At 51.9% G+C, this 138,053-nt stretch overlaps 3 protein-coding genes and 2 long non-coding RNA genes across 22 annotated transcripts; 2 read left to right on the forward strand and 3 right to left on the reverse strand.

Moving 5' to 3' along the window:
* The first annotated feature begins 9,158 nt into the window (after positions 1–9,158).
* On the forward strand, positions 9,159–34,870 carry FMNL1 (formin like 1). Of its 14 annotated transcripts, none has more exons than XM_045374634.3 (28): positions 9,159–9,223; positions 9,489–9,834; positions 18,179–18,262; positions 19,793–19,906; positions 20,627–20,700; positions 21,051–21,134; positions 21,474–21,602; positions 22,240–22,257; positions 23,642–23,750; positions 24,810–24,886; positions 25,074–25,167; positions 26,166–26,240; positions 26,557–26,667; positions 28,087–28,236; positions 28,724–28,825; positions 28,977–29,229; positions 29,441–29,734; positions 29,929–30,053; positions 30,714–30,916; positions 31,362–31,596; positions 31,747–31,815; positions 32,388–32,468; positions 32,548–32,677; positions 32,822–32,985; positions 33,201–33,302; positions 33,447–33,542; positions 33,779–34,173; positions 34,442–34,870. In XM_045374634.3, exons 2-27 carry the CDS (start codon positions 9,706–9,708, stop codon positions 34,163–34,165), a joined length of 3,489 nt encoding a protein of 1,162 aa, XP_045230569.2. In that variant the 5' UTR covers positions 9,159–9,223; positions 9,489–9,705; the 3' UTR covers positions 34,166–34,173; positions 34,442–34,870. The 14 variants fall into 14 exon arrangements, 10 of the variants coding, with proteins under 10 accessions (XP_045230569.2, XP_073876018.1, XP_073876020.1 ...); XR_012425953.1 differs by lacking the exon at positions 9,159–9,223 and having other exon boundaries at positions 9,466–9,834; positions 33,188–33,302; positions 33,779–33,899; positions 34,074–34,173; XR_012425951.1 differs by lacking the exon at positions 9,159–9,223 and having other exon boundaries at positions 9,466–9,834; positions 33,636–33,899; positions 34,074–34,173.
* Positions 22,514–29,365, reverse strand: LOC135967722 (uncharacterized). Its single transcript, XR_012425956.1, has 2 exons — positions 28,542–29,365; positions 22,514–22,970 (listed from the first exon to the last, which is right to left on the reverse strand). It is a non-coding gene; the product is annotated as an uncharacterized lncRNA (long non-coding RNA).
* Positions 34,871–41,845: 6,975 nt separating the features above from the next.
* SPATA32 (spermatogenesis associated 32) lies at positions 41,846–50,400 on the reverse strand. The gene is made up of 5 exons (XM_005584509.4): positions 50,234–50,400; positions 44,607–44,661; positions 43,816–43,855; positions 42,568–43,514; positions 41,846–41,966 (listed from the first exon to the last, which is right to left on the reverse strand). The coding sequence occupies exons 1-5, from the start codon at positions 50,244–50,246 to the stop codon at positions 41,879–41,881; spliced, it is 1,143 nt and encodes a 380-aa protein (XP_005584566.3). The 5' UTR covers positions 50,247–50,400; the 3' UTR covers positions 41,846–41,878.
* On the forward strand, positions 50,262–57,930 carry LOC102145115 (uncharacterized). The gene is made up of 3 exons (XR_285408.5): positions 50,262–50,585; positions 55,225–55,443; positions 56,114–57,930. It is a non-coding gene; the product is annotated as an uncharacterized lncRNA (long non-coding RNA).
* On the reverse strand, positions 51,289–105,349 carry MAP3K14 (mitogen-activated protein kinase kinase kinase 14). Of its 5 annotated transcripts, none has more exons than XR_012425954.1 (16): positions 105,245–105,349; positions 78,009–78,284; positions 76,744–76,813; positions 74,681–74,891; positions 73,958–74,572; positions 72,361–72,498; positions 62,577–62,706; positions 62,213–62,344; positions 61,591–61,695; positions 58,944–59,313; positions 58,505–58,655; positions 55,515–55,868; positions 55,204–55,310; positions 54,651–54,795; positions 53,288–53,388; positions 51,289–52,942 (listed from the first exon to the last, which is right to left on the reverse strand). XR_012425954.1 is itself a non-coding variant. In XM_005584512.5 (16 exons), exons 2-16 carry the CDS (start codon positions 78,262–78,264, stop codon positions 52,778–52,780), a joined length of 2,844 nt encoding a protein of 947 aa, XP_005584569.3. In that variant the 5' UTR covers positions 78,265–78,284; positions 105,245–105,349; the 3' UTR covers positions 51,289–52,777. The 5 variants fall into 5 exon arrangements, 3 of the variants coding, with proteins under 3 accessions (XP_005584569.3, XP_065387778.1, XP_065387777.1); XR_012425955.1 differs by having other exon boundaries at positions 59,150–59,313; positions 61,591–61,891; XM_005584512.5 differs by having other exon boundaries at positions 59,150–59,313.
* Positions 105,350–138,053: the final 32,704 nt, after the last annotated feature.

Below are 138,053 nucleotides of genomic sequence, written 5' to 3' on the forward strand. Positions count from 1 at the left end.
ACGGGCGGATCACGAGGTCAGGAGATCGAGACCATCCTGGCTAACACGGTGAAACCCCGTCTCTACTTAAAAAAATACAAAAAAACTAGCCGGGCAAGGTGGCGAACGCCTGTAGTCCCAGCTACTTGGGAGGCTGAGGCAGGAGAATGGCGTAAACCCAGGAGGCGGGGCTTGCAGTGAGCTGAGATCCGGCCACTGCACGCCAGCCTGGGCGACAGAGCGAGACTCCGTCTCAAAAAAACAAAAAAAAACAAACAAAAAAAACAAATGATAACGTAGTGACTATCACGAGTTGCCAAGAAGAGGGAGGGAGCAGCCCTCATGGTTAGATAGCAAGCAATTTGCTTTCATTTTAATTAATTTTTTTTTTTTTTTTTTTTGAGAGGGAGTCTCCCTCTGCCACCCAGGCTGGAGTGCAGTGGTGCAATTTCGGCTCATGCAACCTTTGCCTCCCGGGTTCAAGTGATTCCTCTGCCTCAGCCTTTCTAGTCGCTGGGACTACAGGCACACACCGCCACACCCAGATAATTTTTGTATTTTTAGTAGAGACGGGGCTTCACCATGTTGGCCAGGCTTGTCTCGAACTCATGGCCTCAAGTGACCTGCCCTCCTCAGGCTCCCAAAGTGTTGGGATTACAGGTGTGAGCCTTGTGCCCAGCCACCTTTTCATTTTTGAGACAGAGTCTCACTGTGTTGCACAGGCAGGAGTGCAGTGATGTGATCTTGGCTCTCTGCAGCCTTGACTTCCCTGGCTCAAGCGACTTTCCCATGTCAGCCTCCTAAGTAGCTGGGACTACAGGAGCGTGTCACTATATATGGCCATTTATTTATTTGTTTATTTATTTATTTATTTGAGACGGAGTCTCGCTCTGTCGCCTAGGCTGGAGTGTAGTGGCGTGATCTTGGCTCACTGTAGCCTCCACCTCCCCGGCTCAAGCGATTCTCCTGTCTCAGCCTCCGAAGTAGATGGGATTACAGGCACCCACCACCATGCCCAGTTAATTTTTGTATTTTCAGTAGAGATGGGGTTTCACCATGTTGGATAGGCTGGTCTTAGACTCCTGACCTCAGGTGATCTGCCTGCCTCAGCTTCCCAAAGTGCTGGGATTACAGGTGTGAGCCACCGCACCCGGCTTATGGCTAATTTGTAAACTTTTTATAGAAACGAGGTCACTATATTGCCCAGGCTGGCCTCTAACTCCTGGGGTAAAGCGATCCTCCTACCTCAACCTCCCAAAGTACTGGGATTACGGGCATGAGCCACTGCACCTGACTTTAACTTTTTGAATAGGTAATATATGTACATGTTTCAACAATCAAAATGAAATATAAAGAAATTCACTGGAAAGTTCTGTTCCCACCCCTGTCCTTGCCTACCTCCGCCCCCCAGCCACAGGTTTCCCCCAGCTCCCTATAGGTCACCACTGATATTACTTTCCCTATGCAAATTCAAGCAAATATAAACATCTGCTTTTATTTCCACCTCCCTTTCATTCATTGGCTATGATACTACCACTGTGCAAAGCTCTTTTCTTTTCTTTCTTTTATTTTTTTGAGACAGGGTCTCACTCTGTCACTCCTACTGTCTCACTCTGTCACCCCTGCTGGAGTGCAGTGGTGTGATCATGGCTCACTGCATCCTCGACTTCCCCAGCTCAAGAGCCCTCCAACCTTAGCCTCCTGAGTAGCTGGGACCACAGGCGTGCACTACCACATCCAACTAATTTTTATATTTTGTGTAGAGGTGTGGTTTCACCAAGTTGTTCAGGCTGGTCTCAAATTTCTGCAAGTGATCTGTCCCCCTTGGCCTCCCGAAGTAGTTTTAGTAGAGACAAGGTTTCCCATGTTGGCCAGGCTCATCTCAAACTCCTGACTTCAGTTAATCCACCCGCCTCGGCCTCCCAAAGTGCTGGTATTATAGGCATAAGCCACCACGCCCAGCCTCCTCTACCTGCCTTTCTTTCAAAAAAGATGACATACTATATATACTGTTCTGAACCACATTTTGTGCTATTTTTTTTATTTTTATTTTTTTAAGATGGAGTTTCGCTCTTGTTGCCCAGGCTGAAGTGCAATGGCGCAATCTTGGCTCACTGCAACCTCTGCCTCTTGGGTTCAAGTGATTCTTCTGCCTCAGCCTCCTGAGTAGCTGGGATTATGGGCATGCACCACCACACCCGGCTAATTTTGTATTTTTAGTAGAGACAGGGTTTTTCTATGTTGGTCAGGCTGGTCCTGAACTCCCAACCTCAGGTGATCCACCGTCCTTGGCCTCCCAAAGTGCTGGGATTAGGGTGTGAGCCACCATGCCTGGACTTTTTTTTTTTTTTTTTTTTTAAGATGGGGTCTTGCTCTGTCACACAGGCTGAGTGTGGTGGTACAATCACAGCTTACTGTAGCCTCAACTTCCCTGGCTCAAGCAATCCTCCCACCTCAGCTTCCTGAATAGCTGGGACTACGTTCATATACCACCATGCTGTCTTTTTTTTTTTTTTTACTTGCTGTAGGGACAGAAGTCTTATTATGTTGACCAGGCTGGTCTTGAACCCCTAGACTCAAGTGATCCTCCTGCCTCGGCCTCTCATCTTAGCTCCCAAAGTGCTGGGATTATTGGAGTGAGCCACTGTACTCAGCCTATACCACATTTTTGTTTCAAAATATATCCTGAAGATCTTTCCATTTTTCTTGGCATCCTTATTTTATTTTATTTTTTACAGCTGCATAGTTTTCCATTGTGGGGCTATATCAAAATTTATTGAACCCTTCACTGTCCAATATAGTAGCCACACATGGCTACTTAAATTGAAATTAATTAAAATTAAGTAAAATTTATTTATTTCCTCAGTTGAACTAGCTACAGCTTGAATACTCAGTAGCTATGAGTGGCCAGTGGCTGCCATATTGGACAGGGCAGATAGAGACCATTTTCATTATTGCAGAAAGTTCTATTGGACAGTGGTTTAACTGATCCCCTAAAGCTGGACACCTACTTTGTCTCCAGTTCTCATGCAACTTGGGGATGATGGGCCCATTCCTGGAATACAGCAGATCTGGGTGAAAGCTGCACTGGGCGTTCCGGGCCTTCAACCTCAGACCTTGCAACCTGGGAGGCTCCTGAAAGAGGAAGGCTTTTGGATTTGGGGCAGAGACTTGACCAGGGTCTGGAAGAGAGAGTGGCCCTAAAGAGCAGGCCTCCTCAGAGGTTGCAGTGACCCGAGATCACGCCACTGCACTCCAGCCTGGGTGATAGAGCGAGATTCTGTCTCAAAAAAAAAAAAAAAAGAAAAGAAAAGAAAAAAAGAGCAGGCCTCCTGCTCAAACCTCAAACCTAACCCCTCCCTCTGGGCCTGCCAAAATGCAGCTCTGTTTCTTTCACTCAATATTTAGCAGATACTCCTCGAGTAACTCCCAAGGATGTTGTCAAGTCCTTTAATGGGGATGTAGGTATGAGAAAGACATAGTCCCTGACTTGGAGAAACCCGCGGCCCAAAGAAAAAGACAGATAATCACCTGCTCTGTGACCAGGAATTTTAGAGTCATCACCTAAGATCAAAAGGCCTGATAGGCCAGGTATGGTGGCTCACGCCTGTAAGCCCAGTACTTTGGGAGGCTGAGGCGGGCGGATCATGAGGTCAGGAGATCGAGACCATCCTGGCTAACACGGTGAAACCCCGTGTCTACTAAAAATACAAAAAAATAAAAACTAAAACTTAGTCAGGCGTGGTGGCGGGTGCCTGTAGTCCCAGCTACTCAGGAGGCTGAGGCAGGAGAATGGCATGAACCCGGGAGGTGGAGCTTGCAGTGAGCTGAGATCGCACCACTGCAATCCAGCCTGGGCGACACAGCGAGACTCTGTCTCAAAAAAAAAAAAAAAAAAAAAAAAAAAAAGACCTGATAATAACCTGTTTGTGAGGATTTGGGGAAACAGGTGATCTCATTCGTTGTTGGGGGTTGTAAATTGGTACAAAATTTTTGGAGGGCAATTCTGTGAAAACCTATAAAACATTTAAGAGCACATAATCTTTGACCCAGAATTGTCATACTTATAAATTTATTTTACACATACATATGTCTACGAATATATGTACTAAGATATTTCCTGCAATTAGCATTGTTTGTAGTAATAAAAGGCGGACACACATAAATATCCACTAGGAGGGGAATGGTGAGTAAATTGTGACACACCATATGATGGAAAACTATGTTGACTATCTACAGGCAGGTATATTATTATATGAAAATAGCAGGTGCTGAACAGTGTAGAGTTTGTGCTATCATTTGTGTCACACACACACGCACACACACACACACAGCATATGCTCCAAATATCTCTGCAAAAATACATTAGAACTGTTAAGAGGCTGGGTGCAGTGACTCACACCTGTAATCCCAGCACTTTGGGAGGCTGAGGCAGGTGGATCACTTGAGGTCAGGAGTTCAATACCAGCCTGGCCAACATGAGGAAACCCCGTCTCTACTAAAAATACAAAAATTGGCTGGACATGGTGGTGCATGCACCTGTAGTCCCAGCTACTCAGGAAGCTGAGGCAGGAGAATTGCTTGAACCCAGGAGGCAGAGGTCGCAGTGAACTGAGATCATGCCACTGCACTCTAGCCTGGGCAACAGAGTGAGAATCCATTTCAAAAAAAAAAAAAAGACAAACTGTTAAGAGTGGTTGCCTCTGGGGAGGGAATGGGCAACAGGGAGGTTGACTGGCAAGAGACTTTTCTTTTCCTTTCTTTTCCTTCCTTTCTCTTCCCTTCTCTCGTCCTTTCTCTCTTTCTTTCTTACAGAGTCTTGCTCTGTTGCCCAGGCTAGAGTGCAGTGGCGCGATCTTGGCTCACGGCAACCTCTGCCTCCCAGGTTCAAGTGATTCTCCTGCCTCAAACTCCCAAGTACCTGGGATTACAGGCACCTGCCACTACACCCAGCTAATTTTTGTATTTTTATTAGAGATGGGGTTTCAGCATGTTGGCCAGGCTGGTCTCAAACTCCTGACCTCAAATGATCCACCCACCTCAACCTCCCAGAGTGTTGAGATTACAGGGGTGAGCCATCGCACTTGGCCAGGAGAGACTTTACTTTCTTTGCACATGCTTTTGCACTTTGTTTCTCTTTTGAACTGTGTAATAAGCTTTTTCCTTTTTTTTTTTTTTTTTTTGAGGCAGGGTCTCGCTCTGTTGCCCAGGCTAGAGTGGAGTGCAGTGATGCGATCTTGGCTCACTGCAGCCTTGACCTCCCAGGCTCAAACAATCCCCCCACCTTAGCCTCCTGAGTAGCTGGGACTACAGGTGCGCACAATCATGCTCAGCTGTTTTTTCTATTTTTTGTATTTTTTGTATTTTTTGTGGAGATGGGGTCTCACCAAGTTGCTCAGGCTGGTCTTGAACTCCCGGGTTTTAGCAATCTTTCCTCCTCAGCCTCCCAAAGTGCTGGGATTACAGGTGTGAGCCACCGTGCCTGGCCCTTTTTTCCTTTTTTTTTTTCCCCCTCGAGACGGAGTCTTGCTCTGTCGCCCAGGTGCGAGTGCAATGGCGCCGTCTGGGCTCACTGCAACCTCTGCCTCCTGGGTTCAAGCGATTCTCCTGCCTCAGCCTCCTGAGTAGCTAGGATTACAGGCACGCGTCACCACACCCGGCTAATTTTTTGTATTTTTAGTACAGATGGGGTTTCACCATATTGGCCACGCTGGTCTCAAACCCCTGACCTCATGATCTGCCCGCCTCGGCCTCCCAAAGTGCTAGGATTATAGGCGTGAGCCACCGCGCCCGGCCCCTTTTTCCCTTTTTTTTTTTTTTTTTTTTTTTGAGACGGAGTCTCGCTCTGTCGCCCAGGCTGGAGCGCAGTGGCGCCATCTCAGCTCACTGCAACCTCCTCCGCCTCCCGGGTTCAAGTGATTCTCCTGCCTCAGCCTCCTGAGTAGCTGGGACTACAGGCGCGTGCCACCACGCCTGGCTAATTTTTTTGGTATTTTTAGTAGAGACGAGGTTTCACCGTGTTAGACAGGATGGTCTCGATCTCCTGACCTCGTGATCTGCCCGCCTTGGCCTCCCAAAGTGCTGGGATTACAGGCATGAGCCACCTTGCCCGGCTCCTCGGCTCCTCGTTTTCCGTTTTTAAGGAGGCTCCTACGGAGTAATGGTGAAGGGGAGAGAAGAGATACCTGGGGAAACCTTCTCAATTACCTGGGTTCTGAATATCCCCAGTGACTGCACAATACCTCCACTGAAGGTGACAACAGTCCAGAAATGTCGCTTCTGCGGTGAATCCATCCATCGCCGCTGGAAGCCTTGCCCTGTCTTGGCTGTCATGCCGTCTGTGGCCAGCAGAGGGTAGCACAGATCCACTAATGTGTTAGTCCCAAGCTTCAGTCATCCCTTCTAGGATTTCCTCCTCAGTGGGCCAAGATGGGAAAGATACCTTCTGCCAAGCCAATGAAATTTACTACGTAATAATCTTCTCATTTTTTTTGTAACTTACAGTTCTGATCGGCATGAGAGAGACAGAGAGAGAATGTAGGCTTGCAGAAACAATAATTTTCCACAGAAGAGGTGTTACTTAGCCCAGCTTTATTTCCACCAGGCCTTGGGTGAAAAGTGGCTGGCAATGGCTTGAGAAGCCCCAAGGATTGAGGATACAGTCTGGTAACTACTGCATTAGTGGCTCCCCGCCTGGCTTGGGTTTCCAGCTGCAGGGCACGCTCCTACCCTTCTCTTTTCCTCTCACAGAAGTAGTTCTGGGCAAGACGAAGCATGAACAGCTGGTCCCATAGGATGACTTGAAGCAGCCACTCTCCTAGAGGGGTTAAAATCTGTCCCTCGCCAGGCGCAGTGGCTCAAGCCTGTAATCCCAGCACTTTGGGAGGCCGAGACGGGAGGATCACGAGGTCAGGAGATCGAGACCATCCTGGCTAACACGGTGAAACCCCGTCTCTACTAAAAAATAAAAAAACTAGCCGGGCGAGGTGGCGGGCACCCGTAGTCCCAGCTACTCGGGAGGCTGAGGCAGGAGAATGGCGTAAACCTGGGAAGCAGAGCTTGCAGTGAGCTGAGATCCAGCCACTGCACTCCAGCCTGGGCGACAAAGAGAGACTCTGTCTCAAAAAAAAAAAAAAATTCTGTCCCTCACTAGGCTGCAAGCAGTCCAAGGACTGAGGCATTTCTCATCTGCCACAGAATCTGCAGGACCGAGCACAGTGATGGGCACATAGCTAGTGCTAAGTAAAGGTTTATTGTTCAATGGAAAGAGACAGCTATTGAGGAATCAGGGAATCCATTCTTTAAAAAAATGTTTGTTTGTTTGTTTGTTTTTCATTAAAAAAAAGTCTTCCAGACTGGGCGGGGTGCCTCGTGCCTGTAATCCCAGCACTTTGGGAGGCTGAGGCAGGCGGATCACTTGAGGTCAGGAGTTTGAGAGCAGCTTAGTCAACATAGCAAAACCCCATCTTTACTAAAAGTACAAAAATGAGCTGGGTGTGGTAGCACGCGCCTGTGGTCCCAGCTACTGAGGAGGCTGAGGCAGGATAATTGCTTGGACCTGTGAGGTGGAGGTTGCAGTGAGCTGAGACTGAGCCACTGCACTCCAGCCTGGGAGACAGCAAGAGACTCCATCTTAAAAGAAAAAAAATCTTCCACAACAGTTATCTTATAGAGACAAGAAGAAGAAAAAGAAGAGAGAAGAAAGAAGGAGAGAAGAAGAGGAAGAGGTCCTAGCTAATCTCAAGGGCAAGGACCCAAGGGCAAGGTTCTGGTCTGTCTGGGAGGGAGAATACGGCAGTGTTCAGGGAATGGGTCATTTTCCCTGCATGCCCAAGGAGAATCCTGCTTTGACTCACCTTGGAGGTCCCTGGTCAGGCCACGAAACCAGTGATCACATCTCTCACCCATCTGGGGTGCTGGTGACCTTGGCAGAAGAAAGGCTTAAACCAGGTCAGCCTGGGGGAAGGGGCTGGCTCCTTCCAGGGTCTTCCTCCAGATTAGATGTCAACTTTCCATCTCTTGCTTAAAGTCTCAGTGGCTCTGAATGTGAGGGCAGAAGGAGGAGGATGCTGTCAGGGGAGGGGACACTAATGGCTCCTGACCTGGCCTAGAGATAATCCAGGGCTCCTTCAGCCAGCCCTCCCTCCTCAGTGCCCTGGAAGTGTAGGGAGGGGCCAGTTGGGGATCCCCACAAATTAAATGGGGAATGAGAGGAGTAACTGAAAGTCTCAAATTCAGGCTATAGATGGGACCCCAGCCCTTAGGTTGCTCCCCCATACTCTCCCATCCTACATGAGATGGGCAGTGGAGGGCCAGGACAGCAACTCCAAGCCAGTTTAGGTTTTGGAGGTAGACAGTGAGGAGGCTTGCTTCTGTCCTTTGTTAGTTGAGTGCCCTTGGACAGCTCACTTACCTACTCTCAGCCTCAGTTTCCCCATCTCTAAAATAAGGCTATCAATACCTACCTTCTCTGGCCATTGTCAGGATGAATGAAAGAGCTCTGGAAGTATTTCTGTGATTAGCTGACATCAGAGATTGTTATTCTCCAAGGTGAGAGGCCAGCCTAGATCCCTGGCGGGGACAGTGTCAAGATTCTCTTTCCCTCCTCTGCGGTGCCCGCTCCTTTTCCAGTCTCGCGGCTGGCTCTCATCCTCCTTTCCGCAACCCCCCAATCCTCCTTGGGACCACCTTGGCTGGCCCAGCTTCTCGCAACCTGCCCTATTCCATAGGTGCCCGCATTCTAAAACCTGTAGGGGTGCCCTGCACAGGCGCACGGTTGGTAGAGGTGGGACAGGTGGCGGGGGTCTCCACTGGCCTGCGTCCGCGCCCCCCACCCTGTTTAGGAGTTCCTGTGTGGAGATGGCTCCCCCTGGTCCTCAGCTCGTCTCTGGGCTAAGCAGGGGAGGAGAGAAATAAAAGGTGGGGGGCCTGGAAGGGGGTTCCCACCTTCTCAGTCGGGGACCCGAGAGGGGGACGCAGCCCTGGCGCGCCAACGCTGCACCACCATGAGTCTCCGAGCCGTGCTCGCAGTCGCTGAGATCCTCGGTGCGGAGAAGATGTGACCCTCGGATCCCCAGGCCGTGACCCCTTTCACCCAGACCCGGCCAATCCCTCGCCCCAGGCGAGCGGGAGAATGCGGTTCTAGGACCCGGAGGCGCAGCCGAGCGCGCCGCCGCCTCGGCCTCGCCTCGGTGGCCTCCCGCTCCGGCAGGTGAAGCGGCGCCGGCCGCCCCCTCTGCAGCAGGTGAAGCGGCTGGGCAGCCCCCTCCCCGCCCGCCATGGCTGCGGGGGTCCCCGGGCCGGCGCCCGGCGCTCGCCCCCTCCCTCCAGCCCGCCCCCCTGGGGCTGGGTGCGCGGCGGCGGCGGCGAACTGCGGTTTGCGCGCACGGGGAGCGACAGCAGAAGTTCGAAAATCGCCGAGGGGGGAGCCAGCGCCGCAGCTTCCTGCCCCCGGCCCAGCCCTCTGGCCCTGGCGGCCTGCAGCCTGACTTCCTCCCCCAACCCTGCAGCTCGCCGCCCGGTCCCTCGGACGGGGCCGCCCCGATGGGACGCCGGGCCCCGGCCCCTGCGCGCCGCTGAGCCGAGCGCCCCCAGCCGCCGAGACCCCCGCCGCCGCCGCCAGCCGCTGCCCCCTCGCCCCTGCCTGGGCCGGGAGCCTTGTCCCCGTCCCCCGGAAAGCTGGATTTCCGAGGCTGGAGGCGCCTGGCCGGCTGGGTGGGGACCACCATGGGCAACGCGGCCGGCAGCACCGAGCAGCCCGCCAGCCCCGCCGCGCCGCCCCCGAAGCAGCCCGCGCCTCCTAAGCAGCCGATGCCCGCGGCCGGAGAGCTGGAGGAGAGGTTCAACCGCGCCCTGGTGAGTGCGACCCGGAGGCGCGTCGGGCGCGGCCGGGGGGCGGCAGGGGCGCGGCAGGGGCTGGGCGCGCGTCCCCGCCCCCGGGGACTCAGGTGCCGCTTGGAGATCCCCGGTCCGGCAGCTGCCCCCTCCAGGGGGTGGGAGCGACAGTGGCCTTTTTTTCAGAGTGACTTAGCACTGTCCCCCCAAAACTTTCTTCAGTAATCGCCCGATCTCCCTCCTTAAGACACCTCCACCCCAGCTGGGTTTAAAGGTCTAAACAAGTATGTCCTGTGAGGAAGTTGGGAGCGGGGCACGCACAGGGGTCCCGGGTCGCCCCCTTCCCCACTGCACGCAGGCCCAGCTCCCGGGCGCCGGTCTGGGGCATCTGCTTTTCTGTGTCTGGGGTCAAAGATGAAAGGGTTACAACCTCCCGGGATCGGGAGACCTGCTGGAGGTGTTGGGTCCTGATTTGTTGGACGCCTGGGCTGCGGGGAGTCGGGTTATCGGCTCATTGCCCGGAGCTATCTGTGTTTCTCCCCCGCCATATGTCAGAGCCAGGGTGCCTGTGGCTCTTATCTTGGGGCATCCCTTCCAAGCCACTGAAGGGAGTAAGATGAGTGAGGGTAGGGTCAGGACGGGTGGGTCGCCCGGGCGAGGGGTGGAGCAAAATCTGGAACCACTCCCCACCGTCGCCTACCTGGGGAATTGGAGGGGGGGCGCTGGTGAATAGGCCTCTGGGGAGGGAACCGTCAGCTCAGGCCGAGCCTGGAAACAGTCAACATGTTCAGTGGGGTGGGGGCTCCAGAGCAGACTCAGGGGTCCCCAAGACCCTGCATGAGGCAGAAGTAGGGAGGGGAAGAGCTGCTCACTCTCCCTCCCCCCACCCCTCACCCCCATGCCCTGGCCCTGGCTCCCTCCTCTAACTCATTGCCTGGTGGCCTGCCTGCTGTCAGCCTTCCCTTGCTGGACGCTGGGTGACAGGCAAATGAGGCTGTGCCTTCTCCCAGATGCATTTCCCAGTCTGTGCAGACAGCCCTGCAGGTCTGAGGGTGGGGGTTCAACGGAGGCACAGGCCGCAGAGGGTGCTGGCTCAGTTGGTAGCCCTCCATCTCCTTGACATCATTTCCCCTCTCCTGGCCAGTCATTAGGCTGTCTAGATCCTCCGCTTGGCCCCAAAGGGTCGCCTCCTAACAGTTCCTGAAAATGTTGGCTTCTCTCTCCTCCCGAGAGAAGGCTGGGGGGAGTTTGGAGGAGCTATGGGGTGGCGAGGGATCCATCCTTGTGAAGACACCTTGCTTAATTAGAGGAGGGCAGGGACACTGAGGGACGCTTCACACCAGGCGGGTGTCTGACTTCTCCATCTCTCCACCTGCCCTGCTCCCCGCTCCCCAAGCACAGGACTTCACAAAGCTGAGCTGAGCAGATGGGGGAGGGGGGAGAATGAGGAGACACAGTCTCTGGGGGCCATCTGGGGAGCCTGTGTTGGTGGTGGGTCCTTGGACCCCTGCCAACCTGGTTGGAGGGACATGGGTCTGTCTTTCCCCCAAGTGTGTGTCTATGGACCTCTTGGGGTGAGGTCCTGACCCCAATCTTCTGTTTAGCACGCTGATGGGGAGGAGCCCTGTGAATAATTCAGACCAGGGGAAAATCCACAAGTCAAATGGTGAGGTTCTGATGTGTATGTAAGACTTGTTTGCCCTGCTTGGATTTGTGGCTGTAACTGATTGGCAGAGTCTGACACTAAATGCCACTGGGAGTCCCTGAGTACCAGGATGTGGAGGGGGGACACCCACAGGTGGGCCAGAGAGGGTGTGCTGGTGGAGAAAGTGGAGGTGACTAGCAGAAATTTAGGGTAGCAGCACCCACCAGGGCTTACCCCCTACTGGGTGCCCAGGAACCCCAGTGTGTTTATACCTTCTTCCTGAGGTGGCTCAGCCTGTCTTTTATCCTGTGTGGGCAGGTTAAACCCAATCTAAGGACACTTGGCTAAGACCCTGGTTCCTCTCATTCCCCACCAGCAGGGGCATGAGGCTTGCCCCAGGGTAACAGCCTTGACCTCTGCCTGAGGCTGCCCAGGGCTAAAGAGCTGGTTCAACCCTCAGGTCTGGCAGTGGGTATCTCAGAGTGGGTCACTATCTGAACCCCCACCCTAACCACCATGGCCAGAGCTGAGTCCTGTCCTTGGTCAGTGTCTAAGAGGAGAAGAACCTTAGATTGCTGAGGGGTGGGCCCACTGCCATCAGTGGTCCCCACTCTCCATGGGAAAAGCACAGTCCTGCCCTCAGGGATTTGGTCCAGCAGCCCCAGGGAACCTCTTCCTTCCCATTTTGTCCCTAGTGGGGCGTAAGATCCTGAGACCCTAAACTCTCCTTCCTCTCCTGGCTGTGGGACCTCTCTTGTGGGTGAGGGATGTCCCCACTTACAGCCAGACAGGAGGTGCAGGGAGCCCTTCTCCCATGCAAGGGTGGGTGGTGGGGGGCTACCTTTCCAAGAAAGCTGTGAAAGAAAGGGGTGCCCCCTGCTTAAAATGGGGGTGGAGAGAAAGAGCAGGTTGAGCCAGGGTTTCCGGCTGCTGCCTTAGCAACAGCAGAGGAGCGATGGCTGCCCAGCCCCACCGGCCTGCTGCGATGGTGGGAACACCAGCCGGCGGGGCGCCAAGCTCTCGCCTCTCCCACGCCCATGCCCAAGGCTGGGTGTCTTCCAGCCCTTTCATGCCTTCCCCTGGGAGGCATGCAGGGTCAGGGACGGGGATGACAAGGCGACCTTTCCAGGCGTGCCAGAAGAGCCACACTTACACCTGGGCCTGGGACATCCCTGATCTGCCGGGCAGGGAGAATCCCATAACCTTGGGGCAGAGGGATCAAGGGAAGTGTCAGGGGTGTTGTGCATGAGGCCAAGAGCCATGCTGGCACAGTAGCAGTGGAGAGGCATTTGCCTGATGGGTGTTTAGCTTGTGCCCAGGGGCCGGGGTGCCTGGCCAGGCTGTGTGGGCAGGTCAGGATGGCCCCATGTTGGGTTTGGGCCTGGAGTCCTGCTTGCAGCTGGGGCTCTTCCCTTCTGGGGCTGGCAGTAAAGGGCAGGAGGGACTGCAACTGAGGCACTGGCCCCCTGGCCACTCCCACCTCTGGGACGCGGCAGATGAAGTGTGGGGACACAGAGCCATGGGGTCGCTCAGGCCTTATGCCTCCCATTTGCAGGTCAGAGGATATCAGGGGGGCTGCGGCCATGTGGTCTGATGTTGGGCTAGGCAGAGGAGAGGGGTGACAATCCCAGCAGGCAGGGCTGGCGCACATTAACCCTGGAAAGCCACGGATGTGGTGGGCATGACTCACAGTGACATCTGGGGCTGACAGGCAGAGAGCTGGGTGAGATGGGCAGGAGCAGGTGTTCTCGGGGCCATCTCTGCCTTTTTCCTGGGAACATGGAGCCCTGGAAGGTGGCTTGGGTGGCCTTTGAGGGGGCGAGGGTTACTTATGGGAAAGGCAGGGGCGTTTCCTGAGCTTTGGGGTCATGATGTTTGGGGGCTGAGATTCATTTTTTTCATTACCTGCATGACTATGGACAAGTTACTTAACCTCTCTGAGCTGTAGTTTTCCTCATCTGTAAAAAGAGAATAACAATGGCATCTGCTGGCCTCCTAGGATTGTCGAGAGGGTGAAATAGAGGACTTCGCACAGTGTCTGGCACAGAGCAGATTCTCAGTAGCCGCCCTCCACTGTGAGGAAGGGGATAAAGCTGGAGCTGATCTGGTCTTCTTCATCTCAGGGCCCATTCAGCGGAGGGAGCCCAGACCCTGCCTCTCCCCTCCCTCCACCTCCACTACCAAGAGCACCCAAGGTTGCTGTGCACTCCCCAGGAGCCCCAGATCCTTAGCTAGTGAGGGCCAGGCAACCTCCCCACCGTTATGCAGGTCACCAGCAGTGGGGCCCAGACAGAAAACTGCCTGGTGGCCGGAAACCGCCAGAGGGAGGGCCCACCTCTCCTGGAGGGTGGGGCAGCGGTGGTGCTAACGGTAGCAGTGTGTACATGGGAGGGGGAGGGGAGGCCTCCACTTCCCCCTGAGAGAGGGTGTGCTGGGGGGGGGTTCCCCAGTGAGTAAGAGCTCGGTGTGGGCAACAACAGGAAGCGTGGGGCGCTGGGTGGCAGGAAGTGGGGCTGGCTGTTCCTGGTTCCTCAGATGGGGGACGTGGGCCAGGCTGTCTGCAGAAGACCCCTGGGGGCCAGGACCCACATTTCCCATTCCCCGGGTGCTCCTTCTTTGGAGGAAGCTGGGTCTTCCTTGCTAGCTTGCCACCAAGGCCACCCTGGGCAAGCACCTTAACCTCCTCGAGCCTCAGTTTCCCATTTGTGAGATAGGGATTATAACAGTATCTATTTTGTAGGCTTGTTGAGGTTTAAATGAGTTTTGATGTAAAGCGCTTAGAATGGCACTTAGCACGGAATGTTTGGGGATTGAGAGATTAATTCTGAGTTGAAGAAAAGTGTCTGGGGAACATTTGTTACTGTTACTATTGTCGGTGTTGTTTTTCTCCTACCAGCCCGGATGACATAGGTAGTGGCTTCCACCCTGCTTGCCCTTTTCCCAGCTGTGGGGACCCTTGAACTCTGATGGGAGAAACTGTTAGCTCTTTGGGTCCTCAGCACCTGATCCTAGGGCTGGGTCTCCTCATAGCTCTCCTGTAAGCCTGGAATTGCTTATAAGAGCTCCAGAAAATCTATATGCCAAAGTTCAAACAAGTGGGTAAAATCAATTGTGTTTGGAGATGCGCTGAGAGCACTACAACTAAGGCTGAGACCATATAGAGGTGGGCAGGTGGCAGGGAGATGGACGGGGGAGTGGGGGCTGGGGGACAGGCTCAGCTTCTGGGCCCATCGGGCTGAGGAACGCCTGTGGGGCTGGCCTGAGATGGGATTGATGTCCAAGTTCAGGGGTACCCTAGGGCTTGAAGGGCTAGGCCATAGGGAGAGATGGGCAGGTGGATTGGGACATAGGCTCCACTCAAACTGAAAGTGAAACCCTAGGGTGTGGCTGCATCCAGATGTGGACGCAGCCCCTTCAGCCTCCTGGGACACTGTCTCAGAAGTCAGCACTGGTGTGGGGGAGGTGGGGGAAGGGCTCTTAGCAGGGTCTTTTGGGGGCTGGCCTTAGGTGAGCAGATGCTGGGGGTCCCCTCTCACACCCAGGGCAGGGAGGGAGGAGAATGGTCCCCACACATTCTAATAGAAAGATATGGGGAATCAGTTCCTTTTCTCGGCCAACCCTAAAAGATGAATCCTGTCTCTTTCCTCATCTGACCCAAAGCACTAAAGGCAGCAGGGAAAGTAGGCTGAAGGCTAGTTAAGGTTTGGCCAAAGCCTTGGAGACAAGCCCGTGTTTCTGGATGTTTTCACAAACTTCTGCTCACTCTACCATCCCCCACCCTGGAGTCTTCCATGGACCCCTGCCCCTCCACCACTCCTGCCTCTGTGAAGTGCTTCTTCATATTGTTAGACCACTGAAGAGCTTTGTTAAATCCAAACTCAGCTTCTCACTGAGTGTTCCAGGAGCTCCGTGAGTGTGAGGCTCTGGGGAGGGAGTGCGCCCATTTGATGGAGGAGGAAGCTGAGGTCCAAAGGGGCAAAGAAGCTGTAGGGCTAGCTGGGCCCAGAGCCTGGGTCTTTGGAAGCCAGCTCCGGGTCCTCCATGTGGCAGCTCATCGCTGTTCCTCCCCCCCCGCCCAGGAGGCAGGTATCCTGCCCACCTGGACTGCCAGCCCCTCCCCTCCTACTTGAGCACTGTTAGCCAACTCTCCGTGTGTCCCCCAGCCCCCATCCCAGCTGCTTGCTGCCGGCCCTGGTCTGGGGGTCTGTTCCTGTTTTCAGGATGGCCTCACCCCACCCCGAGTGAGTGGCATCTGATGGCCCCTCTCCTACTCCCTGGAGTGCCCAGCTCCTTGGTGGGCACAGCCACAGCTGAGGAGCAGCTGCTAATTAGTGTTCGGCGCTGTCAGAGCTATTTTTGATTTCTGAGGCTAAATTTAGCCCGTCTGGCAGGCTGGCATGTGGGCCTGGGGGCCTGAGAAGGCCCAGGTGGGGAAGGGGCATGGGCGCCCTGCCCTCCACCACTGTTCAGACAGGTGCTCCAGGCCCCAGCAGAGGCTTCCCCTCCACAGTAACAACCAGGGGGCTCTCCTGGGGGAGTGGACCCGGGTGGTGGCTCAGAGTCAGCTCCAGGCTCAAAGCCAGCCCAGCTCTACTCTTACTGGCTTCATAACCTTGGGCAGGTCACTAAACTAATCTGTGCCTGCACCTGTGAGATGGGAATGTTAACGGTGCCAGTGATGGCAGTGAGGGTGGAGGGCGGTCGTCGGCACGCAGGGCTCGGAGCAGTGCCCTGCACAGTAGGCATTCTGGCGGAGCTGGCTACCTGGCTGTTGGGGATGTCATTGTGACTAGTTACTGCCTCTAGAAGTGCTGCTGGGGCCATTCCAGAACCAAAAGAGTCCCTGGGTGGGTGAGGGCCTGGGAGGATTCATGTGGGGAAGCGGCTGTCCCCTCTGTGACTCCGTGCTGGGCTCCGTCCCCTCACTCCCTGGCCGCCATCTCCGTCTTTTGTGCCCGCCACGGCTCCAGTTTCCCTGGCACTGCTGGCCCTGTCTCCCCTCTTTGTCCCTTCCACCTTGCTCCCACCTTGTCCCTGTGGGGTGGGGGTGACAGAGAGAGATCATCAGCAAGACGGATCAGAGAGAGAGACAGACAGATGGACAGAGACAGACAGAGAATGACCCCGCCTCCTTGGTACTCCTGGGCGATCTCCCCCTGCCCGCCCCCCCACCACCCTGCCCCTGTGGTAGCTGGAGCTGTCCTGGCCCTTGGAGGGCGGGGGGGAGGGCGGCCGATGAGACAGCGGTGGTTTCCTCAATCCAGGCTCACTTTCGCAATGGGGGAGAGGATGACGTACTCCCACCCCCCCAGCCGCTGGGGGCGGGGGGCCTGGTGGAGGGGCAGTTTCACCTCTCCAGTGGGGCCTGGCCGGAAAGCTTAAGCAATGGAGGCTGAGCGCACCCAGCTTCCTGTTGTCTGGGCCTGACCCGAGACAGTGATTTTGGGGGTAAGGTCTGGCTGGATCCCCAGAACGAGGCCTGGCACCCTGGAGAGGAAGCTGGCTGGGGAGCCTCAGGTGGGTGTGGCTCCCTGAGTGCTCCAGCTCTGGCCTCTCCTCAGAGCCACATGACTGAGGGTGTGGAGCGTGAACCACCATGGCTGGCAACAGGAGCCCTCGGGGGCTCCCACATCCCCGATGGAGACCCTTATTCAACTCAGAGCTCCTTGAGGGCAGGAATTGTCTGTTTGGGCTAGACATACAGAAGGCTCTCAATAACCTGGGGTTTACTAAATTGAAGGGAACTGGCCTTATCTTTTGGGTCTGTCAGGGAGACAAGCGAAATCCGGGGGTCCAGAAGGCTCCTGGTGCTATTGACACCTGGTTGATTCTGCAGCCCGGGGCTGGCTGTAACCTGCTCTGTGGTGGCAGAGGCACCACACCCTTGTCGTCTGTGGCCAGGGGAGGAGAAGGACCCACGCGGAGCTCTGTTGACCTTTCTCAGCTCCTGGGGGAGTCCCAGCTGGGCGGCCCACACCACAGACCCAGGGCATTGACTCTTCTCCCCAGTGCTGTGGTGGAGTGACCTTCCCCCCAAATCTCCCCACCCCTGAAGCTGTGATCTGGAACTCCCTGCCTGCTGACATGGCTGCCGTCAGCTCCCCCAGCCCTCTCCCTCCTTTCTCAGCTTTCTCCCCGAGATGGGAGGGGCTGGAGAGGGATGAGGAGAAGGCTGCTGTCCACCCTCCTTGCAGGAGGGTTTCTGGCATTCGTGAGGCACTGGTGCCCTAGGCCTGGTCTGTACACACGTGGGATCTGGTGGCACGTGGAGGTGGGACACTGGCAATAGGCCACACTTCGGCCTGACTGGTGATGGCTCCCCTGTTAGTTTCCCACCAGAATAGGGGAAGAGCTGATGCCCCAACAGGGAAACTGGAGCCCAGAAGTGTCTCAGGTCCCCAGAGAGGTAGGCTGACAACCCACGCACCTGTCTCCACACCAGGCAGGCCAGGGAGGCGGTGTGGGGGGTGACACAGCGCAGGCAGACTCAAATTCAAATCCTGCTGTCCCTTCTAGCTGGTGTGCCCCGGGAAAGGTGCTCTGTCTCTCTTGGCTTTGGCTTTCTCTTTGGATAACACTACTTATCTCCTAGGGTCAGAGGATTCGGGGGGTGATGTACCTCCTGGGAAGCCAAGTGGGTTCCCCCAAATGCCCATTCTCCTCTCCCCACTTGTTGGGGCCCCAGGCTCAGGGGTCTTACTTTGTCCTCCCTCTCCCCAGAACTGCATGAACTTGCCCCCGGACAAAGTCCAGCTGCTGAGCCAGTATGACAACGAGAAGAAGTGGGAGCTCATCTGTGATCAGGTAGGTGCCAGCACTGCCCAGCCACCCCTTCCCTCCCACTGTCAGCACCCAGCCCTGACCAGGCTGGGGCTATGGGGAGAGGGGCACCGCCATACTGCCCATAGGACCAAGACTCTGCTCAGTGGCCAATGTAGCACCTGGGGAGGGTACTGGGGTCTGCAGGACTCCCGAATCCCCTTCTCTTGAACTCCCCAAAAGAACTTGTGAGTCATGAGCAGGGCCGGGTCAGCTTCAGAGGAGCTGGCAGGGCTGGTTCAGGGGCACCGGCTGGGGCAGCTGGGGCCTTGTCACTGTCACTGTCCTCCTTCTGAGCTTCCTGAGAAACCTCTCTGGACTGGGGAAGGGAGAGGGCAACCCTGGGGTTGGACATCTTCACCTGACCCCATGGGAGGGAGGGGGGAAGGGCGGGAATTCCTGCCCTTTTACCTTGGGTCCAGAGGAGCTGCAGTCCACCAGCAACTCCCCAAGGCCAGCCACTTTGGACCCCTGCTTTGGTGCTCCGTCCAGGCGCCTGGGCTCACGGGTCACTCAGCTGCCCCCGCCTCTCCAGCTTCAAGGGCTGTGGTCAGCCATGGGCAGACCCTCTCCCAGCGCCAGGCTGGGTGGGGCTCGGCTACTGCAGGGATTCTGTGAAGGAGGGAGCTGCAGAGGCTGGGGGTGGGGAGGGAGCTGAGAGCCTCCCCTGGGAGCCAAGGCTGGGCCTTCGCCTCCTGCTAATGAAGCAGATGGCTTGGGCTGGCTGGGCAGCAGTCCAGGGGTAAGGGCTGGGCAGTGGGAAGAGGGTGGGGAGCTGACCCTGGAGGCTCTGGGGCTGTGATAGGGGCCAGAGCAGCCTCGGAGCAGCTTGGCCTGGCATCTCAGAGGTTGGGGGCTCAAAGGGCTGGAAGAAGTGAAAGTCTGAGGGGTGGCTTGGTGAATCTGAGGGGTTTGGGTTGGAAGGGTGGGGGCCCCTCTGGGGAGGGGGTCTTTGCCGTGGTCCCTGCCTCTTTGTTTCAGTGGCCGCTGGAGCCTGCAGTGGGGTGGGGGAGTTAGGAATTGCATCGCTGAGCACAGGAGAGGAGCACACAGGGTCCTGCCAACGCAGGACTAACCCTGCATAGTCCACCCCAAAGCTGTGTCAGGGCTGTGGCCTGGGAGGCCATCTGGGAAGGGCAGACTAGGCCTAGGCTGGGGGTCTTTAAAGTGGCCCGATGCTAGCTGGGTGTGGTGGTGCACACCTGTAGTCTCAGCTACCTGGGAGGCTAAGGTAGGAGGATCGCTTGAGCTGGGGAGTAGGAGGCTGCAGTGAACTATGATGGTGCCACAGCACTCCAGCCTGGACCACAGGGCAAGAAAAGAGAAAGATAACATAAAAGCAAAGAAAGTGGCTTGGTGGATTGTTTGGGTTTATACCTTTGGTATTTCAGAGGCGTCTTAAGAAAGCCTGGGACCTCAGATCAGAGCTGAGAATGGAACATTGGGACGAGAACTGGTCATTTGCCCTGGGGTAGCTCTGGTTGGTTTTCTGTACACCCCATTCCATCTCCCCAGGAGCGGTTTCAAGTCAAGAACCCCCCTGCAGCCTACATCCAGAAGCTGAAGAGTTATGTGGATACTGGTGGGGTCAGCCGAAAGGTAGCAGCTGATTGGATGTCCAACCTGGGGGTACATGTCTCCCCTCTTTTCTCTGTCCCTTTCCCCCACCTTTTCCAAGCTCTGGACAGCTGGAGTAACTGTGTGTACAGACTTTTCTATGTGCATGTGTGAGTGCATGTATGAGTATATGTGTGTGTGTGTTCGTGTGTGTCTGTGTATTTATAGGAGACTAAGAGTGCCCTGGGCGTGCCCTTTAGACATTCCCCTGTGCATCCTGTGTGTGCTTACATGGACACATTTTGTGTACTTATACTGTGTGTATACATATGTGCAGCCCATATGTCCATATGTAGGTGTGTGTGTATACTATGTGTGTATTTTGTCCACTTATGGATGTGTGTGTGTGTGCACCCTTGAGTCCGTATACAGGAGAGAGAGAGAATGTGTGTGTCCATGTAGGGATGTGTGGACATCCTATGTTTGTATTTAGAGTGCATGTATATGGATGTTCATGTAGTGTGTGTGTGTGCACGCACACCCTGCCTCTTTGAGTGTGTGCATGTATCAGGGGTGTGTGTGCCCTGTGTGTCTGTGTATGGGGGAGCACACGCAGCCTGTGAGTTCTTATTCTGCTAGGCAGGTGTGTGGAGGTGGTGGGGGAGGCTGAGCATGAAAGGCCACTTGTGCCAGTCGGAGGAGGGTGGGCGCTGCTGCCTGCTGCCTCAGGACTTGGTGGGCCTGTGGGAGGCTGGGCTCCACCCACCAGCCTTCCCTCTTCTCGGTCCCCAGTTTAAGAGGCGAGTTCAGGAGTCCACCCAGGTGCTTCGGGAGCTGGAGACCTCCCTGAGGACAAACCACATTGGGTGAGTGAGGGCTCAGATCTTCCTCTCTGGGACTAGGAAGGCTCTGCTTCCAGGCAGCCCCTGGAGCTTCCCCTTCCTACTCCCCCTGCCCCCCACACAGGGCTGTGCTTGTGGACCACCTCCTGGGGGTGTCCAGGACAGCTTCCCCTCCCTCTCCTGCTCATGCTCTGACTGGCACCTTGAGGCATGGCTGGGCTGTGGGACCCACCTAAGTCTCCCAGAATCCCCTGGTATCATTGGGTCTTTGGGGGTTGAAAGGGCACGCCAGGGGCCCTTGCTGTCCCTGTTCTGTGCCCATCGGGGACAGGACCTCCTTCCTCGCTGGAGCTCAGGGAGCCCTGTGCCCACAGGTGGGTGCAGGAGTTCCTCAACGAAGAGAACCGCGGCCTGGATGTGCTCCTCGAGTACCTGGCCTTTGCCCAGTGCTCTGTCACGTAAGCCTCCTGCCCCTAGGCCTCATGCCACTCCTCAGAGCTTTGACCCCCGTCTCCCTGCGTCTCACCCACTCCCCTGGCCAGTTCCAAGCCGGGCAGCCCGAGTCTACCCTGGAACCCTGCATTTGGCCTTGAGCGATGCCCCTTCCAGAAGCCTTTCCCTGACAGGGAGGGGTGGCCTCTCTTCCACCACAATGTTCAGCACAGTGCCAAGAACACAGCCTCCTCCTCCTGCTCCTTAGTCTCACCTGCAGGTCTGTCTCTCCTTGCGTTTCTTCTGCCCCCTCTTAAGTGGTCCTTGCAGTGTTGGCCTCCAGCCCCATTGCATCCTGTCCCCAGGTATGACATGGAGAGCACAGACAACGGGGCTTCCAACTCAGAGAAAAACAAGCCCCTGGAGCAGTCGGTGGAAGACCTCAGCAAGGGTCCGCCCTCCTCTGTGCCCAAAAGCCGCCACCTGACCATCAAGTATGTGGGCCACAAGGTGGGGTCGTGGGAGAACAGAGAATTCAGCCCCCACACTGCTGCATCTAGCCAGCCCACCCAGGGCCCTTGGGGTTGGTGAGAGGGGTAGCCAAGCATTAGGGGTCAGAGTAAGGGACTCATACAGAGTTTGGGGCACCAGTATGTTAAGAAGCCATCAGGGGTGGGGCTGGGTGCCGTGGCTCATGCCTATAATCCCAGCACTTTGGGAGGCTGAGGTGGGCAGATCATTTGAGGACAGGAGTTTGAGACCAGCCTAGCCAACATGATGAAACCCCATCTCTACTAAAATACAAAAATTAGCCGGGTGTGGTGGCGCACGCCTGTAATCCCAGCTACTCAGGAGGCTGAGGTGGGAGAATCGCTGAAGCCCAGGGGATGAATGACGCAGTGAGCCGAGATCGCGTCACTGCACTCCAGCCTGGGTGACGGAGTGAGACCCTGTCTAAAAAAAAAAAAAAAAAAAAAAAAAAAAAGGAAAGAAAAAGAAAAAAGAAGCCATCAGGGGTGGGCACCTAGAAGTTGGAGTCTGGATGGGTCTGGGATAAGAAGGGAGCTTCTGGGTTGCTGGGACCCCTCTTGTATGCATCTAATCCCCTGTTTTCTCCCATGCGGCCTCCAGGTGTCCCCCTTCTCCCCGGTACGTAGCCACCTAGGGGCAGGTGCATGCCTGGCTGACTCCTTCCCAGGGTGGTGGCGGGGTAGGATGAGGTATTCAGCTGATGTCCCTGGGTTCAGTACTGTGGCTGGGTCCCTCCATCCTAACATGGGCATCTTGCTGGGAGGCAGGAAGCAGGCAGTAGATTGACCCTAGAGCATCTTGTGGATCCCCAGCTTCCTACTTTGGGTCTAGGGGGTTGATTGCATATTAAGCCTCAAACTTTCACAATATGTTATTTGTCCATTCATGCAATTATGCATTCAACAAACATTTATTTTTTAGCACTTAGTATGTATGAGATGTGTGGCAGGTGCCCACGAGACAGGTCACTCTGCCCTCAGGGACCCACAGTCTAAGTGGGGGACAATTTAGTGTGACAGGCTGTCATGGAATTGTGCCTGGGAGCTCTGAGAAGGGAGGTGGCCACCACTTGGGGCATCAGGAAGGCTTCCCAGAAAAGGTGACACTGGCACTATGTCTCACAGACAGATACAGGCTTTATAGGCAGCCATGGGAACAGGGAAGGGCATTCCAGGCAGAAGGAACAGCATGAACAAAAACTCTGACATATTAGCACAATGACGGGAAAGGGTGATGTGGCAGGAGCGGGTGAAGGCGGGGCCTCCCGCTGTTACTGGGAATGTGATAGAATCGTCAGGGAGACTGACATGTGGAAGTCCGGGTCGGCAGTTCTGCAACAATGAAAACATCACACATTTGTTGGCGAAGAATAAGGGAGTACAGTCATATAGCACTTACTATGTGCCAGGCACTGTTCTAAGCCCATTTCATAGTCCCAACAACTCTGACAGGAAGCTACTATTATTAGCATTCCTATTCTAGAAGCGAGGAAAGTGAGGGACAGGGAGATTAAGTGACTCGTCTAGTAAATGGTGAGCTGGGATGCTCCTGAACCCTGGCGGCGTGAATTCAGATCCGCCTCTCACATTGGAAGATGAGCCCAAGTGGCCATGAGCGCCACCTTGTGGTGATCCTTCCCATGTTTCTTCCTTCTGTAGGCTCCCGCCCTACCAAGCCCCTGGGAAGTGTCTTTGCTTCCTGTGACCCCCATCCTCCAAGCATGCCAGACCCCAGGTCTAGCTTCCGTGTCCCCCATCCTCCAAGCATGCCAGACTCCAGGTCTAGCTTCCGTGTCCCCCATCTTCCAAGCATGCCAGACCCCAGGTCTAAGGACTGAGGAAGCCTGCCTCCCCTCAGCCAGCCTCTTTGGTTGGGTGGACGGGATGTGGTGCCGTCAGGTTCCATATGTACCTCCTCTTACCCCAGAGGCCATCTGAGTGGTGGGGGAACAGGAAGCTGGGGCTCACTCTGACCCCTGCTGCCTCCTCCACACCCCGCCCAGGCTGACCCCCGCCCACAGCAGGAAGGCCCTGCGGAATTCCCGCATCGTTAGCCAGAAGGACGACGTCCACGTCTGCATTATGTGCCTGCGTGCCATCATGAACTACCAGGTCAGCCGGGGGGTGTGGGACTGGGGGACTAGAGAGCCCAGCCTGTCCTCACTGGGGGCTACACAAGCTGCCGAGGCTCTGGGATCCACCGTCCCTTTACCCTGTGCTGTGCTGGGGAACTTGTGCATCTGGGCTGTTGGCTCGGACTTTTAAGGCTGATGCGTCTTGAGGGGAAGCCCATGTTTTTGCTGCCTCTGTCAGGTTCTCTGAGTACCCCTGCCCATGGCTGGGACATGAAGGAGCCTCACATAGGGACAGGGCACACCTACCAAGAAGGGCTGGACAGAGGGCCAGGGGAGAACAGTCTCAGGTCAATTCATTTGGAGGTCTGATGGGTGAAGCCGGGCCCTCCTTTACTTAGCCAGCCTTTAAGACAGCTTCACGGTGTCCAAGGTGCGTGATGCTGGCTTTTGGAAACACAAAGGTATTTTAAAAAGAGGCCAGGTGCAGTGGCTCATGTCTGTAATCCCAGCACTTTGGGAGGCCAAAGCAGGAGGATTGCTTGAACCCAGGAATTCGAGATCAGCCTGGGCAACATACCGAAACCCCATCTTTATGAAAATAAAAAAAAATAAATAAAGAGAGGCCAGGTGTGGTGGCTCATGTCTGTAATCCCAGCACTTCGGGAGGCCGAGGCAGGCAGATCACCTGAGGTCAGGAGTTTGAGAACAGCCTGGCCAATATGGCGAAACCCCGTCTCTACTGAAAAAAATACAAAAAAAATTAGCTGGGGGTGTGGCAGGTGCCTGTAATCCCACCTACATGGGAAGCTGAGGCAGGAGAATCACTTGAACCTGGGAGGCAGAGGTTGTGGTGAGCTGAGATGGCACCACTGCACTCCAGCCTGGGTGACAGAGGGAAACTCCATTTTGAAAAAAAAAGAGAGAGAGAGAAACAAGGCCAGGTTTTGGTGGCCACAGAAGAAGTTGCAGTTGGATATGAAGAACTTCCTAAACTCGAGGGCAGTTAAAGATCAGTGTGGCGTGGCACTGACTCTGCTGGGGTGCCTGAAGTCCTGGGGTCCCTTCCTGGAGACACTGACTTCTCCTCTCTCCCCAGTCTGGCTTCAGCCTTGTCATGAACCACCCAGCCTGTGTCAATGAGATTGCTCTGAGCCTCAACAACAAGAACCCCAGGTGAGGTCCAGGCCCCAAACCTTTCCCATATCTAGAATCTTCTCCTACTTAGCCCCTTGCTTACTCTGTCCTCCAGGTCTCAGAGGCTCATTCCGCACCCGCTATGCTCCTCCTAGCCAGGACTGTGCCCACCCTTGCTGCGGGTCCTGCCTGTTCTTAAGGGACAACCTGCCCCTTCTCTCTCTAGAACCAAGGCTCTGGTGCTGGAGCTGCTGGCGGCCGTGTGCTTGGTGCGGGGAGGACATGACATCATCCTTGCAGCCTTTGACAACTTCAAGGAGGTACCGGAGTCCCTCACCCAAACATGCACTTCCCCCTATGGTGTTGCTTGGAGTCTTGTTGTTGGCAGCTGTGGCCTTTGGTGGAGGCAGCTGGGGACACTGGGTGGGCATTTGGGGAACGCCCAAAAGTTGAAGTTGAGCCACATCACTGGCTTAACAATCTGGGATGGGGAAGTTCTGAATGGAAGGTGCAGAGTCAGGTAAAGGCACCACCTGGGTGGGGGCAGGGACGACTACAGGGACCTGCTGAACCTCTGACTCAGCCTTGCCAGATTCAAACTAGCCTTGGTTCATACCTTCAGGAGTTGTGGACTCTGGCTAACAGGCTTGCAAGAAGTAGATGTGTGGGGATGCATAAGATGCAGAAGATATCTTCATTCATTCATTCGTTTAATGAATATTTATTGAGTGCCTGGTATGTGTCAGGAACAGGGCACCTGGGGCACATCAGTGAACAAAGGAAACCAGACAGGAAAGGACAGAAACGATGTAAATTACATAGTATGTTAGGAAATGATAAATGCTGTGAGAAAAAAGCCAGCAATGTTTCAGAGGGAGGGGGACAACATACTGAAACCCCATCTCTATGAAAATAAAAAAATAAAAAATAAATAAAGAGAGGCCAGGTGTGGTGGCTCATGTCTGCAATCCCAGCACCCTGGTTGCAGGGTGGTCAGGGAAGGCCTCACTGAGAAGTGAGATTTGAGCAAAGCTGTGAAGGAAGCAAGGTACTTGGTGTGGAAGTGAGGGCTCTCCAGGGAGTTGGAACAGTAAGTGCAAAGGCCCTGGGGTGGGATGCCAGTGTGGCTGGAGTGGAAAAAGTGAGGGGGAGTGGGAGATTGAGAGAGAGTGGAGGTTTTGAGCAGAAGAGTGACGTGGCTCAACTTCGAATTAACTGGAAAGGAGCCTGTTGAATTAAGTGGAACAGGTGTGGCAGCCAGAAGGTAGCTTAGGACGTGTGTCACTGGGCCTCAGTGAGAGCCATTCCCTTTACCCAGGTGTGTGGGGAGCAGCACCGCTTTGAAAAGCTGATGGAATATTTCCGGAATGAGGACAGCAACATCGACTTCATGGTGAGCTGAGGAGCCCAGCAGCCTGAGGCCTGGGCCAGGCCCTCTTGGGTGCACGGAGCAGCTAGGGTCCTGGGTGCTGGGCAATGGGCTCTGCCCCAGCAAAGCATAAAGACTGAGTGGTCAGTAGGGGAAGGGTGGATGTTGGCAGGGGGCTGGATTGAGGGAACATGGAGGTGAAATGTTGGGCAGGCCAAGGCTGGGAGTTAGTGGAGTGAGAACTGTGGAGAAGGAGGGAGGCTTGGGGTAAGTGGAGGTGGAAGGCACTGAGTAACGCCACCTAGAGGATCATAGATCTGCCCATGTCCCTGGCTCCCAGGTGGCCTGCATGCAGTTCATCAACATTGTGGTACACTCGGTGGAGAACATGAACTTCCGTGTCTTCCTGCAATATGAGTTCACCCACTTGGGCCTGGACCTGTACTTGGAGGTAAGCCCTGTACTGCCCCCCAGACTTAACTGCCTGCCCACTGCAGAGTATGGCTGAGTGGTTAGCGGCACGGGTGCTGGGGTCAGGCAGACCTGGGTTTAAATCCTGGCCCTGCCATTTCCTGCCATGTGACCTTGGATAGGTCTCTTCCTCTCTCTGAGTATCAGTTTTGCCATCTGTCAAATAGGAGAATCATAGAAGATAATCTTGACTCTAAATGCATAGACCAGTGCCTGGCACATACCAGGCCCCCAGTCTGTGGAATTATTTTTGCAGGCACCAGAATAGGTCAAGGTGGCCCAGGGTCTGGCTCTGGGAGCACCAGCCTCAGACAGGTGCTCTGACTCCAGGACGTAATGGGGAATCCAGAGATACAGGGTGGAAGCAGGAGTTGGCTCATGCTGGATGGGCCCAGGACATGGAGAAGTTCCTTGCCCTGGGGAAGGTGGGCAGAGCAGCTTGGTGCTTCCTGGCCCAGCCTGAGCAGAGAAGCTGCAGCTCCTTCTCTGCTTCTTTTAGGAGGTTTCCTGGAGGAGCGGGGCTTTCGGGGTTGGATTTTTGAAAGCCAGGATTAAGAAAAAGTAGAGAGCAGACTGGCGGGGGGTCTATCCATACAATGGAATATTATTCAGCTACAAGAAGGAATGAAGTATTGACACATGCTACAACATGGGTGAGCCTTGCAAACATGCTAGGTGAAAGAAGCCAGACACAAAAGGTCACACACTCTATGATTGCTGCTTCTTTTTTTTTTTTTTTTTGAGACGGAGTCTTGCTCTGTCGCCCAGGCTAGAGTGCAGTGACACGATCTTGGCTCACTGCAATCTCCACCTCCCAGGTTCAAGTGATTTTTCCAGTCTCCCGAGTAGCTGGGATTACAGGCACCTGCCACCATACCTGGTTAATTTTTGTATTTTTGGTAGAGACAGGGGTTTCACCATGTTGGCCAGGTTGGTCTTGAGCTCCTGACCTTAGGTGATCCACCTGCCTCAGCCTCCCACAGTGCTGGGATTACAGGTGTGAGCCACCTCGCCCGGCTTTCTATGATTGCTTCATATGAAATGTCCAGAATGGGTAAATCCATAAAGATGGAAAGTAGATTAGTGGTTGCCAGGGACTGGGGGAGGAGAGAATGGCAAGTTACTGCTGACGCCTGTGGGGTTTCTTTTTGGGCTGATGACAATGTTCTGGAATTAGATAATGGTGATGGTTGCACAACCTTGTGGCTATACTAAGAATGACTGAATTGTATACTTTAAAATGGATTTTATGATATGTGAATTATATCTTAAAAAATAAAGAAAAAGTGGGCTAGGGCTCAGGCCCCTTCCTCTGGGTGGCAGTGGTGGTGGGGGGTTTGGAAAGACTCCCTCCACACGCACACCAGGCCTCACCCTGCTCCTTCCATCTGGGGGACAGAGGCTTCGGCTTACCGAGAGTGACAAGCTGCAGGTGCAGATCCAGGCGTACCTGGACAATGTTTTTGATGTGGGGGCGCTACTGGAGGACACAGAGACCAAGAACGCTGTGCTGGAGCACATGGAGGAACTGCAGGAGCAGGTGGCACTGGTGAGAGTGGGTCCTGACCCCAGCCTGGCACATCAGAGGCCCACAGGGCACACGCAGGCATGGGCACTGGGCAGCAGACAGTGTTCTAGTTGTGCATTGGACGTGCTGCCTGCCTGGCCCCAGAGCCTGGCCTGAATCCAAAGCCTGAATCTGTTGGGTGTCTTTCTCAATGAGTGTGGGTGAGTGCCCTCACTGACAGGCCCCTCCTCTACCCAGGCTCAGTCCCCAGATGAACTGAACTGGGTGCCTGGGGCCCCTCCCAGCTCAGTCTCCTCCTCTCCCTCCACCTCCCGCATCACTGGTACCTTGGTTTCCTCTCCTTATTTGCTTGGGTTCGAGTGCCAGGCTCGGCCCACCCTTGGCACCTGGCTGAGCGGATCTGGGAGCCTCCCCCAGTCTTCTAGGCAGGCATGCCTGATGCCGCCCCCTCACCGGCGGTGCCAGTGCCGGGCTGCGGGTCGGGGCTCACCATGTGCCGGTGCTACAGCTGACAGAGCGGCTTCGGGACGCGGAGAACGAATCCATGGCCAAGATTGCAGAACTGGAAAAACAGCTAAGCCAGGCGCGCAAGGAGTTGGAGACCCTGCGGGTGAGGCTGGGGCGGGTGGTGGGCCGGGCACCCAAGAACAGGCCAGCTTCGGCTTCTAGGCTTGACATCTCCCTCCACCCCGGGAAGAGGATGGGGATTTGGTGCCAAGGAGCCTGCTGGTGGGCACTGACCCCTCCCGTGGGGTTCGCAGGAGCGCTTCAGCGAATCGACCGCCATGGGCGCCTCCAGGCGTCCCCCCGAGCCTGAGAGAGCACCTCCCGCTGCCCCGACGCGGCCCTCGGCCCTGGAGCTGAAGGTGGAGGAGCTGGAGGAGAAGGGGTTAATCCGTATCCTGCGGGGGCCGGGGGATGCTGTCTCCATCGAGATCCTCCCCGTCGCTGTGGCAACTCCAAGCGGCGGTGATGCTCCGACTCCGGGGGTGCCGACCGGCTCCCCCAGCCCAGGTGCGCAGGAGCTTCAGGCTGGCGGGGATGCGGGGCATGGTCTGGAGGGGAGCCCAGGGGCATCTGTGGCGGGCAGAGTTGGGCGAGGGAGGTTTGGATTGTAGGCTCGGCTCAGGTAGAAGCGCATGCGTAGAGCGGGGAGGCGGAGAGGAGCCCACCCAAGCCAAGGAGCTGACTCGCGCCTCCCCCCGCCCCGCCCTCGCTGGCTCAGATCTCGCACCTGCAGCGGAGCCGGCTCCGGGAGCAGCGCCGCCGCCGCCGCCCCCACTGCCCGGCCTCCCCTCCCCGCAGGAAGCCCCGCCCTCGGCGCCCCCACAGGCCCCGCCTCTCCCTGGCAGCCCGGAGCCCCCGCCGGCGCCGCCGCTGCCCGGAGACCTTCCGCCCCCACCCCCGCCACCGCCACCGCCACCACCTCCGGGCACTGACGGGCCGGTGCCTCCGCCGCCGCCGCCTCCGGGAGGTCCTCCTGATGCCTTAGGAAGACGCGACTCAGAATTGGGCCCAGGTAAGTGGAGTGGACCACCTTGGGCCCGGGGCTTGGGGGAGATGGAGGGAGGGACCTGGGCCGCAGTGTCCTCCAGAGTCTTCTGCCTAGGGGCTCCTGCTGCCTCCTGGCTGGCCCATCAGCCCTCCCTGGGCCCAGGTTCCCTCCAGTACCCCCAGTGCTCACCACTCCTCCCAAACCCCCGCCCGTCCCAGGAGTGAAGGCCAAGAAGCCCATCCAGACCAAGTTCCGAATGCCCCTCTTGAACTGGGTGGCACTGAAACCCAGCCAGATCACCGGCACCGTCTTCACAGAGCTCAATGATGAGAAGGTGCTGCAGGTGAGTGGCCCTGCCTGGCTCCGCATATGGGCACTGGAGTAAGAGGGGAGTTGCCTGGATCAGGCTGGGCACTGGGGGTAGTCGTTTTCTCCAAGTCATTTCACAGATGAGATGGGGGAGGCCCAGGGATGGGCATTAAGCCAGACTGGACCCATACCTCTAACAGGCAGAATCCTGCCTTCCCAAACGCCTTCCCCTCCATCCCTGCAGAGGGGTGCATCCCCCCCATCCCACTCCTTCTGCCTCCAGGCCTCTTTCCTCCCACTTTCCCACAGGCAGCCAAGGCTTCAGCCCTCCTGATTCCACTTCCAGTTTTCCAAAAGGATGTGTTCTCTTGCCTGTAGGCCATTGTTGCCATTGTTCCATTCTGTTCCCTCTGCTGGAATGTCCTTTCCTTTTTCCTTTTTACCACTGGCCAGTTCAGCTCTTCCTTTAGCTGTCCTGGCCCCAAGTCTGGGTGCCCCCCGTTAGGCGGCCCTCCTCCTCCAGGCTCCCTGTGCTTCCCCTGTGCCTCCCATCAGGGCCTGTGGTCAGGCTGGGTTACTGGTTCTTTGCTGGTGGCCTGGTCAGGGCCAGATGGGTGGCTCTAGCACTGTGCTCAGCCAGGAGAGTGCCAGACCCTGCCCCACCCAGCCCCACCTCCTCACCGTGTACCCTCAGGAGCTGGACATGAGTGACTTTGAGGAACAGTTCAAGACCAAGTCCCAAGGCCCCAGCCTGGACCTCAGCACTCTCAAGAGTAAGGCAGCCCAGAAGGCCCCCAGCAAGGCAACACTCATTGAGGCCAACCGGGCCAAGAACTTGGCCATCACCCTGCGGAAGGGCAACCTGGGGGCCGAGCGCATCTGCCAAGCCATTGAGGCGTGAGTGTCCCTGCCCCGGACTTGTGGGCAGTCTGGCCCCTCTGCTAGGCTGGGGTTGTCAGGCAGATCCTAGTAAAAGAGCCTCAATGGTGAACTCTTTCATCAAGCTTCATACCAACCTGGTCCAGGAACCTTGTCCCCATTTTAAGGTGGAGAAAACTGAGTCCATGCCTAAATTAGGATGTCCCACTTCCTCCCTGCCTCTTTGCCTAGCTGTGAGCACCCAGGCTATGGGATTTACAGCTGGGCGTCTTCCACTGATGTATGATGGGGACCCCGGCTCTCCGGTTCCCAGTTTCTCTGGATTCCTACCTCTTGCTCTCTGAAGCTGTTGGCAAATAGAAAATACTGAAATTCATTTATTCAATCAAGGCAGGGGTAGCCCTGCTCCCAGGGACTGGTGGGTATGGATGATGCCCACTCTCCCCTCTCCTCCCTCCCACAGGTACGACCTGCAGGCTCTGGGCCTGGACTTCCTGGAGCTGCTGATGCGCTTCCTGCCCACAGAGTATGAGCGCAGCCTCATCGCCCGCTTTGAGCGGGAGCAGCGGCCGATGGAGGAGCTGTCGGAGGAGGACCGCTTCATGCTACACTTCAGCCGCATCCCGCGCCTGCCGGAGCGCATGACCACACTCACCTTCCTGGGCAACTTCCCAGACACAGCCCAGCTGCTCATGCCGGTGTGGGCGGAGCGGGCAGGGCGGTGTGGCTTGGGTGGGGATGGGCAGAAGGCACCTCCCAGCCTGGGCTGCAGCAGGGAATCTGGGAGTACTTGAGCCTCCAGATGGAGGAGGCCCCAACTTATCTTACCTCCCCCATCCTACCCCTAGCAACTGAATGCCATCATTGCAGCCTCAATGTCCATCAAGTCCTCTGACAAACTCCGCCAGATCCTGGAGGTGAGGGGCCAGGAGGTGGGGCCCACCCTTGCCTGTTCTGGATAGTGTGAGGGGGAGACCCAGGCCCTGCCCACCTGCAATGCAACAAAGATAACGTTCCCACTTCTCATGTACATGCTGAGAAGGACAGATCTAAGGGGGGTGGTGAATGGGAAGGGGTACAGCAGCCGTGTCTGTAGCAGCTCACCTGGGACCCTGCCGGAGGGCTCAGTCCCCTTTAGCGTTGATCTGTGAGCAATGTCACCTGCTCAGTGGAGGGCCCAGGAACCAGTAGAAATGGCTGGTGGAAAGGCAGTGACCACACAGCCTAGGAGGGGATGCTGGCAACAAGTTTTGGGTTGGACTAGCAGAGGACAAAATTGGGTGTGCCCATGGTGTTAACTCTGCACATCTGTGAGACCTGTGTGTACACACGTACATGCGCTGTGAATCTGAGGGGCCTGTGCAGGAGTACAGTAGGGGCTGAGTGTGTGGGGCCTGCTCCTTGCCACCTCTTCTCCTCCTTGTGCAATATATTTAAGCAGTATCCTCAGCCCTGGCATTCTGCTGAGCCTTTCCCCTGCCTCTCCCAGATCGTCCTGGCCTTCGGCAACTACATGAACAGTAGCAAGCGTGGCGCAGCTTATGGCTTCAGGCTCCAGAGCCTGGATGCGGTGAGGAGGGGACCCTGGCTTGGGGGCTGGGGCTGGGGACTGGCTGGTGGCCTGTGGCTTACAACAGGTCCTTGTGCAGCTGTTGGAGATGAAGTCGACTGACCGCAAGCAGACGCTGCTGCACTACCTGGTGAAGGTCATTGCTGAGAAGTACCCGCAACTCACAGGCTTCCACAGCGACCTGCACTTCCTGGACAAGGCAGGCTCAGGTAGGGGGTATATAGGTCCTTGGGTGCGGGGAGGGGCCGTGGGCTGGGGTAGGTTGGGAGAAAGCTAGGTGGCCACAGGATATAATTGGTGGGAGGACTGCCTCTCCGATTCACTGACCTGATACTGCCCCATCCCTGGCCCAGTGTCCCTGGACAGTGTCCTGGCAGACGTGCGCTCCCTGCAGCGAGGCCTAGAGTTGACACAGAGGGAGTTTGTGCGGCAGGATGACTGCGTGGTGCTCAAGGAGTTCCTGAGGGCCAACTCGCCCACCATGGACAAGCTGCTAGCAGACAGCAAGACGGCTCAGGTGTGCCAGGGCTGGCCTCACCTGGAGGTGGGGGATGTAGGAGCACTAGGTAGCCCAGCCTGGAGGGGTGTGGCTGTAGCTGGGACCCCTTGGGGGGATGCAGCAGGAACGAGGGGCCATCCTGCCTGGGAGAAGCTGAGATCAGGTGGCCAGTGTCCTGGGGGGCACAGGCTGTGAGAGGTCTAAGCTGGGGGGCTGACAGGCTGTGCCCGCAGGAGGCCTTTGAGTCCGTGGTGGAATACTTCGGAGAGAACCCCAAGACCACATCCCCAGGCCTGTTCTTCTCCCTCTTTAGCCGCTTCGTTAAGGCCTACAAGGTATTCGGGACTGGGGCAGGCTGGGAACCCTGTAGGGCACGGAAGCCTTTCCACTGGGCAGCGGAGGGGTGGGACTGCTTCTGTTTAGGGGGTGGGTAGGGCAGTAGGGAGGGCCACCCTCATGGAGACTGCCTTGGCCCGCAGAAAGCTGAGCAGGAGGTGGAACAGTGGAAAAAAGAAGCCGCTGCCCAGGAGGCAGGCGTTGATACCCTGGGCAAAGGGGAGCCCCCAGCACACAAGGTAGGACGCTGCTCCTGGGCTTGGTACTGGGCTGCAGGGATGCATGGCATCTCATCACCCTCGGGTGTCACCCCCACACCCTCACTGTTACAGACGGACCCTGCCCCAGGAGCCTGGGATGTGAAAGGGTTCTTTCTGCTCAAGCCAGCTGTCCTTGCTGTGGGGGACCAGGCAGATATTCCAGGGTTTTGGTGGTGGGGAAGCCTCCTGGAGCTGGAGCTATAAATTCCCCCTAGTCACCGCCAAAGGCCCGGCGGGCACAGATGGACCTAATCTCTGAGCTGAAACGGAAGCAGCAGAAGGAGCCACTCATTTATGAGAGCGACCGTGACGGGGCCATTGAAGACATCATCACAGGTAAGGGCTTGGCCAGGCCTTGGTCTTATTCTCAGCCTATCCTTCTATGCTGTCTTCTGACCCAATCCCCTACCCTCTGGGGGACTGGCTGCCACACTGCTTCTTGCTACCTTTTCTGTTTTTCTTTCCTTTTTCCTTTCTCTACTCTCCTTCACCCGCCCCACCCCCACTCAGTGATCAAGACGGTGCCCTTCACGGCCCGTACCGGCAAGCGGACATCCCGGCTCCTCTGTGAGGCCAGCCTGGGAGAAGAGATGCCCCTCTAGCCCCTCAGGTACCCAGATGACCTGGCCTCCGATCCCACGCTGCCCACAGCCCCCGGGACCCTTGGGGGAACTGAGGCATGCTGCCTTCTCCTGGGCCAGTGGATGGCTGGGATGTGATTTGCCGTTGGGGGCGGGGGCGGGTCTGGCATACATAAATGGTACCCCTGCCATGTGCACACAATCTGAGTCCTTAGGAGGCTATGGTTGTGCCCTGGAGCCATGCTCCCAGCTCTGGGCAGACTCCTAAAGGGTAAATGTGTCTCCTTCGGCTGCCAGATCTGCGGAACCAGCCCTACATCCGCGCAGACACAGGCCGCCGCAGTGCCCGCCGGCGTCCCCCAGGCCCCCCACTGCAGGTCACGTCCGACCTCTCGCTGTAGCCGCTATTTCCGCAGGTGGATTCTGCAAGGGTGTGGGGCCGTGGACAGGCTGAGGCTCAAGGAAGGTGGTCCTCAGCTCGGCTGGCCGGGCAGCCCCTCCTCCGCTGTGGCCCGCCTCAAACGGGCTGGTGCATCCTCCTCTTGCCACAGAGGGCAAATGCTGCTTGCAGCACCCACCCCAAAGCCCCCTCCAAATAGCCATACTTAGCCTCAGCAGGAGCCTGGCCTGTAACTTATAAAGTGCACCTCGCCCCCGCAAGCCCCAGCCCCGAGGACCGTCCATGGACCTTATTTTTATACGAGATTAATAAAGATGTTTGCAAAAGATATGCGTTGGCTCAATGCTCGCCGCAGCCTGTTTGGCTCAGCAAACGCTTTACTTGTACAAGCTCTTCATAGCAGGCCTCTGCAAACCAGCGGGCGCCTGGGAGAAAGGCTGCTGCTTTACTAGAGTTGGCGGCGAGGGAGCCCGGTTTGAGGGGACGGAGGCTCTCGTGGCTGGCCCGGGATCCCTGCGGGAGGCCGGAGGGGGCCAGCGCAAGGGCGAGTGGGCAGCTGGGGTCAGACCCGCCCGGCCAGCCCTGCAGCAGTTCTCCTTCCGGCTGCCCCGCCCCATTTGCGCCAGTCCTGCCGCCTACCTGGGCATCTGGTCCCTTTTCCTTTCGCCTTACCCAGTGCGTAGTGACGCCATGAGTGACCTCGCGTTACATCTCCGCGTGTGCCGCCTCCGTCTCCCCCTGCCGGGGCCCCATTTCTTCCGGGCCTGCCCACGCTCCTCGCCTGCCTCTCCCCTCCGCCAGCCGGTATTGCCCCATCTGTCTTTCCCGCCTCCGCGCACCTGTCCCGCCCCTCACTGCGTATCCCTCCCCCGCCCGCCGGCTCTCACCTAGGCCGAGCCACGCCCCGGGTTGGGCGGGAACTTGTGGCGGCCGGGCTAGTAGGGCTGGCTCAGGCGGAAGCCGGGGCCCGCGGCTGGGCTTCGTGTCCTGCGTTCCGGGAGCGCCGACTCCTCCAGGTTAGGAATCTGAGAGTAGGGGTTGCGCGCACCTAGGGTGGGTGCCCGGGAGGAGGTAGAGGAGGAGACGGTTCTCAGAGCGGGTCCTGGGGGTAGGAGGCGAGGGCGGGGGTTGTGAGTGGCTGGGAGAGGTCCCTCCCGCGGATACCCGCGCACCCCGCCCCGTCGGGGACTCACCTACTTCGTGCAGTCTGTGCAGCGAGCGCGCCAGCTCCTAGTTGGAGAGGCCGCTGATGCGCGCCGCGTGGCAGAAGGTGAGGCCCGCGTGGAGCGCCCCCCAACCCCCGCAGCCTGGGCTGAGCCCCAGAGCCCACTGCTTCTTGAAGTAGTAGCTTGGAGAAGAGAGGCGGGGAGGCCGCCTCAGACACCCCCAGCCCCAGCCCTCTCTGTCTCACAGGTGCGGAAGCCAAAGCAGGGCCGGGAGCCACTGCTTTGTCCTGGGGCGACTTGGGGCCCAGGAAACAGACCCAGAATTCAAGGCTCCCGTCTCTAGGGCAGGAACATCAGGGGTCCCGTGGAGCTGGTATGGTTGTGCCCACCTCATCACCTCCTGTGCCAACTTGGAGGGCACAAAGCCCCGGCCCAGCAGCTTGAATAGCATTTCCAAGAACAGGGTCTGCAGTCCCTGGGGGTCACAGACCTGGCTGTTCGTCACCCGGCTTGGGACAAAAAAGGTGAAGGAGCGTGAGGAGGGGGCTCCCCCTAGGCCAGGCCCACCCCTCCTCCACCAGCCTTGCCCCTCACCCATGCACTGAGCCAAGCGGTGGTTGTCATTGAAGACACCCAGGAAGTCACTGAAGCTTACGATTCCAACACCTGGGGAGAGAGCAGAGGGGGCGCTGTGGGTGCCTGCCCCTGCAGAAGGCCTGCCTTACAGATGCCTGCTGGCAGTTCCAGGTGTTAGAGAATCTAGTCCTGCCTCTAGCCAAGGGCAGACCCTAGTTTGAATGGGGGAGAAATGACCCGTGCCTTGGGGGTTCCCAAATCAGGATTAGGATTAACACAGTAGCAACGTTTACAGGCCATGAGATAGGTGTGTTGGTCAGGGCAGGCTTCCTGTAAGAGGGAACTTTAAAATAGGACCAGGCTAGGATTTTGTGGGAAGGGGAGGTATTCTTTAGAAGGATGCCTGGAGGTGGGAGGGGACAAGAGGACAGGGATGGGGCACCCACCATCCAAGTCCACCTGCGGCAGAGCCTCGAATGTCTCCTGTGGACTCAGTTGGATACCCACATTGCCTAGGGCGCCTTTCATGCTGTGCATGTCCACGGTACCCATTGGGCTGGAGCTGAAGAGTTTGAAGATATCCTGGAAGGCTGAGGGTAGAGGGGGACAGGTGGCAAGATAAACCACCCACACAGGAACCCTGAGAGCTGCCCACTCTAACTCAGGTGGAACTGACGACTTGGCTCATTCTAACTCCCTCCTGGGTGTTTTAAATTTTTATTTATTTGTTTATTTTTGAGACAGAGTCTCACTCTTTGCCCAGGCTGGAGTGCAGTGGTGAGATCTCGGCTCACTGCAACCTCAACCTCCCAAGGCTCAAACGATCCTCTCACCTCAGCCTCCTGAGTAGGTGGCATCACAGGTACGTGCCACCACACCTGGCTAATTGTTTAATTTGTTGTAGAGATGGGGTTTCACCGTGTTGCTCAGGCTGGTCTCGAAGTCCTGGGCTCAAGTAACCCTCCCGCTTTGGCCTCCCAAACTGTTGGGATTACAGACATCAACCTCCACACCTGGCCTGTAACTTTTAATATAAAGAGTAGCAGTGGCTGTTGTGTATTGGTACATGTTATGTGCCCATCCAGTCCTTATGTCCAAAACTCGTATTTGAAAAACATTCAAAATTCATGTCCAAGGTCACATCTAGCAGTCTGGCTCTGAAGCTACAGTGCCTTGGAGCCCTGCTGGTGCCTGGCATGTCGTAGGCACTGAGCATTGTTGATGATGAATAAAGTGATTCTGCTTTGAGGGGCCCTTGCCAATATCAGGACATGTTGTTTGGGGGAGCATGGGGCTGTGGTTTCTTTTGCCTTTACCCTTATGGTCTTAGGCCCCATGAGGCAGGGGAACTCAGATTTTTCCCCTCATTTTTTCTCCTCCTTTACCTTCTCCCTTCTTTCCCATCCTGTTCATCATCTATCTATCCATCCATCTAAATACCTGCATTCACCTATATACCAATCCATTGAGTTTTCTTTTCCTCTCCTCCCTCCTTCACACACACATGCACACACGCACACACACACACACACTCTGTGAGCTCTAGGGTTGTAGAGATGAGCAAATCAGACAAGCATGGAGGGATGGTTGCAAACACTGCTTCTTGCAGTGACCCCAGCTTCAGGGCAGGCAATCCCTTGTAGTTCTTCCCTGAGCACCCCCTAATTTTCTTCCTTACTCCCAGTCCTGGGGCCCTCACCTGCCAGCTGCTGGGGTGTCTCACCTGTCAAGCTGCCCCAGGAGATAGAAAGAGGTTGGAAAGGTCTTTGCACCTGTTGCATAGAAATGCCAGGGCCAGCCAGGCCTTACCCCAAACCCAGCCCCCAAGGCCTGGCCCCTGGTCCCTGCCTTCACCTCTCAGACCCAGCATCTGGACCTGACTCTGCTGGATGGGCAGCCACAAGGCCCTGGATTTCTGTTGCCCTCCTCATGGTGTGTTCAGCCTTTGTGGCCATGGCTAGTGCTAGCTCCGTCTGGGTCAGCCGGGCAGTGTGCAGCTGCAGCCTCCCTTTCTGCATCCTGCCTGCCTGCTCCTCTGCTGGATCTCATATGAGCAGCCTTTGAGGCTGCTGTGGAGGCCTTAGAGGCAGGAAGGAGAGAGGCAGAGGGGTCCAGCCCACTCAGGTACTCAGACCTGGGACCAGGCCTGTGGGTATACGGTTCCACCTCCTCCCAGGATCCTCCACATGAAACTGTACCACAGCCCTCTATGCAGGGGATTCTGGGGAAAGGGCTAGGGCAGTGATTCCCCCCACCCCGGGTGAGGGAAAAGGACCCTCCTCCAGACCTGGTCACCTGTTTGTTCTCAGTGATGACTCGATCTCTTGGTCTTCTGCCCTCTGCAAATTACTCCTAAAACTCAACAGTGAGGCCAGGCATGGTGCTCAGGACTGTAATCCCGGCACTTTGGATGGCCGAGGAGGGAGGATTGCTTGAGCCTAGAAGTTCAAGGCTGCAGTGAGCCGTGATGGCACCATTGTACTCCAGCCTGGGTGATGGAGAGAGAACTTGTCTCAAAAACCAAAAAAAACAAAACCCCTCAACAGTAAGAAAATGAACAGCCCGATTTTTTTTTTTTTAAAAAAAGGGCAAAAGCCAAGTGTGGTGGCTTACATCTTGAATCCCAGCACTTTGGGAAGCTGAGGTGGGAGGATCACTTGAGGCCAGGAGTTTGAGATCAGCCTGGGCAACACAGCAAGATCCCATCTCTACAAAAAATAAAATGCTTAGCCAGGCATGGTGGCGCACACCTTTAATCCCAGCTTTTTGGGAACCTGAGATGGGAGGATCACTTGAGCCCAGGAGTTCAAGGCTGCAATTAGCCATGATCGAGCCACTGCACTCTGCCTGGGTGACAGAATGAGGCCTTGTCAAAAAAAAAAAAAAAAAAAAATCTAAACAGGCACCTCGCCAAAGAATACATACAAATGAAAGTAAGCACATGAAAAAATGTTCAACATCATATGTTATCAGCAAATTGCAAATTAAAACAATGAGATACTATTATGCACCTATTCAGATACCAAAATCCAAAACACTACCACCACCAAATGCTGGTGAGGATGTGAAACAATAGGAACTGATTAATTACTGGTGGGAATGCAAAATGGTGCAGCCAATCTGGAAGACAAGTTTGGCAGTTTCTTACAAAATGAAACACACCCTTATCACATGATCCAGCAATTGTGCTCCTTGGTATTTATCCAAATGTTTTGAAAACTCATATCCACACAAAAACCTGCACATGGATGTTTATGGCAGCTGTATTCATAATTGCCAAAACCTGGCAACAACCCAGATGTCCTTCAGTAGGTGAATGGATAAATAAACAGTCATACACCCAGACAATGGAATAGTATTCACCACTAAAAATAAATGAGCTATCAAGCCAGGAAAAGACATGGAGGAACCTTAAACGTGTATTACCAGGTGAAAGAAGCCAACCCAAACAAACTGCATACCGTTTGATTCCAAATCATTCTGGAAAAGGCAAAACTGTGGCAATAGTAAAAGGACCAGTTGTTGACAGGAGTTGAAGGGGCCAGGTAGAGCACAGAACTTTTAGGGCAATGAAACGACTCTGTATCACACTACAATCAAAACCCATAGAACGGGCCAGGCGCGGTGGCTCACATCTGTAATCCCAGCACTTTGGGAGGCTGAGGTGGGTGGATCACCTAGAGTCAGGAGTTCAAGACCAGCCTGGCCAACATGGTGAAACCCTGTCTCTACAAAAATACAAAAATTAGATGGGCATGGTGGCGGGTGCCTGTAGTCCCAGCTACTTGGGAGGCTGAGGCAGGAGAATCGCTTAAACCCAGGAGGTGAACAGAGGTTGCAGTGAGCTGAGATCACACCATTGCACTCCAGCCTGGGTGACAGGGCACGACTCCGTCTCAAAAACAACAAACCCCCATAGAATGTAGAACACCAATAGTGAACCCCAATGTGAACTGTGGACTTTTGGTGATGATGATGAGTCAGTGTAGGTTTATCAGTTGTAACAAATGTACCACTGCAGGATGTCCAGAACCAGGGAGGTTGTATGTGGGTGGGGACAGGGGTACATGGGAACTCTCTGTACTTTCCACTCAGTTTTGCTGCAAACCTAAAACTGCTCTAAAAAATAAAGTCTATTAATTTAAAAAAACCTATGGAAAGATTAGTCCTGAGAGCCCAGTGATTCTGGCTCAGTCCCCCACCGCCCCCAAGACACCCACCTCTGCAGCTACTCCTTGTCCCTCCTTCCAGTCTCCCACCCGCTTCTCCTCCTGGCCCTGACCCATTCTGAACTGCTCACCCCTTCCTAATCACACCCTCCAGGCCCCTTGGACCCTCCAAAAGCTGGGCAGGCTCCTGAAGATCCACAAGGCTCGGCTTTCACTTAGCAGGGAACCTGAGGCCGGGCCATGGCGTAGCCTCCCATTCTCCTTCCCCCAGGCTTCCCTGTCCATCCACGCACTCCGAATCCCCTTCCTTCCTTTGCTGCCATCTCTACTCTGCCAGAAGTCAGTCTATACTGCTTGCCCTCTCGGCCTCCAAGGCCAAATCCTGGGTGGGAGGCGTGTGCATTTGTGTGCATTTTTTTTTTTCTTCTTCTTTGAGATAGAGTCTCGCTCTGTTGCTCAGGCTGGAGTGCAGTGGTGCAATCTCAGCTCACTGCAACCTCTGCCTCCCGGACTCGAGAGATCCTCCTGCCTCAGCCTCCCCAGTAGCTGGGACTATAGGCGCATGTCACCACGCCCAGCTAATTTTTGTATTTTTAGTAGAGATGGAGTTTCACCATGTTAGCCAGACTGGTCTCGCACTCCTGACCTCAAGTGATCTGCTGGCTTCTGCCTCCCAAAGTGCTGGAATTACAGGCATGAGACACCACACCCGGCCTTGTGTGCATATTTGGTACATGTGACTGTCAGGCACATGTGTACATGGGCATGGGTGTCGTATGCTGCTTCCTCTGTGTGTGGGTGCTGTATGTGTGATGTGCTGGACAGCTGGTGATGTCTGTGTGCACACGTCTGGGTGATGTATGGCTCTCTCCTGCATTTGAAGGTACTTTCTAGCTCCGGCCTGTTACCCGTGGAGGACCAGTCCTTCGGCCTCATTTTCCTCCCCTTCAAACTCCTGGATACCATCCCTTCCCCATGCCAGGCCTTCCCCATGAAGAGTGCAGGAAGATCCCCCTCAGACCCACTTTCTCATCTGCCCAGTCCATGCCCAGGAGGCCATCTCCTCAGATGATCCCAACACTTCCCTGGCCTTAGGCCAAGAGGAAGCCTCATTTCACAGTCTAAGAAATGGAAGCCTCAGAGGACACCGAGGCCTCCCCAAGACCAGCCACAAGTCTTTCTGCTGGCCTAGAGGGCTGGCCAGGAGGGAGTGAAGGGAACTGACCCTGGGGAGTGGACAGGTGAGAGATGGGTGGCCAGGACAAGGGTGGCATTGCCCTCTGGGGGCAGGTGGAGCTGGGGCAGCTAAAAAATGGGGTGGCAGACCAGGACACAGCAGCCAGGTGAGCTCCCTGGCCCAGGGGCATTTGCACAAAAGTCTGAGCCGACGGCCAGCACTGGAGGCTTTATTGGTTCTGTCTAGTCATTTCTCTGGGGTTGTGGGGGCTGACAGCTTAAAATGGATTTTCACCAATAATGGATTCTGTTTCTCTTTTCCTGGCGGCACTGAGCTGCAACACAAAAGAGAGAGTGTCACTTGGGCCCCAGAGGGTGGTCGAAGGAGAGGGTTGAGCCCAGAGGCCCCTCTGAAGAGGTCACTGGGGGTAAGGGGTCTTCTGCTGCTGCCTGTGTCTGGGCAGCTAAGGTTACGTTCTGTGTCCATTCACCACCAGAAAGCAAGGTGTACTGGAGTGCCCTGCATCCTCATTCTCCCCTCAAGAAAAGTGTCCTGGACTCCAGGGTTGGGGCCAACCTGTTCTCAACAGGGCAGACCCCAGCCTGAGCATTTCCGACCTTGGTGAGGCCCAACCCCCAGGGTGGGAAGCCACCTAATGCCAGCGTGGTCCTTCCCAGTTTGAACCCAGGCCCCTGTGCCCACCCTCCTTGGTCCCCAGGCTTCCTCCAGCCCTTGCCTTGGCTCTGCACCTCAGTCCACTGGAACCTTGTTCCAACAGCCTTTATGAGGTCACTGAGGTGGAGGCGTCACAGCCCACCGCATCCTGCTCCCAGGTCCTCATTCCAGTGTTCCCCACCCCTAGCCGGCTGTGTGAGGACCCCCCCTATGTTCTAGCACAGCCCCTCTATGGGAGCTGTGGGGCTGGCCTCACTCACTCTTCCTTGCCTCCCTGCAGCACAGGGGACGTGGCTGGTGGCTGGAGAAGCTGCATTTGCCCTTCGATGGTGGCCCTCTTGATCCCTGGCTTGCTGAAGTCAAAGTAAGATTGAGTGAAGTTCTTGTCTTCCTGACTCCAAGATTTCAGTGGTGCCCTGGCTTCACGTGGTTTCTCTGGTAGGGCCTCTGCGTGCTTTTCTGGCTTTTGCTCCTCCGCAGTGATCAGGAGGGGCTCTGTGGAAGGCTCCAGAGCCTCCTGAGGTGGAGCTTTCATCATGTGTTCCAAACTGGGCATGTCCGTCCTGCTGGAGGAGGCCATGGCCAGGGAAGATGCAAAGGTGATTAGCTCTGCCAGGCCAATGGGTGGCGGGAGATCTGAGGACAGGAGGGGGCTTGGCTCCTGGAAGCTTGTGGCCGGAGGAGCTGAGCGGGCATCGGGGCTCTGGAGCTGCTCCTTGGAGCACAGGGTGTCAGTGGGGATGGCCTCTCGGAGCCGGGAACTGATGGGCTGGCCTGCGCTGCCATTGTTGAGCTGCATGTTGATGGCCCGCTGCAGGCTGTGCTCTGAGGCCTGGATGAGCTTGTTTGCCCAGAAGAGGTGCTTGGAGGTCTGTGCACTGATGGAGTGACGGCAGGCGGACACGTGGTTCTCCTCCGTGAAACTCCCGCAGTTTGAATTCAGACTCCATGGTCTGAAGGTCTGCGGCGTGGGTGGCGCCATGTTGGAGTGGACGGACTCTATCTGGCACACCAGCTGCAGGGGCTCTTCGAGGTCAGACTCCTCGTTCCAGTTGGCTTTTGTGTCCAGCTCAGTTTCAAGCTTGAGGGCTGGGTACAGCTCTGACTCCAGTAAAGCCGGCACCTGTCCGATCTCCAGTTCTGGGTCTGGGTCTGGAGCCAGGTCCACTTTGAGCTGGGGCTTCTGCTCTAGCATGTCTGCCTCCAGCTGAAATGTTTCAACTCAAAGCTGAGGAGGCAGGAGCGGGAGGTCCTGCCCCTGAGGCCCTCCCTGGCACCGAGTCCCTGCCCCACCCCTGCCCCGGGTCCTGCTCTCTTCCCCCCGCCTCCCAACCCCATGCCTGCCTCCTCTCAGAGACCTGCCTGGTGAGGGGGTGTGTGTGTGAGTGTACCCACACTGGCCTGGTACTAGGGTCCCAGGATTGTCAAGGGTAGGGGCTGATGGAGACTTAGGGAAGAGCCCTGCCACTTGCCTACCACCTCCCCATAAGAGGACACCCCCTTTTTACCTCCTGTTCCTCTTGTATCTGGTGTTGACTTAAGTCATCTCTAAGACAGAAGGAGACAGAGTGGGTGATGGGGATCTGTGGGGTGGGTGGTGGCTTCAGCGGGAAGGGGGTTTCTGGGGCCCTCAAAGCCGTCTGCCTTGTAACAGAGGCTGGCAAGATGCACCTCCCCCCGACCACCCCGCCACCAGCTGATCCCCTCCCCTGGCTGTCCCACTCCACTGCCACCAGGAAGCCTGGAGTTGTATTCTGAAACTTGAGTGAGTTTAGGAAACTCCTTGCCAACTCATGCCCCCCCACCCCGCAAAAGAGGAATCCAGTTGGTTGGAGGTAAGGCCCAGGAATCTCATTTTTATCAAGCATTGCAGGTGAGCTGGGACAACTCACTTCGCGAATTAGTGCCCAGAACCCTAGTCCCCAGCAGGGGAGCCCCAGAGCAATGTCCTCCCACCCACCTGCCCACTCTTTCTTCAAGTGCCTGCCCACCCCCGCCTTGAGCAGCTCTGTCCTCAGGAAGCCAGGCAGCTCTGAGGGGTCAGGTCCTATTCTGTCCCTGGGTGTGCCTCACCACCCCTCAGTCTTCCTCTGCCAGGGGCTGAGGGCATAAACAGAAGCGGGAGGGTAGATACCCCATGCCCTCCCCAGTCTTTTGGCCTGGACACTGGCGCCGGGGAGGTTTTGAAAATGGCAGAAGGGAGGGAGATCCTAGGTTGGGGGATTGGTGGTGTCAGGGGCGAGGCTGGAGGTCCCAGAGGGCTCGGGGGAGGCCTGTGATGATCGGGGATGGTTCTCACCGCATCTCTGCAACCTCCACTGACCCTTTGCTGCAGCATGGAAATCCATGGGTACCTGGCAGGGGAAAGGAGGTGAGGGCAGGGAGCTGCAGGGTAGAGGACAGTCCCGGAGAGATTCCAGAGCCAGCCACCTCCTCCTGCCCTTCTTTTTCTCTGTTCCCAGCTGCATTCCCTCACCCACCTGCCCCGCCCTCCTTGTTCCCTAGCCGGTAGCCATTCCTATCCTCCAGTCCTGCTCCCTCCACTGTCTGTGCCTTGCCTCCTCGGAGGCTCCCTGTTCCATCTCCTTCCCCCAAAACTGTGACTGCTAACAGTACCCCGACCATGACGGGGCGCTTCCATAGCCTGGGCACTTTACCTGCTTTATCTCATGGATTCAACACAAAAAATTAGGACAGGTCCATTTGCCCAAGGCCCCCCAGCTGATCATAGCTGAAGTGGTGACTTGAATGCGGTTTTGACTCAGGAAACTCTTAACTCCCTGGCCCCCGGCTACTCCCAGGAGCCTGTAACTGCATGGAGTCCCCATCACGCCCCACGCGAACCTTCCCCATCTCCCCATTCCTGCTCTTCTGCTGGCTTCCTTTACTCTCTCTGGATCATCCATCACTGACTCCAGGCCAAGTCCTCCACCCGGGGTGTGTGATCTGAGGTGGTGCTAGCACCTAGCCGACGATTTAGGAGCTCAGATCCCCCTCTGCAGGGGAGACTGACTCCTTGGGAACGTCCCCAGCCCCACACCCTTCCCTGGAAGCTTGTATCTTTTACTGCAGAATCTGTTTCTTCACCCTGTGGGGGTGGGAAGCACCAGGCTGCCCTGTTCTCTGCTACTCAGGACCATGCGTAGGGGTTGATGGTGGGGCCATCATGACGACCCTGCCATCATGCAAGGTGGGTCCCCATCAGCCTGGGGTGTGGCAGGAAGTGACAGCCCTGGCTCTGACTGGGAAGAATGGCTCCCAGGAAGTGACTGAAAGGATGAGAATGTACTGCAGTCTCTTCCTAGAGATGTAGCGGCTGGAGGGAGGGGTCCTTGCATGGCTGGTCCTGGGATTGGGACCATCTGCTTTAGCCTGGTCTTGGGGGATGTATCCCCCAACCCTCCACCTCCTTGATCACTACGCTTCCCTGGCTTCCTCATGTGTCTCTCTTCTCCCTCTCCAACTCCCCCTGCCCCAGGTCCTGCTGTTCGCCAGGCTTCTGACCTCAGGGCCTTTGCTCCCTTTACAAAATTTCACTGGGCAGTTTAATCAACACCCACAGCCTCAACCCCTCCATAAATGGCAGCTGGGTATGGACAGGAGAAGAAATTACTGTTGTGTGAGCCTCTTAATAGCACTGGGGCTGGGAGAAAAAGTCAGATGTTGACTCAGCTTGAGATCTCTGTGCCTGACTTGAGAATGTTCTATTAGGGATTCAAATAATATTCTGCAGTATATGAAATAATTGAAAAAAAAATTTTTTTTTTGAGACGGGAGTCTCGCTCTGACCCCCAGGCAGGAGTGCAGTGGCGCGATCTCGGCTCACTGCAAGCTCCGCCTCCTGGGTTCACGCCATTCTCCCGCCTCAGCCTCCAGAGTAGCTGGGGCTGCAGGCGCCCGCCACAACGCCCGGCTAATTTTTTTTTGTATTTTTAGTAGAGATGGGGTTTCACCGTGTTAGCCAGGATGGTCTTGATCTCCTGACCTTGTGATCCGCCTGCCTCAGCCTCCCAAAGTGCTGGGATTACAGGCGTGAGCCACCGCGCCCGGCCCTTTTTTTTTTTTTTTTTTTTTTTTTTTTTGAGAGGGAGTCTCGCTCTGTTCAGCCCAGGCTGGAGTACAGTGGCCGGATCTCAGCTCACTGCAAGCTCCGCCTCCTGGGTTTACGCCATTCTCCTGCCTCAGCCTCCCGAGTAGCTTGGACTACAGGCGCCCGCCACCTCACCCGGCTAGTTTTTTTGTATTTTTTAGTAGAGATGGGATTTCACTGTGTTAGCCAAGATGGTCTCGATCTCCTGACCTCGTGATCTGCCTGTCTCGGCCTCCCAAAGTGCTGGGATTACAGGCTTGAGCCACCGCGCCTGGCCCCGGCTCACTCTTTGTATTTTTAGTAGAGATGGGGTTTCACCATTTTGGCCAGGCGGTCTCAAACTCCTGGCCTCAAATGATCTGCCTGCCTCGGCCTCCTAAAGTGCTGGGATTACAGGCATGAGCCACTGTGCCTGGCCGAAAGAATTTCTATTTCCAGTGGTTTGTTGCTAGCACACAGAAATAGATCCATCTTTTGTATCCTGCAACCATACTAAAATCTCATGTGTTCTCATAGCTTTTTTTCCTTTTAGATTCTATCGGATTTTCTACATAGACAATCATGTGTGTGAGTCAGGACACTTTTACTTCTTCCTTTCCAATCTTGTTCCTCTTATTTCATTTTCTTGCCTAATTGCACTGGGGACAATCTCCATACAATGTTGAGTAGGAGTGTGTGTGTACGTCCTCGCTTCGTTCTGAGCTTAGGGAAAAGTGTTTAGCCTTTCATCATTCAGGATGATGCTAGCTGTAGGTTTCTTCATGATGCCTTTTATTAGCTTGGGCATCTTCATGAAGTTTCCTCTCCTAGTTTGCTTAGTTTTAATTAGGAATGGATGCTGGATTTTGCCTAATGCTTTTTCTGCATTTATTGAGAATTTTGCCTAATGCTTTTTCTGCATTTATTGAGATGATCATATGGTTTTTCTTTAATATTATATATGTATACATAACATACATTATAATACATTAACATATGAGTAATGTTATATTATTTGGGTGATATTTCTTTTATATTTTTATATTCTGCTTATGGTAAAATACATTTTTTTTTTTTTTTTTGAGACGGAGTCTCGCTCTGTCCCCCAGGCTGGAGTGCAGTGGCTGGATCTCAGCTCACTGCAAGCTCCGCCTCCCGGGTTTACGCCATTCTCCTGCCTCAGCCTCCCGAGTAGCTGGGATTACAGGCGCCCGCCACCTCACCCGGCTAGTTTTTGTATTTTTTTAGTAGACACGGGGTTTCACCGGGTTAGCCAGGATGGTCTCGATCTCCTGACCTCGTGATCCGCCTGTCTCGGCCTCCCAAAGTGCTGGGATTACAGGCTTGAGCCACCGCGCCGGGCCACATCGATTTTTTTTGAGACAGGGTCTCACTCTGTTACCCAGGCTGGAGTTCAGTGGCACAGTTATGGCAATCTCAACCTCCCTGTCTCAAGTGATCCTCCCACCTCACCTCTGGAGTAGCTGGGACTACAGGTGTTCACCAACATATCCAGCTAATTTTTGTATTTTTTGTAGAGATAGGTCTTGTTATATTGCCCAGGCTGGTCTTGAACTCCTGGGCTCAAGCTATCCACCTGCGTTGGCTTCCCAAAGTGCTAGATTATTGGTGTGAGCCACCGTGCCCAGCTATAAATTGATTTTTTTAAATGTTAAATCAGCCTTGCATTACTGGGATAAACCTCATTTGGTCATGACGTATTACCCTTTTAATATGTTGTTGAATCTGATTGGCTTTTTTTCAGCATTTTCACATGCATATCCATGAGGGATATTGGTGTATAATTTTCTTTTCTTTATAATGTCTTTGTTAGGTTTTTATAGGGAGGATGGCTTGAGCCCGGGAGGCAGAGGTTGCAGTGAGCCAAGATGGTGCCATTGCAGTCCAGCCTGGGCGACAAAGCAAGACTCTGTCTCAACAACAACAACAACAACAACAACAACAACAACAACAACAACAAAAAACCAAAAAAAAGAGATGAGGACTCACTATGTTGCCCAGGCTGGTCTCAAACTCTTGAGCTCAAGCAATCTTCCCACCTTGGCCTCCCAAAGTGTTGGTATTACAGGCATGAGCCACCGTGCCTGGCCTAATTTCTTACCTCAAATTCACACCCTGTATGTCCAGACTCTTAAGTGTGGCCACCACGGCTCTGCCTGTCTGACTCCTGTCTCCCTTTCTAGTCTGTCATCTCTCCATATCCCACACTCCTTGCCCCATTCATCCTTCATCCTTTCACCCAAATGAGAAACCTGGGTCATTTGTGACTCCTCCTCACTCCGAAGCTCCTGCCCTCCTACCCCTGATGCTCTCCCTATCTCCCAGTACCAGAGCCAACACAAACCCACGTCTTCCTACCCTTTGGCACTTGGTGCTAAGTGCTTTGCACATTCAATCTTCATACCTACCCTATGCCCAGTTGGCCACAGCTCTCCTCTCACAGATGAGGAAACGTGTATGAGGTCATGCAGCTATTAAGAGCAGCACACGACCCAAAGGCAGGTCTGGCTGACTCTAGACTCTGGGATGCTACTCACTGCACTGTCTTAAATCTCTTTAGTCCTCCAGTGGGACCACTGCAACCATGTCCCCCTCCAACCTGGATTTTCAATGACCCCAGAGTGAGCCTGCTACATTTCACTTGCCTCTGGTCACCCCCAAACTCCATGTGGCCTCTTGATCTGATCTCTACCTTCATTTTTCATCTCTTGGCATCCATCTTCCTGTTCCTCACCCTAAGCCAAAGCTACCCCCAGAGTACGGCAGGCTCTTCTGCACCCAATGCCTTTGCAAATGCTATTTCTCATACCTGGAAAGTCTTCTTCTGGCAAAGTCCTACTCATGCCTGAAAGCCCAATTCAAATAATCAGTGTAATCCTCTCCATGACAGACCTGGCTGTCCAATCTACGTTTTTCCTTACAGGCGTGAGCCACTGCACCCTTTTTTTTTTTTTTTGACAGGGTCTTGCTCTGTGGCCCAGGCTGGAGTGGCGCCATCATAGCTCACTGCAACTCCTGGGCTCCAGTGAGCCTCCCAAGTAGCTGGGACTACAGGCTCATGCCACCACACCTGTCTAATTTTAAACATTTCCTGTAGAGGACAAAGTCTCGCTATGTTGCCTAGGCTGGTCTTGAACTCCTGGCCTTATGTGATTCTCTCACTTCTGCCTCCCAAAGTGTTGGGATTGCAGGCGTTGAGCCATCATGCCCACCTAATTTTTGATCATTTTTAATGCTGGCCCATGCCCTTCTGGGAGAGAGGATCCCCAAACGAAAGCCACCATTTCAGTGGGGGATCTGACGCTCCTATGGGAAGGGGAGACCCGGGGCACTAGGGGCAAACATCTTTGCTCATTGGTTCAGAGAAGAGTACAAGACACCAAGGAGGCGCTCAATGAAAATCTGCTCAAGACTGCCGCTCCTCCCTGCAAAGCCTCAAGCGTCAAGCAGGGACAACTGGATGTGATTTTTTGGATCTGCAGTTCAGGATAATTCATGAGTCGTTTCCTGTGCACAAGGCCATTGCTCCTTCTGTGGTCTCAGAACCCCTTCAAGAACCACTGACGCTGCAGGCCCTACCACAAGGCGCGCATGCGTGTCCGTGCGCGCACGCGGATGTGCACCACGGAGGGGCTGAGGCTGGGGGCAATAGTCAGGGGCACCGGGTGGGCTTTGGCGGGGGATCGACCTGCCTTTCAGGTGCCGGGGGTTTGGGAGCAGGGGAACGGGCCCCGGGCCGATTCCTGACCGCTTCCTCCGCGCCCCGCCCACACTCACTGTCGCTTTCCCCGCCCGCCCACCCGAACACCCGCCCCCGGGCGCCCGCCCGCTCCCACCTGTCACCCCCATGCAGACCGAGGCTCTGTCCTGGAGGCGGGGAGCGGGCTGGTAGATGCTGCCTCTCAGCCTCCAGTGTGCTCTTTGGCTGGGAGAGTGGGGGGCGCTGGAAATATTGGAGGCGCTGGTGCCTGTGATGTCGCCGCCTCTGTGACGTCCCTGCCGCGACCCCGCAGGCAGGGAGCCGCATTTAGGGTCCGGGCGGGCGGGCGGGCGGGCGAGCAGGCGGGGGACGGCCCGAGTGAGGTGTCCTCCGAAGGCTGCGGGCCCAAAGCCAGAACCCCTCTCCAAAGACCTCGGGAGTAGGGCTCGCGCTTCCGCTGCGGGCCCAGAGCAAGAGGCAGGCGGCAGGTAAGTTTGACTCTACTGGACCGGACTTGCACCCGCTCTGCACGCCAGGGGCTCAGGGCTGCCGCCCCTTTCGTGGTCCCAGGGCCCTTCCAAGAACCGGCTAAACCAACCCAAGCTGCGCGCACACACACTTGTGCACACACGGAGTGTGGAGCCAGATTCGATAAGGCATCACGTGTGCCCCAGCTCCATGACCAAGGAACTCAGCCACAAGGGCATCCCTGGCCCCATGCAGGGCTCAGGAGGCAGCGGAAAGGGTTGAGTCCAGGCCTCAAGGACAGGAGGGGAAGGTGGAGGGCCTGTGGTGTGCATCCAGCATCCCTAGCTGGTCAGGGCCCAGAACCCATCCCTATTTCCCTTCTGGTGGTAGAGGGCTGCCTGACTTGGGCAGTGGCACAAAGCATGCAGGCTTTGTCGTCCGCCTCCTCCACCCTTCAGCCTGGCAGTGTTTGGCAAGGGACTTCCCTGATGCCACTGGGCAAGGCATCTTGCCTAACTGGTCTGAATGAATAGCCCAGAGGTGGGACTAGAAGCACCCACTGGGAGGAGTGGTGGGAAAGCAGCCCCACTCAAGGGCTGAAACAGTCCTTGTCCAAAACAAGGGGGACTTGAAAAGATCTCACCAAGAAGGCAGAGGGGCAGTTGTTAGTGTCGTGAGGTTCAGCAAGCCGGCAGGCAAGAGAGAGGACACCAATGGCCTGGAAACATTTGTCATCACCCCAAACTTTATTGCTTACAAAGAGTTCTCTACAACCCACACTGCAGTACCAACGCTGCAGTTCTTTATGTGCTGGGGGCCGGGGCTGTCTCCCCGGGAGCAGTCTGGCTCGCTGTGGACAGCTGGACAAAGGCTGTCTTGGCAAGACGTGGGGATGAGCTTCTCCCAAGGAGTCTCGGCGTCCCCCGCCCCAGGAGGTTGAGGCTAGCTGACACCCCCCTGACAATTCACAGCTGACTTAATGCTACATGAGTCCTGAGTAGCTCCCCTGGGAGAAGAGGCTAAGCTGGGGCAATGGGGAAGTGGTTGCTATTAGAGAAATCTGGAGGAGGTTTGAGGAGTCACATGCATGTAGACAGCTCAAGACTGTCCCTTCACCCCATCTCCTGGACTGCTGTGCTCCTACAGAGTCACTGACCTGCCCTGCCAGAGGGCAGCCATGAAAGTGCTTTGAGGTCATCAGAGTGCAAAGTGCTGTCAGCAGTACCCTCCGGCCCGGGGCGGGGCAGGGTGAGTGTTCGTGTGAGCTGTGCTCTGGGGGGCCCGCACGCTGGACGCTGACAGTGGGGCTGGGGTGCCGGAGCGTCTCTGTCTGCTGCTTTCCTTAGTATTGATCATGTCCATCTACAGACCGTTCCTGTCAGGCACATCCTGCATCACCCTTCACCTTTACAGATGAGGGAAGAGCGCCAGTGAGTCTGGGGCAGTGCTGGGCCTGAAGGGGCTCAGAGTCTGCTGCGCTGGGGAAGAGTGATAGCCAGCAGCAAAGGGGCACGTGTCTGGGGACTGAGAACCACTTCACTTACACACCTTCTTTGGTCGTTGGCTGAACCAGAAGTCAACTCAGGACCTGTGTTACAACAATCTGAAAAGTGTGGTGTATTCTAGCAGGGAGCCTTCTGGGATCAGGCATTCCTTTCCCCTACACCCGAAAGGGATGAGCTGGCCAGGTGAGGCCGGGCAAGGGGGTCAGAGGCCTCCCGTTAACCTACGGGTGGGCATACCTGCTGACCTGGTTCTGCACTGAACCCGAGTGTAGGCCCTTACACACTCGACACCCTCACACCAGCCTGGAGGGTGAGGGGCCGAGGGGCTCGCCCATCCCTTCTGACCCAGGCTGGAAGCTGCTCTCCCCTGTCTGCCAGCAAATGGTCACTGATCCAAGCGGGCCAGGCCAACTCGACTGGAGCAGGGCAGAGAAGATCCTGTTTGTTTCCCGAGGGAACTCCTGCCGTCCTCCTCTGTCTCCTCACGTGGCAGAGTGTTTTCTCAGCAGGGTGGGGCAGGACTCAGGTGGGAAATCCTGGGAGGCGTTCTGCTTGCCCCCACCTTGCTGCTGCCAGACCCTGGTCCCACTGCTGAGCCGGGGGCTGGCAGATCCCTGGGAGCAGCTGAGCCTGTGTTTCAGGGCAGCATTGTGCGCCGAGCAGGAAGGCTGCTTCCGGCAGCGTGGAGCCGGCAGTGGAGGGTGGGGTTAGGGCCTGTTCTCCAGCTGGCCATGCTTGACCCTCCAGCTCCAGGCGAAGCTGCCATCAGGGGCCAGCGTGCACTGCAGGTCGATGCCCGAGTCTGGCACCTCCATGTCATAGCGAACAGGCTGCCCATCTTTGGTCACCAAGCTGAAGGCTGCGGCTGGGATCTAAGGGTGGAGCAAACCAGTGGGCTGAGATCATGGCATGGGGCTCAGAAGCCACGCAGAAAGGTAAAGACATCTCCCTCCAGCCAGACTGGCAGCCCTAAGGGCACTGTCTGTCTGTCATTCCACAGGACTCAGAGAATCCCACCCAGCCCAAGTGTGGGTTTGGAGGACCTCTCCGTCCCCACTGCCAGTCTTACTTTGAGGCCCTGGGGGACGTCGAAGGCCAATTCCACGTATTCCCTAGAGTGCCATTCTACTTCTTTGAAAGCCTTCCTCCTGGAGGGTGGGGCCAGGTGCACTGGCTTCTGGGACTCTGCTGGTCAAGAGAGTACCTGTACCCCTTACCTGGCTGCTGATGCCAGTGGCGATGTCTCCCACTTTGACCCGGTGGAACTCCCGGATGTGCAGGTGTTCACCATTGAGAGACTGTATTTGGACTTTCACACCTAGAAGGCGGGCAAGGTGACAGTCAGGAGAGCGGCTGCTGGCTCTCCAAGGACCAGGGTCCTGGCAGGGGCTGAGGGAATGTTTTTGTTAAAAGTCACTCTGCCCTTAATGTAGAGGGGAGCAGGTCTGGTGTGATGAAGCAGCAGAGATAAAATTTAGGCTGGTCTAAGCACAGCTGCATTTTTGTTTGTTTTTGAGACAGAGTCTTACTGTGTCGCCCTGGCTGTAGTGCAATGGAGCAATCTCAGCTCACTGCAACCTCTATCTCCCAGGTTCAAGTGATTCTCCCGCCTCAGCCTCTCGAGTAGCTGGGATTACAGGCATGTGCCACTACACCCAGCTAATTTTTATATTTTTAGGAAAGATGGGGTTACACCATGTTGGTCAGGCTGGTCTCGAATTCCTGACCTCATGTAATCCACCTGCCTTGGCCTCCCTAAGTGCTGGGATTACAGGCGTGAGCCACCACACCCAGTCACAAAGTTGCATTTTATAAGAAAAATAAAAAATTCAGGCTGGAACAGCCCTCATGTTATATACACCTGCTAGTTCTTCCTGGCCGTCAGCACCTGGGATCTGGCCTGTGCGTTGCTAAGAGCTGGGGTTGGCTCCTATGGGGAAGTAGTATTTCAACTTGGATGCAAAGCAGAAAGGAACTGAACACAAAGATCCTTAAATTAGATTATGGGCAATTTAGATTGTTCCCCGAGTTGAAGTGGCCTCTGGCCTGCTGCCATGAGTCACACTTGCCCTGGAGAGCAGGGCACTCCGATCTGATGATGCCCTTGTTCTAGCAAAGCCACATCATAACCTATGCAATCAAGCTTGAAAACGAAGGAATTTTATGTTGTCTTTCTCATTTGACCTCAGATCTCAGAGGGGGCTCCTTTTGCTGAGTTTCTGATTAAAATGCTCATGGGTCCTGTTCCTTTCCCTTTAGAAGAGATTAATTGCTCAGTTTCCTGACTCCAGGTCAAGAGAGACTGCCCTCCTCCCCAAGCTAGGGGAACCTTCTGGGACTCCATCAGCCGCCAATGAGGGGATAATGGTCCCTCACTGCCCAATCAGGAGAGGCTCGTGGGTGATGGGGACCTTTGCTTGAAACCCAACTTACTGGCCAGGAACCTCAAGTTCTGGGACCAGGCGCCTTCCTCCCTCCCACTGTGCCAGGGGAGGGGAGACACAATCCCTCAATGGCTGTCTAGCTCCAGGCAGATCGGCTGCCATGGGGGCTGCTGAGCAGGTGGGAATTGGACTGTACCATTGAAATAGCTTGGGGTGTCGGTGGGCCGCCCCCGGGCCAGCACCATGTTCCAGCTGGAGCTTCGAGCCTCGGCCTGGCTGCTCCAGGAGTGTACGCCTGAGCTCAGGGTGTCCCGCGAACTTTGAGAGGCCTTTGATGGGTTCTGAAACAACAGGATTGGGTACGGATTCAGGGCCCTGGGCTCCAGGATCCATTTCTGGCTTGGGTCTCATTTGAGGCAAAGGGGCACTGCTCATGCCCTCAGCTGGAGGAGGGTAAGGGTTGCCTCCACGGGGGACCAAAGCCTGCCTCCCCATTATCTCTGGTGGCAAAACACATTCCCTAATCCCAGAAGGGTAGATTCCCATGGTTTCTCTCACTCTGAACCATGACCACCTCCCCCGACCTAGTGAGGACCCCTACCAGAAGGAAGGGGTGACCCCCATCACCCTCCCTTTACCCACTACTTGCAGAGTCCATTCACTAGCTGGACGCAAAGCTATTTGCTCTGTGCCAGGACCGGGAGAACCACACCCCTGGAGCCATGGCTGCGGGGCCACAACTGACTCACCTTCTCGCTGTCATCTGACAGGGAGAGGCTGTCGATGCTGAGGCACGAGAGAATTTGCTCCTGCTCCTCCAGAGAAAATGGCTGGGACAAGCTGTTCAGGAATAATTCTGCAGGGAAAAGTGGAAGAAAATGGCTGTGAAAGACTGGGAGGAGGCTGGCTGTGTTTTCAGGGGTTCTTCCTGCACAGTCTGTAGAAGCTGAGCTGCTGGGGAAGGGGCTGGAAGAAAGCCCACACCGCAGGTAAGGAGAAGCGCTGGCCTCCCTCCGCGGCCAGTGCTCGGCGCCCCAGCTGCAGCCATGGTTGCCCGTACCTATTTCCAGCTGCTGCAGTTCCTGCTCCGGGAAGGTTGCTTTCCGCTCTGGTGAGCTGGGGTTTCTGGCAGGGGCTGGCTCCAGGGAAGACAGAGGTAAGGGTTCCCACATCCCAGACTCCTCCTTGCTCAAAGTCAAGGGAGGAGACTTGTTTGGCTCTGGGGGCTCTGGTGGGAGAGGAGGCTGGAGCTTAGGGGCTCTGCCTGTTGTCTCCTCAACTGGCCGAGGCTCTGGGGCCCTTGGCGAAAGCTCCCTCGGCTGGGCATGGAGGGTCTGGTGATAATTGGCTTGATTTGGTGGTGGATGTCTTGGTTCTTTATATTCTCCCCTCCAAGGGCTCTTCAGACCTCCCACTAGAAAACAGAGAGGACAATGGTGAGGGGAAGCGTGCTGTGCACAGGCTATCCAGGCAGGAGCGGCCTCTCCTGAGTGCAGAAGGGCTAGAGGCGAACAGAGGGGAGGACCTGCCCCAGGCCACCATGGGAGGTGACTTCAGAGGGCAGCGTGGTGGTCTCCACAGGAGACTTCCTCAGTAAGATGGTCCCAATATAACAGGGATAGGACTGGATTTCTGTCTTTAGTTCCGTTTTCCTTCTAGGTGTCAGTAGCAAATTGAAAAACTACAGAATCAGTTCCAGAGGACTTTATTAATAAGAAAGAGAAGATTGAAAAAAGCCCTGGGGCTACACCAACTCAAGAGCTCCCAGGCAAAGTGGCGTCCTGGACCCACCATCTCTCCTACCCCGTCCTCAGTCAGTACTTCCCCAGGCACCGTTGGTTCTGGTGCGGGGCGAGTTCAACTCTGGGACCACCCTCATCCTTATAACTACCAGCTGTCTTTGGTGAGGTGCAAGATCTCTCTGGTTTTATTTCATTTTCATTCCTATAATCACGGCCTTTTTGTGCCCATCCCTCAGGTGACGTTCTATTGTGTTTGATGTATCATTTTTGATTGGGTTGTGTTCTTGCAAAATGTGTGTCATTTTATTTATCGATTTTTATTTTTGTATTTTTTGTTTTTTAAAGAGACGAGGTCTCACCATGTTGCCCAGGCTGGTCTCCAACTCCTGGGCTCAAGCGATCCTTCCACCTCAGCCTCCTGAGTGGCTGGGACTACAGACGTGCGCCACCATACCTGGCTATTGATCAGTTTTTAGTTTACCAAACATTACCATCTGGGTTCCATTCTGTGTCGGGTTCTCTTTTCACTCAGCACCATGGCTTTAGGATCTGTCCATGCTGCTCTGTGAACACCGAGTTGCTTTAACTGCTTGGTGCTCCATGCGGCATCCTTTTTTGTGTCTCTGTCCTCCCAATGAGGGACCCCACTGTACCCTACTCCCCTCCCACAAAGGAAGCTGTAGCGCGCATCCTCAGGCGTGTTCCCATATGGATCTGTTGGCATTCCTTTGTCAGTGCACCCAGGGGTAGCGGTCCTGGGTCTCAGTCTGCAGACATCTGCCTGAGTGCAGCCAGGCGCTCTCCAGAGTGGGCAGCCTTGTCCACATGCCCATCAGCAGCACCCGAGGGGTCCCAACAGCCCCACATCCCACCAACTTTCTGCTTTTTTCCAGTCAAATGGCTCTCGAGTGTTACCTGGCTTCATTTATTTATTTTTTGAGTCAGGGTCTCTGCTGCCCAGGCTGGAGTGCAGTGGTACAATCGTGGCTCACTGCAGCCTCGACCTCCCAGGCTCAAACAATCCTCCCACCTCCTGAGTAGCTGGGACTACAGGCACATGCCACCATGTCTGGTTAATTTTTAAATTTTTTTTGCAGAGAAAGGGTCTTGCTATGTTGCTCAGGCTGATCTTGAACTCCTGGCCTCAAGTGATCCTCCTGCCCCAGCCTCCCAAAGTGCTGGGATTACAGGTGTGTGCCACTGCTCCCGGCCTCTCTTTATTTTGTATTCTTGGATTCCTAGAGAGTTTCAGCCCCCTTTACACATCATAACCCTTGTGATATTAGTAAACATATATTTCATCTTTAACCCCATTTCTGGCACATAACTCCTAAAAGCCTTACTCTCCAAAGTGATCTCTTTCTATGTACTAATGGATTGACTGAAGGCTGGCAGCCCCTAGGTAGCTTCAGGATGGAGGCTGGTCATCCGAGAGACACAGGCAGGATTAGAGGGCTGGGACTTTCATCCTACCATCCCACATACTGGGAGGGAAGGGGGCTAAAGGTTAAGCTGTTCGCCAGTGGCCAATGGTTTCATCAGTCATGACTTTGTAATGAAGCCTCCACAAAAACCCAAGAAGACAGGGTTCGGAGAGCTTCTGGTAGCTGGGCACGTGGAGGTTCCTGGAGGGTGCCAAGCCCTAGAAGCTCCGCGCTCCCTCCCACATGCCTTGCCCTATGCATCTCATTTGTATCCTTTGTAATATCCTTTCTAATAAACTGGTAAATGTAAGGTTTCTCTGAGTTCTGTGAGCCACTCCAGCAAATTAATCGATCCCAAGGAGGGGGTCGTGGGGTCCCTGATTTATAGCCAGTTGGTCAGAAGCACAGGTAAACACATGGGCCTGAGACTGGCATGGGTAGGGGGCACAGTCTTGGGGATCAAGCCTTCCTGTTGCGGGCTCTGACGCTGCCTCCAGGTAGATAGTGTTAGTGTTAGAACAGAACTGAATTAGAGGACACCCAGCTCGTGTCTGCTGCGAACTGATTGCTGGCTTGGTGGGGTGGAAATCCCCACACATGTGGTCACAGGAGTCTTCGGGTTGATTGTAGTTGAGTGGGAGAATGGAAAAAGCACTTCGAGTTTGTATGTGAATTTTCTCTTTCCCATCTCCTGAGCGCTGCCTCTGCGTCAAGGCGTGGTACTGCCACAATCTCCCAACAACCCCGAGGCTGCTGCACCCCCTACTCCAGAGGGGGAAACTAAGGCTCTGAGGGGTACCTTGCTCTGGACCTGTGGCCACCTGTCTCCTCTGTCCACCTCTGTCCTCTGCCCCCCGGGTCAGCCAGCGCGCAGCTCCTCTTACCTTGCTGTAGTGCCTGGTTCACCTTCCCTGCCAGCTCCGCTGCAGATGCGCGGTGGACGGGCTCTTTCTTCAGCCCCTCTTGGATGGCCTGGGCTGTGAGAGGGGCACAGGAGGCTGGGATCTCCCTCACAGGCGGAGGCTCGCTGGCAATCTGGGGCACAAAAGACAACAGGTGAGGCCTGCCTTCCCTCATTTCCTGATACCCGGCTGTTACTGCTCTCTGTGCAACTCCCGCCGGCCCCTGCTGCCACTGTGCTGGGGTCTATCACAAGGAATGGAGGGGTCTGGGCTACAGTGAGGGCACTTTTCCCAGGACAGGGACACATGGAGCCCGTAAAACAGGCCAGAGCCAGGCAGCAAGATGCCCAGAGCTTCCAGGCCCGGCCCGTTAGGAGGCAGGTGGATGGGGCCCAGGGTATGGACAGAAGAGAGTTCTCACCTGCCATGAACTTGGTGAGCCTCCGCAGCTGGATCTCCCTTTGTACCCCCAGATTTGGGTGGCAAGTATTTGAATTAGGATCCCACATGGATGACCAGGCCTCCCCTTGCTCCAACTGCCACCGCAGAGCAGCCCCTCAAGCCTGCGGCCCGGGCCCCAGGGCCCTGCAGCTCCCCATGTTGGCCATGCCGGGTGCCGTCACCGACCTTGAGGCAGAGCGGCCCTCGGAAGAACTGAGTCCAGGGGTGGCAGCCGTTGAGCATGTGCAGCATCATGCAGCAGCTGCTCCAGACGTCCACCTTGGCGTCGCAGCGCCTGCCCAACACCACCTCCGGAGCCATGTGGGTCTCTGTGCCAGGGATGTAGTCCCCTGAGAAGGCGGATAAGACATAAAGTCACCTGGAATGCTGATGGGCAGGAGCCTAGGCAATGGTCACCCCAGTTAATCCTCGGGGTATCTTAAATTTGTCACTGTTAAAGTACGTTTTATTTTATTATCTTTTTCGTTCTTTGAGACAGAGTCTCGCTCTGTCAACCCAGGCTGGAGTACGGTGGTGCGATCTTGGCTCACTGCAACCTCCGCTTCCTGGGTTCAAGCGATTCTCCTGCCTCAGCCTCCTGAGTAGCTGGAATTACAGGCATGAGCCACCACGCCCAGCTAATTTTTATATTTTTAGTAGAGATGGGGTTTCACCATGCTGGCTAGGCTGGTTTCAAACTCCTGATCTCAGGTGAGCCACCCACTTCGGCCTCCCAAAGTGCTGAGATTACAGGCATGAGCCACTGTATCCGGCCATGTTAAAGTACTTTAAATACAGAAATAACATCTCCAAGTCAAACTTGTAGGGAGGAGCTAGGCGGGGACTCTGCTGGGAACTTGTACCAAGCAACAGAGCACCCATGATATGGACTCTGCCCTTTGGACCAAACCCTTAAAGTGTTTTTTGAAAATAGGGCAGGGGCTGGATATTACAAATTAGGTTGTAGAAGGTTAATTACTGGTATGATGTTCCTGAAATACCAGTAAGTGAAATTTAAAAATCATAATAGAAAACTTATTTGCATAAAAGACTGAAAGAATAGATGGCAGATGTGAACAGTGGTTTTTTTTCCTGGTGATCTGTATTTGTAATTTTTGCTTAGCTCTACTTTCTTCAAAAGATATTAGAAAAAAGGGTCAGGCAGTGGCTCATGCCTGTAATCCCAGCACTTTGGGAGACTGAGGTGGGAGGACAGCTTAAATCCAGGAATTTGAGACCAGCCCGGGCAACATACTGAGACCCCATGTATAGCTACAAAAAATTAAAAAAATGAGCCAGACATGGTGGTGCATGCCTGTGGTCCCAGCTACTCATACTCAGGAAGCTGAGGCGGCAGGATCACTCGAGCCAAGGAGCTTGAGGCTGCAGTGAGCTATGAGTGAGCTATTGCACTCCAGCCTGGGTGACAGAGCAAGACTCTGTCTCTAAAAAATAAAAGTTAAAAAAAATTAGAAAAGATACATTTTTTTTTTTTGTAACAAGAAAAAGCCCACTAAAGTTATTTTAAAAGAGCTTAAGACAACATGGGTGGAGGTCAAGTGTCCACATTCAATTTACATGTTCAGAATTGTCAACACAGTCCTTCAACAACACACAATCATATACTTCCCAAAGATTCTTTTTCTGTTGGTCAGAATGAAATCATTTTATCCTTAATGCTATAAATGAAAAAAGCAGGGCACAAAATTGTGTTATAATGGCGCTAACTAGACACAGGAAAAACAACAGCCTGGAAGGAGTTATCTAAAATATTCATGATTCGGTCAGGCGCAGAGGCTCACGCCTGTAATCCCAGCACTTTGGGAGGCTGAGTGGGGCAGATCACCTGAGGTCTGGAGTTTGAGACTGGCCTGGCCAACATGGCAAAACCCCGTCTCTACTAAAAATACAAAAATTAGCTGGGCATGGTGGCAGGTGCCTATAATCCCAGCTACTCAGGAGGCTGAGGAAGGAGAATTGCTTGAACCCAGGAGGCGGAGGTTGTAGTGAGCCGAGATTGTGCCACTGCACTCCAGCCTGGGTGACAGAGTGAAACTCCGTCTTAACGAAAACAACAAAAAAATTTGTGATTCTCTCTCTGGGTAAGAGGAATGGTGAGAATTCTGTTCTCCACCTCTTTTATATGCTTAACTCTATACTTCACAGTGGGCATGGATTATTTCAATAATCAGAGGAGTTAAAGAAAGATATTTCACTGGCTTTAGAGACCAGGCCCCTTGGTCAGCCTGCCCACTGTGCTTCCAGCCAACTGTGCTCAGAGGCGCAGGAGAGCTGGGGTCACAGGCTGGCAGTGCGCTCCCCTAAAAAGGCCAGACAAGAGGCGGGGGGAGCCATGGGGCCTCCAAGGCAGAAGGCCTGGGACCTAGCGAGAGTCAACAGCCTTTCCCTCTCTTCCCTGTGTACAGGAGCATCAGCGATGAGCACCTGACATCCATGATCGCATTTCCGCCTAACAAAGAAACCCCGATAATCATCCAGACTGGGTGCGGGGCTTAAACACACAGGAGGACCTAAGTGTTCACATCTCAATTCCCATTCTGGAAAGCATGGAAGGCATTCGGCGAATGAATGCACTGGGGGGCACAGCAGTGGGTGGGGGGCCTTACCTGTGAGCAAGGACTTCCCCAGGCCATCAGGTTGAAGACACACAGCATGGCCAAAGTCGCAGAGGGCTGCATGGCTCCCATCGCTGGACAGGAGCACGTTGTCCGCTGCCAGGCCGCCCGGGGAGGAAGAGGAACAGGTGAGTCATGCCGGGTCCCAGCCCACCCTGGCTTGGTTTGGCCTGCCCTCCAGTGATGTAATTTTCTGGCTGACCCTACGTGGCAGCTGCTGCTTCTGATTAGTTTCATCAGTTGTGGAGGAAGGGAGGAGGGTATCAGTTCAGGCTAGAGGCAGACAGGATCTCTGAGGGCAAGGGGACAGGAGCAGGGTTTACTCTGGGGGAACGCTGCCACTCTGCTCGCCTGCCCCAACCCCGTACCAGGGGTCACCACTGGATGGGAGCTTGACCTTCGGTTCTCTGTTGCCACCATCTACCAGAAACTATAGTGCTTGGCTAAGGGGTTGGAGAACATCATTCCCCTTCCTACAGGCAGAGTCCTGTCAGCCTGACTCAGGGCCTGCTACTGGAGATGACCAGGCTAGCCCAGAACTGAGAGGAGATCAGGCAGGATGGTGTGAGAGAAGAGCCTGCTGGGGACCAGGGCCGTGGGGCCTGGGCCTTACCTTTGACGTCCCCATGCAGAATCCTTCGTGAGTGGAGGTATTCCAGCCCCTCCAGGGCCTGGCCCAGGTAGTAGAGGGCCCGGTCCTCTGGGAGACAGCCCTGCTCCTTGACCAGCTGGCCCAGGGAGCCACCTAGGAGAACAAAGGCCAGGCTATACCTGGGACTTGCTCGAGCCTCCATGCCAGCCAAGGGCAAGAGCACAGGGCAGGTGGTGGAAAGCAGGGTCATAGGGTCAAGAGGTTAAAGGTGGAAAGCAGGTCACTGGTCCAATGGATGGATCAGTGACCAAGGCCAACTTGGGCAAGACTCAGGAGGGAACCCTTGGCACTGAATTTGGAGAAAGAGTGGGACCTGGCTCCTTACCTTCCAGCAGCTCCATGAAGATGTTGACCCAAGGCCCTTCCCTCACAGCTCCATACAAAGGGACAATTCTGGGTGAGGTCAATCCTGCACATGCCATCAGTTCCTCCGCCCGAAATACTTCCAGCCGCACCTGCAAGGGCCCAGAGGCAGCTGTGAGACAGGAAGAGGGGACCAGAGCTGGGTCCCTGACATCCTGTCAGGACCCCGGTGCTCCACACACAGAGGCTGCTGTTTCCAGTGGCTATGCAGGGGCCCGGGGGGCCTGCTGGACCCTCAGAGCCTAAATATCCCGTGCCCTTGGTATCAGGAGCAACTTCCTGAACTTAATTAAAGTTCTGGAGTGCTGCCCATGTGCAAAAACAGCCGCATAAAAACTACATTCTGGGCCGGGCGCGGTGGCTCACGCCTGTAATCCCAGCACTTTGGGAGGCCAAGGCGGGTGGATCATGAGGTCAGGAGATCAACACCATCCTGGCTAACACGGCGAAACCCCGTCTCTACTAAAAAATACAAAAAAAAATGAGCCAGGCGAGGTGGCGGGCGCCTGTAGTCCCAGCTATTGGGAGGCTGAGGCAGGAGAATGGTGTGAACCCGGGAGGCGGAGCTTGCAGTGAGCTGAGATCACACCACTGCACTGCAGCCTGGGCGACAGAGCGAGACTCCATCTCAAAAAAAACAAAAACAAAAACAAAAAAACTACATTCCAGCCAGGCGCGGTGGCTCATGCCTGTAATCTCAGCACTTTGGGAGGCTGAGGCGGGTGGATCAAGGAGATCAAGGTCAGGAGATCAAGATCATCCTGGCCAAAACCCTGTCTCTACTAAAAATATAAAAGTTAGCTGGGCATGGTGGCATGAGGCTGTAATCCCAGCTACTCGGGAGGCTGAGGCAGGAGAATCGCTTGAACTCGGGAGTCAGAGGTTGCAATGAGCCGAGATCGCGCCACTGCACTCCAGTCTGGCGACAGAGTGAGACTCCATTTCAAAAAAAAAAAAAACAAAAACCACCCCCGCCCCCCAAAAAAATACCGAAACCCTACATTCCTCATCCAGGCTGCTGGCACGCTGTCCGCCCTCAAATCTGCCAAACACAGAACATTTTTTCCTCCAGCTAAATGGGCGATTTCTAGGATGTGGGTCCTTTTGCTAATCACCATCCATGTCTACTGTCAGAAGCCAGGCTTCTGACTTATCTGATGGTCAGGAACCAAGATTTGGACTCCATCGGGTGCATTTTGTTTTTCTTTTCTTTTTTTTTTGAGACAGAGTCTTGCTGGGTCGCCCAGGCTGGCATACAGTGACGTGATCTTGGTTCACTGCAACCTCCGCCTCCCAGGTTCAAGCGATTCTCCTGCCTCAGCCTCCCGAGTAGCTGGGACTACAGGTGTGTGCCACCATGCCCAGATACTTTTTGTATTTTTAGTAGAGACAGGGTTTCACCATGCTGGCCAGGCTGGTCTCAAACTCCTGACCTTGTGATTCACCCGCGTCGGCCTCCCAAAGTGTTAGGATTACAGGCGTGAGCCACCGCGCCCGGCCTCAACACTTTTCTTAACTCTTGTAATTATTTGTTTCTTTCCCAGAGGACTAAAACATCCACATAGACAGAGCAGTGTGCATTCTGTTTGCAGCTGTCTCCCAGCATCTGGGAACATAAGGAGGCTTCTGCGGAGGGGTTTGGCCAACTGCCGACTGGCAGGTCTGGGATCATCCACTCCTATCTAAAGGGACCAGCAACTTGGTGGGAGGAAATAGGCCTTGGATATAAACATTGTGGGCTTAGATCCTGGCTCAGCCTTTTAAAACAAGGCAGCAGACTTCCCATCCACGTGTTTCCATATGCAAACAGCAGGGACAGTGGTATCTGCTCCTGGGTAGAGCAAGGATTTGGAAGGATGGTAACCGACACCAGGCCTGGCAACCAGTGGGCACTCAGGAAGTGCTAGCTCCCCAATTCCTCCAGCTCACATCAGAGAAGCTGATACTTAGACCTTTTTTTTTGAGACAGAGTCTCGCTGTGTCGCCCAGGCTGGAGTGCAGCGGTGCAACCTCAGCTAATTACAACCTCTGCCTCCCGGGTTCAAGCAATTCTCCTGCCTCAGCCTCCCGAGTTGCTGGGAGTACAGGCACCTACCACTATGCCCAGCTAATTTTTCATATTTTTAGTAAAGACAGGGTTTCACCATGTTGGTCAGGCTGGTCTTAAACTCCTGACTTCAGGTGATCCACCCGCCTCGGCCTCCCAAAGGGCTGGGATTACAGGCGTGAGCCACTGTGCCCGGTCTCTTAGACCTTTTTTTTTTTTTTTTTTTTGAGATGGAGTCTCGCTCTGTCACCAGGCTGGAGTGCAGTGGAGTGATATCTCGGCTCACTGCAACCTCCGCCTCCTGGGTTCAAGGGATTCTCATGCCTCAGCCTCCCGAGTAGCTGGGACTATAGGCACGTGTCACCATACCCAGCTAATTTTTGTATTTTTAGTAGAGACAGGGTTTCACCATGTGGTCTTAAACTCCTGGCCTCATGATCCACCCGCCTCGGCCTCCAAAAGTGCTGAGATTACAGGCGTGAGCCACTGCGCCCGGCCTCTTAGACTTCTTAATAGACTTGCCCTCCTTCCCGGCTGCTGATGGTTCTCAAGTAAGCCTTGAGTGGCATCGCCAGGGGGCGCTGGCAGTAACAGAACCAGCTTGGAAGCGATCTCCACAGACTTGCTGACTTGGCAAACAGCTCTGACACTGGGGTTTTTGGACTTTTGCCTATCAGTGGAAAATATCACCCTTCTGGTTCCCTAATATCTGGTTTGATTAATCACCTCCCATGAACTTTGACTCTGCCAGTGTTTCCAGCTCTAAAAAGCCTCTGAACCTGAGTTGGAACTAATTCAACAACAGGACTTGTTAGCAAATGTCTTCAGCCTAACCAACCCCAAACTGAGCTTGAGGCACCCCAGGGCACTGCAGAGAACTCAGAAGGGTGCCAAATGGATATCTGACATTTGAGGGAAACGGCCACCACAACGTCTGCTGGACACCGCATGAACGACTTGCTCGAGACAGTTCAGCTTCAAAGTTCAGTCACACGACATTCCCTTTGATAATGTATTTCTATGAAGCTAGGTTTTTGGAGGTCACTGTGATTAAAAGTACTTCAAGAAGAAAATGTGGGAAATGAAGGTGGTGGTGTCCTCTCTGATTTCAAGGGTTGAGATGTGCAACAAGGCATACATCCCATTAATAATCTGGCTGTTTGGAAATGGAAGGACCCTTTTTCTTTCAACTTATGTGTCGCTTTTCAAATGGCTACTAAGTTGTTACGATAAAGACTTATTATTTGACCTCATTGCTTCATACACAGATCTGTTGGGTATTTGTTTTGGCCTGGGTTGCCCTGAAACAATGACTGAGATATTAACAGGGCTGTGATCCAAAAGAGTTGGGGAAACTTGGCTTTAACTTTGCAGAAATCTGTAAGTCCTCCTAGAGTGTCCCGTCCATGCTAAAAATATTTCCAGTCACCCAGACCAAAGAGGGTGGGAGGAGATGCTTCAAAACACAAGGTGCTTTAGAAGTCTGTGCCAGCGGAGAAAGCAGCCCAGCCTTCCAGGCCAAGCTGGCCGCCCGTGTGGCCACCCCTCCTCTCTGAACTTCCGTGTTCCTCATCCGTAAAATGAGGGGGCTGGACTGTGATGAGGATATTCATGAGAATTACGATCTAATGCCCACTTATCATTTCCCAAGCACTGGTAAAGCCCTTTCTAAGCATTAGTTATTCAGATCTTACAATAGCCTGTAAGCTGGTGGGATCATTATCCCCATTTTATAGATGAAGAAGCTGAAACCTGGGCAAATAATCTGCCCAAGGTCACTGTGTATAAGAGATCACAGCCTGGCTTTTGCTCGGGTAAGCCTGACTCCAGAGCTGCCAGCTACTCTGCCTCCTGAAGGCCTTTCCATGCTGAACTTTTTTTTTTTTTTTTTTTTTTTTTTGAGACAAGGTCTCCTCCCTCGGTTGGCCAGGCTGGAGTGCAGTGGCACAATCACAGCTCACTGCAGCCTCGACATTCTCGGGCTCAAGTGATCCTCCCATCTCAGCCTCCCAAGCAGCTGACACTATAGGCGCCATGCCCAGCTAATTTTTGTATTTTTTGTAGAGATGGCGTTTTGCCATATTGCCCAGGCTAGTCTTGAACTCCTAGGCTCAAGTGATTCTCCCACCTTGGCCTCGAACATGTTGAGATTACAGGTGTGAGCCACTGTGCCTGGCATCCATGCTAATGTTTTAAAATACATTCAGGAGCGAGCATCCCCAGGGGGAAGCACTGTCAGCAATGAGCCCACTGCCCAATCCAGAAGCCACTTCCCTCCACTCAATTGCCTGCACGCTGGACGCTGGGAATCACTTTTTCCTCCTTGAACTTTCCTCTTGTTTTCTTTGGTAATCTTTTTTTTTTTTTTTTTTTTAAGATGGAGTTTCGCTCTTGTTGCCCAGGTTGGAGTGCAATGGCGCGATCTTGGCTCACCGCAACCTCTGCCTCCTGGGTTCAAGTGATTCTCCTGCCTCAGCCTCCTGAGTAGCTGGGATTACAGGCACCTGCCACCACGCCTGGCTAATTTTTGTATTTGCAGTAGAGATGGGGTTTCTCCATGTTGGTGGCTGGTCTCAAACTCCTGACCTCAGGTGATCCAGCTGCCTTGGCCTCTCCAAGTGCTGGGATTATAGGCGTGAGCCACCATACCTGGCCTTCTTTGGTATTCTTTTTTTTTTTTTTTTTTTTTGAGATGGAGTCTCACTCTGTCGCCCAGGCTGGAGTGCAGTAGTGCAATCTCAGCTCACTGCAACCTCTGCCTCCCAGGTTCAAGCGATTCTCCTGCCTCGGCCTCCCGAGTAGCTGGGACTATAGACGCCCGCCACCACGCTCGGCTACTTTTTTAGTATTTTTAGTCGAGACAGGGTTTCACTGTGTTGGCCAGGATGGTCTCGATCTCCTGACCTCATGATCTGCCCGCCTCGGTCTCCCAAAGTGCTGGGATTACAGACGTGAGCCACCGTGCCCAGGCTCTTCTTTGGTATTCTTATCTGTTTTATAACATCAATAAAAAAAGGCATAAGAGCAATTCTATAAATTGTTTTGCAGATTCCAGGAGCGTAAACTGTGTGAAAGGGACTACCACAGTACTGTGCACAGATGTCCAATGAATATTAGAGGGTCCCGCCTTATTTTCTCAGCACCATCAAGATATTCTCCTCTGATCCTTGTGCTATTTTCCTTCTAAACACGTGTCCAGGACTGAAGGCTGCTCACCTTTACCCTAATATAAATGTCTATCCCCCATTACAACTCGGGTTCCTTCAGGTCAGGCCTGTGGATTTCACATCTGTCCCCAGCCCCTGCACAGTGTCTGGCACAGAGCAGGTGCTTGGTGACGGCTGGGTTGACTTGGCCAGGGTCACATTATCCCAGATCAGCGGCAGAGCCAAAGCGAAGCTCCCAGAACTTCACACTTGAGCCAGATGTCCTAAAAGGAGTGATTCTTAACCCTTTTTGGGCTACAGACCCCTTTGAGGATCTGGTAAATGATATGAATTATTCTTCAAAAATGTGTGATTGCCCATACATGCAACACACAAACACTTTTTTTTTTGAGACAGAGTCTTGCTCTGTCGCCCACACTGGAGTACAGTGGCATGATCTTGGATCACTGCAACCTCTGCCTCCCAGGTTCAAGCAATTCTCCTGCCTCAGCCTCCCGAGTAGTTAGGATTACAGGCATGTACCACCACATGCAGCTAATTTTTTATATTTTTGGTAGAGATGGGGTTTCACCATGTTGGCCAGGCTGGTCTCGAACTCCTGACCTCAAGTGATCTGCCCACCTTGGCCTTCCAAAGTGCTGGGATGACAGGCGTGAGCTACTGCATCTGACCGACAAACATTCTTTTGAATGAAGTTCCTAGAGTTCATGGATCCTATCAATCCACCACTGACTAGGATAAGAACTTCTACATGGCCGTTAAAAAGCTTAAGATGGTTGTATATGTGCCAATAAGGAAATCTGTTGTGATATATTATTGCATGACAAAAACATGGTACAGAATAATCACTAGAGTAGGATCCCATTTTTTGTGGGGTTGGGGGACAGGGTCTCACTCTGTTGTCCAGGCTGGAGTGCAGTGGCATGATCTTGGCTCACTGCAGCCTCTACTTCCTGGGCTCAAGTGATCCTCTCACCTCAGTTGCCCAAGTAGGTGGGACCACAGGTGTATGCCACCATGCCTGGCTATTTTTTTTTGTAGAGACAGGGTCTCTACAAAGAAATGCCAGAATTGTAGGCATGATCCCACACTGGCTGATCTATTTTTTTTTTTTTTTTTGAGGTGGAGTCTCACTCTGTCGCCAGGCTGGAGTACAGTGGCACAATCTCGGCTCACTGCAAGCTCCGCCTCCTGGGTTCATGCCATTCTCCTGCCTCAGCCTCCGAAGTAGCTGGGACTACAGGCACCCGCCACCACGCCCGGCTAATTTTTGTATTTGTAGTAGAGACGGGGTTTCACTATGTCGGCCAGAATGGTCTCGATCTCCTGACCTCGTGATCCGCCCCCCTTGGCCTCCCAAAGTGCTGGCTGGGATTACAGGCATGAGCCATAGGCCCGGCCTAATCTTACTTTTTTTTGAGACAGAGTCTCACTCTGTCACCTAGGCTGGAGTGTTGTGGTATGATCTTGGCTCACTGCAACCTCCGCCTTCCTGGTTCAAGCAATTCTCTGCCTCAGCCTCTCGAATAGCTGGGATTACAGGTGCCTGCCACCATGCCCAGCTAGTATTTGTATTTTTAGTAGAGACGGGGTTTCACCATCTTGGCCAGAGGCTGGTCTTGAACTCCTGACCCCGTGATCCACCTGCCTCAGCCTCCCAAAGTGCTGGGATTACAGGTGTGAGCCACCGTGCTTGGCCCTGATCTTACTTTTAATTGCAAACAAATATAGGCTCATTATAAAAGAATTCAAATGATACCAAAAAAAGCAAAAGTCCCCTTTTCCCAGTCCTATTCTCAGAGGTAAATGCCCTTTGGCAGAAATCTTTTCAGACTTTTAAAATTTCTTTTTTATTTCTATTTTTAACTTTTTGGTAGACATGTGATCTTGCTATGTTGCCCAGGCTGGTCTCCAACTCCTGGCCTCAAGCAGTCCTCCCACCTCAGCCTCCCAAAGTACTGGGATTACAAGCATGAGCCACTGTACCCAGCATGGACTTTTTATGTGTGTATAAACAAGTAGTTGTTTCTTCTATTAAAATGGGATCCTGGTGGGGCAAAGTGGCTCACACCTATAATCCCAGCACTTTGGGAGGCTGCCCGGGAGTTTGAGTCCAGCCTGGGCAACACAGTGAGATCCTGTTTCTACAAAAAATAAAAAATTAGCTGGGTGTGGTGGTGCGTGCCTGAAGTCCCAGCTACTTGGGAAGCTGAGGCAGCAGGGTTGTTTGGGTCTGCAGGGCTGAGGCTGCAGTGAGCTGTGATCATGCCACTGCAAACCAGCCTGGACAACAGAGCAAGATCCTGTCTCAAAAAAAAAAAAAAAAAAAAAGATCAAACAAAAACCTTAAAAAAAAAAACTGCATCAAACTCTGGACCCATGGCCAATCAGCATCCAGATCAGGATGTTCTAGAAGGAGGACGAAGGGAGTGCTGGCACCACCACGTGACACCTCACATACTGGATTCTCCCCAAGAAGCATTGTGGGGGCACAGACTTATTCTGACCTGGTGTGCGGCCTGACCTCTGATGCTGGGCCCATCCCCTCATCAGAGAACTGTTTCTCCTGCTCTTCCAGCTGAAAACCCTAAAGGACACCACTGCCTTGACAGAAAGGAGGGGCTGTCTGCCCAACCAATGGCAGCTGTGCGGGCTGCCAAAGAGTCATCCCCACTGTATTCTCCGGGGTGGGAAGGAAGTGGTTCTGTGAGTGGCCAGCTCTGGTGGGCTTGAGCTGCAGCTCTGGTGCTGAGAAGTCCACATCTTGTGCTTGGAGCTTTTCCAACTGCCTTGCAGTGGATGGGAGGGGCGAAACATGGAGTATTTATCCTCTTCCACTATATTAGGGTTGTTTACCTTGTTGCCTGGGAAGACTCTGAGGCCCTCAGCAGGGGAACAGCTGAGAAGCCCAGTGACTAAGCTCCCAGCGCTGGGTGCGCGTCTCTTCACACTCTCACACTCTCCTCCCACCACCTCTCAGAAGGGACAGCTGAGCCTTCTCCGGTAGCCTGGAGAGGGGAACTGCAGCTGAGCAGGTCAGGCATGTGGCCTTGGCCTCCAAGTGGAAGACGATGATCCACATTGGCAAGAACTCGGCAAGAACTCAGCACGCACTCAGCACGTGCTGCCAGTCGGGGGTGGTGAGAGCAGAGTTTTCGTATTTGACACAGTGTGTCTCAAGTTTGGGGTGGTACCTGCAGATAGTTCCCTCACCCGTCTCACCATCCAGCCCAAGGACACACCAGGGAAGCTGGGTTCATTCACATCCCAGTTGTCTCCTCTCCCGTTAAGGCCACAGGCACCCCAGACGGTGGTGGCGGTGTCTGCTCTGAATGGGGCCAGTGTGTGCCGGGCTTTTGTGCTCTGGCTACAGTGAGCATTTCCTGTGTCAGGTTGGTGCTCCAAGAGTTTTGGACTTTGGAGCACTTCAGATTTTGGGTTTTCAGATTGCAGATGCTCTACCTGTATTTGTTGCTTTCCTTTTGGAGATTGGAGCGTCTCTGACATAAGCCACTTGAAACAAGGTCTCTCTCTGAGCTTACTTCACCCTGCCCAAAGGGCCAAGGGGATGGTCCACAGAAACGCGCCTTAGGTCCTGGTGCTGGCTTTGAGGCTGAGAGCTTTGACTGGCGACAAGGTGGCTTCCAATCAAGGTGATCCAAGAGTCAGGAGTGGGGGAAAGGTTGGTGACGGGGAGAAGGACTGACACCCGTGAGGCCTGTAGGTCTGCAGCCGCCACTGATGCTCCCTCTGGGCCCGGACAGTGTAATCTGACAGGAGGAGGCCTCAGCTCCAGGCCCAGCATGCCACACCGTCCTCTCTGCTCTCCACTTCTAACACCAGTGAGATGAAGGGGTGGGAGAGGTGATTCCTGTCTTCTGTCTCTACTCAAAACTCTAGGACAACAAGTCTATCTTCTTTCCTCTTCTTCCTGAAGAGTGGCTGAAAGCCGAACTCTCAGGTCAGACAGACCTGGTCTGAATCAGGGCTCTGCCACCAGGCCATTGACTTCCTGTCTTGCCAAGCTTGATTTCCCCACCAAGTCTGTCTTGTAGGACTGCGGCACACCTGGCCAACAGGGCAGAGCTCCGACTCCCACTGAGACTGGCCTCCTGCTGGAAGCGCCTGACAGGTGGAGACTACTGCTTTCCCCATCATCTGGCCCAGGTTGGGGGCGGCCCCCTATGTGGTTCAGGGGTTTTACCTCAGTGTGAATTTCATGACGCTCCAACCATCTTCCATGTTGGGACTTGCCCCTCAGGGCCCTGGCTATATTGAGACACCGAGGCCGCGTGTGTCCTCTCACACTGCCTCTCACATACACACATGCCAAAGGCAGCAGCCAGGCCAGGACACGTGACAGGCTGCTCCCTTCCAGTTCCAGCCGACCTCAGGTGGCCAGTGACAGCCAAGTTCTGTTCACAAGTCAGACCCACAGTCACCCTGCGACTGTCCTTGACAGAAAGCAGAGGGAACACACCAGGCCCCCTTCCTGGCTTCCCTCTTCACTCAGCCCCTGAGCCCTGGCATACCTTTTTGACAGCGCACTGGAAGCCAGTCTGCTTGTCCTCCATCCTGTGCACCTCTCCGAAGGAGCCTCTGCCCAGGCGGGGCTGGTGTGTGGCCCAGTGGACTTCTTCTCGGTACTCATAATCCACTGGCTTGAGTTTCTGGGGTTGGCAGGAGAGAGAGGCCAGTTTTAGTGGCCAGGGCAGCAGAGGGCTACAGGGCTACAATGAGGAAGGCCCTCCAGCTAGTGACCTTGCCAGGGCTGCTGAGCTGAGCCCTCACAACCAGGCAGCCCTGGGGCGAAGACGGGGATCTGGGCTGGGCAGCCCCAGAGAGGGGGTAGAGGAATGAGGTGAAGGCGAGGGAGGGGTTCATGGGTTGCAGCCACTGATCCTTGTGATGAAAAACATCCCAGACTTGTGATGGTGAAACAGAAACAGAACTGCCAATCACCTTGACAATGAAAAAACAAAACTCAGGAGCTAGGTGGAGGGAAGGGAGGAACAGTGAAGAGGGGCCGGGGTCAAGGATGATGTTAAAAGAGGATGGAGGGGCCGGGCATGGTGGCTCACACCTGTAATCCCAGCACTTTGGGAGGCCAAGGTGGGCGGATCACTCAAGGTCAGGAGTTTGAGACCAGCCTGGCCAACATGGTGAAACCCTGTCTCTACCAAAAAATACAAAATTAGCCCAGCATGGTGGTGCATACCTGTAGTCCCAGCTACTCGGGAGGCTGAAGTGGGAGAATCACTTGAACCCGGAAGGGGGAGGATGCAGTAAGCTGATATAGTGCCACTACACTCCAGCCTGGGCGACAGAGTAAGACTCTGTCTCAAAACAAAATAAAACAAAAAATTAAAAAATTAAAAAGTGGATGGAATAAGACGGTGCAGTGGCTCACACCTATAATCCCAGCACTTTTGGAGGCCAATGTGTGAGGACTGCTTTAGCCCAGGAGTTTGAGACCAGCCTGGGCAACACAGCAAGACCTCATCTCTACTAAAAAAAGAAAATAGCTGGGCGTGGTGGTACACGCTTGTAGTCCCAGCTACTCGGGGGGCTGAGGCAGGAGGATTGCTTGAACCCAGGAGATGGAGGCTGTAGTGAGCTATGATTGTACCACTGTACTCTAGCCTGGGTGACAGAGTGAGACTCTGTCTCAAAAAACAATTTATTAAAGAAAAAAAAAAAAAGTGGATGGATGGAATAAAACCCAGAAATCAAAGTGTGATAAAATCATTTAAAGTTATATGCTTATTTGGGAAGTGAACAAGAGGAAAAAGGGAAGGAGGTGGGTGGTGAAAACAGGTCCCATCCTCATCTTCCGTCTCTGGGGGCCATGATAACATGTCCAGTGGCTCCCGGCTGATTCCCCTTGTCCTCAGCATGTGTATTATTCATGCAGTGCCCGCATTCCGCAAGCAGGAGGTGACCAACCAGAAGAACTCAGAAGACGCTAAAAAGGCTGTGAAAAGTGAGGTTGGCAGCGTAACAGATGACACTTTTCATCCACAGTGAGCACTATCCTACTGTTTGATTTGTCACCACAGATAAGAGTGACTCTGGCATCCCCCAGGTTGCTGGTGGAGGGACGTATACAGGTGCTGGGGGATTAGTTACCTCAGTGAGCAGGACGCCCTCATTGTCCTCAGTTTTGGGGCTGGGCTCCCGGGGTCTGGAGCCCCCTGCTGCCCAGGTCTTGGCCAGGCTGGTCAGGCTGTGGGCCTGGCCTGAGCTCACGCTGCCTTGCAGAGCGTGCACCAGGTATTCCTCCACAGAAAACTTCTCATGGGCACCACGAGACGGGCAGCTGGGCTCCAGGTGTGGGCCAGGCAGGGGCTTTGGACTGTCTACACAGGCCAGTTTGCTCAGGTGTGGGTGAGGCAAGGGTTGCTGGCTGTCTACACAGGCCAGTTTGCCCAGGAAGGACTCTAGAGGGTGAGGTTTCCAGGGCTGGAGAGGGTGGAATGGGAAGGGATGAGGCAGTCTGCTATAGGGGAAGGGGTGCGTGGGCAGGGGCAGGGGGCCTCCGTCCTGGGGGTGGTGCAGTTTCCACACATGGTTCAGACATTGCAAGGGGCTGATCAGTTTGTGGAGTTCCGATCGAGGCAGAGCTGGTCGCAGGCCCTCGCCAAGCTGCTTAAAACAGAGTTGACCAAGGCCTGGTTCCTTCAGAGGCTTGGTGAACTGCGGGGTGTTTCTCACATATGGGGCGCCGAGTGGAGACTCATCCTCCTGTGGGGAGAAACACAGCTGTCAGCACAGAGGGCCAGGGCCAAGGCACAGGCTCCAATTCCAAGGCCCCATGAACCTGCGGTCTGGGCAGTGGGTGGAGGGTCTCACCTGCACTGGGATGGTGCAGCTCTCCTGCTCAGGGGTCCTGGGGAGGGGTTTGGCCAAGGCCACTCCTGCATGAGCCAGGGACTTTGAGCTCTTCTTCTTCCGTTTCTTCCGGGCTTTGCTACGACGCTTTCCCTTCCAACACACACGGGCCATTTTGCCTTCGGTAGCATGGGCCACATTGTTGGGGATCTGATCAAGACTCTCAGACTGGCTGTCAAAAAAGGGACAGATTTGCATATTGAGCACAAGGAGGCAGGAAGAGGCAATGGCCCAGACACTTGTATCTGGACTCCTGCAGATCCAAGGTCAAATCCCAGCTTGCCATTACTTGTGTGAATGCGGCCAAGTTTCTAAATCCCAAGGAACCTCAGTTTTCTCACTTATAAAATGGGTTTGGTATTTTCTGCCATGCAGGGTGGAAATGAGGTTTCAATAATTTAGTTCATTTAAAAAGCCCAGCTCAGTGTCTGGCCCCAAGGCAAGTTGCCAAGAAGCTGTGCTTGTTACTATGGTGATGGGGTACAGACTCAGCACTTCTTGGGGAGAGCTGGGGGAGGAGACACGGTTTGCTCACTGCTCTCCAAGGTCAGCTGCCCCTGGAGAGTTCCCAGGAGGGGGCCAGGCTCATGGCAGGCCTCTCAGCTCTGATTGAGCAGAGCTTGTTTCTGTTGCCTCCGGATGGAGGAACAGATAAGGCTGGTCACCTCCACTCTCACGGTTCCTGGGGGTCCCTGGCTGCTGCTGAAGGTGACACCCTGGGCTGCTGCCTGGTACCGGGGAGCCTGCCCTTCTCTGCTGGCCTCGGGGCTCATCACTGCCATGGCTCTAATTGGACTGGGGTCCCTGCCAAGTATGAAAGGACCTGGCAACAGATGGGTTGCTGCAACAGCTGTGGAGGAGATCATGGCCTCAGCCACCCTCCCTTGGCCTCATCTTCTGTCCCCACAGAGGAGGCAGACTCATGGTAGTCCTGGGGACCACTGGAAGCCTACAGGCTTCTCTTGGACAGCTGAAAGAAGTATGTCTATCAAAGGCTCCTACTCTGGGCCAAAAGGCACCCAGGACAGCAGAAGGAATCCCACCAAATTCTAAGCCTTTCTTGGTTCCAAGGCAGCTGCCCTCCCCACAATCTTATCACTAGCAGGTTCCAAACTCCAGTGATACAAAAACCTGCCTGGTGATAGGGGAGGGAGCTTGAACTCTTTTTTTTTTTGTTTTTTTTTTCCCAGACGGAATCTCACTCTGTCACCAGGCTGGAGTGCAGTGGTGTGATCTCGGCTCACTGCAACCTCCAACTCCCGGATTCAAGCGATTCTCCTCCCTCAGCCTCCCAAGTAGCTCAGATTACAGGCATGCACTATCATGCCCAGCTAATTTTTGTATTTTTAGTAGAGATGGAGTTTCACCATGTTGGTCAGGATGGTCTCGATCTCCTGACCTCGTGATCCACCCGCCTCAGCCTCCCAAAGTGCTGGGATTACAGGCGAGAGCCATCACGCCCGGCACTTGAACTCGTTTCAAAAAATCATCTGTGGGGGAATGCAGAACCTGGGAACAGACTGAGCCCCACCCTGGCTTCCTTTCTACTGGGCCACCAAGTCTATCTGTCCCCTCCTTTTCTACCGCCCGCATCCCTACTTGGTGCATCTCCCAGGAGAAAAGGCACCAGCAGGTTTCTCACATAGAGGACAGTAGAAGGCCCCCTGACCAACCCGAACTGCGCTCACAGTCACGCAAGAGTGGGAAGCAGCTTCTGTTCCCAGTACCCTCCCTGTTGATGGGAAACGAGGAGGTGCATTAAGGACTCTGAGGAGAATAAAAATAAAACGTCAAGTTGATGTGTCCCAGAGGCAGTCAGCCACAAGCTGTGAAAAGCCTTTTGAAAAGCTTATTTGGCTGAGAGAGCGGCTCAGCCAGGAAAGCCTGGGCGAGTTCCAGGAGCTGAACCACAGGTGCTGAGGGAGGGAGCCCGGGGTCAGCAGGAGCGGCCCAGGCAAGCGCTGGGGACGAGGACGCTGGGTCCAGTCCCCGCCTTCCCACTCAGGCTTGTCTCCCCTGCTTACCTGTACTGTTTGGACCCAGCGATGAAAATGCGTTCTGAAAAGGTGGGGCTGAACTCCTGGCTATTCTCACCTAAAGCAAAAGGAGTTAGATTAGCAGAGAGGAGAAAAAATAGGAATTCAGCACTTAGGGGAGAGACATTCTGCAGAGATCCCCTCTGGCGCCTCTCCTTCCCCTCCATTCCAGACAACCGCTGTCTGGCAGTCACCTCCCCACCAATGCCTCCTTCCCGCACTGTCTCCCCAGCTTCTCAGCTTATGGTCAGGAGCAGACCATGGCCTCAGCCACCTGCTCTGAAATAGCCATGCCTATAATATGGGGATCATAGGGTGCCTGCCTCACGTCCTGTGAAGCTGAAGTGAGATGATCTACAGAAAACGCTCAACACAGTGCCTGGCTCATAGGAAAAACAGCTCAGTAAATACCAGCTATTAGGTATTTATATGCGTATGTACATATAAGTGTGGATATATGTGTGTGTATTTTTTTTTAAAATTATGTCACTCACTGCATTTTAGTTTTTATTCTCTCATGTCTCCTCAAAAACCAACCAGGAGGAAGTGGGAGACAAGGGCAGGATGTGTGCGTGTGGAGAAACGCCAGCACGGCTGTCTAGCTCTGCAGGTTCCACCCCAAGAAGCCTACTGAGTTGAGGGAAGGTGTTGGAGAGAAAGGACTCCTGGCCCTACCCAGGCCTCATGGGAGTTTCTGTCTCCAAGGGAAGCCACCATTACTAGTCATCATAAGGTATCATAAGTAGAAGCAGAAAGGACCAGACCAGGCCTCACCCTGCCATGGCCTGCCGCCCCAGGACTGGCCCAGCAGGCTCAAGAGCACGGTGCTCATTCCGGGGGGTGGGGCCATCTCTAGGTGGAAGATGGTGAAGGCCCCACAGGCCCCAGTGGGGCTTTCCAGGAGACCTGGCCTTTCCTGTCTGGAGCCTCTCCAGATACTCGGGCTGCTCAAGGTCACAGCAGAAGGCTGATGGCCTGCTCGATGATTCTGCAGAGTCCCGAGCGCTGTCTGTTACCTCTCTTCCCCTGCTCCAGTCATGATGGACACAGCCTCCCCTTGCCACATTCACCATCTGTGCACTTTTACAACCCCACGTTCCATGATTCTTGGCATAGACCTCTGGTTGTGTCTTGTGAGAATCTTATCTAGCAATGGCACGGACCTCTCTCCTCCATAGGGAACCCCTGGGCCCAGCTACCCACCTGCAGGCCCACCCACCTGCCCCGTGCCCACAACAACCCCAGGCCCCTACACTCAGCCTGGGCGATGATAGAGATGGCAGCTGGCCCTGCCTCGGAGCCTTCCTTGGCTGTGCCCTTGGTAATCACGTCGTTCAGGATCTCCCACTTTCCGCAGAACACAGGGCTCTTCTCCACGGCCTCAAGCTTGTAGACGGAGCTCTGTTTCTTCCCCAGTGGCGGCGTCTTCTCCTTGGCTTTGGGGAGTTCCTTCTGCTGCCCCACTGCTGAGCCAGGGGCGCCTGGGCAGGCCATTTCCATCACTGCCATCTCCCAGGCTTGTGCTCACCCTGAGAGAGACCAAACACAGAGCAGGTCACTTAGAATCCCAGACCTGGGAGAACACAGGTCAGCCTTGGGTGGGGGAGAAAGGCAGGGGCAAAGGCTCTCTGCCTCTTTATGTATGCCTCTGCCACCCATACTCATCCTCCAAACATTCTCAGTGGTAAGACTCAACCTCTCAACATCTACACATGTTCCACATGGCACAGGCCCCCGGTCCTCCCAGCACCACAACACAAACAGCTTCTTGCACTGTGTCCAGCAAGGATGCCAGCCAACTCCCTCTAGGACAGCTGTGGCACAAATGTCTGGGTCGGCTCTTTCTTGCCTTTATGGTGGCTGAATCTTTTTCTGTTGTTTGTTTTATGGCAAACTTTGCTTCCCCAGGACAGGGTGGTGAATCCCAAACTCCAAAACCATGGCCTCACCGACCCCACATAAGCCTTTGGAGAGGGCCTGTTGACATACACCATCCACAGTGACTTTTCTCCAAGGGAGAGAAGCAAGGTTCTATTCTGTTCCCTAGTAGGAGGTAGATATGTGTGTGTGTGTGTGTGTCCTACAAAGTCTAAAACTCAGCATGCAAATGGTGCTCAGCACGTGGTTCCTTGCCCAATGCGTCTGTTTGTGGCTCTCCAGAAGGAACTAACATGCTTCCTCCTCTAACGTCCAGACTCATTGGCTGAAAACTTCTAGGTATCATTTTTCGTTCAGGCAACATCAGGAGTAGAATTTATACTAAAGGCCCTAACACCAACATATACCTCTAGAAATAAAGAATAGGCCGGGTGCGGTGGCTCAAGCCTGTAATCCCAGCACTTTGGGAGGCTGAGACGGGCGGATCACAAGGTCAGGAGATCGAGACCATCCTGGCTAACATGGTGAAACCCCGTCTCTACTAAAAACACAAAAAATTAGCCGGGCGAGGTGGCGGCGCCTGTGGTCCCAGCTGCTCGGGAGGCTGAGGCAGGAGAATGGCGGGAACCCGGGAGGCGGAGCTTGCAGTGAGCTGAGATCTGGCCACTGCACTCCAGCCTGGGCGACAGAGCGAGACTCCGTCTCAAAAAAAAAAAAAAAAAAAAAAGAAAGAAATAAAGAATAAAGCACAAGAATTCACCTCTCTCTGGGTTCTGTCTTGCCCAGCCCTAGGAAGCTGCAAAGAAGAGCAAACCAGAGTTGCCAACAATCTGTGCAAACAGCCTGCAGACTGGAATTGGCAAAAAAGAGAAGAGCACTGATTTGAGACTGTTACCATTTGGAAACCTTTTTAAAGACTGGGAGTTTTTAAAGGGCAGGGCCCCTCTCAGGCATGACTTGCCTTAGAAATAGCCTGAGAAGGTCCCAAATGCAGAGAGATTTTTAATAACTGCTCTCTGATGGTAGGTTTGTCTTAAAGCTGCTACTAACAGAAATCATCTTCCTTGCGGTAACTCTCTGAACCCTGGATCACGGCTCTGCTTCTGGGGCAGACAGGCACACCACCTGAAGCTGAACTCTAAGGCCTCTGGCCTTTTGCCCTGTGAGGCCTGAGGACTGAATGAGATGGTGGGAAACTGAGGTACTAAGTTGAAGCCTTTCTCCTTCTGAATCTGCCTCACTGGTCTTCCCACCTTGATGGCTCTGAAAGGCTCTGCCAGCTTGGCTGGGGTGTGTGGTGGGGTTTGTTGTTCGCCATTGATTAGTCCCTTGCATCTCTGTCTTCGAGGGTCTCCTAGCTCTGAACTCGGAGTAGTTCCAGCTTCCTGCAAGGATGCCTGGATTTGGTTCCAAACGCCAGATGCTGAGGAGGCCGAATGGGTGGCCTCACTGTTACCTAAGGATCTTAAGAAGTCTGAGGGGGCTGGGCACGGTGGCCCATGCCTAAAATCCCAGCACTTTGGGAGAATGAGGCAGGAGGATTACTGGAGCCCAGGAGTTCAAGATCAGCCTGGGCAACATGGTGGAACCCCGTCTCTACAAAAAATACAAAAAATCAGCTGGCGTGGTGGCATGTGCCGTAGTCCCAGCAACTCTAGAGGCTGCAGTGGGAGGAATGCTTGAACCCAGGAGGCTGAGGCTGCAGTGAGTTGAGATTGCACCATTGCATTCTCCAGCCTGAGTGACAGAACAAGACCCTGTCTCTAAAAGAAAAAAAAAAAAAAAAGTCTAAAGGGTGTTCTGAATCCAATTAGGCAAAAGCCCTTCAAGGCCGGCTATACCTCTTGTAACAGTACTTTCATCCCACCTCACATCTCCCCACCCCACTCAACCTCCAGAAAAGAAACTGACCTAAGCCCAGAGCCGATCCCACCTTTCTCAGCCTCTTTACCAGGGGAAACGAGATCTTAAGAACAGACCAAAAAGTTTCCAAACCTAACAGCAGTAGGGAGTGCTCACAGGGAGCTCGATGTGACCTTGACCTCCTCCTTTCTATCTGAAGAAGCTGAGGCCTAATTCAGTGGAGACTTGTCCAAGGTCACCCAACCCACGTGTGACAGGGCATGGCCAGGACCCAGACCCTAGCATCTTTAGGCTATGATGCCCACTCCCCAAGCTCCTGGGTTACAGGCGAATGCAGAAGGGGACACGAAGGTCCTCCCTGGTCAAGAAGCCCTGGGGCTTCTTGCTGGAGTGAAGAGGCTCCTGAGGGCAGAGGTGAGGCCCTGTACACAGTGCCTCCCCAGTGTATAGCACAGGGGCCACAGACCAGGCAACCGATGCTGGCTGAATGAGGGACTCAAAGGACAAAGATTGCTTTTCCATAACCTTTGGAGACAGGATGATCCTGAATGCTGAGGAGGAAGAGAGGGTCCTGCCTGATGAATGAGAAAAATGAGGCCAGGTGGTATAGCTGCTGCTCTGAGGGTGCGTGGCTATTAGAGATCTGGCTGTGTGGGGGCTCTGATAGCCTGTCCCTGCCTGGCATGGCCCAATGGAGGCTTCTGGATAGGTCATCCTGAGCTAGAACTCCTCCAGAGAGGGTGCAGGGCATCCCGAGTCCCAGAGCTGTCCTTTCATATTGGTGTTGGGGAGGCAGCTGTCCAGGGCCCCAGTCGCCCCTCTGTGGGCACACCAGGCTCCCCTCTTCCCAGAGAAGTGGAAGCTGAGGCTGAAGCAGCCATGCTCAGAGCCTCCTCTGCAGTTCCCTGATGACTCATCCAACAGCCTGGCAGGCAGACAGTAACAAGGAGGCTGTTGAGAAGCTGACCCAGCAGATGGCAGCTGAACTTGTGAAGGGCATGGGGAAAACAGGCTGACCCTCACCTCCCAGGGGCACAAATCACGGCCTGGGAGCTGTAAAGCTCCTCCTGTGGCTGGCTTTTCTGTGCCACATCACCATGACTCAGACCCTCACTGACAGCCTCCAAGTTCAAGAGGCTACTCTTGGGACACTCTGGCCTGACAGTGGCTCTCCCCAAACACCTCCCACACAGACACACATGCACACATACACATGCACACACAGACATATACACATACATATGCACTTGCTCCCTCCCTCCTTCCCTAATTCTATCTGGGCTCTCGTCTACAAAAATCATGGTTCTGTATTAAGCCCAGGACTACTGGCTAGGGGGCCTTCCCAGCCCTGGGCTTTGGCCTCTGGCTGTCACCCCAGCTCATGGCCCTGCTGCTATGCCCCTTCTCCCTCCTGCAGTGTGTGGGGAGGACGAAGTGGGAGCTAGTTATGTCTCTGCCGCCTTTGAAGGCAAGTCCAACTCCTGATCCATTCCTCAGCCTAGACACTCTCCCCAGCTTCACTCAGGCCCCAAATGTATTGGGTCCTCTGCTCTCTGCATAAGAGTTAAGGACAAGAGTAGTGGCAACAGTCAAACCCACATGGCTCACCCATAAGCCCATGAAATCAGAAGAGGAAAGGAAAGGAGCAGAATTCACTCCATATTCTTTGAGGCCTGATGCACAGACACTGTTGGTTCTTTCTTCTGTGATGCCTCAGTGACCTCCTGGCGAAGCCTGGGGGATAGGAATGATCTGGATGGTACCAGATCAACCCCTGGGCCTAGCTGTATGAGGAGTTCTTAATCTGGGTTCAAGGATGGATTCAGGGAGGAAAATATAATTTGCATTTTTCCAGGGAAGACGTGGTCCACAGCTTTCAACAGATTCTCCAAGGATCTGCCATTCCCCAGAAGGTTGCTCTAGTCTCCCTAGAAGATCAGGGCCAGGCTAAATGCCTGATTCTGGCTCTATTCTTCCACTCCAAGGAACAGCTCTCCAATGCAGCAGTTTCCAATCTGACCACAGATTAGAATAACCAGATAAGTTATTTAAATGCATTCCTCTTAGGCCTGCTGAACCAGAGTCACTGGGCATTAGGCCCAGAATCTGTACTTTGGACAAGTTCTCTGGATGATTCTGATGCCAAAGGACCAGGGACTGCCACCTGACCCCTGCTCTGTACTCAAGGCGACACTGTCCAAAGTGGTAGCCACTAGCACCATGTGGCTATTTACATTTAATTGAAATGAGGTAAAATTTGAAAATCAGTTCCTCTGTTACACTAGCTACCACACTCAACAGTGCAGACAGAGAACACGTCCATCATTGCAGAAAGTTCTATTGGACGGTGCTGTTCTGAAGTGATAAGAGCGGTGTTTTCTCTGACAGCAAAATTTCTGTTCCTAGGATTCTAGGGCAGGAATGGGGTTTACAGTAAACAAATTTTTGATTCACTGGAAGGTACAAAAGCAATGTTTTAAATGTTAATCTTCAAAGATGATAATCTTTTAAAGAATATATCATATTTCAGTTCCCTGTTTTAGCAAGTACAGCATAGTAAAAATGCCAGACTGGGAACCAGAAGTTATGGGTTCTAGCCTTAACGATTTTTTTTTTTTTTTTTAAGAAGAGCAGTGGGACCATTTTTGTCAAATGAAATCATACCTCAACTCCCCATAACTAAAAGAACCAGATGCACGGAACTGGCATGTAACCCACATTTGCAACTGCTGCCCTGGCTGAAGGAGCTCCACATGCTCAGTGTCCCTTCATCCACCGAGGACCTCTACAAAATCCTAGTTCTCCAAGAAAAGAGTTTGGAAACCAGCGGCCTAGGATATCTTTTGAGGTTCCTTCTAGTTCTGAGAATGTAGCCCATCTGTCAAGATTCTCTGAGGGCCAAACAACTCCAATTCAGAACACTAACTGTCGCTATTTACAAATCACCTACCGTCATCTCATTTTCAGACATGAAGATACGGCTTAGGGAAGTTTAGTAGCACACCAAAAATTACGCAGTTGCAGGTTGCAGAGGTGGGGTTGAACCCAGACTGCTGCCTCCTAAGCCGACATCTAAACCTTGAGCTAGCCACTTAACTTCTCTGAGTTTCTTCTCTTAGCTTCTTCAGAGCTGTTTTGAGGACCGAATGAAGAAGAGTACGTGAAACGCCGATCGGGTTGCCTGGCCAACAGAAGGGGCTAAATGAATGTTCATTCTCTTGTCTGTCACCAGGCTACTAAAAGCCATCACTGAGATGATGGGACTTCTCTGTTTCAGCACCATATAGCCAAGGTATCTTGAGCCTTACCTAGTTCACGCAACACTTGGAGCCTTGATTCTCCACACACGAAAGGGAAATAAAAATCTGTCTTACAGAGCCATCTTGAAAATGTCTACAAGGGGCCAAGGCAAATCCCTCTCATGACTATTTCATCTGGAAGTAAAACTTGTCCTTCTCTGAATGCCCAGAGGGGATAAATAGCAGAAGTAGAATGACTCAACTTCCTTAATAAGATATTGGTTGAAAACCAATCTTCTCCCGACTTCCTCTTTTAAGCCTCCAGCTTGCCTGGCCACCAGGCCACAATAGGCAAACCTCTGCCTATCAAAGTGAGGGGCTGGGCTGGGCGCGGTGGCTCACGCCTGTAATCTCAGTACTTTGGGAGGCCAAGGCAGGAAGATCACTTGAGGCCAGGAGTCTGACACTAGCCTGGGCAACATAGTGAGACTTCATCTCTACAGAAAATTTAAAAATTAGCCAGGCATGGTAGCACACGCCTGTAGTCCTAGCTACTTGGGAGCCTGAAGCAGGAGGACTGCTTGAGCCTGGGAGGTTGAGGCTGCAGTGAGCCATGATAGCACCACTGCACTCTAGTCTGGGCAACGGAGCAAGACCCTGTCTCAAAAGAAAAAAAAAAAAAAAAAAGAGAGAAAAGGAAAAAAAAAAACAAAAAAAGAGGGAACCAAGGGCAAGTATCAGGCAGAGCAAGCTGGCCTGGCAAAACAGCCATCTGGCGAGGCAGACCCAGAAGTCCCCATACATGCTCACCCTGACTCCCCTTTCTGCCCTTCCTGCAGCCCTTTCCCCAGTTTGTTCCAGACTGATCCCTTCACTTGCCTGAGCAGGGCAGCACTGGGCAAGGCTGATTCCCTTCTTCTGCCCACCCTGTTCCTCCCATAAGGAGTGGCTGCTTGTCTTATCAATGTCTGCCCAGATCTCACCTATCCTTTAAGGCCTATCTACTCAATGAAGCCTTTTATGGTAAGCTTCTGCATCCACTCCATAAATATTCAATGAGTGTCTCCCAAGTGCCAGGGAATGGAATAGCCACCACCGTCCATAAATGTTTTCTGTGTACGGGGCATGGTGCCAGGAACTCTATCTGCCTTGTTGATGCATTCCACACTAACCCTGCAAGGTTGGCAATATTATCTCTAATTTTACAGATGAAGAAATTAAGGCTTAGAGAGGTACATTACCTACAGGAATAAATGAGGCTCAATTTATACGGTTAGAGCATCCAACATGGAGTTAGGGCTCAAGCCAGGACACTCTTGGCCCATTCTCTTGGGACCCAAGGATCTCCAGTTCCTTCCTAGAATAAGATCTGGTTGGCAGAGGCATGTAGAACATCCAGGAACTGAGCAGTATTACTACCCATGTGGATATTACTACCCCTAGCATCTGCCCATCTACTGTTGGTAATAATTTCTTAGCCCATATAGACAGGAAGCAGAAGAAGATCCCTTACTGATGAGGGGTCTCGTCAGTCAGGGCTGAATCAGCCATCAATTTGTCACACTTTTAGTTCAGTTACACCACTAAATCCTCCTGGGGTGTTATGACTTAACTTGGTGGTTTTAACAGGTCATTCCATTTTCTTGAAACAATCAAACAAGTCCACATCTAATACACACATACACAAACAGGAGTTCTAGGTAAGGTGGCGTTGCCTTCACTGAAAGAACCACTGAAGGATGTGCTTTGCAAAGAAAAAAAGTAAACCAGAAAAAAGGAACAATGCTAGGCACAGGAACTCAAACAGTATGTTGGTCGATTTAATTAATAGTTGAATATGAAAAATTGGTTTAAATCTTTTTTTTTTTGAGACGGAGTCTGGCTCTGTCGCCCAGGCTGGAGTGCAGTGGCGGAATCTCGGCTCACTGCAAGCTCCGCCTCCTGGGTTCATGCCATTCTCCCGCCTCAGCCTCCCAAGTAGCTGGGACTACAGGCACCTGCCACCATGCCTGGCTAATTTTTTGTATTTTTAGTAGAGACGGGGTTTCCCTGCGTTAGCCAGGATGGTCTCAATCCCCTGACCTCGTGATCCACCCGCCTCAGCCTCCCAAAGTGCTGGGATTACAGGCATGAGCCACCGCACCCAGCCTTTTTTTTTTTTTTTGAGACGGAGTCTCCCTCTGTCACCCAGGCTAGAGTGCAGTGGCACAATCTTGGCTCACTGCAACCTCAGCCTTCTGATTCAAGTGATTCTCCTGCCTCAGCCTCCTGAGTAGCTGGGATTACAGGCATGTGTCACCACCCTTGGCTAATTTTTGTATTTTTAGTAGAGATGGGATTTCCCCATGTTGGCCAGGCTGCTTTCGAGCTCCTGACCTCAGGTGATCTGCCTGCCTCAGTCTCCCAAAGTGCTGGGATTATAGGCATGAGCCACCATGCCTGGCCAGTTTAAATCATTATAAAACATGAAAATCTAGACACTAATAATAAGGAAGATGTGTGAAATGGGTTGTTCGATGGGTAAAAAGTAATATCATCTTTGCCTTTTTGGGGACTTTATGTACAAAAACGTTTAAATGTTACTAGAAAAAATTACTGTTAATATGTATGTTGATTTGAGTAATGACTAAAATAATAGAAATACAATTCAGTGGTGAAACCCCGTCTCTACTAAAAAAATACAAAAAACTAGCCGGGTGAGGTGGTGGGCGCCTGTAATCCCAGCTACTCGGGAGGCTGAGGCAGGAGAATGGCATAAACCTGGGACGCGGAGCTTGCAGTGAGCCGAGATCTGGCCACTGCACTCCAGCCTGAGCGACAGAGCGAGACTCCGTCTCAAGAAAAAAAAAAAAAAAAAAAAAAGAAATACAATTCAGACCAGAAGAGTAAAGAAGGAAAAATAGAAAACGCTGTCAATTTGATACAAGGCAAGGAAAGGAGGAAAAAAGAAGCAAAAAGGACAATAAATATAAAAAAACACAAGATGGCAGAATTAAGGCAAAATATTAGCATGTCATTAAACCACGGTACATGTGAGTAGATTACAAAACAGCAAACCAGATAGGATTTTAAAAGATCCACCTAGATGCTGATGAAAAGAAACGCAACAAAATTATCCAGAAAAGTTGGAAGTAAAGACATAGAAAGATGTGCTGGGCCAATATTAACCAAAAGAAGTAATATTCGTATCAGAAAAATACTTAAGACAAAAAGATATAATCACTTATAGGCACCCAACAAAGAGCCTCCAAATCCAATGACTGGAGGCAGCCTGAGGCTTTATGTTGAGTAAGGTCTTGGCCCCAGAGTGTCCTGTCTAGCTGCAGAGCAAGGATCTTATGCGTGGCAGTTCCTAGGCATGTACCGGGTCTGCTGGGTGTGGGGCCCTGTGCCGAGTGCTGGCAGTATAGTGAGGAAGAAGACACTGTCCTTTGAGGGTCTTACAGCCTAGGGGGGAAATAGACAAGAAGTCAGAAGAGTTCAGTACAATACAGGGATGCAAGGACAGAGACAGACACACAGCAGATGTGACGGGAACACAGGGGGACACCTAGTCCAGCCCAGGAGGTGATGCCTGGGCTGAGTCTAAAGCAGTGAGCAAGACCTGCCCAAGAAAAAGGAGAGGGTATTCTGGGTAGAGGGGATGGCAAAAGGTAAGGCACAGAGGTAAGTCAATGCAGCAATCACCAGCAGCTTGAAGTTGTCGGTGAGTAAAGTGTAAGTCAGGCAGTCCCAGGAGAGGAGGCTGCAGATGAAGTTCAGGCATCAGACCATGGGCACACGCTTGATCCTCATATACCCCCAGGGTTTAAATTCTCAGATGAGTGAGGTGGGTATAATTCCACATTCCTCCCAGACTCTTGGGGGTCAAGTTCCAGATGGCAGAAGTCGCAGAGAAGGGGCAGATGGTGGATGCTGGGCATTAAATGAATGAGCCACTGGCCAGGCACAGTGGCTTATTCCTGTAATCCCAGCATTTTGGGAGGCTGAGGCAAGAGGATCACTTGAGCCTGGGAGTTTGAGATCAGCTTGTACAACATAACAAGACTGTGTCTTTATGGAAAAAAGAAAAGAAAAGAAAAGAAAATCCTGCCATTGGTACAGAACCCCCACCCTGGCCTGGGCCAACAATCTGACAAGTGACAGGCTTCTGAAAGGCTTGCTTCACTCTCTCCCTCAGGCGGAGAGGGAGAGTGGCCATGTGATCCCTGGGACATAGAAACAGATGTCTGAAGAAGGAGGAAGGGGCCTTACTGGGGCCTGCACTCAGGCACTGTGAGTGAAACGCAGCCAGAGGAACCTCAAAACTGGACTCATTGGCCAGCCTGAAGCCTTATTCCCAGGAGAGCAATTTCTGCATCAGCATTTCCCATTAAGAAGGATATGAAATGTGAAGGTACATTAATCATTAAAATCTTATAGATCAATTATTAAAAAGAAACAAATCAGACATGCCCTCAAAAACTCAGTCTCGGCCAGGCATGGTGGCTCATGCCTGTAATCCCAGCACTTTCGGAGGCCGAGGCAGGTGGATCACTTGAGGTCGGGAGTTCAAGACTAGCCTGGCCAACATAGTGAAACCCCATCTCTATTAAAAATACAAAAATTAGCCAGGTGTGGTGGCACATGCCTGTAATTCCAGCTACTCAGGAGGCTGAGATGAGAGAATTGCTTGAACCTGGAGGAAGAGGTTGCAGTGAGGCAAGATCACGTCATTGCACTGCAGCCTGGGCAACAGAGCGAGACTCTGTCTCAAAAAAACAAAAACCAAAACTCAGTCTTGCTGCCAATCCCACAGGTCAAACTGCAGGGTAAATACAATTTATGGGGTAAAGTTTCTGACTGTCCTCCAATTCCCACCACATGCCTGATGATGGCTAGCCAGCCCTAGCCGTGTAGAAACTACTGTCTATAAGGCCCCTTCAGATGTTTAGGGCAATTCCCTCACATCTATTCTATTGGCATTGGTCTTACCCACTTCCAGCTTCTCTCTGACCTCCCACCCTCGTGCTGAGCTAATCCTGAAACATCATGTACTTAAGACAACCTCAAGCTCAAAGACATCTGCTGGCTCTGCACTGCTTATGGGCTCAGTCTCAACTCTGTGGCCCATAATCTTTCTGGCCACTGTTTCCCCAAACATAGGGTTTGGCTTTGGCCAGTCTGATCTCTCCACAACCCTCGGCTACTCAACTCGCCAGGTCCCACGTGTGCCATGCTGTTGTGTGGGCCACCCCATACATCCTGCTTGTCCTTCAAAGGCAAGGCTCAGCCTCCACCCAGGAAGCCCCTCCCATCAGCTCCACTGCACAACAGCCTCCTTTTCTGCCTGCCCACAGCACCTTGTCTCCTCTCTCCTCACCCTCCTCCTGGTCCTCACACCCCCACTCCCTTTTACTCATTCAATGAAATAATGTAGATGAAGGAACTCTGGGAACAATCAAGCATCATACCAAGTGAAGATACCCACTCTTTGTGTGCACAACTCACAGAATTGCAATCTAGGTAGGGAACAAATTAAAAAAAAAAAAAAAACAGAAAAAAGCATAATCAAAGATGTTCGGGGCTGAGCGTGGTGGCTCATGCCCATAATACCAGCACTTTGGGAGGCCAAGGCAGGAGGATTGCGTGAGTCCAGGAGTTTGAGACCAGCTTGGGCAATATAGTGAGACCCCATCTTTACAAAAAAATACAAAACTTAGCTGAGCATGGTCGCATGTGCCTGTAGTCCTAGCTACTCAGGAGGCTGAGGTGGCAGGATTGCTTTAGTCTAGGAGTTCAAGGTTGCAGTGAGCCATGATCACTCCACTGCACTCCAATCTGGACAACAGAGTGAGAGCCTGTCTCAAAAAAAAAAAAAAAAAGCCAGGTGCTGTGGCTCACGCCTGTAATCCCAGCACTTTGGGAGGCTGAGGCAGATGGATCACCTGAGGTCAGGAGTTTGAGACCAGCCTGACCAACATGGAGAAACCCTGTCTCTACTAAAAATACAAAATTAGTTGGGCATGGTGGCACGTGCCTGTAATCCCAGCTACTAAGGAGACTGAGGCAGGAGAATCGCTTGAACACGGGAGGCAGAGGTTGCGGTGAGCTGAGATTGCGCCATTGCATTCCAGCCTGGGAAACAAGAGAGAAACTCCATCTCAAAAAAAAAAAAAAAAAGGTCACAGTATTTCTGTAACAGTAAAAAACTAGAACAAAAAAGTCTAATTACAGGGGAAGGATAATTATTAAATAAATCATGGAACATCCATTAAAAATATTTATAAATCATTTAACAATATGGAAAAATGGGATATTATATTAGTAAAAAGAGGATAAAGAAGTATATCTAAAATATGACCCTATATACATGTGTTTGTATATTATAATGACATTTATAAAAATGTAGATACCTAGAACATATAGCAATGGTTCTCTTTTGGTAGTGGGCTTATGGATGATTTAATATTTCTTTTTATACTTTTCTAATTTTTCCACTTTTTCAGTGAGCATGTATTAGTTTTCTCAGTTCTCTTTTTTTTTTTTTTTTTTTTTGAGATGCAGTCTCACTCTGTCACCCTGGTTGGAGTGCAGTGACAAGATCTCAGCTCAATGTAACCTCCGCCTCCCAGGCTTAAGTGATCCTCCCATTTCAGTCTCCCGCGTAGCTGGGACAGGTGCGTGCGTGCCACCACGCTTGGCTAATTTTTTGTATTTTTGGTAGAGACAGGGTTTCGCCATGGTGCCCAGGCTGGTCTTGAACTCTTGAGTTCACGAGATTCACCTGCTTCAGCCTCCCAAAGTACTGGGATTACAGGCATGAGCCACTGTGCCCGACCTTCGTTCTCATTTTTAACAGATAATGTTTCTAAACGGTAAAAAAAAAAAAACAAAAACAAATACAAAAACATAAAACAGACGGGGTGCCAATGAAAAGCATGAGTCCTTCCCTCCCTTCCTCCATTCCTCTAAGGGGATCCCCAATAACAGTTTCTTGTATCTCCCTCTACTGATTTTTTCTGTAGGTATTACTTTTCTTTATTTTTATTATTGTTATTATTTTTATGAGATGGAGTCTCACTCTGTCGCCCAGGCTGGAGTGCAATGGTGCGATCTTGGCTTACTGCAACTTCTGCCTCTTAGGTTCAAGATATTCTCCTGCCTCAGCCTCCTGAGCAGCTGGGATTACAGGCACCTGCCACCATACCCGGCTAATTTTTGTATTTGTGGTAGAGACGGGGTTTTACCATGTTGGCCAGGCTGGTCTCGAACTCCTGACCTCAAGTGATCTGCCTACCTTGGCCTCCCAAAGTACTGCGATTACAGGCATGAGCCACCATGCCTGGCCAAATAATACTTTTTATCATGAAAACAATAAAAAAGAATCTCTTGGCATGGGATGAGAATTTAGGAGGCATTAGGTCCACACTTGAGATTGGGGCTTTATAAATACGTGATGAGCAGGTTTCTGCGACCCTGTGCATGCACACGCACACACATGCAAGCACACACCCATGTGCAGGCGGGAAACTTCACCCGAACGTCTGTGGCTCTTCTGTTCTGCTCACTGAGTTTTGGCAGCTGGGCCGCTAAAACAGAAGGTTGGAGACGGCAAGCTTGTCCTTCCTGGTTTTGGTTTTCATTTCATTCCCTCCCTTGTTCTCTGATGGGGACTGAGAGTTTTTTATCAGTTGTGACTCAAGAAGTAGGAAGGTGCTCAGAAGATGGGGACGGTTTCCTGCTTTGATTTATCCAGTGGCAAATGCATGCGTGGTTACAGGCCTGTGCTAGTGCTGGATGGACCAGATGCCCCGGGCACGAGTGGCCCCATAGAGTGAAAAACAGCAGAAATGGACCAGGGAGAGAAAAATCAGCCCTTCCTCCACTGCTTGTGCAAAGGGGTGGGAATTGCAGGGTTAGTCCTAGTATGGGAAACCCAAGGGAGGCCAGTTTTCCTAGCTAGCCTCTCCTACCTTCCTTAAATATGATCTTTCACCTTGCTTAAAATTTTTTTTTTCAGGCCAGGTGCAGTGGCTCACACCTGTAATCCCATCACTTTGGGAGGCCAAGGTGGGTGGATCACTTGAAGTCAGGAGTTCAAGACCAGCCTGGCCAACACGGGGAAATCTCATCTTTACTAAAAATACAAAAATTAGCTGGGTATGGTGGTGGGCACCTGTAATCCCAGCTACTTTAGAGGCTGAGGCAGGAGAATCACTTGAGACCAGGAGGTAGAGGCTGTGGTGAGCCAAGATTGCGCCACTGCACCCCAGCTTGGGCAACCGAGTGAGACTCCATCTCAAAAATTTTTTTCAAATACCAAAATAATTGTTAATTATAAAAATGTAAACAAAACAAAATTGTATATAGAAAAAAAACCCGGCACCGTCCCCTCCTCTCTGCAACATAAAAAACACTTAAGTTTCATGTAAATCCTTCTAGTTCTAATTACTATACATACACAAACATATAGTTTGGGACTATTTTTAAAAGAAACGTGGGATTATACACATGTAGTATCATACAAATTGCATCTTTCACTTAACAAGATACTATGAATACTATTCCATCTCAGCACATGTAGATTTATTTCTTTTTTTTGTTTTGTTTTGAGACGGAAGTCTTGCTCTGTTGCCCAGGCTGGAGTGCAGCAGCCCATTCTCGGCTCACTGCAACCTTCGTCTCCTGAGTTCAAGTGATCCTCCTGCCCCAGCCTTCCGAGTAGCTGGGATTACAGGTACCAGCCACCACGTCTGGGTAATTTTTGTATTTTTAGTAGAGACGGGGTTTTACCATGTTGGTCAGGCTGGTCTTGAACTCCTGACTTCAAGCAATCCACCTACCTCGGCCTCCTAAAGTGCTGGGATTACAGGTGTGAGCCACCACAACTGACCTCTAATTCATTCCTTTTAAGGCTTCATCAGATTGCATAAGATTGCAAGGTACAGATGTACCATCATTTGCCCACCTGGAAACTGTTTCCAATTTTTCTTTCTTTTTTTTTTTTTTTTTTGAGATGGAGTCTCGCTTAGTCGCCCAGGCTGGAGTGCAGTGGCGTGATCTTGGCTCACTGCAAGCTCCGCCTCCCAGGTTCACGCCATTCTTCTGCCTCAGCCTCCAAGTAGCTGGGACTACAGGAGCGCACCACCACGCCCGGCTAATTTTTTGTATTTTTAGTAGAGATGGGGTTTCACCGTGTTAGCCAGGATGGTCTCGATCTCCTGACCTCGTGATCCGCCTGCCTCGGCCTCCCAAAGTGCTGGGATTACAGGTGTGAGCCACCGCGCCTGGCTCCAATTTTTCATTTATAAGTAATAATGGAAAAAACCCTATCCTTATTCACATTTATGTGTACTTGTAGAAGGAATTCTAGGTGGTAAGCTCCTGGGATTGGAATTTCTGGGTGACTCTTTTAATGGGTTATCATCTCTTTTCTCCTGTTTCTATGTGTCAGAGAAGTAGGCAGCATTGGATAGGTGGTTTCCAAACACACTATTTATTTGCTGTGAAGATGCTATCCTTGCTTTCAACATGCTTACAGTCTAGATGGGGAGAAAATGGGTAGATGGATAAATAAATCATAAAGGAATCAAAATGATCTTAGCATCTAAAAGACCTTCAGAGGTAATTTATTCCAATATATTACTTACTAATCCTGAGGAATGGCCATTCAGCCACACGACAGGATGGCCTTGGAGTCAGAAGATTTGAGTTTGAATCTTAGTTTCTCAATACTCTGGTGTGTGACCATGGGCAGGTCACATAATCTGAGACTGAGGAGTCTTATCGGTAATACAGGGATCCTTAAACCCACATGACAGAATTTTACAGGGTGACTCAATGCAAGGAACAAAGTGTAAATTACATAGTACAGTGCCTGGCATGTAGTGGGCACTCTGGAAACATCAGTGGAACCTCCAGTGAGATGGAAGCTGCTACAAGATGAGCAGTCAGACCTTTGCATGACCAGAACTGTAAGATTTTCTTTTCTTTTTTTTTTTTTTTTGTGAGACAATTTCGCTGTCGCCCAGGCTAGAGTGTAGTGGCATGATCTTGGCTCACTGCAACCTCCACCTCCGGGGTTCAAGCGATTCTTGTGCCTCAGCCACCCAAGCAGCTGGGATTATAGGCATGCACCACCATGCCCAGCTAATTTTATTTATTTATTTTTTTGTAGAGATGGGGTTTTGCCATCTTGGCCAGGCTGGTCTCAAACTCCTGGCCTCAAGTGATCTGTCCACCTCAGCCTCCCAAAGTCCTGGGATTACAGATGTGATGGTCCGTAAGTGTTAAGTTGCTTGAAAGTTGCTGCTATGAGGCGCTGAAGGCTACCTCCCACAGCTTCTAGCCAGCAGCCCTAGCATCAGACGGAAAGTCTGGAACAGATGTGGTCAAAGCAGGAGGAGGAGAATCCTGAGAGCAGAGGGACAGAGTTGTCGGCAAGAACCCATGAAGATGTTCTTTGAAGAGCATTCTGCACACCCCATCTGGCTTCTGTGTCCACTGGCAGTGCCTCAGCTCTGCGTGATAAACTGGGACTCACAATTCCTTGGCAGCTAAAGCTGAAATTAGTTGTTCTGTGGTCATCTCTGGGTGTTGCAACAATCTGCTATTTGTATACATATAACCACATGCTGGCTGTTGGTACTCATACAAATGAATAATAATGGCAGCTATTATTATTTGCCATGTATTAGGTAATACATGCATTTTTTTCTTGAAGCTTCACAACTCTGTGAGCAAGGCACTAATGTTATTCCTCTACAAGGAGGAAGAAACTGGGCCTCAGTAGGCCAGGTAAACTGCCCAAGGCCACGCAGAAGCAAAGTGGCAGTGGCAGGATTTGCACAACAGACTTTTATGTCAAAGCCCATACTCTTAACCATGACAATTTAAATCCAATTTAAACCCAATTTAAAAATTGGGACCGAGATGCAGAAGCTGTCACAAGTCAAAGGTTAGTGAGAAATCCAGGGACTGGCCTGGGAGGAAGCACCTTAATTATGAAGCATGAACTACAGCCAGCCTATGTTCTGGAAAAAACAACTTTAAAATGACAACAGGGAAGAAAGACTCCAAGCTGGACTTGTGGTGGGTCTGTATTCCTCAGCCCACCCAGGCCTGGCATAGCCGGGCCCATCCCAACGAGAAATTCTATGACAAATGCAAATGTGCCCTTCACTTTACAAAGCCTGGCTCCAGGCTTCTTGAGCTAATATTTACCATTCTTTTTATAACAAAGACTTGAGCAGCATTTGCTATCTTCATAAATTTCAACACTACTTTTGCCCCCAGGCCCTGATATAGGGCATTTTATAAGCTTTAAAAGAGAGGTATTACAATGGTATTTTCAATTCAACCTTCAAATCCTTTGCACAAGGAGACCCAGCAGCAAATAGAAAAGATGCCGCAGGGGGCATCACGGATCCACAGAGACCCAATATGCAGGAGAACATGTGGGGCAAAGTAGTATTGAGATAAAAACCTGCCACACGTGTACTTAATTTTATACAATAAGCCACAAGGAATGTTTAATGTATGTTGTATAAAAATTTTTTCAGGCCGGGAGCAGTGGCTCACGCCTGTAATTCTAGCACGTTGGAAGGCCCAGGCGGGCAGACTGCCTGAGATTGTGAGATCGAGACCGGCCTGGCCAACATGGCAAAACGCTGCCCCCACTAAAAATACAAAAGTCACCTGGGTGTGGTGGTGGGTACCTGTAATCCCAGCTACTCAGGAGTCTGAAGCACGAGAATCGCTTGAACCCGGGAGTTGGAGGTCGCAGTGAGCTGAGATCGCGCCACTGCACTCCAACCTGAGCAACAGAGTGAGATTCTGTCTCAAAAAATTTTAAAAAATAAGAAATAATTTAAAGATTAAAAAATTTTCAAGTGTCATTGAAATCTGCAACTCAGGGTATTTTGTGTAACTGAATATTCTGATGAAGTGGGGCTGCCCTGTATGCCACTTAACAACGACCGATTTCCAAAGATTAGAAGGCCATCACTGCCCTTGACACTAAAATGTGAAACACAGCCAGTTTCTTTGATGACTCAAAACGTACTTTGTGATTTTGCCAAGCTTTGAGATCATTGTTACAAGCAGCATTTTGGTTGTGAAAAACAGCTCTCCTTATTTAACCTTTCGGGGTGGATTCTGAGCAAGAAGTTCCCTAGGCTACGGTCAATCTCGCTGAAATACAACCACCCGCCTCTCCTTTCTGGGTTTGGAAATCTGGTTTTCAGAGGTGGGAGTGGGCTTCAAGCAGCGTCTACCTGTGTTCAGAGAAGATGAAGAAAGACAGGCTCAGGCTCCCTGCACAGGAGAATTCAAGTTCATTGCAGTCACTGGTGACTGGTTCTGAAATTGAGGAACTAGTTTGAGGAACTTCAGAATAAACAAGAAACCCAAAGAACTCGGCTTTCCACGGAAGGCTTCCAACGCATGGAAGGAGGCACAGGTCCAGCTCCGCCCTGCGGCGGGGCAACCTTCACCCTGGCCTCGTTTCAGATGCTGCCCCACACGCTCTTTGACAAGCTGGCCCAAGCAACCAGCTTGAGGACATGATTGGCAGAGGGGTCCATTTATAATGAGGGGTCATAGTCTTGTCCTCCACTGGGAAGGGAAAAAAGGGCTCGGGACATGGGGCATGATGAGGAATATTCTCAGAGGATCTCACACGATTCTTTGGTAAAACAGGGTAAATCATGAAACAGCCCGTGGTTCTCTCGTCCTCCCTGAGGCCAGCAGGGCCTAGCAGGAGTCTGGATTCAAGTCTTGTACTTTCAGTCAACAGCAAATACTTAACCAGTGGCTACTATGTTTCAGGCACCATGCTGGCCAGCGGGAATATGAGGATGATGAAGAGGCTTCTCTGCTGAAACCCTCGAAAGGCCTTCTTGGAAGGCTGAACCCAGTTACCTAGAAGCACTCCCTTGATCCACCTGCCTGCAACTCTCTAGTGGCAACAAGCCTATGGGATGTGCCAGGGTGGTCACTGCCCTCCCAATTCCCGCCTGGAAGGGTGGGAGGTGGTCAGTCTTTATTAGCTGGCTACTCACTGTCTGATTCTACTTTGAACTATATTTTCTTTTTTGAGAAAAGGTCTTGCTCTGTCACCCAGGCTGGAATGCAGTGGTGCAACCACCGCTCACTACAGCCTCAAACTCCTGAGCTCCAGCGATCCTCTCACCTCAGTCTCTGAAGTAGCTAGGACTACAGGTATGCACCACCATGCCCAGCTAATTTTTTATTTTTTTTTGACAGAGTCTTGCTCTGTCGCCCAGGCTGGAGTGCAGTGGTGCGATCACGGCTCATTGCAACCTCCGCCTCCCAGGTTCAAGTGATTCTTGTGCCTCAGCCTCTTGAGTAGCTGGGATTACAAGTGCCGGCCAATACACCTGGCTAGTTTTTGTATTTTTAGTAGAAACAGGGTTTCACCATGTTGGCCAGGCTGGTCTTGACCTCCTGGCCTCAAGTGGTCTGCCTGTCTTGGCCTCCCAAAGTGCTGGAATTACAGGTGTGAGCCACGGTGCCTGGCCATGCCCAGCTAGTTTTTAAAAAGAAAATTTTGGAGGTGGGTCTCACTATGTTGTCCAGGCTGGTCTCCGACTCTTGGCCTAAAAGGTAATCCTCCTGCCTTAGCCTCCCAAGTCACTGGGATTACAGGCATGAGCCACTGTGTCCAAACAACATTTGAGCACATTTCTCCTGAGTGTCTCTACACTTCTGAAAATGCACTTCTTTCCCCCAGAGTGTCGAAGTTTCCCAATTGTTACCAAGCTCCCACTCCAAGCTGATGACTGGTACAAGACCCCAGGATGAGAGAAATACCAAGGGGTTCCCACCCAGGCACCTGCAGAATCCAAGACGCTCTACGCCTGACAGCGCTGGCTCAAGCTGGAAAAGGAGGGCCACTGGGCTGCGCACGGTGGCCTCCTTGCCCCCTCCAGCTCCTATTGTCATGGCTCCCGACCAACACCGGGGCTGACCTGTGAGGTGTCTGCCTTCGTGCCCAGCTTCCCCCTGTCATGGTGAGGTCCTCCAGGGCAGTGCCTCAATTGTGTTTGGTTTTCTAGCACCTAGTAGATGTGGCCCATTTGACACACTTGGCAAGTGTTCCTGAGTGAAAGGACAGACACACTTCTGAGGAATAAATGAGTGCCATAGGCTCTGGGAGTCTAGCTGGACAGGGACACGTGTCCACACTGTCCAATCACCTGGCAGGCTGGAAGGGAGGGAGTCACAGCTTGGTGGCTGTATTCTAACTGCATCCCAGCAAGCAGGCGTCCTGAAAGCTGGCTGTGGAGCCACTCCTGCCATCCCCTGTGCTAAATGCTGACTTAGAGACCCAATTACTTCTACTGCTTGAGAAGATAACCCTTCCGAACTGGACAACACCCATCTGGGCTCGGATTTGCATATATTTGTGTGTATCTAATACATGCTAGAGGGAGGTGGTGCAGGACTCTGTCCTTCACATTGGTCTGTACAAAGCTATTCCTGCCTCTTCAGGCACAGCATCTGCCAGTGGAGACTGTTGGGCAGGACTCAAGGAGCCTGGTGGGTTCAATCAACTCCCTTGGTCAAAAGACTCAATTTGTAACCTTTTTTTTTTTTGAGACAGAGTTTCACTCTTGTCGCCTAGGCTGGAGTGCAATGGTGGATCTTGGCTCACTGCAACCTCCACTTCCCAGGTCCAAGTGATTCTCCTACCTCAGCCTCCTGAGTAGCTGGGATTACAGGCACGTGCCACCATATCCAGCTAATTTTTTTCTATTTTTAGTAGAGACGGGGTTTCACCATGTTGGCCAGGATGGTCTCAACCTCTTGACCTCATGATCCGCTCGCCTCAGCCTCCCAAAGCGCTGGGATGACAGGTGTGAGCCACCGCGCCCGGCCTCCATTTATCTTAATTGGCAACCACATCCACATTGGAGGCTGGCTAAGCCTCCTTTCCTCCCAACCCTCCTGGCTATCCCTAGTATCGACCAGAAATATCTACCTTTTAACTCTGGCCCAGTAAAAGGAAACATTAATGTCAGTAGAAGGTGGATTTTGGCTACAATAATTCTTTGCATTTACAGGGGCCACCATCCAGATATGACATCATGAAATCATGCTTCACCTATAAGGAAGAGCCTCTCACTGAGAGGAGCCAGACAGATCAGCTAGGATAACACGCAGAGTATGCATGCACCTCCTGCACAGAAGAAAGATGCAGAAGAGCTTCATGCACTGTGAGTTTGGACCCCTGTAATCAATCATTGATAGTTACTAAATACCCACTCTAGGTGAGATACTGCTTGGCTAGGTAGGAAAGTGCTCTAAAGGTGTGGGCAACCTTTGAGACTTCCTGGTAATTGTATTTTCTTATCAACCTTGACCTCCTTTTGATTACATGAACCTCATGGTATAAGAGAGCGTCCAACAAATAGCTTTCTGTTTACTTTTTCTTAGACCCAGGGCAGCAGCTGCTGTGGCTCCACCCTTCCCAGGCCTGGCAGAGCTTGCAGAAAGGCTGAGAGTGATAGGGTTGGGGTAGGAGAATAAAAGGAGGAGCTAGTTTAAAAAAAAAAAAAATCCTGCTTCAGGATTAGTTCTTTCATTCCCTGGCAGCAGAGCACAGTGAAGAGTCTGGGTTTTATAGTTCAGGCTCTGCCATTAACTAGCTGTGTGGCCTTGGGCAAACCACTTGGCTTTCTTGGGCCACCATTTTCTCTCCTGCATTTTCTCACTGCAAAAAATGTGAATGATCATGTCCAGGCTGTAATCCTAACAGCTCTTTCTGGACAGTGAGGTTAAGGTTATTTAGCCATGCCAGCAGGAAGTGACTGCTGGTTGGTCCAGATTGATGGAGTATGGGTACAGGGGCTGGGTTGGTGGTCTGCCAGAGATAGGGAACAATATTACTTGCAAGAGAATAACCGTTCCTCGGCTGTAGCTTCATTAAAGTCAAGCGCTCCTTGTACGTGGTCCTGGACATTGCTTATAGATGTCCCTGGCCATAAGTGGTCAAGTTCAACACCAGCTGCACTAGTCCAGAACAGTGTCTGAAGAAAATCTCTGCCTTAATGGTCACCTGATAGTGGTTTTAGCGGAAAGAGGGTCAGGAGAAGCTGTAGTAGCCAGAAACTGGGAGGGAGGGATGGCTCAGGAGTTCCCCCTGCTGCTTCTTTCTGGGTCCAAACCCTGGTCCTAGAAGTGTAGACAACTGAGGTGGTGGCAGGCTTGGGATTCCTGAAGCTTCTTGAAATCCAGGGTTTAATCTCACCTTTCCAATCACTGGAGCTCTGCAGAGCCTCCAACTCAGGTGGTTGTAAAGGAGGCAGGTGGAAAAGCGTTCCTAAAAGGTTTTTCACACCAAAATAGGGTTTGTCGCTCTGCTCTCTGCCAAGGGATTTCCCAGCTCCCTGGGGCCAAAGCTCCCCTCCTGCTTCTCTGCTGACTGTCACTGGAAGCAGGCCATTTTCCACCCTCAAGGTGGCTGGACTCAGGAGTCAGTGACACTGCTGATCTGGGCTCTGTGCCCTGTCTACGATCCCCCCTCCGCTGTCAGCCCGCAGGCCCCAGAAGCCTCCTGTTTGCCTCCTGCCCCCAGCCTCCTAGCCCGGGGCTGGGATGAGGGTGATTTGTGGCAGAGGGCTCCTCACAAAGGTCTGCTCAGGACTTTCTCTGCAACTGTGCTGGGGAATAAATCGCCTGTCACCTACACCCCTGCACGAGTGACTCACCTTCCAGAGAAAGTGCTCTGCTCACCTAAGCAAAGCTGCTTGGAAAATGACTAAGGCACCTATCAAATGCACTCTGTGGGGTCAACCAGTTATGGAGCAAGGTCCAGGCACACTCTGCCTCTCACCTCCAGCTTGAAGTCAAGTGCAGAGCTGCCACGCCAGGCCTGCTGGTTTCATTTTCATCTGAACCCAGCTCCACATGAGGCTTGACATCCGGTGATCTATTTTTTCTAAAAACTAGCTTCACTTTAGAAATGACTCTTCGGCCATCAAGTCAGCTTCCCCAAGAGAAAACAAAATGTTATTTAAAGGGAATGGCAGCCTGGTGAGAGCCTATATTTTTGTTTTGTATTAAGGGGAAAAAAGACTTTAAAATATAATATGAAACTGTTTTTTTTTTTTTCCCTTGTGAGATTAAAACAAATGTTTTTCTTTTAAGAGATGGGGTCTCGCTATGTTGCCCATAGCTACTTGACCTCCTGGGCTCAAGTGATCCTCCCGCCTCAGCCTCTCAAGTAGCTGGGACTACAGAAACACACACCACCATTCCAGGCTTCCTGTGAGATTTAAAGGGAAATCTGCAAGTCCCTGACTGCAGATCCTGGGCTCCCAGACACAGTCCTGGAGAGAAGCTGCCAAAGACATCTTTATGAGAGGGAAAGGACGGCGAGCTGGGGATGCCATGTGGTAGTGGGAACCTCACTCCTCAGAACCAAATGTTCCCTCCTAGTCCCCCAGACAAAGAGCAAGTCCTTGCTGACCTACATGCCATACAGTATTTTCCCTTTCCTCACCTCCAGGGTTAATGCAGGAACCTACTTGATCACATGTGGGACGCAGGAAGCCCCTAGACAGGCCCAGCTGTGTCTCCAGCTCAGAGTCAGGATTGTCAACTGGGCAGAGCCTGGACCTTTGTAGGCTTATTTGGAGTATGGTGAGGACAGTATATAGTGTAAGGCAGGGAGAACACGACAGCTGACGCTTTTAGACTGAAGAACTGTCCCCCTAAAAGTCCTACTGAGAAAATGACTCTGGCCTGTCAGGCAGTCTGACTCTTCTTGACATCATCTTACAGAAAACAGGTTTAGTCACAATGCATTAATTGGCAACTACTACTGCTACTATCACTGCTACTATTACTACTACTACTACTGCCACCACCACCAACAGTAACAACAACAGCAACAGTTACAGTCGCTGTATTCTGTGCCGGGCACTGGGCTCAGCACTTTATATATGTCCTCTCATTTTCTACTCAAAACACTCCCGTTAAGTATTTCTGATTCCATTCACAGATGAGGCACCTGATGATTAGAGAAGTGAAGTGATTTGCCTGTGGGCACACAGGCAGGCAGTGGCAGACCTCGACCTGACCCAGGTCTCTCTGACCTGACAGCCTCAGCCACCACATGTGACACGGAGACACCAAGGACTTGTTCTGTTGCTCTGGACAAATCACGGGCTCTCTGCCTTTGTTTCTACATCTGGAAAATGGGCACAAGCACACCTGTCCAGACAGCAGGCTATTCCTCTTTTAGCCTTTTATTAATTAACAATCAATATCAATTAACAATTGACTGGTACAATAAATAAATAAAGCTGCTAGCCTGGTTTCGTTATATTCAAAACTGACATGTTTTGGGGGAGGAAAATCCTTACCGTTTCATGAGCAAGTTAGTAGAAAAAGCAGTGACCTAGATGTCAGGAAAAGGGGGTTTAGATTCTGAGCAATCCTGTCTATTTCTCCTTATGAGGCTTCACTTTTCTGATCTTTGTCCCTGCCCTTCTTCACATGAGCATTGTGTGAAAATAGAAAGACTGGCTATAAAATTATTCTTGATGCCACATAATTTCAAGGGATTTCTATCAGGGAGCTGAGGGATTAAGAGATGTAGAAAAGCAAGAAGGGAAGAGGCTCCTTTAGAACACAAAGAGCACACCGGCCACTGAAGAAAAAAGACTTTTTCTGCATTGTCATTCAGGCAGTCATAAGCCTAGAACGAAAAATCTCATACTTCGATGTCCCGCTCAGTTCAACAGAAATGTTCCCCTACAATTTGCCCTGGGTCTCGCCTTCCCCTTCTGGGCTACTGCTTTCAGCATTTTAGCCAGCACCACAGAGTAACTGCAAAACCTTCACACATGCATCACTTTGAATGCCCACCCAGCTCTTGCAGATGTTCCGCCCCATTCTGTTCTCTTACTAGGGAATCGTAGTGTGTGGAGACTAGAGGGGCTGACATCCTTAGAGCTCCCTAAATCCACTGACATGGAATTGTCCCTGGCCCATCAATTTCACACTGGTGCCATCAACAGTGCCCATAATGCTCAGATGTTTCCAGTTTAACTGAAATACTAAAATGGGGCAAACAGGAAGCATCAGACACAACTGCGGTAGTGACTTATTAATCACGAAAGCAGAATTTTAGCTGCATTTTAACCTTTTGCCAGGAAAAAAAAAAAAAACAACCTTGAGATGATGGAAGCCATCAGTAGAAATATGCTGCCTGTATGCGTATTGGGCTGACTTAGACTTTTTACTTAGGACTGACTTTGCTTTTAAGATTTCTGAACTTTCCCCCCAGAAAGCACATCTGTCAAACCAACCAATATGAATCTGTCAGCTCTTCACAGGGGCAGGCAGGCTTGTTAGGAAAGCCCATGCGCTGTCCATTGAGACAGGAAAAAAAATAGGAAGTTAAAAGTGCCTTCACAGGCCAAAGTGATACAACACTGTTCAGAGGGTGCCAACAACGAAGAAAACAACCTTGGATAAAGCTTTCATCTCTTTCACATCTCCGCAGATCTCTCACCAGACCCTGGCCAGGGATGAGCTGTTATCAATCACCAAAACAAAACAAAACAAAAATCACAACAGTGGCCTAGGGCTGGACAACCAACCAGCACAAGTCATCTTCTCAGCAGTAAATGATATACACATATTCCAGGCAGATCACAAAGGAGTCAGTGTTCAACAGGAGAACCAAAATGAGGAACCAAACCTTCATCTGTTGAGGCGAAAAGGCCCAACCAGACATTTTTGTTTAATAGAGGGAGACTGATTTGGCAGGGTCTCTGTGGTGCCGCTCCCACAAACCCTTAACAGACAATACCAGTGACAAAAAACCCCCTTCAGAACTGCTCCTTATAATCAGAAAACACTCAGAAGATGGCCTGAAGCTTGGCAGCGTCTTGCTGTCTGATTTCACAAAGAGCTGGTACATACACCTGGGTACTTATCTCTAAAATTAGAGTCAGAGATGATTACTTTTATTTTGAGATCTTCTGAGAAGTTCTCCACACCCTTCAAAATAAATGAGGATGTCCGAAAGGTGTCTGAAAAATTCAGAGGTCTGGCATCGCTCCAAAGGAACTGATTGATATCACTTAAAAAACACCAAGAGTAAATCCAAACACAAGCGAAGTAAGGCAAGCACTTTTTACCTGTCCTCTCACACTGACAGCATAAAAACCACACCAAAAACTTCTCCCTCCTGTCTGCATCTCAGTTCTATAATGTGGTCCTGATCTAGGATTCTGGGGAAGACCCATCCTTAGTCCCAGCTATGAGGCATCAGGCAAGATACATACCACTCCCACTCCCCTCATACACACCTGCCTCAGGTGCCTCACTTATAAAACAGGACACTACAATCTGTCTTACCACACAGCCATCTGAAGGAAAACAGAGCTCACAGGTATGAAAACACTAAGTAAAAAACACATCACTAATGTTAAGATACTGTCTCCTTCTAATCTTTCAGAAAGACCATGTTTCTAGTCAAGGGGTTTTCAACATTTTTCCTGGAATAAACTCCAGACTGCTATTTTATACCATGACCTTACCCTGATCATTTAATTTCACGTGCTTTTAGGGTCCTTAGTTAAGTCATTGGTGTTCATTGTCTCCAGTGATCAAGAGTAGTTTTACCATTTACTTTGCTGATGTATGTACCTTTCACCACTTATCCTCTGCCTCATTCATACCTCCAGTCTACCCTTTAGGGCCGAGAGCAACTTTTTAACCTCGACTAGGAAGGAAACACTTTTTCTGAAATTAGCCAGCATTAAGGAGGCTCCCCGGCAGGTGGGAAACTGTACAAGTGGCCCCTGTCTGCCTGGTGCCCGGTGGTTGCAAGATGCCAGGGCCACGATGGGTTTCCAAGATGGGAATATTACATCTGAACCAACAGATAAAGTCCCGAGTTGGAGAGCCTAGAAGAATTACAGAGGAGGACTGGGTTCAGAGGGCGGAGGGGGGATGCTGCGGGCGGCCAGCACTGCCCCGCTGCATGCTGAGGACAGGCTTAGCTCGTGCTCCCCGCCTTGAGGTGTGACCTGAGAACTCCCCAGGAAAGACCAGGAGGGTTTCACGCCAGGGCAGATGCGAGGGCGCACTCCTGCAGGAGACACGTCCGCCCCACGCCAGGCGAGCTTCATCCTGGGGGCACTGGGGCGCAGAGCAGGCGGGCGGGCCTGGCGGCGGCGCGGGGCCCTGGTGAAGGGGAAGCAGGGCGCCCCTGCGCGCGCTCGGAGCCAGCGTGTGGCCAGCAGGAGTGCGCGGCCTGGAGGCCCGGGGCGAGCGCGGCGCCGGCAGCGCGTGCGAGGCCGCGCCCGCGGACCGCCGCGAGTGGGTTGGACGAGGTACGTCGGACTGCGCTGGCCCGGCCGCCAACCCCACTGTTCCGGGGCGAGGGGCCAGGCCGCAGGCCAGCCCGGGGCTGAGGGGCGATCCATCCCAGCCGCTCCCTGGGCGCCTCGTTCCGGGCCCCAGGGTCCCGCCCCGTCACCTACCGGCCAAGCGCCGATCTCCCCAACCAAGCGAGTGTTGCGCTCCGCTCGCCCGCGATCTCCCGCCGCCGGCCGCCGACCGCTGAGCTCCCGGCCCGCGGTCGCCCCGCCCCGGTCCCGGGCTCCGCCCCCTCGCCTTCTCCACCGCCCCCGGGGCCACGCCTCCCCCGGCGGCTGTAACTTTGCCTCGCTTCGCACCTCCCTTCTTTGGCCGCACGGCGACCTGTGGCCCCGCCCATTTCCCCAAGCCAGCCAATGAGACGGCCGTCCCGGCAAGCCCGTCTTCCCGCTCCCTAGCAACGATTGGTTAACGAGGCCTGGTTTCCAGAAATGGGCACTATTTCCGGGCGATGTTTGTAGAGGGGAGATCGCTGGGCGGGCGGACAGAAGGCGGAGGCGACTAGGGTGTTGGTGGAACCACACATGCGCCCTCGGCTTCTGGCAGTCTTACCAGCTGCGTTCTTCTCGAGGTTACTGGAAGGAAGGGCGAGTGTGCGCATGCGTGGGCACTCCCTGCCTCTAACTTCGGTTACCTTGGCGACAGGGAGGCGCTGTCCTTCGTGGGTCGCGCGCGTCCCGCTTCCTCTCTGCTGCCAGGCGGTGGCGGCTGAGGCGGGAGGTGGTGGGGGTAGAGACGTTTTTATTGAGCTCTTATCGTGTGTCTGGTGCTGTAGAATCCCTGGAATGAATAAAGGTTACAGTGCCTGCCCTCGAGAAGCTTCGGGAGCAAAGGGCTTACAGGGGCCCGACCTGTGGGTTGAAACCCAGGTACAAAGAGAGCATGTGGGTGCGTGGCGTGGTATGACCGCTGAGCAAAGCATCTGCTTAACGAGTTTGCAGACCACAGAGCCGGCAAGAGGATGAGAGCTTGATGTACGCAAAGAAAGGACCTGGAGTTCAGAATATGCGTTGAAGTGTCAACAGTGCTTCTTTCAGAATGGGGGTCGGGGGTGGGGAGTAGGGAAGGTATGGACATTTTTTCTAACTTTTGCTCCTCTGTATCATCTAGTGTTTCCACACTGAACTTGTATTTTATTTGTAATAAATTCCAGGCCAGGCACGGTGGCTCACTCCTGTACTCCCAGCGCTTTGGGAGGCTAAGGCAGGAGGATCACTTGAGGCCAGGAGTTGGAGAACGGCTTGGACAATATAGCGGGGACCTCGTCTCTGCAAAAAATAAAAGAATAACCGGGCTTGGTAGTTCGCACCTGCAGTCCCAGCTAGAGGGGAGGCTGAAAGTTTGAGGTTACAGTGAGCCATGATCGTGCCACTGCACTTCAGCCTGGGTGACAGAGTGAGGCAGTCTTAAAAAAAAAAAAAAAAAAAAACTTGATTTATTTGCAAAATAAAAGACGTACTCCTACCCTAGGCATCCCACTTCCACCAAGGGTCCATGATAGGTGTGGTGAGTGGCTCTAGTCTGGGGATAGGCAGGCCCCACCCAAGGCTGTCTTGAAAAGTAAGGAACACTCCATCTCTGAAAGTGTTTGAGCAAAGACCACCATCTGCTTGAGACTACTTTGCAGACAGTCCAAAGCTGAAATCTTCTTTCTGGATATATCTGTGCCAAACAGTCATCTCCGCTGGGGGATAGGGAAGACCATTTATTTAGGCAGTGGTCAAAAACTCACAACCTGAGGGCCTCATCCACTCACCCAGGCCAGAAATATGCTTTGTTTGACTGGCCCAATATTTTTTTAAATTTGAATTTGAATGCCTTAGAGCAGAGCCTATGATTCCTTACAGCTCCCGCCACTCTGTTTTTTACTCAACCATCTAACCTTGTGTCACCTGTCTGGGCCCTGGAGCATTTGAGGTTGTGGCTCCCACAGAGTCTGTGCTTTAGAGCCAAACAGTCTCTGGTGCCCACCCTGGCTCTGCCACTGACTAGCTGGGAGATGGCAGGCAAAAAAGAAGCTGAACTGGTGGCCCCCAAATCTCTTTCCACCCCCAGGGTTTTGCATTTCAGTGACTCAAGGAGAGGCAGAGCTTGGCCAGATGTACAGGTTGGTATCGGCAAACTTGGATGCCCTTATTGTCTTTCCCACCACCTGTTTGCCTCTGGGCACAGCACTTCTCAGGAAAGATGTGGGCACACCTCCAGAGTCTGAGACGCTCCCTGGCTTGCCTTTGCCTTCTCTCTCTTTCACTATTCCTTCTTTAAAACACCCAGTGCCTCTGTACTTTGCCCAGATTCTCTTGACACCTCTGGTCCTGGGTCCCCTGTACACTCCCACCTACCCTATCAAGATGATCTGTCTTTAAATTCATCCCTGAACACTAATGTGTATTAATCAGAGAGAGTGAACTGTGTTGACTCAAAACTGTTTGGCCAGGGGTGGTGGCTCACTCCTGTAATCCCAGTGCTTTGGGAGGCTGAGGCAGGCAGATCATGAGATCAGGAGATTGAGACCATCCTGGCTAACACGGTGAAACCCTGTCTCTACTGACAATACAAAAAAATTAGCCGGGCGTGGTGGCGGGCGCCTGTAGTCCCAGCTTCTTGGGAGGTTGAGGCAGGAGAACGGCGTGAAGCCGGGAGGGGGAGCTTGCAGTGAGCGGAGATTCCGCCACTGCACTCCAGCCTGGGCGACAGAGCAAGACTCCGTCTCGAAAAAACAAACAAACAAACAAACAAACAAACAACTGTAACTCTGGAGAGGAAATGTCACATCAGGTTGCAGGAGAGGAACAAGCCACTAAACACTGGTAAGGAAGATATTCGGGATAGGCAAGGCGTCTCAGTTTCAGCTACTTTTCTGAGGTCTTTCCAAGCCCCACTGTGTGTGGGAGAGGTGAGAAACAATACACCCACCCAGAGTGAGCAGTGTGGTGTCTCTGAGTCTTGAAGTGCTTGCACCCTCTGGAAGGAGAGCTTTGGGACAAGATTATTTCCTCCCAGCCTAAGTTGAGACAACCTGGGAAAGCTTCTGGTCTTGAGTCACTTGTGCACCCTCAGCTCTGCTTTAAATACAAGAAATTGACATTTACAGGATGACTCACACCTGGAGTAGTGAACTAGGTTCTCAGTACTCAACGGTTTTCACATCCCATCCATTTCAGTTCTGGAAATAGCGTAAGACTGTGCTATTCCAAAAGAATCGCAGCTTGTTTTCTGATACTTTACAAAAAGTAAGCCTGACAGACTTAGAGTACTTCATGTGCATAACCTCACTGAATGTTCCCTCTAGGCCGGGGTTTCTCAGCCTGGCACCATAGACATTTGGGGTTGGATAATTCACTGTTGGGGGAGGGGGCTTGTATTAGTCCGTTTTCACGCTGCTGATAAAGACATAGCTGAGATGGGGTAATTTATAAAGGAAAGAGGTGTAATGGAGTGACAGTTACACGTGGCTGGGGAGGCCTCACAATCACGGCAGAAGGCAAAAGGCATGTCTTACATGACAGCAGACAAGAGAGAATGATGAGAGCCAAGCGAAAGGGGAAACCCCTTACAAAACCATCAGATTTCATGAGACTTACGCACTACAATGACAATAGTATGGGAGAAACTGCCCCAGTGATTCAGGTATCTCCCACTGGGTCCCTCGCACAACATGGAATTGTGAGAGCTACAAGATGAGATTTTGTTTTTCTTTTTTGAGATGGAGTCTCCCTGTGTCACCCAGGCTGGAGTGCAGTGGTGCGACCTCAGGTCACTGCATCCTCCTCTTCCTAGGTTCAAGTGATTCTCGTGCCTCAGCCTCCTGAGTAGCTGGGACCATAGATGTGCACCACCATACCCGGCTAATTTTTATATTTTTAGTAGAGATGGGGTTTTGCCATGTCAGCCAGGCAGGTCTTGAACTCAAGTGATCCACCTGCCTCAACCTCCCAAAGTGCTGGAATTACAGGCATGAGCCACTGTGCCTGGTTTCAATATGAGATTTGGGTGGGGCCGTAGCCAAACCACATCAGGGCTGTCTTGTGCATTGGAGGATGTTTAAAAGCTTTCCTGGCCTCTGTCTACTACATACCCATAGCACTCCCGCATCTACCCAATGTGACAACAATAAATGTCTCTGGACATTGCTGGATGTCACCAAGGAAGCAAAATGGCCCCCAGTTGAGAACCCCTACAGTCTAACCTCATAGAATAGGTAGTATTACTGTCCCCATTTCACTGATGAGCAAACTGAAGCTCAGACAGAAGTAAGTTGCCCAGTGTCACTTTGCTGTGACAGGAGACCCAGGATTCAAACCATGTCTGCCTCCAGAGCCCCTGCCCTCCTGCATGCCGGACTCTGCAGAGAGACTTCAGGCTTCAGGGAGCCAGTTGCCCATCAGTTCTGTAGGAGAATGATGAAGAGTGAGTAAATCAGTGAAGGAATGCTATCCTTGGATCATTTTTCCTTTTCTGTTTGCCTTGGAAGAAAGGAAATTATATTCTGGTTTTTATTGCCTTAGTCAGCACGGTTTATGGTGTTGAGCCATGTCCAATGAGAAAGTGGCTGATGAGTCATCTGAATGTCTGTGGATTTCAGGCCCCAGATTACTGTGAGATTCTGAAGTCACACTTGAGAATTCAGATGTGAGGCTGAGATGAGAGATGACTGGGGACTGTGGGGTGGATGTTCCTGGAGGAGAACAGTTTTCATTTCTCTATCGGGACCACCTAAAGTTGCAGCCACAGTGCTGTTGCTGCCCTCCCCAGCTTGAACCTGCCCCACTGCTGCTGTCAGCTGAGATCTATGGAGGGGCCAGGGAGGCAGGAGAGGAAATGGATAAATGGATGCAGGCAGAAGTGTGATCCATTCTCTCTTCCTATTTTGTGATCAGTGATTCCATATTGGTAGCTTGAAATTGGACATGTTGGGAGTATTTACACCTTGGAAGCTGGCAAACAGTATAAATCAGAACTACCTATCCCTTGAGTTGGTTGTTGAACACCTGCCGGCACACCACGGCATGCTGGTTCTGGCCTCTGCCTGCTGCCCACCAAACCCACCCCACATGGGGAGATGACAAGGGGCACCACGAACCACAGAGCTGCTGGAGAAGAGGAGGGGCCGTGGCGATGTGGGTGAGGGGGAGAGGAGTGCCAGTTTCAGCAAAGAATGGAGGTGAGGGCTGGTGGGGGTCTCTGGAGGGTACTGGGCAAAGATGACCTTACAAGAACAGGTCCTGGGTTTACCTTCCAGAGAGCTAGCCTCCTCTCCCAACTTTGGAGACTTCTTAGGGTGCCCTGGCTTGACACAAATTCTTCTCACTTCCTGATTTGGAGATTTTCCCCTCCAAACTCACCTGCTTACCTCCAGTCTCCTCTCCACACTATCCTCAAGCATTCTGGTGGATTGAATCCTCCTAATAGATCGCATAGGTCCTGTCATTCCACTCCCAATGTGCCGGCATCGCCTGCCCTTCAATATCTCCCTCCTTTCGCTTCTTCCTTTCAACCTACAAATGAGATCAAGCCGAGGACAGCCTAAAAACAACAAACAAACAAAACCTTGCTAGTCCTGGCTTTCCCCTACACTGTTAGCCCAGCCTTCTTTCCCCCTTCACTCCCAAACTTCTTGAAAGTCTGCTTCACCTGCCGCTCGAGTGTGCCCCTTGCACCCTGGTTTCTGCTCACCAGCCGTTTTCTCCATGGACTGCCTCCTAGTAGATGACCTTGTCTCAGTTTCTTATCTGCAGCCAGCCACAAATGTGATGCACTGAGATCCTCTGTGTCAGGCTTTGGGGAGGAAGCATGGAACCTCCAGACCAGTCTGTCCCTGCCCTTAGGGAGCTTCCTTGAACAGGTAGCAACAGATGAGGACTTAAGCCACTGCAAGCATGGCAAGAGGAGGGGAGAGTATACTGTGTCAGGTAGGATCCAGCCAGGAAAACAGAACCCATTTTGAGATTTTTTTAAAAAATTAATTTTGATAGAGGTAGGGGGTCTTCCTATGTTGCCCGGGCTGATCTCAATCTCCTGGCCTCAAACGATTCTCCTGCCTTGGCCTCCCAAAGCACTGGGATTACAGTCATGAGCCTCTATGCCCAGCCCCATTTTGAGTTTTTATTTTTATTTTATTTATTTATTTATTTACTTTTGAGATGAAGTCTCACTTTGTCACCCAGGCTGGAGTGCAGTGGCACGATCTCAACTCACTGCAACCTCCGCCTCCCAGGTTCAAGCAATTCTCCTCTCTCAGCCTCCTGAGTAGCTGGGATTACAGGTGCCTGCCACCCCACTTGGCTAATTTTTTTTTGTATTTTTAGTAGCGATGGGGTTTCACCATGTTGGCCAGGCTGGTCTCGATCTCTTGACCTCAGGTGATCCACCTGCCTCGGCCTCCCAAAGTGCTAGGATTACAGGTGTGAGCCACCTCGCCTGGCCTCTGAGTTTTTAAACATAGAATAAACATAGAATTGAATGCAGGAAATTGGTTACATAGGGGATGGAAGGATGGAGAAGTTCTTCAGACAGTGGGGAAAGTAACCAGGAATCCAGCTGTGACCCCTGGGTTGGAAGGACTGGACTGGGGCAGTGTAATCAAAGGCTGGGACTGGGGTCACTTGGAAGAAGTTGAAACCATAGAGAAGACACAACCATTTCCACAGATACCACTAAGACTGAGAGGGATGGGGAGAAATCCCTGGATTCTCCTTTCCTTCTACCTTTGAGTTTCCTGCCAGAGCCTCTCACTGGCCTGGGAGCCTAGAGGTGTCAGTCACTTGCAGTGCAGAGCAGAGCATGTGAGGGCTGGATGGGGGAGCACACAGCCCAGGACCAGCGCAGGTATGGGATGGGAGAGGATAAAGGGGGACTAACTTAGTGGAAGAGGCTCAGAGAAGGCTTCCTGAAGGGACTCAGCTGCGACCTAAAAGATGAAGGCAGTTAAAAAGGAGAAAGTATTTGCAGCAATCACCAGCATTTTTTTTTTTTTTTGCCAATCCTCTTTCCGGGGCTTGTGAGATACTGTGTTTTTTTGTCTGTTTCCCTCTCCCATTCTTTTTTTTTTTTTTTTAGACAGGGTCTCACTGTGTCACATAGGCTGGAGTGCAGTGGCATGGTCTCAGCTCACTGCAACCTCTGCCTCCCAGGTCAAGCGATTCTCTTGCCTCAGCATCCCAAGTAGCTGGGACTACATGCGCCTGCCACCGTGCCCGGCTAATTTTTGTATTTTTAGTAAAGACGGGGTTTCTCCATGTTGGCCAGGCTGATCCTGAACTCCTGACCTCAAGTGATCTGCCCGCCTTGGCCTCCCAAAGTGTTGGGATTACAGGCATGAGCCACGGTGCCCAGCCTCCCTCTCCTGTTCTTAAAAATTGAGACACTCCAAGTTTCAGGCCTAAGCCCCTCATTTCTCTACACTCTTTCCCTTGGAGTCCTCATCCGCTCCTGGCTATATTGAATCATTCAACAAACAGTAGTTGAGCACCTATTCGGTGCCAGGCACTTGACTAGGCCCTGGTGCCAGAGAGAGATGAATGAGTCATAAGGCCTGGCCTCAACAGGGAAGATGAACATGGTAACGATAGATGTGCAGGGTAGAAGGAATCCCTGGGTGAGGTAAGAACTCACAGAATAGATCAAACAAGACTTCCTGGAGGAGGTGATGCTTGAATTGGTTGCTGCCAGCTACACCAGCAGTAAGCCAGGTGAATGAGGTGGGAAGAGCATTCAGGCAGAAGGAATAACATGTACCAGGGCATGGAGACAGGGGACAGTCAAGACATGTTTGAAGAACTGGGTCTGGGATGCAAGGAACTGGGAGGGAGATGCAGCTGGCCCTACAGTCTGCAGCCTGGATTGTGGAGGAGGGCCTCGTAGGCAACTCTTAGTAGACTGGGTTGGAGAAAAGACAAATAACATTGCTAGAATGGAATTTAGAAATCTTTCTCTGATTGCAATGGTGAAGAGTGTAGGCTGCAGACCCAGAAGCCAGCTGGGGGGCTTTGCAGTGAACCAGGTGAGAAATGATGGGAGCTGGACTCTCAGGGGCAGGAGGATGGGAAGCAGGAGAGATGAGCAAAATATGGACAGAATCAGTATTGAGAAAACAAGTATGATGACAGGATGTGGACATGGGTGGGGAGGGCGAGCCTGGGATGAGGCTGCAGAGGTTGGGAGCCACAGGAGGAGAGAGGATTCTGGAAGAAGAGGAGCGCCGGCTTTGGACATAGTATATCTGGACTGCCCTGGCTCTCTCAATTGTCCTCTCTTTGCTGTTGACTGCCACGTTAACACCGTCAGTTCTGACCATGATCCTGGGCTCCAAACCAGAGTTTCCAGGGGCCCGTAGGGTATTTCCACCTTCTAGCCGCCTGGCATCTCCAGCTTTGCACTGTTCCCCAAACCTGTTCCTTGGCCACCCCTCTCTGTTAATGACCTCACCGCCAACCCCGGGAGTGTCCATCACCTGCCTCTTCCTGCTGTCTCATGCCAAGCCATACTGATTCTCTCTCCATGGTACCTCTGTATCTGTGGCTTCCCTGTGTCTCCCCTGTTTGATGATGATGTCCTTGTGGTATGTCAGCCTTTCCTCTTGCTTCCTGCCATTTATATTCCAATCCCTCCGAAACTGTCTGTCACTCCCTTGCCCAAAATTTTCAATGGCTTCCCATTGCCTACTGATGAAGTACAAGCTTCTTATCTGGCTCACAAGGGCCTCACAGTCTAGCCCCAACTCACCTCTTTTAGTCTTACTTTTCACAGCTTCCCTGTGGGCACCCTCTGTACTACTCACTGTTGACCCAAACCACCTGTCTGTACATCCTGACCCAAGGCTGCCCTGTGGACTGAAATGCATCCCTCTGCCTCTGCCTGTCAAATCATACCCATCCATCAAGTTCCTGATGAAACGCCTCCTCTCCAAACACCACATAGCCCAGCTATGTATCTGCTTACCTTATCTCTCTTAACAGACAGTATGCACCTTGATGGCAGCTTGTAATCACCAAATGGTGAGTTGATATTTAGTAAGTGTATGTTGACCTGAAGTGGCTCCAAAATCATTCTTAAGATCAAGAACCTCCTGTGGGCTGGGCACAGTGGTTCACCCTTGCAATCCCAGCACTTTGGGAGGCCGAGGCAGGCAGATCACTTGAGGTCAGGAGTTAGAGACCAGTCTGGCCAACATGGTGAAACTCCATCTCTAATAAAAATACAAAAATTAGCCGGGTGTGGTGGCGGGCGCCTGTAGTCCTAGCTACCTGGGAGGCTGAGGCGGGAGAATTGCTTGAACCTGGGAGGCGGAGGTTGCAGTGAGCCAAGATCGTGCCACTGCACTCCAGCCTGGGTGACAGAGCGAGACTCTGTCTCAAAAAATAAAAGATAAAAAAAGAACCTGCTGTGGCTCCTTGTTGACCACTTCAGAAGCCTGTTCCATCTTAGTATCTAACCTTACTCCCCCACTGTTGCCTCCAAATATGTCTTATGTTCAGTTGCAACCCTACAGTAGAAGTGTGCAAGATATAAACATGAAAAAAGGCATTACTGCCCTCCAGAAGTATGCATTCTCCTAAGGTTGATAAGCCATGCATACTAACGATTAATAGAATTGGTTTAAAATCATGTCTTAACCGGGTGCAGTGGCTCATGCCTGTAATCCTGGCACTTTGGGCAGTGGAGGCAGGTGGATCACTTGAGGTCCGGAGTTGGAGACCAGCCTGGCCAACATGGTGAAACCCCATCTCTACTAAAAATACAAAAATTAGCTGGGCGTGGTGGCATGCACCTGTAATCCCAGCTGCTTGGGAGGCTGAGGCAGGAGAATTGCTTGAACCCAGGAGGCGGAGGTTGCAGTGAGCCAAGATTGTGCCATTGCACTCCAGCCTGGGTGACAGAGCAAGATTCTGTCTCAAAAAATAAAATAAAACGATAAAATAAAATTATATCTTTTGCTCAGAGGGGGATATCCAATCTCCTTTTTTGTGATCGGAACCCGGATTTCATTCATAGTGGTGACCTGCCCAGTGTGAAATGCTTCCCAGGCTCTCTTACAGCTACGGTGGTTATTTGATGTAATTCTGGCCAGTGAGATGTACATGGAAGTCTCTAGATGGAGCTTCTGGGAAAGCTGGGGGGCTGACCCAGCTGGCACAAACCCTTTTGTCTGTTGCCCTTGGCCTTATCCCCTTTCTTTAGTCTGGAATGCACACCGAGTGCTTGGAGGTGTAGCAGCCAGCATTTGAGCAGAAGAATGCAAGCCTCATTCTATGATGGCAGAGCAGAAAGCTAGGCTTTGGGTCCCCAGTAGCCTCATGGAACCGTCATACAGCCGGGGACTGCCCACCTCCTGGGGACTGCCGACCTTCAGCTTCTGGCATGTGATGAAGCCACTGCAGTTGGGTTTCTGTGACATGCAATACTGACTGGGACAGTAAAAGTTGTAAAATTTAGCCAGCTTGAGAATTCCCAACAATGAAAAGTAGTCCCAGGATAAAATTACACTGCAGCAAAAGCCTTAAGTGTAATAAGCTGGCCAGGTGCGGCAGCTCACGCCCGTAATCCCAGCATTTTGGGAGGCCGAGGAGGGCGGATCACAAGGTCAAGAGATGGAGACCATCCTGGCCAACATGTTGAAACACTGTCTCTACTAAAAATACAAAAATTAGCTGGACATGGTGGCGCATGCCTGTAATCCTGGCTACTCGGGAGGCTGAGGCAGGAGAATCGCTTGAACCCGGGTGACGGAGGTTGCAGTGAGCCGAGATCACACGCTACTGCACTCCAGCCTGGGTGACAGAGTGAGACTCCATTTCCAAAAAAAAAAAAAAATGTAATAAGCTTATGCTCATTAGGGATTGTGCAACACATGGAAACAGTAAAGATAGGTCTGTAGCCTACATGAGTAGAGAGAGCTTCTCTTGTTTTCTGAGAAAGGGAATCTCACCTGGGAAAGCTGTGGAAGATGAGTGACTTCATGGGCTAGACAGGATGCCGGAAATGTCAGTCAAGGACTGCGTGACTCCTTGTGCTAATCACAAGAAATCTTGATCAGGACCAAGATATATTTCGCCCGATTCAGACAAAGGATGCTCAATTTAGGTAGAGGGAAAACCCAGGTGTTAAGATGCAGAGATTAGAGCAGATGTCTGTCTGTAGAGACAAGAATGCTTTCACGCAATCCATGCCATCTGGACAGGGCTCTACTATAAATCACAGTTTCCCAAAGGGAGGCATGTGGTTCCCCAGGGGTGCACTAGCTGATGTGTGGTGGCCCACAGCTCTAAGAAGCATTGGATCTCATGCTGAGCTAGTTATTCTCTAATTCTTTTTTAGATTTGTCTATTTCTTGAATAATGGATACATGCGGTTTGTACAAATTCCAAAAGAGCATGCTTCTCCCACCTCTGGCCCCAGGCTCTTTTTTTCTTTTTTCTTTTGAGATGGAGTCTTGCTCTGCTGCCCAGGCTGGAGTGCAGTGGTACAATCTCGGCTTACTGCAACCTCTGCCTCCCAGGTTCAAGTGATTCTCCTGCCTCAGCCTCCCAGGTAGCTGAGATTACAGGCACCCACCACCACGCCCAGCTAATTTTTTTTATTTTTAGTAGAGACGGGGGTTTCACCATGTTGGCCAGGCTGGTCTGGAACTCCTGACTTCTGGTGATCCGCCCATCTCGGCCTCCCAGAGTGCTGGGATTACAGGTGTGAGACACTGTGCCTGGCCGCCAGGCTCTTTTGAAACAACCATTCTCCCATCCAGGTACTAACCAGGCCTGACCCTGCTTAGCTTCTGAGATCAGATGGGGAGTGTTCAGGGTGGTATAGCAGTAGACGAAGCAACCATTCTTACCAGTTCCTTGTGTATTTTTCCAGATATACTTCAGCATGTGCAAATAATACATTCCTATAGCCTCTTTCTAAAAAGTTAATGGAGGCATGCTGTCCACAACTGCCCTGTACCTTGCTTATCTCACTTAACTTATCAGTGAGTTCCACATTATACATATAGTACTGCCTCCTTCTTTTATAAAGACTCATACTATTCAACTGTATGACTGACTGGTATATAATTTACCCAGCTCACTGTTGATAGACTTGTTTCCAACCATTTCCAACCATTATAAGAATTGTTGCAATAAATATCCTTATACGTATTTCATTTTGCATATTAGTTAATCCATGCGTTCAACAAATATTTTTTGAACACCTACTATGCCCCAGGTCAGGTCCAGGCACCAGAGGCAGAGCAGTGAACACAATAGATGGAGTCCCTGCATCACAGAGCTGCCCTTCTATAGTGGAGAATAGCCATAGGATTAACTCCTAGAAGTGGGTCACACTTTCAATCCTTCTAATTAAGTCAAGTAGAAAGGCTCACTCTGGTGCCAATATGTCTTTTTTTTTTTTTTTTTTTTTTTTTTTTTTGAGACCAAGTCTCACTCTGTTGTCCAGGTTGGAGTGCAGTGGTGCAATCTCGGCTCACTACAACCTCCACCTTCCTGGGTTCAAGTGATTCTCCTGCCTCAGCCTCCCGAGTAGCTGGGATTACAGGCGCGTGTGCCACCAAGCCCGGCTAATTTTTGTATTTTTAGTAGAGATGGGGTTTCACCATTTTGGCCAGGCTGGTCTCAAACTCCTGACCTCAAGTGATCCACCCGCCCTGGGCCTCCCAAAGTGCTGGGATTACAGGCATAAGCCACCACACCTGGCTGAGTGCCAATATGTCTTTAATGTATCTCTGTCTGACACTTGTACATTTCTTTAAGACAGAAAGTGCTGGCCTTAGGTTTAGAGTATATGACAGGCCACAGAGCCTAGCTAGAGTTGAATAACAATGTTTGGTTGTTGCTGGATTTATTTTTATATAGCAAAAGTTATTGATTTTCCATCTATAGTCAAAATATGAAGGTTCCCTTTAAAATACTCAGGTTCCTTTCAAAATAATTTTTTAAACTTCTTCTTTTTTTTTTTTTTTTTTGAGACAAGCTCTCTCTCTGTCACCCCGGCTGGAGTGCAGTGGCACCATCATGGTTCACTGCAGCCTCAACTTCCTGGGCTCAAACAATCCTCCCATCTCAGCCTCCCGAGTAGCTGGGACTACAGGCATGCACCACCATGCCTGGCTAATTTTGTTTATTTTTTGTAGAGACAGGGTCTCATTATGTTGCACAGGCTGGTCTCCAACAACTGGACTCAAGCAATCCTCCCACCTCAGCCTCCCAAAGTGCTGGGATTACAGGCGTGAACCACCGTGCCCAGCCTCAAAATAATTTAAGTAAAAAAAAAAAAAATTAATAACATAGGTGGAATTCAGATATGGAAAAAACCCACAAAGGTGATAGTCAAATGAGTGAGGTTAGGAAATCATCAGATTAAACAAGCAAGGAGAAAAGGTTAGGCTCGTTATATTGTATTTGATGTTTATTTTTGTATCTTCACTCATCTTTGGTGTTGAAACGTTCTCACCTCCATAATTCTTCCTAGGCAGCTGATTTGCTTATAATTTATTATTGTTTACTACTTGTTTGGTGAGTCTTATGCTTAGATTTCCTGGAGCTCCTGGTCATGAAAATTTTGCTTTGTGGGTTTTTTTTTTTTTTTTTTTTTTTTTGAGATGGAGTATCGCTCTGTCACCAGGTTGGAGTGCAGTGGCGTGATCTCGGCTCACCACAACCTCTGCCTCCCAGGTTCAAGTGATTCTCCTGCCTCAGCCTCCCGAGTAGCTGGGATTACAGGTGCACATCACCAAGCCTTGGTGATTTTTGCATTTTTAGTAGAGATGGGGTTTCACCATGTTGACCTGGCTAGTCTCGAACTCCTGATCTTGTGATCCGCCTGCCTTGGCCTCCCAAAGTGTTGGGATTACAGATGTGAGCCACCGCGCTGGGCGCTTTGTTTTGCTTTCATGAACTGTCACCAATTTGCATTCTCTTAGAAGATCTCTTTCACTTTGAATCCCCCAAAGGCCCCGCTCTCTTTGTCTGGAGGGAGTTGGAGATGCTCCTCCTGGGGGCCTTGATGCAACACCCTTAGTCAGATTTTCATAATCAGGCTGAGGCTTGCCCAGTAATTCTCTAAAAATATAATATGATGAAACAACCAAGCCCAAGTAAGCCTTCGAAGAGATCTCAAAGCCAGAAGCTTCTGAACAGTGCCCACAACCACCAGTGGGGCTGTAATCACCCACAGCTTGTTAGCTAAAGACACAAACAATTAGCTTGGTGGTTGGAAAGGTAAACAAGGGGCATTTCACAAATGTGCTCTTTAGGTCGAGTAGGTGGTAGTAAGTCTCTAGCTGTGGTTGTTGGCTTTCTCTGCGGCACAGGTTGGACAGTGGGTGCTACCTCTGGGCCCTGGGCAGAGTACCTTTGAGGCGGGCGGTAAGAGGGACCAGAGCTGAATGGAGAGGGAGTAGATGGGAGCAAGTAGGGCTCCAAAGCAACTGAAGGAGCACCTGGGAGCCTGAGAAATAAGAGACAACAAAAAGTAAGGCCATCCATTAGAGGGCAAGTCCTTGAGTTTTGAAATCTAGTGGAGCTCTCAATTAATGACAGAGGACCTACTATGTACCAGGCCCTTACTTAAACTTTTTCTTTTTTCTTTTGAGATGGAGTCTTGCTCTGTTGCCCAGGCTGGAGTGCAGTGGCACGGTTTTGGCTCACTGCAACCTCCACCTCCTGGGTTCAAGTGATTCTCCTGCCTCAGCCTGCCGAGTAGCTGGGATTATAGGTGCCTGCCACCACGTCCAGCTAATTTTTTGTATTTTCAGTAGAGGTGGGGTTTCACCATATTGACCAGGCTGGTCTGGAACTCCCGACCTCATGATCTGCCCGCCTCGGCCTCCCAAACAGCTGGGATTACAGGCATGAGCCACCATGCCTGGCCTGACTTAAACATTTTTATAAGTACCAGCTCAGTGGTTCTCAAGCTTTTTGACTTGTTCATACATTTTTTTGAGAACTCCAAAGAGCTTTTGTTTACATAGATGATATCCGATGGTGTGATGGTACATGTTTAGCAATTGGTTCTCTGCTGAAAAGTCCTAATTTGTAGCACTTACCAATTTCTATGGTGTAAATACTTCCACCACGGCCGATTTCTTTTTCTTTCTTTCTTTTTTTTTTCTTTTTTTTTTTTTGAGACGGAATCTTGTTCTGTCGCACAGGCTAGAGTGCAGTGGTGCGATATCGGCTCACTGCAACCTCCGCCTCCCGGGTTCAAGAGATTCTCCTGCCTCAGGCTTCCAAGTAGCTGGAACTACAGGCATCTTGAACCCCTGACCTCAGGTGATCCACCTGCCTTGGCCTCCCAAAGTGCTGGGATTACAGGCCTGAGCCACTGTGCCTGGCCCACCATGGCTGATTTCAAGATACCAACCTAACATCACTGAATGTGAAATGGGAAGACATATGCACAGTCAACTTTCCCAAGCCAGTGCAAGCAGACTCCAGTGCACCGCTGGAATTTTTATTGATGTTTACAATATGGGAAATTAAAACTCAGAAATTTTTTTAAAATGCCTTCATTAAAAATACTAATAACAAACCTATTACATATGAATACAAACATTCTTTTTGAAAATAACTATTTAGCAAAATAAAAAATAATTAGTGAAGACAGTGGCATTGTTTTATGTTTTGCAAATTCCTTTAATCTAGCTTAATGTAAGACAGTGGCATTTACAGATCTCCATTCAATCAGTTGTGATGTCCTATATCATGTGGTCTTTGGAAAATTCCACAAAAGGGCACTAAAGGTAAATAATAACTTAGCATTACTATGGAAATAGTTTTGACCTCATGGACCCCCTGAAAGAGTCCTGGGGACTTCCAGGGAGTACCAGGACCACACTTTGAGAATAGCTGTACTAATGCATTTAATTTTTCCTAGGAGCCCAGTGAGGCAGGTTTCTTATATCCCTCTTTTGCAGATGAGGAAATTGAGGTACAGAGTACTTACCCAAGGGCACTAAGCTAGAAAGTGGCAAAGTCAGCCAGACATGGTGCCTCACACCTGTAATCCCAACACTTTGGGAGGCCAAGGCGGGAGGATTGCTTGAGCCCAGGAGTTCAAGACCAGCCTGGGCAATAGAGTGAGACCTCGTCTCTACAAAAGATTTAAACTAAATCAAAATAAATCAAAAAAGAAAATGGTGACTGGGCACAGTGACCATGCCTGTAATCCCAGCACTTTGGGAGGCCGAGATGGGCGGATCACTTGAGGCCTGGAGTTCAGTACCAGCCTGGGCAACATGGTGAAACCCCGTCTCTACTAATAATACAAAAATTAGCCGGGCGTGGTGGTGCATGCCTGTAATCACAGCTACTTGGGAGGCTGAGGCAGGAGAATCGCTTGAACCTGGGAGGGTGACGTTGCAGTGAACTAAGATCACACCATTGCACTCTAGCCAGGGCGACTCCGTCTCAAAAAAAAAAAAGAAAAGAAAATGGCAAAGTCAAGATTCCGACCCAGTCAGTCTACACAGATGGGCAGTTGAGTTGGTGACTATCACTTATTAGATGTGTGATCTTGGTGACAATTAACCTCTCTGAGCCTGAGGTACTGTCATTTGACCAACCCATCATCATCCCCTAGGTTAGGCAGGACTCGACTCTCTCCTTTGTACCCAGCTCTCACTGATGGGGCCTTATCTGTGCTCCCTTAGGACCTTCTCTTTTTCTCTGCTCACCTGACACTTTATACCACACTACGTGGCATTGTTTAATTGCTCCACCAGGCTGTGTGCACCCCATGAGGACAGACACCACATCTGTCTTGATTACATTTGTGCCATCAGTGTCTGCAGCAGGTCTTCAAAAGTCTTTGCTGAAGAAATAAGTGAAGAACTCGATGGATAGACATTTTGCAAGAAGGCAGGACATGGTCCATCCTACCTAGGGCTCTTCTCTGTGGCTCGAGGGAGAGGAGTGGCAGTGGGGGAGTGGAAAGGGGATAAAGTGATCCTACCCCCAAATAGCACTTATATACACTTGGCCAAGCCTGCTGCGTCATCCTAATTACAGGACAAATCACAGGCTATGGAAAGCCTCCTCCTAAATTCTCCAAAGAGATCACCCCCTTCTTGCCTGGAGTCTCCTCCACTCAATGTTCCCATTACTTGGCACTCAGACGCTTGAGTCAGCAGCCCCTCCAGGTATTCCTTCATTCTTCTAGAAACTTCTGTATCCCCTGTGCTGCTAGAGGTCCATGTAGTACATATAGAGCTGCCTCATTCCTTGCAAAGACTGCATACTACCCTCCTGTATAATTGGCATATAATTTACAGATGGCGGGCTCTGCTTTTTCCCTTCACATCCTGGGCTATGTGATGAGTTACCGGCACCCACCCCCACTACCCTTTTTTAGGGCAGTTAAAGTTAAATCTTTTTATGTCATCACCTACGGAAAGGGTCCAGGGACAAAAGAGTGGCCCACACCACTTGGGGCCCAATTAATGACTACTCTTGTGGAGACTGGGGACTCTGGCAGGTGGGAGCGGTTAAATAGAGGCTCTCCGTAGGGCTTCGCAGCTTCCTCTTTTGCTATCTATACGGTCCTTTCCAGCGGTGACCTTCTAGGAGTCTCAGAAGCCCCAGGAAGGGAGAAGTGTAATTGGGGGGGAGGGAGGGAGCAGTGCAGAGACAACCAGTCAGGGTTCTGCCTGGAAGGTCAGGGGGCTGAGCTCTGGCACCAGAGACCTTTAAGAAACAAAAGGAACTGAGAAAGCAGCCAGGAGTCTGCTCAGCCTGGAGTTCCTGGAATTCTGCTTTGTGGGTGAGCTTCCCGTGGCAGCCAAGGGCCCTTCTGATGAACAGGACATGAGAATGGGAGGTGAGGAGGGTGGGTAGAGAAGTGGCTGGGCCTGCCAGCTCTCCTGGGCACTGCCAGCTCCCCAGACTGGCTTCAGATTTCCTCCAGGAGCTGAGCTGAGATCTACAAGTCAGGTTCTCTTCCCACCCAGGATCAAGCTATCTGCCCACCTGGTCTGGAGTAGGCAACAAAACTAAGGCCACGATCTCTGGAAAGCCATCTCTAAAACATGAACTTTACCTAGGAGGGAACAACTGGCCCCACAGCCATTTTTATTAATATGATTAGGTGATTGCCACCTTGGAAGGCACTGTGAGCCTGGCCTGGGCTGCAGGACTGATGGATTTCAGTAAAAGGCAGGAGAAGAAGGGATCAGGAGCAGGAGGCGGGAGCCAGGGAACACCAGCAGGGGTGGGATTCTTACGAACTTGGGGTCGGAACCACTCCTGAGGCTGCAGACAAATCCAGGGATCCCATTTCCTCCCTCTACCCACTGTTAGTGCAGGTGAAATCTTGCTAAAATAAAAATCAAGGGTAGCCTTGGTATACTGTCGACTTCTCATACTATGTCACAATCGTTCACACGATTATGTGAACGATTCTAACCTGTGAGGTCCTGGGGGATGGAGGCCTGGATTAGACTCACCTCTGGACACCAGCGTCCCGCACTGGGCTTGGCACAGGGGAAGGGCTCAATAGGTATTACATGAACGAGTGAAGGAGCCTGACTGAGTCCTCCCCATATGCCAGGCCCACCCAGGGGGAGCCACCAGCAAGGGCAGTTGATTGGGATGGAGGTGTGGATGCACCTGTCTGGCGGCTGCTTTCTTCGTTTTCACTGCTCATAGCTTCCTCCTCCTCCTCCTCTCCCTGGAGCTGCCCTGGTCTCTAAATGCTTAGATAAGGTGGTTTATTCATCCATTCACCAAATGTTTACTGGGCACCTGCTGTGACAGGCCCTGGGTTCTGCATGATTGGGAATGAGGCCTACACATTTCCTGCCTCCTCCAGTTCCCAGTCTAGTGTCATTAAATAATTACAGCAAGTAGTGACAAACACTGTGACTTGGTAGGTCGCATAGAGCTGGGGTGATGGTATAACTTATTATCCTAACTGGGACGCCTTTTGGGAGTAAAAGTGCTGGTTGCCAGTTGAGTTCCCCAGGAAGCAGATTCTGAAATGGAGATTAGTGTGCAGAAAGTTGATTAGGAGGCCTTGGGGATCAACACCTGTGAAAAGGAAGGGACCAAAGCAAGACTGAGCAGAGGGAGATGTTGGGATGTGATGGAGTCTCAACGAAGGCCTCAGCCAACCCCACAGGGCACCTTCGGCTGAGATGGCCCTTCAGCTTCATCTCTGGTTGGCGTGAGGAGGCCTGGCCTTCATACCATCGTGTCGATGAGTCACTGGATACTGGCTACCTCTGGAAGGAGGTATGACCTTGGGTGAGGCTGTTCTCAATTGAGACAGTCTTCAAAGAAGGTTGACAGCTGCAGGCGTCTTCCCATTGCCGATAGCCAAGGATTTGGGTGGCGCTTCCCAGCATCTGCCACAGAAGCACGTTGATAATTATGTCCAGGTAATAGGCGTTTGCCAGGACTGGCTCAAGTACCTACAGCAAGAGCACCGGGCTGGGAGTTTCAGCTGGAATCCTGCACAAATGTGGGGTGGCAGAAAGCTCCCAGCAATAGGAACAAGCCCAGGGCTTGCTCAACCTGCAACCTCTTCATGGCTATCTCTCCTCCTTTCTCTCACCTGTTTCCTTTTTTTTTTTTTTTAAACAGGTTCTCGCTCTGTTGCCCAGGCTGGAGTGCAGTGGTGCCATCATGGCTCACTGCAGCCTCAAACTCCTGAGTTCAAGGGATCCTCTCAACTCAGCCTCCCGAGTAGCTGGGACTACAGGTGTGCATCACCATACCCAGCTAATTGTTTGATTTTTTTTTAGAGGCGGGATCTCACTATGTTGCCCAGGCTGGTTTCAAACTCCTGGGCTCAAGCGATCTTCCTGCCTCGGCTTCCCCAAGTTCTGGGATTATAGGTGTGCACCACCATGCCTGGCTTCTTTGCTTTATAGAACCAGTCGTGGCTATCACATGCTACATCACCTACTTCATATGCATTCTATCACCCATTTTCCATGCATTCTATTCTTTAATTTGTGGTGAGGTGGGTATAATTATTATTCTCACCCCATACGTCCAAACTATCAGGCAGTCCTTTCACTGTTACTTCCAAAACAGAGCCCAACCATTCCCTTTCTCTGTCTTCAACACCTCCGTCTTGGTGCAAACCACCACCATCTCTCTCTTAACTGCTGACATTGTTTTGAATTTGAACCCAGGTAGCCAACAGCATGGATCTGCTGAAAAGGCAGAGACAGCAGTAAAACAACAGCGGAGACAGACCACAGACGGAGACCCAGGTAGAGCACATACACTGAGAAAACTCCAGGGAAGCCAAAAGCATGGCATCTGAACAAAGAGATGAGCACATGAGCTGAAAGCTCAGGATATTCCCTCTTCAGAACAACACTGAAAGCAGGGGAGCACAGGGGTTAACAGCATGGCCTCTGGGCCAGAGCGCCTGGGTTTCTGTAACCTTGGGTCAGCTTCTTGATGTCTCTATGCCTCAGTTTCCTTGTCTGTAAAACAGGGGTGATGATAATAGAACTATCATAAGGTGTTTTAGGAGAAGTAATCAGTCGCCATGCGTAAGGCATTTAGAGCTGTGCTCTGCCAGGGTTAGCTGCAGGTATTACCCTGGAAGCTACCATCTTGGTCCACATTCAGTGTGGCCAATGTGGCTGTTAGCACTCCTTGTCTGCTCCCATCTCCAACACCTTAGCCCCATGTGGAGTCATTTATTCATTCAACAAGTATTTCTTGAGCACCTACTCATGTATCAGGCACTGAACTCTTGTTTTATTTTCCTATATCCCAAAAGTCGCTGAGCTTAAGGGCAGGCTGACCTAGGCTTGCTTTCTGTTGGACAGGGGAGGCTCCATTCCCCATCATTTCTTGTTCATGCTCAAGGTCATCCGGATGAAAAGCCAGCTTCTGTGTGACTCAGCTGCCTGTTGTTCTCCCTTTTGGATCTCTGGCTGCTGGGTCTGAGTCCTTGGGTTTAGAGTGAGCAGGAGAATGACCCCTAGGCCCTCCTCTCAGACTCCAGGGGGCTCAGCGGGAAAGGAGGTTAAGCGGTTTACTTGGGCCCTTTGCAGGACGGGGCCCTGCCCCCTCTGGTGGGTGCCTCCTCCACGTGGATCCTCCCTTGGCCATGGCCTCATGTACTCCTGGCCTGAGCCTCCTTTTCTGGGGTGGCCGCTCTCCATCTCAGGAAAGGGCCTGGAAGGGATGAGGGAGGAGTTCACAGGAGAGAGAAGAGGGCAGAGGCAAGTGGAAGAAAAGAGAGAGGCCAAGTCAGGCAAGAGGGGTTGAGAGGGAGGAGGGGGAGAGGATGCTGATGATGACATTGGACATGATTGATTAATGCACGCCTTAATTCCTAGGAGGTCAGAGCTGTTATTATCCCCACTCTACAGTGGAGGCTGAGGCAAAGTGGGTTATGAAACTTGCCCAAAGCCTTGGAGCTGGTAACTGGCAGAGCTGGAATTTGAACTTGAATAGTTTGACTCCACCTCCCCAGAAGGCTGCAGAATTCCCGAAAGGCATCCTGAGGTGTGCAATGAATCGTGTTGAATGGACGGTGGGGTGTGTTTGTGTGTGTTGGTGGGGCAGGGGGAGGCTGAAGGCTCTGAGTTGGCTCTTTTTTTTCTTAAGAGTCAGTGTCATGGCTGGGCACGGTGGCTCACGCCTGTAATCCCAGCCCTTTGGGAAGCCAAGGCGGGTGGATCACTTGAGGTCAGGAGTTCGAGACCAGCCTGGCCAACATGGTGAAACCCCGTCCCTACTAAAATAAAAATATTAGCCAGGCGTGGTAGTGCAGGCCTGTAGTCCCAGCTACTCGGGAGGCTGAGGCAGGAGAATCACTTGAACCTGGAACACAGAGGTTACAGTGAGCTGAGATTGGGCCACTGCACTCCAGCCTGGGTGACAGAGTGAGACTCCGTCTCAATAAAATAAATAAAATAAAATAAAATAAAATAAAATAAAATAAAATCAGGGTCTTGCTCTATCACCCAGGCGGGTGTGATCATAGCTCACTGCAGCCTGGAACTCCTGGCCTCAAGTGATCCTCTCACCTCAGCCTCCACAGTCGCTGGAATTACAGATATAATCCCTGGTGTCTTTTGGCCCCTTCTGGTGAAGCATCTTATCTTCCCCATGAAGTAATCTCTCATGCACTTGGGTCAGGATCCTATGATCCTCCCACCAAACCTGTATTCACCAGGTTCTGAGACAGCACTGTCCACAGCAGCAGTGTGAGGAGGGAGGTGGCTGTGGTGTGGGCCCAGGCCTGACACTGGTCATTTGCTATCCCTGTGATCACAGGTGAGGCATTCGGCCTCATTTTCCTCAGTCACAAAATAGAAATAAGAAGTCCATCCTCATAAGGCCATGATGAAGCTGAAACTGCACAGGGGAAGGGCCTGGCACAGGGCAGGGGTGCGGTAAACAGACGCAGTTGTGATTCTTGCAGCTCCCGTCACCAGCCTCACTGCTTGGTGGCTGGCAGAGCCCTTCCCACCCCACTCGCAGTCTGGCTTAGATCCCTGGAGCAGGTAGGCAGGCACTTGCGGAAGCCCGCTCACTGTTTCACAGATGAGCAAATTGAAGTTCTGGAGGTCAGAGAGAACAAGGAGGCCTTGCAGAGGTGTGTGAGGATCTGCCGGAGTCTGCGGGGGTGTCAGGAGGAGAGGGCCCTCTGGGTGGACAGTGGGGGCTCAGGGGCCCAGAGCAGCTTCCCTGCTCCTCCCTTAGCTGCTGAGTTCATCTACACGGCTGGGATCTGTTGGCCCACAAATGGCCCCCATGTCCCTTTCCAGCAGCCTGACCTCGTCCACTTGGAGAAAAACAGGAAGCTGGGCACTGCCAGGAATCAGAACACTCCCTTCCTCAGCTCTGGGCTGCAAGGATGCTGGGATGGCAGGGGGCTCTGGGAGAAGAACCTGGGACAGGGTGTGGGGTGGGGACTCTGTAGGCTAAGCCGGGGTGACTGGGCTGCCCTCGGGGCTTTGGCTCAGTCGGCTGGACTTGGTCTGGCCTGGCCTTGCTGAGCCAGACCCGGGGCTGGGAGGCAGCGGTGAGGTGGGGAGGCAGAGAAGGAGCTCCTGACTTTTCTCTCCCATGTGGAGACAGAGCCCTGGGGCACCAGAGCCACATCCGCCTTTTGCGTTCGTGGGCCCCTTAGGCCTCCACAGAAAAATATTAAAAAGTATATTATGCAACTGTGTTGGTATAAAGATGAATATAACCCAAGCTGGATTCATGATTATATGTTGATTATTATTCTGTTCAACATTTCTTCTGATTATAAAATAAAATTAAAACATTTTCAGCCAGACACCGTGGCTCACGCCTGTAATTCCAGCACTTTGGGAGGCCAAGGCAGGTGGATTGCTTGAGCCCAGGAATTCAAGACCAGCCTGGGCAACATGGCAAAACCCTATTTCTACAAGAAAATGCAAAACTTAGCCAGGTGTGGTGGCACAATCCTGTAGTCTCAGACTCGGGAGGCTGAGGTGGGAGGATCACCGGAGCTCGGGGTGTTGGAGGGTGCACTGAGCTGCAATTGCACTGCTCCACTCCAGCCTGGGCGACAAAATGAGATACTGTCTCAAAAAAAACCACCACCAACAACATTTTCACGGGGCCTCAAAAGTGTCAGTGTGCCTCCTGTGTCTAATGGAGAATTTGGCCCCGTGGGGGGAATATTTTAACGCTTTCGTATCCTGCAGGAGCCATGTACTCCCACACAGCCATGCAGCACGGCCATTAGCACCCAGGGGAATGCCAGCTCAGCCTAGAAACTGAACCTCCCCAAGCCCCAGTTTCCTCTTCTGTAGAATGGGATAACGAAAATGCTTGCCTGCTGGTGCTTTCTTTTGTTTTGTTTTGAGATGGAGTCTCCCTCTGTCTCCCAGGCTGGAGTGCAGTGGCATGATCTTGGCTCACTGCAACCTGCACCTCCCAAGTTTAAGCGATTCTCCTGCCTCAGGCTGCCAAATAGCTGGGACTACAGGTACACGCCACCATGCCTGGCTAAGTTTTGTATTTTTAGCAGAAATGGGGTTTCACCATGTTGGCCAGGCTGGTCTTGAACTCCTGACCCCAAGTGAGGCTCCTGCCTTGGCCTCCTGAAGTGCTGGGATTACAGGCGTGAGCCACCGCGCCCGGCCCTCATGCTCTTTTGAGATGATCCCATGAAAAGTATCAGGCCCAGGGCCTGACCCAGATAACCCCTGACTGTTTTCACTACGTATGCGAACCTCAGACGCTGGCAGAGACCCCAACAGCAGCAGGGTGCCTAGCTTTGGGCCTTACGGACATTTCCAGGGCTGCCACACCTTTCACTTCTTTCTCCTCTCCTACCTGTCCCTCTTGGACTCCTGCTCAGGGTCAGACCCAAGGCAGTCATGAATCTAATACATCATGTTAGTCTAGTTCACAAGCCACTTTGGCTCCACGACTCCATCAGTCCTCACAACTACCCCATGAGGGTTGTTTCGTGTGATTCTTCACCCCATTCTCCCAGAGAGTATACCAGCCATCAGAAAGGTTAGGTACCTGTCCAAGGTAACACAGCTAGAAAGGACAGAGCTGGGAAAAGCGTTTAGATCTGTCAAGCCTACCCTCAGTTGGCAATGTTACATTTGACACCCCAAAATGTTCATGCCAGTCAGTGTGTGTGTGTGCGTGTGTGTGTGTGTGTTTGTGTGATGGTTCTTGTGACAAGGTAGGTGACAAGGACTGGAGTGACTCTGGAAGTCTCAGGACCTTTCTGGGATGTGCTGACTGGTGGTTCACAGGGGTCCCTGGGCATCTGGGCTCCTGTCTTTGCCCTGCTTAGGGCTGGGGTGGGATCTGGTCCCTGCCTCCTTGGCTCTACTGCAGCTGCACCCTCCTTCCTGTGCCCCTGGTCCTCCTCACTGGCTGTCTCAGTGGCAACAGAACCAAAGGAGCAAAGTAGTTTGAGATAACCCCGCCACTTTACATCAGAGCTCTAGGGTCATCCTTACTTTTTACTTTTTTTTTTTTTTTGAGACAAAGTCTCACTCTGTCACCCAGGCTGGAGTGGAGTAGCGTGATCTTGGCTCACTGTAACCTTGGCCTCCTGCGTTCAAGCGATTCTCCTTCCTCAGTCTACCCATTAGCTGTGATTACAGGCATGCACCACCATGCCCAGGTAATTTTTTTTGTATTTTTAGTAGAGACAGGGTTTTACCATGTTGGCCAGGCTAGTCTGGAACTCCTGACCTCAAATGATCCGCCTGCCTTGGCCTCTCAAAGTGCTGGGATTGTAGGTGTGAGCCACAACTTTTTTAAGTTGTTTGTTTGTTTGTTTGTTTGTTTGTTTGAGACAGGGTCTCACTCTGTTTCCCAGGCTGGAGTGTAATGGCCCGATCATAGCTCACTGCAGCCTTGACACTTGGGCTCAAGCGATCCTCCCACCTCAGTCTCCTGAGTAGATGGGACTACAGGTGTGTGCCACCATGCCCGGAATTTTTAATTTTTAAAACTTTTAGTAGAGAAGGGGTTTTGCCATGTTGCCCAGGCTGGTCTCAAACTCCTGGCCTCAAGCCATCCTCCTACCTCAGCCTCCCAAAGTGCTAGGATTAACAGGCGTGAGCCACTGCAACGGGTGTAATTTTTTTTTTTTTTTTTTTTTTTTTTTTTTGAGACGGAGTCTCGCTCTGTCGCCCAGGCTGGAGTGCAGTGGCCAGATCTCAGCTCACTGCAAGCTCCGCCTCCCGGGTTTACGCCATTCTCCTGCCTCAGCCTCCCGAGTAGCTGGGACTACAGGGGCCCGCCACCTCACCCGGCTAGTTTTTTATATTTTTTTAGTAGAGACGGGGTTTCACCGGGTTAGCCAGGATGGTCTCGATCTCCTAACCTCGTGATCTGCCCATCTCAGCCTCCCAAAGTGCTGGGATTACAGGCTTGAGCCACCGCGCCCGGCCTAACGGGTGTAATTTTAAAGTTTGTATTGGAAAACAATTTACCATCTTCAAATATACATTATCTCATAAATAGAAATATAGTGAGAAGCTGGTATTCAAGTTAGATTCCAGTAAAGAAGATTTAGGCTTAGGGGGAAGAAGGATTCGTAGCCCATGAGTATTATTTAAGCACAGAAACTGATGACTGTGTACTGTGTAGTGCATGGAGAACCCTTTTTAAAGAACTTCCAGGACAGACTGAATTTCTCTCTGGCAGGGATGGTTTGGGTTAAGGTTTTAACTTCTGTGCTGTTTCTGATTAAAATCTTCCAGCGCCTCTGGCTGAGTTAGACCTCTCTGATCTCTTGTTACTTTGTTATTTCCTAAGAATCTGAGCTGGAGCTGGATGACAAATACAGTCCTCTGCCCCATCTGCCATGGAACTGGGGGATGACCCCTCCTTTGCCAGAGGAGGATGGGAGCTTGTGGGGTGCTAAGACTGACAGTGGATCCACCCAGCGGGAGAGTCTATTAATGACTCGACTTGGATCCTGTCAGGGCTCTGCCTGTGCTCTCGCTCTGGGGCATCCTGTGGCTCTCCCAGTAGGGGTGGAGGGGGCGCGGCTGGACGCTTGCTCAAGGCCCTCCCCATCCCAGCAGGGTCTTGCCCCCTTGACTCCTGAAGGTAAGCTGGCTCCTTCTCCAGGCCTCCCCTCCGCACTTTGTGCCACTCTGCTGAAGCAGACTCCGCGGTTCCTCCCAGCTCCAGCCTCCCGCTGGCCTCCTCCACGGCCCTCTGCATCTGAAGATGCACCGCATCCGGGTGCGAGTCTCCAAATCGAGTCCATCGGCACAGTGGGTTGTAAGCTCCCTGAAGGCTGAGACTCACCCTGCTCTGCTCACCACACTATGCCCAGCTCAGCCAGCCCACAAGAGGAACCCAAGAAATATTTGCTGAACCCATTATTGTATGGATTAATATTGTAATGTAATAAAATAATGGATTCCACAAATAATTCCTGGAAGACGGGTGTGGAAGTCACACGGACCTGGGTTAATGTTCCATCTCAGCAAGCTGCTCAGCCTGAGTCCCTCAGGCTTGTTACCTTCAAAGTGGGGGTAATCATTCCACTGGGCCCACGGGGCAGCTGTGGGGAAACTGAGGCAGTGCACATGCACCACTTAGTAGAATGCCGGGCAGGGCACAGTACACGCTGAAGGGATAGGAGCCACTATGAGGAGACTCCCTCTTGTGCTGGGATGGTGAGGGTGAGGGCCCAGGATCCATCATACAGGCAGATGCACAGTGAGCAGAACGCGTGTGAGGCAGGGGGCCCGATGTGCCTTGGGATGGCAGGAAATAATTCATCCCTGCTGTTGACACTGGCTAAAATCATATCAGATGGGTCAGAGAATATACCCTAGTGGTTAGCTATGGAGGTTGGCAAGAGAGGGGATGCGGCTAGCACAGGAAGAGGGGAGAGGAAGAGAGGGACACCAGCCAGGCAGACCAGGCAGGGTAGGTAAATCAAGCAATCCTCCCATCTTGGCCTCTCAAAGTCCTGGGATTATAGTTGTGAGCCACTGTGCCCAGCCTTGTCAGATTCTTTCCTGCCTTCCTAGGAGGGTGGGGAGCACAGCAGAGGGCTAGGCCCTGGGGGTGGGTAGGGAAAGAGAGAGAGACTCTGGCATCGACACCCAGATCCTAACCCCAGCTTTGCCACCATGTGAATATGGACAAATCACCCTCTTTCTCACCCTCGGTCTCAGCTCCTCCTCTGTGCAGACACACTGACAGCCACAAGTGGACTTATCTCCCGGCTACAGCGGGGAATTGGCCTCCAGTCAGAAGTAGGATAGGGAACAAGCATGGTGGTTTTGGTGTCATGGATTCAAATCCCAGCTAGGTGACTCTGCTCACCTCACCTGCCTTTCAGTTTCCATGACCTGCTATATAGCAGAGTGGTTAGGAGAACAGACTCTAGAGCCCAACCCAAGGTTAATCCCTGTTCTGCCACTGACTGTGGGAACACAGGCAAGGCACTTCACTCTGGGCCTCAGTTTACCAGTCTCTTCAATGGGGATGGGTATAATCATCCTCTTCTCATAGGGATATTGTGAGAGTTAAAGGAGGTAATTAACATAAAACCCTTAGAACAGTGCTTGGTGCAGGTGAGGGTCATGTTACTACACGTCGCTGAATATAAGACACTGTCTGTGATAAGATGCATTACACTTTTAAAGATGTTAAAATGCAAAAGTGTGCACCCCTATAATTGAGGAAGTAAGGCATAATTTTGAGATACTGCATAGAAAACATCACTGTAAACTCTAAAATAATAGGCAAAATCCTAAAGTTCTTGGGTGTTTTTTGTGTGCCAGGCACTGTGTCAGGGCCTTACAAGCATTGTCCCATTCAACCCTATAATAACCCTATGAGGGAGGTTATGGAATCATCTTCACTTTACAGATGATTAAGTGATTTGCCCAAGATCACACAGCTTTGTCTACATAAATGGTGGGCATTCATCACCACAACCACAACTATCCCACCCCTTTTTGGCTTCATCGGGTTTAGAATGTTTTTTGTTTGTTTATTTGAGACGGAGTCTCACTCTGTTGCCCAGACTGGAATGCAGTGGCATGATCTTGGCTCAGTGCAACCTCTGCCTCCTGAGTTCAAGTGATTCTCCCGCCTCAGCCTCCCAAGCAGCTAGGACTACAGGCGTGCACCACCATACATTAATACATTAATTTTTGTATTTCTAGTAGAGTAGGGGGTTTCAGCATGTTGGCCAGGCTGGTCTTGAACTCCTGACCTTGTGATCTGCCCGCCTCGGCCTCCCAAAGTGCTGGAATTATAGGCAAGAGCCACCGTGCCCGACCTAGAATGGTTTTACTCCATGGTTCTGGAACTTGGCTGCTTGTTGGAATCACTAGGGAGCTTTAAGAAATCCTGAGACTGGGCAAGATAGTGAGACCCCATCTCTACAAAAAAATAAACAACAACAAATTAGCCCGGTATGGTGGCTTGTGCCTGTAGTCCTAACTACTTGGGAGGGTGAGGTGGGAGGATCTCTTGAGCCCAGGAAGTCAAGGCTGCAGGGAGCCATGATAGTGACACTGCACTCCAACCTGAAGTCTGGGGCTCCACCTCAGAGATTTATATGTAATTGGTCTGGGGTGTGGTCTGCACATTTGGGATTTTAAAAATGACCCCCATTTCAATAGCAGACAGGTGCTTCACACACACACACGCACACACACACACACGAAACAAAAAAATGACCCCCAGTGATTCTACTGTACAGTCTGGAGTGAGAACTTCTGTTTTACTCCAGGTATGACTTCAGTAGCCTCCTAACTTCTCACCAGTTGCTCCCTCCCTGCCTGAAATCCTTTTGACACAACCCAAAGACTTTCATAGCTCAATAGAGATAAATTAGTTAAAATTCAGAGACTGGTTGAGGAGAGAAAATGGCTGAATCTCATTCCTACACATGTTCCATTGGGCAGCTGTAAGATTCTTTCCTTTTTTTTCTACTTTTTTTTTTAAATAGAGATGGGGTCTCGCTATGTTGGCAAGGCTGGTCTTGAACTCCTGGCCTCAAGTGATCCTCCCATCTTGGCCTCTCAAAGTGCTGGGATTATAGGTGTGAGCCACTGCTCCCAGCCTTGTCAGATTCTTTCCTGCCCTCCTAGAAGGGTGGGGAGCAGAGCGGAGGGGTTGGACCCTGGAGGTCGGTAGGGAAAGAGAAAGAGGATCTGGCAACAACGCCCAGATCCTAACCCGAGCTTTGCCACTGTGTGAACATGGACCAATCACCCCCTCTCTCACCCTAGGTCTCAGCTCCGGCTCTGTGAAATGATATTCATTTGAGAGCCAGCATCCTAGAGCTAGGGACACAGTCGCTAAGAACCTGCCTTCCAGCAACCCTCAAGGCCACACATCCGGGTAGCTTCCCTGGGGTCTAGCTTGCCCTGCCTTCTGAAGTTTATTTGTTCAACACAATCGAGTTATTACAAAGCTTAATTCCCAGAAGATATCACTGTACTTTTGAGCTTATGAAGCAACTCAAAGTAAATTTATGAGGTGTTGACAAGTAGAGGCCGTGGGGAACCAGCTTTTTGTTGCATAGAGAATAATCTTCTGTAGTCAGCTGGAGGCTTATCTTCAGTTAGATGTCGTCTAAGAGAAAACATTTCCTCTTTTGAGCAGATCAACGTGGAGCCTCTGTAATAATTCTTTTGCACACTTATTTAAAGGGAACCCTGTTCTGATTCCTGTGGTTACCGATTAATTGACGAGGCTTTTATAGTTCTTGGAATAAAGAAGAAATGGAAATTCCAAGGAAGAGAGAGACCTATAAAGCCCTTTTAATGAGATACATGAGTGGGTAGTGGTGAAGTAAGGGAGTGTCCTGGAACCAGCCTGAAGGGTGGGCCCAGGAAGCTGTTCCTACTCTTGGCTTTCAGAGTTTTGTGTTTTTTTTCTTTTTTCCCCAAAGTCATGGCTGAAGGCCTCCCAGCTGTGGAGCTTAATCAGCCCCGATGATTGCATAAATCACAAACATCTAGCACTAGCCCAATCAGGCCCAAACCCAGCTTTTTTGAATGTTAGAACTTGCACATTTGAGGTCAAGTTCTGTTGGACACAGAGAGGAAGGGTATTAGGAAAAGGACAAACTTTTTCCAGAAACTCTTTGGCACCCAGCCTCCCTCCCCCCGAGTCAGATTTGGGAGCACATCCAAAGCAAGGCACCCACACAAAGACCAGGGACGCTTTCGAGATGAGATCCAGCCCCTTGTCTGCCCACAGGCATTGACTGAGTCTCCTTGTGCTTGGTGGGTTAGATGCTTGAGCAGGAGCTGGGAGGTAAGTCAACTTGGCATCATTTCTGTGCACTAAGGGAGGTGAATAATCCTGTGTTCCATGTATTGTGCCTGGGTTGGGAGTTAAGAGGTGAGAGAGGGCTGCCCCTCCTTTGGAGCAGTTTCTACAGGAGAGACAGACCAGATGCCTGGCTGCTCTGCTGCCCCACCCAGACAGACCCGGGCTCTTGGTTCCACTCATGATGAGTATTAAGCACCCCCTACACCATTGTATCCCTTCCTTATTCCACTGGCTGCCAATGCGCTATCTTGTTGACCCAGCCTCCAAATAATTTATCTTGATTATGGACTTTTGGCACCTCCTGAAATTTTGCTCTCGAGGCAAGCGCCTAACTCAGCTAATCCTAATGAAAGCCCCGATAAACATCTGACTGATGGCGACACATACAAAAGCAGCTTCAAGCCACAGTGCGTGAGTGCTTAGAGAAAAAGCCCCATGAGACTCCAGAGGGACATGTGCGTAATTCTGGGGCAGTGCTTCCCAAAGCATATGCTGTGAAACATCAATCCTATGAGGTGTTTCTCCAAAAGGTAAGAGATTTTTGTGGACAAATAATTTTGGGAAACAATGCATACTGTAGCTTCCACCTTAGATATTCATTATGGACATGAACATGCTAAAAGCTCAGACTCCTGGGTGAAGAAACATCACTTTTCTAGTCCATCCTCTTTGGCTGCTTAGCTGGGTCAGCTTGGGCAAGTCTATCAATGTTTCTTAAAGGGAAATGAGAGAGTGCTCATCTCAGAATCTCTTATGGGTGCTTGTTAGAGAGTACTGGCCAGTCGTGGTGGCTCACGCCTGTAATCCCAGCACTTTGGGAGGCTGAAGCGGGTGGATCACCTTAGGTCAGGAGTTTGAGACCAGCCTGGCCAACATGGCGAAAGCCTGTCTCTACTAAAAGTACAAAAATTAGCTGGGCATGGTGATACTCAGGAGGCTGAGGCAGGCGAATCGCTTGAACCTGGAAGGCAGAGATTGCAGTGAGCCAAGATCATGCCATTGCACTCCAGCCTGGACGACAGAGTGAGACTCCATCTCAAGAAAAAAAAAGGGAAATAGAGAGTACCCAGCCTGCTGTAGACTTTCTGAATCAGAGTCTCCGGAGCCCAGGAACCAGGAATTTGTTCTGAACAGTGCCCAGCTGATGGTGATGCATGTTCCACCTGAGAACAGCAGATAAACTTTGCAGGGCTTTGGCTGTTTCTGAGTGTTGTAAATATCAAGATATAAGTTTGACCAACAGTTTAGTCCAAAAGAAACTTAGGCACTTCCCAACTCATTATTTGAGGCCTGATACCAAAACCAGGCAAAGACAACACAAAAAAGAGAAAACTACAGACCAATATATGTTATGAATATAGATGCAGTCTATGGTACAGAGTGAGGCTTTGTCTAATTAAAAATAAGAAAAATTTATACTGGAAGTGCTAGCCAGAGTGGTCAGGCAAGAGAAACAAACAAAAGGCATCCAAATTGGAAAAGAGGAAGTCAAACTATCACAGTTTTCTGGTGATATGATCGTATACCTAGAAAACCCTAAAGACTCATTGAAAAGGCTCCTAGATCTGATAAACGAATTGAGTAAAGTGTCAGGTTACAGAATCAATGTGCACAAATCAGTAGCACTGCTATACACTAACGACGGCCAAGCTGAGAGTCAAATGAAGAAATCAATCCCTTTCAACAGCTGCAATCAATCAATCAGTTAAAATACCTAGGAACAGACTTTACCAAGGAGGTGAAAGATCTCTACAAGGAAAACTACAGAACATTGCTGAAAGAAATCACAGATGACACAAACAAATGGAAACACATCTTATGCTCGTGGATGGGAAGAATCAGTATTGTGAAAATGTCCATACCACCCAAAGCAATCTACAGATTCAATGCAATTCCCATCAAAACATCATCATAATTTTTCACAGAACTAGAAAAAACAATCCTAAAATTCACATGGAACCAAAAAAGGGCCCAAATAGCCAAAGCAATGCTAAACATTACTGGACTTTAAATTACACTACAAGGCTACAGTTACCAAAACAGTATGGTACTGATATAAAAATAGGCACATAGACCAATGGAACAGATAGAGAACCCAGACAAAAAACTAAATACAGCCAAATGATCTTCAACAAAGCATACAAAAACATTAACTGGGGAAAGGACACCC

The sequence above is a fragment of the Macaca fascicularis genome, chromosome 16, assembly GCF_037993035.2.
Source record: "Macaca fascicularis isolate 582-1 chromosome 16, T2T-MFA8v1.1".
Classification (NCBI taxonomy): domain Eukaryota; kingdom Metazoa; phylum Chordata; class Mammalia; order Primates; family Cercopithecidae; genus Macaca; species Macaca fascicularis.

Bases quoted from the DNA above. Each gene is read 5' to 3' on its own strand.
- FMNL1 (XM_045374634.3), top strand. From the start codon at position 9,706: ATGGGCAACGCGGCCGGCAGCACCGAGCAGCCCGCCAGCCCCGCCGCG. The intron at 21,135-21,473 runs GTAAGCCTCCTG...TCCTGTCCCCAG, and splicing joins TTTGCCCAGTGCTCTGTCAC to GTATGACATGGAGAGCACAG. The intron at 31,597-31,746 runs GTGTGGGCGGAG...TCCTACCCCTAG, and splicing joins CAGCCCAGCTGCTCATGCCG to CAACTGAATGCCATCATTGC.
- SPATA32 (XM_005584509.4), bottom strand. The intron at 43,856-44,606 runs GTGAGAACCATC...CTTCTGTCTTAG, and splicing joins GTGGAGGTTGCAGAGATGCG to AGATGACTTAAGTCAACACC. The intron at 41,967-42,567 runs GTGAGTGAGGCC...TTTGTGTTGCAG, and splicing joins CTGCAGGGAGGCAAGGAAGA to CTCAGTGCCGCCAGGAAAAG.
- MAP3K14 (XM_005584512.5), bottom strand. From the start codon at position 78,264: ATGGCAGTGATGGAAATGGCCTGCCCAGGCGCCCCTGGCTCAGCAGTG. The intron at 74,892-76,743 runs GTAAGCAGGGGA...CTTTTTTGACAG, and splicing joins GCTGGGTCCAAACAGTACAG to CCAGTCTGAGAGTCTTGATC. The intron at 52,943-53,287 runs GTAAGGGGTACA...CTCCACCCTTAG, and splicing joins CCACTGGCATCAGCAGCCAG to ATCCCAGCCGCAGCCTTCAG.